This window comes from Dromiciops gliroides, chromosome 2, assembly GCF_019393635.1.
Source record: "Dromiciops gliroides isolate mDroGli1 chromosome 2, mDroGli1.pri, whole genome shotgun sequence".
NCBI lineage: Eukaryota > Metazoa > Chordata > Mammalia > Microbiotheria > Microbiotheriidae > Dromiciops > Dromiciops gliroides.
In genome coordinates, this window is record NC_057862.1 from 36,682,661 (window position 1) to 36,825,667 (window position 143,007).

The following is a 143,007-nucleotide window of genomic DNA, read 5'->3' on the forward strand; positions in this document are numbered from 1 at the left end:
GAGGAAGATGAGGTCTGGAGACATCCCTGAGGTCCAAGTAACTTGTACAAGTCACACAACTAGTAAGTGGCAGGTTTGAATCGATTCCCAATCCAGTGAATTTTCCACTACATCATAGAAGGAATTCACTCTAGCCTTGTAGCTTCCTAATTTAACTAATTATTTGTGCTATGGACAGCATGGGCTGAATTCTGTTGTTTGTACTCAGCCAAAGGACTACAAATTTCTTTAAATTTGGTAGCCTGGCCCAAAGTTCTTGTTGCCTCACTCTAGTTAAGATTCTGAAAAAAGAGACCCCTTCTCTTTCTGCCTACTTCAAGCCCTGTCTGGGGAGGAGTCTACCAGTCTGTGCCAAGCCCAGCCCCAGGCACCTGTAGCTCAACAAATAATTGTGCAGGTTGAATTGAATTGACCTTTAGGGGAAGGTTTACTTACCCTGCAGGGTCATCATTCTGCTGTGTAATCAATCAGTCATTAGTAAACTGTAGTATCACTTGGACATGACTTTGGACAAATAAAGATGATGACACTCAGCCAACTTAGGTGAGTTAGCTCTCAATTCAAGGCCTCTTTCAACGGATGCATGCCACAATCCTCCCAGGTGCTTCTTCTCCCTGTCTTCCCTTGAATTTACTCACTCCTCAATGTGCATCTTTTTTTTTTCTTGTGGGGCAATGAGGGTTAAGTGACTTGTCCAGGGTCACACAGCTAATTAAGTGTCTAGTGTCTGAGGCCAGATTTGAACTCAGGTCCTCCGGAATCCAGGGCTGGTGCTCTATCCACTGAGCCACCTAGCTGCCCCCTCAATGTGCATTTATTAACCACCTGCTGTGTACCAGAAAATGCCTACCCATGAGGAGCTCAAGGTTTGAATCAGGGAAAATAATGTATATATATATCACGGCAGATACAAAGAAATTCCTGATGATTTTGGAGGGAAGGCACCAGCAACAGGGGGTGGGTGGGTGGTTCCTGGAAGTCTTCCTGGAAGAGATGGTGTGTGAGCCTAGCCTAGGAAGTTAGAGATTCTTCAGAGGTGTCAATGAGGGGGAAGTGCATCCCAGGCATGGGGCACAGCCAATGCAAAGACAAGGAGAGGGGAGATAGAGTGTTGTGTGATAAGCAGGCCAACTGAACAAATCCTCCATGGGGGGGTCTACTCAACACACCTGAGAGTTTCCTCTTTCTTTGACTATCTCATTTTTAAAACCTCAAAGACCTTAGTAAATGAAGATAACGGTCAATCATTGTCAGCCGATAACAGTGATACACATTTTGTTGGCTTCTCATTGGATTTTTTATTTTATTTTATTATTTTCCTAGTAGGATTTAGAACTGACCAGGACCTAAGAGATCCTTTCATCCAACCCTTTCATTTTATACATATTGACACTGAACCTCAAGGGGCTTGTACATGACTTACCCAAATCACACAAGGGCTCAAAAAGTCTTGAGCAAGGATCCAAATTCTCATGCTGTGCCTCCAGAGGCCTGGAGCTCTTTCACATTAGACTGTGAGCTCCCTGAGAGCAAGGACTATTGAGTTTTTGCCTTTCATTGTATTCCCAGCACTTGGCACAGTGTCAGGCATATAAGAGGTGCTTAATAAATTGGTAGTTGACTAACTGACAGAATGAGTCTTTCTCTAACATACTGCATGGACAGACTAATGACCCGTACCAAATCTATAAAACCTCATTCCTAGGAACCCTGGGAGATAACAACTCTGAGAACCTTCTATTTTACTTAGAGACAATCTCTACTTCCTATGACATATGCATTCATTCATTCAGTTTTGTTTATTTAATTTATTTAAATAGATATCAGGCAGTTAGGTGACCCAGTAGATAGAGTGTTATACTTGGAGTCAGGAGGACCTAAGTTCAAATCTAGCCTCCGATGATACTAGCTGTGTGACCTTGGATAAGTCATTTGACCTTTACCTGTCTCGGTTTCCCCAAATGTAAAATGGGAGTGATGATAATAATAGCACCCACCTCTCAAGGTTGGTATGAGAATCAAATGAGATGATATTTGCAAAGCTCTTTGCAAACCGTAAAGTAATATATAAATGCTATTATTATGATTATAATTTAAATTATAATTTATTATAATTATATATTATTTATATTTATGTTATATTATATATATTATAATTAATTAAGCATTTTTCTTCTGAACATATCAAACACCAAATAAGATGAGGATTTCCACGTGCAGAGGCGAACAGAGGAAAAGGGTTGTGTGTGAAAGCAAAGGTGTCTGCTGGGCTTGGCAGGCTTTGCTTTTTCAGTATGTAATAAGGACAGCGGAAGGCTTTCGAAGCTGTCCTCCTTCTCTGCCCTTCCTTCTCAGAGGGTACTTATTAGGTATCTACTGTGTGCTGAGCATTGTGTTTCAGTGAGATACAAAGTTTGGGAAACCAGGTTCCCTGCTTGGTGGAGCTTGAGGACATGGGGGACAGGAACCCCGATGACCATAGTACACAATCGATGGCTAAGTGGAGGACGTAGGAGGAAGGGCATTTTCTCTAGGCTTCAAATACACCGTGGTGTGGTGTGGTTGTGGGAATGCAGGGGGACCCCAAGAAACCTACGGCTCCCAACCCCCAAGGAATCCCTAAAACTTTCCCAAGGGAAAAGCACCTCAGGAATAAGATGTGGCTGAGCAAGACCCTGCTACACTGATAAGCAGGATCAAGGTCTGCAAGATGATATGCAGGCTCTGGATGGATGCTGCATATCCTGCTGATACCCTATCATTCAAAGATCCTCTCACAGTTATCTTGCTCCTTCCCTCCCCTTTCTTTGTTTTGTAAAGATAAAAAAGACCAGGTCTAGGGGCAGCTAGGTGGCGCAGTGGATAGAGCACCGGCCCCCGGAGTCAGGAGTACCTGAGTTCAAATCTGGCCTCAGACACTTAACACTTACTAGCTGTGTGACCCTGGGCAAGTCACAACCCCAATTGCCTCACTAAAAAAAAAAAAAAAAAAAGACCAGGTCTTCTCTTACCCCAGTGGGACAGTCACCATGGTGATCTGTTCCCGGACACATATTCCCCTCTCCTAATAAATCTCTTTTTATTTTACAAGATTCGTGATGAGCCGCCAATTCTTTGGGCAGGCTAGCCTCCCCCCCCCCATCCAGGTTGCAAGTCCCCCCAAACAATGTGGTGTGAGGTGGGGTGTAGTATGGTGTGGTAGAAAGCAGAAAGCACAGGACTTGGAGTCAACAGATTAGGTTCCAATCCTACCTTATAACTGTAAGCTTTCTGAGCATTGGTTTCCTTATTTGCAAAACAGTCATAATCATGACTGAAGTTGTCCACCTTTCAGGATTGTTATTAGAAAAACACTGTCTTTGGGGGTGGCTAGGTGGCACAGTAGATAAAGCACTAGCCCTGGATTCAGGAGTACCTGAGTTCAAATCCGGCCTCAGACACTTGACACTTACTAGCTGTGTGATCCTGGGCAAGTCACTTAACCCTCATTGCCCTGCAAAAAAAAAGAAAAAGAAAAACACTATCTTTAATGGAAGAAGTGTTGGAGTTGGAATGTTATCTCATTTGATCCTCACAAGAGCCTGGTGAAGTAAGTGGTGTGAGAATAGTTGTACCCATATTATAGATGGTAAAACTGAGGCCCTCCCAAAGGGCTGTTGTGATTTTCCCAGGGTGACATAGTTAGCAACAGACAAGACTCTAGCCCTGGTCTCCTTGATGTGGGATGGAATTTGGGGTCAAATTGATTGTGAGTCATCCCAAAAGAATTACAAGACTCAGTGACTCAATTTCCCAAGTTTTATTGCAATACTGTGGGTGACCACAGGGAGAGAACCAGAAAAGTGGAAAGGTATCTCTCAAATAGTGAAAGGAAGTATGGATAAATTGATTATCAGTCTCATTATAATAATCTCCACCTTGGGGAGGTACAGGGGAGGGCCTGTCCTCATTATAATATTCTCCACCTTGGGGTGTTACAAGGGAGGGCTTATCCTAATTTGGAGTTCCTGGGGGTCCTAAGCCAACCCCCAAGGTGGGTACCTTTTTCAGTGGAGGTGTGCTTTGGGGGTTTACACATCATAAGGTGAATCTGGGGACAAATTTGGCTTTTTCTGCACATGTCTCTTTCTGATTCCCATGGCTAGTTTCAAAATATAATCATTTTTTCATTAGAATTTTTATACTGTTGTCCTTTAGTCTAAGGTCATCATGGCCTCTCTCCCTCTGTTCCCATTATGGGCACTGATTTCTGTGGGTACAAGAACCTAGCATAAGTTATCCATTAACTGGGGTCTAACTCCCTTTTGGAGCTAATATCTGAATTAAAGCTCGGGTCTTGGGTTTTTCTATTAACCCCTTTTTGCCTCCTCCATCATCCTGACTCTGAGACCTGACACTGCTGCTAACTAGAATTCAAAATGGAGAAACACATGTGTAAGTTTAGAAGTCGGCCCATCCATCTCCCTCAGCTCTCATGGACAAACTGGGGAAAAGCTAGGGATGGGGCCCCAACACACACAGCCTTACTTGCAAGCCATTTCCCTCACTCTGAAAATAAAACTTCTCTTGAATTCCTGACTCACCTGTCCCGAGCCTGCTCTGTTCAGCTTCTGCAGGTTAGAGGCTAGTTCTGGTCCCTGGATGCTGTGTCCCCCACCATCACCCCATCTGCTGCTCTCACACTCTCCTCCTCTGAGAACAATAATAAAATCAAAATCAGAGTTACTGTTTCAATGAGGCCAGTCCTCATTCCTGTCACTCCCTAGACCAAAACTTTCCTTGACTACAACTTTCATATACATACATATGATATTATATATCATACATTATATATATGTGTGTGTAAGTATGTGCATGTATATACATATACATACATATATACTTACATATATTATGTATATATGTGTATATATCAATATAAGTGTGTGTATATATGGAGAGAAAGAGAGAGTCTCCTTCCTTTAGAATGTAAGTTCCTTGAGGGCAGGGGCTGCATCACTTCCATATTTGTTCACAGAGCAACTAGCATGGTGCCTAACACACAGCAGGTGCTAAATCCATTCTGCTCAGTGGAAAAGGAATAGCCCCCCATCCTGTCTCTGGCACCAGAGGGAGCTGCTGCAAGGAGGTTAGGCCTACTTGACCGAGATTCCCTTTCAGACTCTGGCTCCCTTGCCTCCCACCGGGGCATGATGTCCAAGGCCTCTCTCAGGCCAGGGCCAGCCTCTTGCTCTGCCCCCTGCAGGTCCAGCAGCTGGCAAGACCTGGATGAAGACAATCATGCCATCTCTCTGGCTCTGGGTTTGGCTTTTTTAATGACATGGGGAGGTGCCAGAGAAGCCCCCAGCAACCAATCTAATTCAGCAAACATTCATTTAGCACTTACAGGCTTCCATCCTGGGTTCTAATGGGACAAAGGTGAAAACAGCTCAGGAGAGCTTACGTTCTAAACAGGGGTATAAGCAGGGAGAGATCCAGACAAAATCCTTCAGGAAAATGTGGACAGAGTCAACACATTCAGCCGGGAGGGTGGCATCTTGGAGGATGTGGTATCGGAGCTGGGCCTTAGAGAAGGAGAATGGGTTTCAATAGGCAAAGATTGGAGGGGGGGCAGTCCCATGGAAGGATCGGCCCCCTCAGGCTGGTCCACGGGAGGAAGAAAGCAGGACAAGATCGGGGAAGAGCCTGCAGACCCTGCTGTCTGGAGCATAGGGTGCTTGCAGGGGATGCGGATGGGGATGGGGCCTGTGATTGCACGGGGAAAGGGAATTCCCTCTACCAGTGCAGGTGGGTACCTCCTCAGCAGCAATAGTCCTCATCCTAGAGTGGGCTAGAGCCCCAAGAGGTCAAGGGTCACTTGGCCATTAGCGTCAGAGGCAGCCCTTGGACACAAGTCCTAGAGCAGCTCTCCATCAGCACTGCCTCCCACAGAGCTTGGCCCATGATGGGGACTGAAATGCTCATTGGAAGGAAGGAACATTTGTTAAATGCCTACTATGTGCCAGGCACTATACTAAATGCTCCTTGAAACAACCCTGGGAGGGCTTGCAGTTGTTCCCCCAGACCAGGAAGCTGAGGGGAAATGACTTGATTTACCTCAGGCCTTCTGGATTGCAGTCCCATCATGCCACCTAGGTGCCCAGTGATTGACTGGCAAGGTAACTTAGAGCAGTTTAGGGAGGGCCAAAAAAACAGGCTGAAGGTTGTGTGTGAGCCTCTGTGTGTGTGAGTATGTGTGCCTGTGTGTGTGTCTGTGTGCCTCTGTGTCTGTGTGTGTGTGTCTGTGTGTGCCTCTGTGTGTGTGTGTATGTGTGCCTATGTGTGTGATTGTGTGTGTGTACCTCTGTGTGTGAGTGTGTGTGCCTCTGTGTGAGAGTGTGTGTACCTCTGTGTGTGTCTGTGTCTCTATGTGTGTGTGTGTGTGTGTGTGTGTGTGTGTGTGAGTGTGTGAGTGAACTCTACAGGTAATAGGCAGCCTATTCATGGCCCATGACACGGCTTTCTATCAGGAACCTTCCTCTGACCCCTGCGGGGAGTGTCCTCTGGACAGGGCCAGAGATTGGAGGCCAAAAGGTGAGCAGAAACTGCATGATGGTGGGTACAGCCGGGGTGGAGACAGGGGCCCCTGCTTGCAGATCGTCTCTGGGCAAAGGTTGGGCACGGTCAGGGGGTGGGAGGATGGAAAGTGGGGAGGTGGGCTGGGGGGGGGGCAGTGTATTCGGAAAAGCGTGTCAGGGACCTCTCCCCGCTCCCTCCCGGCTGCCTCCTTCCCCAGGTTCCCTGGAGGCGGAGCCTCCAGCCTGGTGTGGCCAAGAGGCAGCCTGGGTGGGACTGGCACAGCCCCGCCCTCTGCTCCCCTTCCCTCCCCTCCCTCCCCCGGGCTGGGCGGCCTTAAAGGCCCGGACCCCAGGAGCCCGCGGACCTTGGCGAGGAGACCAGGGGCCGGAGCTGTCCGGAGCTGTCCGGGGACGCGGGCACTCATCTCCCTCCGGCTGCCCCGCCTCTCTGCCAGTCCTCCCGATCCCAGCCCGCCCGGGCGGAGCCGTAGGTAGCTGGTGGCGTTGTCAGAGGCTGCGGCCCCGGCGAGGGTCCACTGAGATGCACCCGCTGGGCTGACTCCCGGCCCTTCCAGCCATCTCCGCCCCTTCTTCTCGCTCCTCCTCCGGCCACCTGGCCCCCAGAGGGGGCGATCGGGGTGACAGGCAGTACTAGGGACACCCGGGGACCGAGCACCGTCCGTCCGATCGGGCCCCAGAGGCTCGGACGCCGGGGTCCCTGAGAGCCAGCAGAAAGCTTCTGATGGAAGACTTGGCCCGGGCCGAGCCCCGGTTCCGCGGCTAAGATGGGGAACAAGCAGACGATCTTCACTGACGAGCAGCTGGACAACTACCAGGTGAGGGGCCCTGCTAGGAGCAGGGGGCTGGGCTGGGCTGGGGGGATTGGGATGGTGCGCCCTTCTGCCTCCTTTTGCCTCCTGCCAACTCCTCCTCCATCCCCAGCCCATCCTAACTTAAGACTTCTAGAAGCCACGCTCCGCTGCCCAGGAGGCGGGCTCAGCTGGGATCCGCCCTTTATCCCTTGCCATCTCTCCGGGCTCCCGGGATGCTCGGGGCAGGGGCGTACATGTGGGACAGCGGGTCTTGAGCGCCCAGTCTTCTCCAGCCCCCTCGGGAGCGGGAAGGGAACTTTCTGCAAAGAAGACCCGGGTTCAAGCACCCACGCTACCTCTTGCTAGCTTTGTAACCTTGAGGAGGTCTCTTCACCTCTTCGAGCCTCAGTTTCTCTTCTGTGAAAGGGGGATAATATTTGAACTGCTTATCTCAGAAGACTGTTGTGAGGAAAGTGTTTTTGTAAACGATAAAGGACTATAAAGTGGTGAGCTCTTGTAAAGGATATCAGCTTCCTTTCCAACCCCTCCTGGGCACCCTAACCAGAACTGCTAAGACATTTCCTCTAGCTGACCTGGGGCTCTGTGGCATGCTCATTCTCCAGCCACAGTCTGCTTCCTGAGTCTGTCTCCTCTTTCATACAGTGGGACCTCTGACTCACTTCCAGCCTCCAGGTGACCTAGAGTCAGAGCCAGTCTAGATCGGGTTGTCTTCTCCTCCCTCTATCTTTACCCCTCTGCATGGGCAATGGAAGGCCTCTCCAGGCAAAGGGGCCCCAGCAAGTCAGAGATGGGTCTGCTTCTGGGAGCTCACCAGCTAAGCTTGGCTGCTTCCATCCCAATGCCCCTAAAAGGAGAGTCCGGAGAGAATATTAGAGGTTTGGACTGGGGCGATCAACCCAGAGCTCATCCCAAACCTTCTAATCTTGTCTCTCATAGTCAATTAAAGACACCCAGGGTACTTTGGGGTCAGAGGTGAAGGGGAGAGGGTATTTTTGGCTATCTCCACAATTGGGAAAAAGGAGAGAGAAAAGGAGGGACGTCTGTTCAGGCCCCCAGGTGCATCTTCTCCTTCTCTTTTCTGAATTTTAATCTTAAGTTATTTTAAAGTCAAACTGAACCAACATTTTCAACAAACATAAAGTGGAATGAAAATGAAAGGAATCTCCAAGGAAAATAATAACAAGAGCCAGGTTTATATCGTACTTTGAAGTCATCGAAACACTTTGCAAATACCTCGTTTTATACCGACAATAACCCTGGGAGACAGATGCTGTTATTATTCCACTTACAGATGAGAAAACCCAGGGAGAGGTTGTGCCTTGCCCAGAATCACACAGTGTCTGAACTCATTTCTTGCTGACTTGAGGTCCAGCACTCTATCCAGTGTGCCGCCTGGCTGCCTTAGAATTCAAGGAGTTTATATTCTGACCGAAAGAAAGAAAAAAAACAACAGCAACATCATTTCCTCTCCTCTTCTTCTAAATCTGTCTGTGCTCTTATAAAGTGTTTTTGGTTTTCAAAATATGGTGATTGATAAGTGTGCAGCTTTTTTGTTCTCCCTCCTTCCCTCCTTCCCTCCCTCCTTCTGTCCTTCCCTCCATCCCTCCTTCCTTCATTTCTTTTCTTTTCCTTCCTTCCTTCCCTCCCTCCTTCCCTCCTTCCTTCTGTCCTTCTTTCCTTCCCTCCATCCCTCCTTCCTTCATTTCTTTTCTTTTCTTTTCCTTCCTTCCTTCCTTCCTTCATTTCTTTTCTTTTCTTTTCCCTCCCTCCTTCCCTCCTTCCTTCTGTCCTTCTTTCCTTCCCTCCATCCCTCCTTCCTTCATTTCTTTTCTTTTCCCTCCCTCCTTCCCTCCTTCCTTCTGTCCTTCTTTCCTTCCCTCCATCCCTCCTTCCTTCATTTCTTTTCTTTTCCTTCCTTCCTTCCTTCCTTCCTTCCTTCCTTCCTTCCTTCCCTCCTTCCCTCCTTCCTTCTGTCCTTCTTTCCTTCCCTCCATCCCTCCTTCCTTCATTTCTTTTCTTTTCTTTCCTTTTCCTTCCTTCCTTCCTTCCTTCATTTCTTTTCTTTTCTTTTCCCTCCCTCCTTCCCTCCTTCCTTCTGTCCTTCTTTCCTTCCCTCCATCCCTCCTTCCTTCATTTCATTTCTTTTCTTTTCTTTTCCTTCCTTCCTTCCTTCCTTCCTTCCTTCCTTCCTTCCTTCCTTCCTTCCTTCCTTCCTTCCTTTCTTTCTCTCCTCTCTCCTCTTTAGAGACTATTCAATACAACCTCCCTGCTTAGAGGGGCGGCTAGGTGGCACAGTGGATAAAGCACCGGCCCTGAATTCAGGAGTTCCTGAGTTCAAATCCGGCCTCAGACACTTGACACTTACTAGCCATGTGACCTTGGGCAAGTCACTTAACCCCCACTGCCCGGCAAAAACAAAAACAAAACAACCCCCCTGTTTGACAGATAAAGAAACTGGAGTCCAAAAAAATGCAACTGGTCCAAAGTCACATGGGGAATAAATGGCACCTTTTGGGGCTGAATCTAGTAAGATGGAATTCAATAGGATAAATTTAAAGTCTTGCATGTGAGTACAAAAAGTCAGCTCCTCCAGCCTAAGATGAGGGAGCTATAGATAGTGATTGTTCTGAAAACAATCTGAGGGTTTTAGTGGTCTGCAAGCTCAATCTTAGTCAGCAGTGTGCTCTGGCAGTCAAAAAAAGCTAATGTTCCCTTGGACTGCATTAGAAAGGACAGAGTTTCCATGGATAGGAAGGTGATCATCCCTCTGTATTCTGCCTTTGTCTGGTCAGAGTGTGGTGTTCGGTTATGGGCATCATGGTTTGAGAAAGATATTGATAAACTGGAGGCTGTCCAGAGAAGGGCAATGAGGGTGGTGAAAGGCCATGGGTTCATGACCTCTGAGGGTCAGCTGAAGGAAGCAGGCCTGTTTAGCCTGAAGAAGAGAAGACTTCAAGTATTTGATGGACTTTCACACAAAAGAGAGGTGGGACTTTTGTTTGGCCCCAGAGGGAAGAACAAGGAACAGTGGTTGGAAGGGGCAGAGGCCAGCTTTGGTGACTGAATGTCAGGAAAGCCTTCCTAATAATTAGAGCTTACCTAGAGAGCTGGTGGTTTCCTTCTCCTTGGGGACGTTCACTCAAAGGTTGGTGGGTATGTGATAGTGGGGATCTCTTCGTGTAGGAGAGGGTCGAATGAGATGGCTGCTGCCGTGCCTTCCAACTCTCAAATTCTGCCATTCCCCTGATTCTAAACCCAGTCAACCCTTCCCACATATGCCACCATAGAGGCTTTTTATTTGCATCATTTTATATTAGATCATTGTTGATTCTTATGCCTGCTTTGACCCTTGCCCATATAGGTTATTTTCACTAACACACATAAGACTGCTTGAATATTTTATTTTGCTGGGGCAGGTCTCTTTTTTCAATTAACAATGTGCTTAGGAAATAGACCTAGCATAAAATCTGATCTGGGACTTATACTTTCACTCTTGTGAGTAGGGGTGAGGGATGATGGAGAGAGGACTTGGAAATCTGCCTTCTTCGGCCCAGGAGGAAAGGCATCTTCAGCTCAGCTGGATGACCCAGGGCTCTCAGGTTGCTAGATGCCAAGTGTACTTTGAAGAAATAGAGGGTGAACTTGGGATCTTGGCCCCAGGGACTTGTGGTGCCAACCCAGTGTTCTGGTTCCTGGGTCTCTATCTTATACCCAGCTTCATTTACAGAGCCTGGAGAAAGTCACTGGTATCAAGTTCAAAGCCAGCCTGGGCTTGGCTCTGGTACTGAAGGGGACAATAATATATGTGAACAGTTATAGTCTCAGACACTTGTCCTTGAAACAGCATCCTGGAAGAGCTGCAACCCTAAGAACTTCTCTTCTTTGGCTAGCATCCTAGAAACTTCTTCCCTTGGAATAGCATCCTATGATACTTGGCCATTCCCCTGGGAGATGGCGCATATCAGCACACTTAGGATAGATACCTGTGGAGGGCAGTGTCTTTTCTTTCATTATTATTTCCAATGTGATGTTTTATCTCCTACAGCTAGATTAGAAGCTACCTTAGGGCAACACAGGGTCTTATAAATACTCCTTGGCAGTTTGATGGACCTGATCAGAATGTATGTAGGATTTAGATCCAGAAGGGATGGTAAGAGTCATTTAGTTCAACCCCACCACCTATTTTACAGATGAGAAGACAGATCTAGGGAGCTTAAGTAACTTGCCAAAGGTCACAGAAGGAGTAAGTGGCAGAGTCTTTGGACTCTGGATCTGGACTTCTTTCTACTCCACTCCATTGTTGTTCCAAGGAAGGAGAGACTATGTCTTGGGGGGGGTAAGGAGAGATGACATGGTGCAGTCAGGATTTGAATCCATCTCCTCCATCTCCAAAGGCAAGGAATGCTCTTTCCACTCTACCTTGCTACCTCCTATAGATTGCAGTCTCTCCAAAGCACCTCATGGTATGGGTCATGCTGTGATTTATAGAGGCTGTCTCTGAATTCCAAATGTTAGGAGGAAGGGAGAGTAAGGTTTAGGCTAGACTGGGCATTGGCCATCCCTGGGAAGAGGAGTGTTGCTTCTGTTCTTAAAACTTTCTAGGGTGGGATTCTTTGTAAAGTCTCTTAGGAGGAGTTTACACACTTTTGTAATTTCCTTTGCTTTGACTTTTCCTTCTTTTCCTTTTCCCCCCCTCCCCTCCCCTCCCCTCCCCTCCCCTCCCCTCCCCTCCCTTTCTTTCCCTTCTCTTCCCTTCCCTCCAAAAGAGACAAGTGATATTTGAATCTTTTTTCCAAACCTTGTTTGACTCTGCACCAAGTCCTTCTTTTGGGTATGAAATGTGACTAATTCTCAGTTCTTGGATGGACACACAATGAGCTCAGTGTCTATTCACATCTTTTCCCTTCTCATTCCCCCCTCCCCCCCATCTTATACAATCATAGATTTATAGATTGAAGGACTTCAGAGTTCATCTGGTCCAACCCCTTCGCTGTATAGATGAGGAAACTTAGGCAAGTGACTTGTCCAAGGTAATAGAGGTAGGCTGTGACAGAGTCAGGATTGGAACCCAGTTCCTCTAACTCCTAAAACCTAAAACCTAGGGCTTTTTCCTCTGTACCCTGCTGCTTCTTCTCATCCTTAATGACACATTCTAAGCATGCAGTATGGTTCAGACTGTTTCCAACAATGGTAACGGGAGGGTTGCTTTTGTAACAAACTATTATTATACCCATTTTATTGTTAAGGATACTGAGACCTAGAGATATTGGGCGACTTCTCCAAGGCCAAACAGAGATGGGGGCAGAGCTGGAATCTGAACCCAGGAGTGTTAGCCATGACCTGTTTTTACCATACCACATTATCTCCTGGTGAGGGTGATTTCAAGGTCATTGGTGGACTAGCCCAGTGATGGTTTTCTAGGGTTCTTCTTTCTCCTGAATCAGAACATAACGACTAGGCCCCAAAGGCTGGTTAGAACATAAAATGATTCATCTTCTAATGCATCTGTTCACACACACACACACACACACACACACACACACACACACACACACCTACCTCATCCCTTCTGCTAATCATCACACAATTGAATTGTAGGAGTTCCACTGCCACCCAAATGTCATTAAAGATAATCCAGTTCACCAGGGCGGTGTCAGTAACCCCATCAAAGAGTCTGGGTTCTGTTCTAGAATGGAGCTGGGATGCCGGCTGTCTGGGCAACAGCTCAGGGTTCCAAGCAGAAGCATCTCTCATTGGCATGCCTGTCAGGCTGCCCAGAATCCTCTGGCAGGAAAAAAGGAAGCTGGAGCCAGGGCAAAGGGTATTCCCTGAAGCAACCTCTCCATAAGCCCAAAGGGCTGTAGTCCCAAAGCACAATAAAAATTCATTCAATGAGGCAGCTAGGTGGTGCAGTGGATAGAATGTTTGGCCTGGAATCAGGAAGATCTGAGTTCAAATTCAATCTTAGATACTTACTAGCGGTGTGACCCTGGGCAAGTCACTTAACCCTGTTTGCCTTAGTGTCCTCATCTGTAAAATGGGCTGGAGAAGGAAATGGCAAAACACTCTAGTATCTCTGCCAAGAAAATCCCAAATAGGGTCACATAGAGTGAGATATGACTGAAAGGACTGAACATAATTAATTAATTAATTGATTAATTAATTCAGGACTTAGAAAGTGCCGGTTATAGGTCAAGTACTGTGCTAGGTGCTGAGGAGCTAGAGTCAGTCATAAGTAACTAGGTCACTTTAGGCTAGGGACTTTCCATCTGCTGGACTGAGTTTCCTGCTCTGTCCAATTGAGAACTTTAATAATGCCTGTCCTGAGAAGGGCTGGGGAAGCCTCGTGGCAAAGTCAGGTGTTATTGTTCTTAATCTATATAAGCACTCCGATACTTTAGGGCAGTGATATCAAACTGAAATGGAAACAGGCCATCCGGCTGCACATAAGGGTCCCTGCAGGCCACATATCGGCTTAGAAAACCCCACGAGTTTATGCATTTCTTTTTTTTAATTAATTCATCGACACATTAAAATCAGAGAGGAGCGACGTTTTAGTCTGGTTTGGGCGGTGCTCAGTGTTGTATTTAACACATGATCGATACCTCTGCTTTAGAGGCTGGTGTGGGGACTCCCTCAGCCCACAGGGGTTGAATCCTCGCCACATCTCAGGCAGTTTGGTAGAGTAGAAAACACTAGATCTGGAGTCAAATCCTAGCTCTGCCCCTTACAGGGCGACCTTGGGCAAGTCACATTTCTGAGCATTGGTTTATCTATAAAATGAATGGATGAGACTAGATCATCTGTAAGTCCCCTTTCAGCTGTAAATAATATGACTCTTTTTTCAGTAGATGATTTTCATGGGTTGCCATGGCCAAAAACAATCCATCCCCTGGTGTACAACTTCTGGACAAGAGTTTCACATTTAGCCAGGCCGGACCCTAGATAAAAGATACCTGGTCCCACAACTGGCCCACTTGTAAAGCCATTCCATGTTGGGAAGGATCTTCCCAAACTCATCCTGCTAGTTGGCACAGCTTTTCAGAGCCCGGGGTCACCATGATGAAGTCAGAGGACCCAGACTCAAATCCTACCTCTGAGACTTGTGATCTATATGACCCTGCACCAGCCAAGAGACCTTCTTTGCTCCAGGCTTCATCATCTGTAGAATAAGGAGGTTTGACCTGATCTCTGGTTTTCAAAGTGTGATCTGGGGATCCCTGCGTGTCCCCAGGACCCTTTCGGGGGGTCCATGAAATCAAAGCTATTTTTATAATAATACTGAGATATTTTAATTCATAATATGGTGAATACTGACAAATATAAACAAAAGCTCTTTGTAGGGGTGGGGGAGAGCCTGGGGGAGTCTTAACAATTTTGTTTTGGTTTTGGTGAGGCAATTGGGGTTAAGTGACTTGCCCAGGGTCATACAGCTAGCAAGTGTCAAGTGTCTGAGGCCACATTTGAACTCAGGTCCTCCTGACTCCAGGGCAGGTGCTCTATCCACTTCTCCACCTAGCTGCCCTAGTCTTAACACTTGTTAAGAGTGTAAAGAGAGGGGCAGCTAGATGGCATAGTGGATAGAGCACCCGTCCTGGAGTCAGGAGGACCTGAGTTCAAATCCGGCCTCAGACACTTAATACTTAACTAGCTGTGTGACCCTGGGCAAGTCACTTAACCCCAATTGCCTCACTTAAAAAAAAAAAAAAGAGTATAAAGAGATTCTGAAACCAAAAGTTTGAGAACAGCTAGACTAAAGGACCTGAGAAGTTCCTTCTAATCCCAGATCCACGATGATATTATCTTATGCTAATGGAAGGACTTCAGTAGGAAATGATTTTAAGTGAAGATTAAAAAAAAAATGAGATGGAAATCTTTTAAAAGAAGTGCTAGAAAGTTTCATTTTTCTGAGAACTTTCTTGTTGTTGCCTAACCTGGTCTTTATTTATTCAAAAGGCATTTACCAGGGGGCAACTAGGTGGCGCAGTGGATAGAGCACTGGCCCTGGATTCAGGAGTACCTGAGTTCAAATCCGACCTTAGACACTTGACACTTGCTAGCTGTGTGACCCTGGCCAAGTCACTTAACCCCCATTGCCCCACAAAAAAAACAAACAAAAACAACCCCCCAAAAAACCAAAAACAAAACAAAAGGCATTTACTAAATAGTCCCCGTGTGTACAGGGCTCTATGGGGACCTGGTGGAAATACAGACTTCATCAGAGACACAGTCATTGCTCTCATATAGCTTACAGTCTAGTAGAACAATAAGACGTAAAAACAGGAGGGCATAATATAAGACAATCCATTTTAGATGCATCAGAGAGGTATCAACAGAAATGCTACAGGTATAGGTAATTGAGGGAGGACATTGCAGGGATACAGAACAGGCTGGGCCAAAGTAATGGAGAAGATGAGCACACAGCCCTTGTTCAGGGGTCAAAGATCTCAGAGTGGACAGGACATCAGATGTCATCTCATTCAAACTTTACACTTTATATAGGAAGAAACCAAGGTGGTGGAGTGTCTTGCCCAGAGTTACACAGCGACTTTGTAATAAGTGGTCTGCAACAGGATTTGAACCCACTGGAGAGTCATTACTCTTTCCAATGTATCATGATGCTGCTTCTTATTTGTAATATCCCTTGTGAGGACAACTGATGGCAGCACGACTGCTCAATCAATAAGCATTTATTAAGTGCCTACTATATTGTAAACACCGAGGGAACTTCATAAGTGGGGACTTTACTATGGTAGAGTGAGCAAAGAGTTAACTACCTACCCTGGACTTCTCGGACAATATGAGCTGGGGGCACCATCTGGTTCCAGGCCCCGTAATCAGACTCTTACTATACTATCTGCCAGTAGACCGGCTTTGAGGGGAGGCCAGGGAACTGGGATATCTGAGCCCTGAGCAAATGAAACCTAAGAGCATGAGCAGGGACCTCTTCTGTCCTTCTAGGATTACCAAGAGCCCTTCTTAAAGAAAAAGTTCCCTGGAGAAAGAGAGGGAGTTCTAGAAGAGCTGAAACAACAAATTAGGATACCCTGTTTACTTAATGAGCTCCGCTATCATCTTTGGGATTGTGTAACATTAATTTGTTCAGCAGCTGTCCCTTATTCCCATCGACTTCCTTTTTTGGCATAGCCAAGTAGAGCACTTTCCTGGGAATCATAGGGACATGAGGTCATAGATTTAGAGATGGATGACACCCTTAGAGGCCATTTGGTCTAACCACCTTATTTTACAGGTGAGGAAACTGAGTCACATCAGGGTGAAGTGACTTTCCCAAATTCACACAGATAGTAAGGGTCAGAAGCGGGATTTGAACCCAGGTCCTCCATCTCCAGTCCTGGGCTCTTCTCATCACTAGTGACCATGGACAGACCATGCTTTCTCTTGGGTCCTCAGTTTTCTCCTATGTCAAGTGAAGCCTTTGGACTACAGGAATTTCTAAAGGCCTTGCCAGTTCTCATAGTCCAACTTGTTTAATCATCACTGATTTAGAGTAACCACATTGCCAGGTCTCAAAGTTTTACCTGTTGGTGAATTGGGCACCATAGATAGTCTCTCTGTGGCATTTTAATATTAAAAGGGAAAAAAAAGTAATTCAATTTCATTTCCCCAAGCTTTATCCATTGTATGTATCAAAGGTATGTAACCCTTGGCTCTTGGTTCAGACCATTTGCCTTATCTAGGACAGGGCTGCTAAGAATCATCAGAAAGAGTGCTTGCCTTGGAAGTCAGGAAGAGCTGAGTTCAAATTCAACCTCTGGCACTGACTGATGGTATGACTGTGGACAAGTCATTTAACCAGTGTCGTCTTCTGTTCCCATGTTTGTAAAGATGGGGATGATAATGGCATCTAACACCCGGGGTTGTTTCAAGGATCAAATGGAATAATATGTGTAAAGGGCTTCTCAAAAATTAGCAATGTTATGTAAATACCACCTATGATTTTTCTTTCAGAGATCTCAAAGTAATCGAATGCTGCCAACTCACTCTATTTTTCCCCCTTTTGACAGGACTGTTCCTTCTTCAATCGGAATGACATCCTCAAGTAAGCAGATTGTTCTCTTGTTTGTTCTCTTTTGGGGGGTCACACAGAATCTGGCCATTGGCTGAATACTAGACTTCATATTCTTTTTTTTTTTTTTTTTTAGTGAGGCAATTGGGGTTAAGTGACTTGCCCAGGGTCACACAGCTAGTAAGTGTTAAGTGTCTGAGGCCAGATTTAAACTCAGGTACTCCTGACTCCAGGACCAGTGCTCTATCCACTGTACCACCTAGCTGCCCTAGACTTCATATTCTGCCTGGTACCTGGAAAGCCCAGGGGCACCACCTGTCCTTTATCTGCCAAGCCAGGGAAAGAGAGGGAATGTTCTTTCTTGGATCCAGGGCAGGACTCAAATTGCCTCCCTGGCCCTTTATCTGGGACTGTCTCATAATGATAGGACCAAGAACAGTAATTCGAGCTCCCAGTTGCTGAGGGGTTTGCTCCCAGCTGCTGCTTACAACATCCAGGTGAGGCCAGTTAATGTAAATACTCTTCTCTCTGTTTGATGGTGGAGGAAATAAAGACCCAGGGAAACAAAGGCATTTCTCTAGGGTCATATGCATAGATGGTGGGATGGGAATCTAGGTTTCAACTCCCCGTTTCAGGCTCTGTGACTTTGGGCTCATGACTTTCCCTTTCTGGTCTCAGTCTCCCCACCTGTAAAATGAAGGTCTTTACCTATCTCTAAGTTGCCTCAGAGAATTTCTGGCTCTGAGAGTCTATTATTCTAGAAAACCAAGTAGATTTGATCACAGGAGAGGCTCAGAGTCATTCCAAAAGCACAAACCAGGGAAAAGAATGTGGATACAGAGATGAGATCTATAACTAGCTGCTGGGAGTGATTTTTCAGGGGCCAGAGGACTTTCCTCATATCCTAAAATCAGTTCATTCGAGCCTTATTTGATCCTGTTTTACAGATGAGGAAACTGAGGCAAACAGGGTTAAGTGACTTGCCCAGGGTCACACAGCTAGTAAGTATAGACCAGGGGATTTCAGCCCAGGTCCTCCTGACCCGTTGCCCTATTCCCTTCCCACTCTACAACCCTGTCCCTAAGGCAGGTGCTAAAAAAATGCAGGTATTGGCAGAGTGTTCAAGAGCCCATCTGATAACAGATCCTTCTATACTTCTTGAATGTCTGGGGTCCTCAGTGTGGGTTCCTCCATCCATCATTGTTGATCCCAACTCCTCTGTGACTTGGTACTCTGGAACTCATTCCTGTATTTCTCTTTTATTGATACTTTTCATCTTGACGGCTTTATTACCCCTTCCCCACTGAACTTTACCTTTTGACAATGAAAAAGGCACTGGCTCAAGAGTTTAAATCCTGCCAATGATGAACTCTGCCTGAGTGACTTCTAATGATCTCCAAAGTCCCTTCCAACTCCAGATCTATGACCTCAGGACCTGCATTGGGGGAGGGAATTTCCACACCAGGAACTCAGACGAAATCACCAATTTGGACCCTCTCAACCTACTTCCCTTCAAATACCAGGGATGTGCTCCAAACCTGTTACAAACCATAGACTTATGGGATTTAGAGCTGGGGGGGAGTCAAGATTATTTATAGTCCAACTCCCTCATTTTACAGAACAAGAAATTGATGATTAGAAAGGAGAAGGGTCTCACTTAAGGTCACATACATAGGAAGTAAGTAGAGCCCTCAAAATTCAAGGTGGCTCCAGAATTTATTGGCCCTCTTCCTGAGGCCCTGTGGGCTAGAGGTGGGTTGTGCTTGGTATTCTGATTCCCAATGTATTCCCCTTTTGACTGAAGCTGTTACAAGGGTAAAGATTGCATCCATCACAAGAGGCTTGTCAGAATTGGGAAATGACGGGAAATTTCACCTCGTTTTTGGCTCCACTGGGTCTCTTTCTGCCAGCAGGGGTATCGGATAGCACTAAAAGCCAGAAACAGTAGTAGCATCTCTGGGATTGGCTTTCTCTCCCATGAGGTGGCAAGTGCTGCCTGTGGTTTGGCTCAGAACAGTGTTGCCATGGCCACGCCCCCTCTGCAATTCAAAAAAGGTGGCTTATCTCTGGACTCCATCCTTAGTTGTTTGCCAGTCTTCTCCAAGAAGGCTCTCCAGAACATTCCTGAGTTCCTCCGTCCTGTTGCAGACTCTCCCCCCTTCCCCAAGTTCCTCAGTTTTCATCTCCTCTTGGAGAAAGGGTGACTGAGAACAGCAAAGAAAGGATCAGAGATCATAGGGTGAACAGCTGGAAAGACCCTCAGAGGTCATCCTGCATCATCTTATAAATGGCAGCTCCTAGGGGCAGCTAGGTGGCGCAGTGGATAGAGCACTGACCCTGGATTCAGGAGTACCTGAGTTCAAATCTGACCTCAGACACTTAACACTTACTAGCTGTGTGACCCTGGGCAAGTCACTTAACCCCAATCGCCTCACTAAAAAAAAAAATAAATAAATAAATGGCAGCTCCAGAGAGGCTGATCACATCTAGCCAATGAGGAGGATGCTCAGGCCAGTTGTGTCTTCATTCCTGCCCACCAGGTGCTCCTGACTCTCCCAGGCTCTCTCTACAAGGTCTCCACCCTGTACCTCCATCTCTTCTCCTTTTCTGGGTCATCTTCCTCCTTTAGAATGTCAGTTCCCTGAGGCTGCCTTTCTGCTTGTAATTGTGTTCAGTGCCTAGCACAGTTCCCTGTACATGATAAGTGCTTAATAACTGTTTGTTGACGTAGCAGCACAAGGAGTCAGACCCAAATCTTCCAACTCCAAATCCCAGCACTCTTCCTGACCTAAAGCATGGTGGGTGACGTCCTTCCCCGGGGTCACAGAACGCTGGTTCTCAGACTATTTTATGGATGAGGAAAACTGATGTCCAGAGATATTGTGACTTGCCAAAAGTCACGTAGGTGGGGGACAGCGAGGTGGCTCAGTGGATAAAGCACCAGCCCTGGATTCAGGATGGACCTAAGTTCAAGTCCAGCCTCAGACACTTGACACTTACTAGCTGTGTGACCCTGGGCAAGTCACTTAACCCCCACTGCCCCGCCCCCCCCCCCCCAAAATAAGAGCTAACATTTCTATAGAGCCCACTATGTGCTAGGCACTATGCTAAGTGCTTTAAAATTATTATCTCATTTGATCCTCACAACACCCTGGGAAGTAGGTGTAATTATTATCTCCATTTTACAGATGAGGAAACTGAGGCAAACAGAGGCAAGTGACTTGCCCAGAATCACACAGATAGTGATTATCTGAGGCCAGTTTTGAACTCAGGTCTTCCTGATTCCAGTCCTGACACTCTATTCATGTTTTGTTGTACTTTTAGTTATTTCGTTAAATATTTCCCAATTACATTTTTTTTCAGCAACGAACATTTATTTTATTTTCCAGTTACATGTAAGGATAGTTTTCAACATTCATTTTCATAAGATTTAGAGTTCCAAATTTTTGTTCCTCCCCCCTCCACAAGATCACAATCAGGTTACGTATGTACAATCCACAAGTGTTCTTTTTATCAGTTCTTTCTATAGGGGTGCATAGAAAGCTTCCTCATTAGTTCCTTGGGATTGTCTTGGATCATTGCACTGCTGAGAGTAGTTAAGTCATTCATAATTGCTCATTGAACAATACTGCTGTCACTACGCACAATGATCTCCTAGCTCTGCTCACTTCACTATACATCGATGTTCATTAGTCTTTCCAGGTTTTTTGGGGATCATCCTGTTTGTCATTTCCTGTAGCACAAGACCATTCCACTACAATCATATAACACAGCTTTTCCCATCATTCCTCAATTGATGGACATTCCCTTGATTCTCAATTCTTAGCCTCCACCAAGAGTTGCTATAAATATTTTTTTGTACAATTTTCCCCCTTTTCTCTTTTTCATGATTACTATTGTTAACTGTTTCCCTTCCATCCTATTCCCTTCCCCATGATATTTATTCTGTTATCCATCTTCTTTCATCCTATCACTCTTCAAAAGGGATTTGCTTCTGTCTGTCCCCTCCCCCACTCTGCCCTTCCTTCTTTTGCCCCTCTCTTTATCCCCTTCCCTTCCTGTTTTCCTGCAGGGTTAGAGAGATTACTCCACCCAATAGAGTGTGTACATTATTCCCTCCTTGAGCCAATTCTAATGAGATTGAGGTCTTTGAGCCAATTCTGATGAGTGTTAGGCTCATTTGCTGCCCAGATTAAATAGATTACTCCACTCAGTTGGGTATGTCTGTTAGTCCCTCCTTGAGGCAGCTCTGATGAGTTTAAGGTCTTTGAGCCTTTTCTGATGAGTGTAAAATTCATTTACTGTCCTGGTCCTCTCCCATCTCTTCCCCAACTCCATAAGCCTTTTCCTGTTACTTTCATGTAGGATTCCACTTCTGCCCTTCCCCCTCCCCCAGTGAATTCCCTTCACCCCTCAATTTAACCCTAAAGATGTCATCATCTAGCTAAGTGACACAGTGGACAAATCATCACCCCTGGACCCAGGGGGATCCCAGCCGAAACCCGGCCTCAGACACAAGACAGTCGCCCACTGTACGACCCCAGGTATGTCCCCCAGCTCCAATTTTTTATGGTTCTCTAGGGTCTTGTATTTGAAAGTTAAATTTGCCATTGAGTTCAGGTCTTTTCATCACAAATATCTGAAAGTCTTCTTTTTCATTAAAGTCCCATTTTTTCCACTGAAAGATAATGCTGAGTTTTGCTGGGTAGGTGATTCTTGGTTGTAATCCCATTTCCTTTTCCCTTTGGAATATCCTATTCCATGCCTTCTGGTCCTTTAATGTAGAAGCTGCTAGATCTTGTGCTATCCTGACTGGGGCTCCACAGTACTTGAATTCTTTCTTTTTGGCAGCTTGCAATATTTTCTCCTTGACCTGAGAGCTCTGGAATTTGGCTATAATATTCCTAGGAGTTTTCCTTTTGGGATCTCTTTCTGGAGCTGATCGGTGGATTCTTTCAATTTCTATTTTAGCTTCTTCTCCTAGAATTTCAGGGCAATTTTCCCTGAGAATATCTTGAAAGATAATGTCTAAGTTCTTTCCTTGATCATGGTTTTCAGGTAGACCAATAATTTTCAAGTTATCTCTCCTGGACCTATTTTCCAGGTCAGCAGTTTTTCCCAGAAGACATTTCACATTGCCCTCTATTTTTTTTTATTCATTTGGATTTGCTTTATTGTGTCTTGGTTTCTCATAAAGTCACTGGCTTCCATTTGTTCAATCCTCATTCTTAGGCAATTATTTTCATCAGAGAGTTTTTGTACCTCCTTTTCCATTTGGCCAATTTGACTTTTCAAGCTGTTGACTTTTTTCTCATGTCTTTCCTGCATCACCCTCATTTCTCTTTCCATTTTTTCCTCTACCTCTCTAACTTTATCTTCAAAGTCCTTTTTGAGCACCTCTATGGCCTGAGACCAATTCATATTTTTCTTGGAAGCTTTAGATATATGGGCCCTCAGTCTTCCTTGTTACTGAAGAAACTTTCTATGGTCTTCACCTTTCTCTGTCTGCTCATCTTGCCTTTCTTTTACTAGACTTTTAGCTCCTTAAAGTGGGGCACTGTTTCCAGGCTGCACTATCCCAAGCTTAAGAAGGCCCAGGTGGTATGATTTAAGGAGAATCAGGTTCTTCACTCACCTGGCCTGTTCCCTGGTCCTTAGATGACTCCAGACCAACTTGCTAATCAACCAGCTTTGTGTGTTGTGGTTGTTAGCTCCGGATGAGCCTGTGCCCCTCCCCCACTTGGGCCACTGCTACTTGAGCCTACTTCCTGGTTCTCAGCAGGGGTGTAAAATCCAAGTTCTGCCTTAGCACCAGTATAGACCCCTGTAGTCTCCCCCTTGCCCGGGGCTTAGGCCTCTCACCAGACTGTGAGCTTAGTTCCAGACGACACTGGCGCTTCAGCTGATTCAGAGGCTCTGAGGGTCTCCTTCTCTGGTGAGGCCTTCCTGGGACTGGATCTGTGTCAGGGTGACTGTGGGGTTGGGCTCCACTCCTGTATCAGCACAGCAACTCCCTCCTTCTGACCTTCCAAGCCGTTCTTGGTTAGAAGATGATTTCAGCACATTCTTCTGTGAGTTTTGCTGCTCCGGGCATTTTCCTATGGCCTTATTTTCTCCCAATTACATTTTTTTTTCATTTCTTTTTTTGTTTGTTAGTTTGTTAGTTTTTTGGGTTTTTTTTGTTTGTTTTTGGTGAGGCAGTTGGGGTTAAGTGACTTGCCCAGGGTCACACAGCTAGTAAGTGTTAAGTGTCGGAGGCTGGATTTGAACTCAGGTTCTCCTGAATCCAGGACCGGTGCCTTATCCACTGCGCCATCTAGCTGCCCCCCAATTACATTTTAATCTGGTTCAGGTGTCTTTGGGAATGTTGCAGTGTTTGACATTCTGATTTAGTCAATCCCCCCCTCATTTTACAGATAAAGAAAACTTGGGCTCAGGTGACTTGCCCAAGATCACACAAAAAGTGGCTGAGCTTAGATTTGAAACAAGGTTCTTGGAGTCCAACTCTAATACTCTTCCCGTTATTCCACCATTCTTCTTCTCTGTGCTCCTGACCCCTAGTGGGGAGGAGTGGCATAGCAGGCCAGCACCTTCCACATCATGACCCTTTTTTTCTACTAAAGGGAAACCATTGAATCATAAGTAGGTCTAGAGCTGGAAGGGACTTCAGAGGTTGTCTAGTCTAACCCTCTCATTTTACAGATGGGGAAATAGTGCCCCAAAGAAGTGGTGACTTCCCTAAGATCACACAAGCACTCAGGTCACCCAAAATCAGAATTTGAACCCAGGTTTTTTGATTCCAGATTTAGTATGCTTGTACTATACTACCCTGAGCAAAGTGATAGAGTGAATGACTTTTATTGAGAAACATTCCTCAAAGGTCTCAGCTTTGGTATCTGTATTTATCTAGGGAGACTTTTACAAAGTTTAATTTTTTAATACCTGTTATTTCCAGATGTACTCTCCCTCCCTACATTAAATCTTTCCTTATATGACAAAGAAAGCCAGTTGAACAAAGCCTATGGTCTAACAGTGTAGGCAGTGTTTTGCTGCCAAAGCATGCCCCATCTCTACCAAGAGGAAGAAAGTGTATTTCCTCATTTTTTTCCCCACAACTGAGATAAATTCATTAATTTCATTAACTAATTAAGTTAATTAAATCCAGTTGATCTGAGTTTCTCTACTTTTTAAATTTCCTGTTAAAGTAGATTTTATTGATTTTTTTGTTTTTATATCACCTGCATTTCCCCCTCCATCTCTTCCTCTTCCTGTGCCCTGACATCATCCCTTCAGTGGACTTTTGTTTTTTGGGGTTTTTTTTGTGGGGCAATGAGGGTTAAGTAACTTGCCCAGGGTCACACAGCTAGTGTCAAGTGTCTGAGGCTGGATTTGAACTCAGGTCTTCCTGAATCCAGGGCCGGTGCTTTATCCACTGCACCACCTAGCTGCCCCTCCTTCAGTGGACTTTTAAAATTATTCTGTCAACAAACTTCACGGTAGCTATTGTACAAATCTGGTCATAATGGGCAGTTAGGTGGCAAAGTGGTTAGAGTGCTGGGCCTGGAGTCAGGAAGACCTCACTTCAAATTTGGCCTCAGATACTTACTAGCTGTGACCTTGGGCAAGTCACTTAACCCTGTTTGCCTCAGTTTCCTCATCTGTAAAATGAGCTGGAGAAGGAAATGGCAAACCACTCCAGTGCCTTTGCCAAGTAAACCCCAAATGGGTCACAAAGAGCTGGATAGGACTGAACAACAACAACAAAAACCACAGGAGATCTGGTCATACACATCTAAGGTTTCTTCAAAATTCTCGGCTGTTGAGACTCTCTCTAGAAGCTGCCCAGCTTTTCCCTGAAGGCAGCTGAACAAAGCTCTTGATTATATTTCAAGGGCTCATATTAAGTGGTCAAACTGTTAGGATGGGTTGGCTCATTTGTGAAGTGGGTTGGGGATATATGTGATGTGAGGGGGCGCCATGAGTATCATCAGTTGTCCTTGAGACCTCTTTCCATGGTTAAGCAAAATTCATAAATTGGGACATTCTTTTCTGGCACTGGATAGAGAGAGCACTTGGCCTAGAGTCAGGAAGATGAGTTCATATCCAGCCTCAGATACTTATTAACTATGTCACTCTGGACAGGTCAATTAACTTGTCAGCCTCAGTTTTCTCAATCTGGGCACCTACCTCCCAAGGTTGTTGTGAGGATCAAATGAGTGATTGTAAAGCACAGTGCCTGGCACATAGTAAGCACTACATACATATTCGCTTTTATTGTATTGTTTTTACTGTTAGATACGGTGTATTTAGACAATAGAGTGTGAGGGAGCCCTAGCTGGTTACGACTTAGGACTGGTTGTCAGCCAGGCAATTCTGCAAGGTGTAGCTCAGTCCAGTAGAATGTTCAGCCCTCGAGGGCAGGGACTGTTAAATTTTTATCTCCGGGGACATAATAACAGAGTAGGTGCTTAATCTGTGTTGTTTCTGTAGCTGTTGAGGACACTTGTAGTCAGTGGAGAAGGGTTTGTATTTCAATGTTGCTACTTTAAAAAAAAAAATCAATCTTTGTTGAATTTGAAGAAGGTAGCTTGTTGAAGTGGCCAGAGGGCTGGCATAAGTCACAATGACACAGATTCACATCCTGCCTCTGACACACCAGCTGTATGACCCTAGGCAGTCACTTAGTCTCTCTGCACCAGGCAAACTGTAAGGCTATGTGTTTCAGAGGACCAGCCTGCACTTGTAGATGGAGTTTCTCAAAATAATGAAACCTTAGGTCTAGAAACAAAAAAAGGGGAAAAAATCTCTGCTGAATGTGAGCTTAGAGGATTGGGAATTCAAAATTGGTGGAATTGGAGAAAAGAAGTCTGTTTAAATCGGCAAACATGACTTGCTTTGTGCCAAATCCTGAGGCTACAAAGACAAAAAGTGAAACGGTCCCTGCCTGCGGGAGGCTTACATTCTTTCAGGGGGGAGGGAAGGGACACAACATGAACTTGTGGAAGTAAAATGTACAAAGGACTTTTAAGAGATAGAGAATGCTAATAACTCGGAATTTTGAGGAATGCCTTGTGTTCTTGTGATGTCCGAGCTGTGCTTTGGAGGTTTCTGGGGATTCCGAGGAAGCTATGAGGAGGGAATTCTTTCCAGACGTGGGCACTGCCTGGGTAAAGGCAGGGCAATGGGAGATAATGGCATGGATAGGCACAGCAAGGGGACCATTTTGATTGGAAGGGAGAATGCATAAAGAGAAATAACATGAAATAAGATTAGGAAAACAGGTGGAAACCAGATCATGGGGAATTTTCAATGCCAAGGAGAGGTTTTTAAAATTTTATTCTAGAGGCAATAGGAAGTCATTGAAAATTGTAGGAGAGGAGGCTGGTATCAGATCTTTGTTTCGGAAATATTTTGGCCAAAGCTCTCCATGTGTCCCAAACCTGATACTGACTCCTGTCATATGATTGGGGGCATATGATCAGATCAGACCCCACTGACCTGTGGGATGAACCACGCCAGCTCTCCTAGTCTGCTTTGTGTTCAGCTCATCAAATTTCTCAGCAGACAAATCTTCATTCGGGTAATAAGTTTGATCTCCCCAGCCAGCTGCTTTGCTCTTGTCTCTCCATCAATCTGAGGAGGAAGATTTGGCAGCTTCCCCAGACAGGGATGAACAGGTGTCTGGTTCCACTTAACTATCAGTCTTTGAGGACCTCCAACTTGAAAGGAAGGCTAGTCATTGAATCAGAGACCTCTGCTGAAGGGGCTTTGGGCTAGATAGGCCAAGGACCCCTCCAAAGATGTCAGCCATAGATGTTTGGAAGATTGGTCATATGGAGTCGTGTTAATGGTGTGTGTGTTTCACTAAGAATGTTGTCAGGGGGTGGGGGCTGGGGGCAGCTAGGTAGCGCAGTGGATAAAGTGTCAGCCCTGGATTCAGGAGGACCTGAGTTCAAATTCGGCCTCAGATACTTGACACTTACTAGCTGTGTGACCCTGGGCAAGTCACAACCCCCATTGCCCTGGGGAAAAAAAAAAAGAATGTTGTCAGGGATTTGAGGAAAGTAATTTTGGTTGGGGCTAATCAGATGACTCACTTCCAGCAGTCCAAAGGTAGTGGGTGTGTGAGTTTGTGCCCAGATACGCCTGTGTACATGCTTGTACTTGGTGAAGGTCCCTATGCGAAAATCGATCCTTTTGCAACCAGGCTGCCCATTGGCAGATAGTCAGATAAGACCTATCCAAGTGCAGGGCAAACAAGAATAATAACAACTTTGTAGCACAGTGTCTAGAGAGCCAGGAAGATCTGAATGCAAGGCCCACCTTTGGTTCCTATTGGCTGGGTGACCCTGAATAAGTCAACCTCTCGGTACTCCCAGCAATGCTCTGAGACTCTAAGTTTCAGAGAAGGTGCCAGCTTGTCTTGGCAGAGGGCAAGCTTTTGCCACCAGTGAAATCACAGGTCTAGTCCCCATCTTCCTACCTCCCCATCCCTAAAATAATAGTGGCATAGAAAGCAGCCTAGTGAAGCAGAAACTAGGAGAAAGGAGGCCTGGATTCAAATCCCCACATGGCCACTTACTAGCTGTGTGACATATCACCTCTCCAAGCCCTCAGTTTCCTCATCTTTAAAATGGAGGTGAAAGGGACTGTGGTGTAGTAAATAGAGGGCCAGTTGCAGCGTCAGGAATCAATCGATCAGTAAGTATTTATTTAAATGCCTGTTATGTTCCAGAGACTGTGCCCGGGATACAAAGAATGAAGCAATCTACACTCAGGGTCGAGGGAGTTTACATTGTACTGGAGGGAGGGGAGGGAGAAGGGAGGGAAAAAGTGTCCCCAAAGTCATAGTGCACCTTAGAGCTATTACAACTTTCAGCCGCACTAAGTTTAACCTCTGACTTCGGGGACATCTGGTGCATACAGAATAAATGCAAATACGGAGGATTCTCATTCTCAGTAAATTCAAAGTAGTCTGGAAGGGAGGGCAGTAACTAAGCAGCTGGGGATCGTCAGGTGGTGCTCGAGCTGTGTCTTAGGGGAACAGGAGGAAGATCTGGGCTCAAGTCTTGCCTCTGTGTGGCCATGAACAAATCGCTTGCCCTCTCTGTGCCACAGGCACTTCTCGATGACTGTTAGGTTACAGATAAGTCGGCTACAGGCATCAGTAGAGGGACGTTTCCCAAACTGATGAAATCACAGGGTATTTTTTTTATTTTTGCAGGGAGTGGAAAATATTTGGGGCTAATGCTACCAACAGAATCTACCTCCAAGAGAGTTTTTTTTAAGTGAGGCAATTGGGGTTAAGTGACCTGCCCAGGGTCACACAGCCAGCAAGTATCAAGTGTCTGAGGCCGGATCCGAACTCAGGCACTCCTGACTCCAGGGCCAGTGCTCCATCCACTGTGCCATCTAGCTGCCCCCAAGAGAGTTTTGAGAAATATGGCTAGGTTAGAGTTTGGGGGTGGGTGGAGAAGAACTAGGACCTTTAGTAGCTGACAAAGTAAATATGAGTTAAAACACACAAATGCAAGCCTCGGCTGTAAGTGCCTCGAAGGAGGGAAGGGACATCCTTCTGTCTTCCATCTTGGTCTGACCACTGTGGACCACAAACTAGAGCATGTCCAGATGAGGGTGACTAAGATGCTGAGAAAATTTGCATGCCTTGCCCTATGAAGACTGGTCGAAGGAGCTGGGATGTGTTGAGCCTGGAGAAGAAGAAAAGCCTGGGGTCAGGGTGAGGGTAGGGAAATGAAATAATTATGATCTTCAGTCCTTTGAGGACAGTCTGCTTAGCCCCCAAAGGAAGAACTAGTAACAAGGTAGATGTTGAAGAGGCAGCTTGATAGACAAAAACATGTCCTAGAATTTAGAACTGTCCACCAGCTGAACAGGCTGCCTCAGGAGACAGTGTATGAATTCCCTGTGCCTGGATGTCTCATGCTGAAGGCAAGATAACCACTGTTTGGAGACTTTGGTGAGGGCACTTCTGGTCAGATTGGAATAAATAGCTTCTTACACTTAACTAGAAAGGATTTGAACCCAGAAGACTTGACTTTAAATGGCTCAGTGGAAAGAAGACTGAATTTGAAGGCTAAGAACCCAGATTCAAACCCTAGCCCTACCACATACTGCTTTGAGGAAATTTACTTATGTACTTCAGCTTCCTCACCTGTAAAATGAACGGGTTCAACTAGATGCTGTCTGAGTTCCCTTTTGGCTCTAAGATTATGAGCCAATTTAGTGTCCATGTGACCTTGGGCACATCCCTCCTCCTTTCCAGGCCTCCATTACTTCATCTATAAAATGGGACTAGGGGGCAACTAGGTGGCACAGGGGATAAAGCACCAGCCCTGGATTCAGGAGGACCTGAGTTCAAATCTAGCCTCAGACACTTGACACTTACTGTGTGACCTTGGGCAAGTCACTTAACCCTCATTGCCCTGCCAAAAGAAAAAAAAAGAAAGGAAGGAAGGAAGAAAGAAACCTAATTGGAACTAAAATGGGAGGTTTTTAAAATCAGAGGTTTTTAACTTGGGGGCCATGAATTTTTTAAATAAAGTATTTGGCTAACTATTTCATTATAATTTCTTTCCTTTGCAATCCTATACATTTCCCTTTATGTATTTAAAAACATCATTCTGAAAAGGGGTCCATCAGACTGCCCAAGGGGTCCATGACAAAAGATGGTAAGATCCCCTGGATATCTTAAATCCCTCCTACATCTAAAAGCATGAGTGTGGTCCCTTCTCACTCTGGGCCTCCGTGGTTGATTCATTGCCTCATTTGAGAATTAAGGCCGGACTTTCCTAAACCCAAATCAATCCAAATGCAGTAAAGCTGGTGGTGCAGGGGGTGAGATGAGACAGGCAGCCTCTTCAGTGGACAGCGAGCTATTGGCAGAAATCCTCGAGTGGGACCAGCCAATCTCCTCCCCCCATCTTTTTTCTTACTTCACTTGTTCTAGGCTGGGTTACTGAAGCCAGAACCATTTCTTAGGTTGGAGGAATTGGGACAACGGGTTTGGGCAGGGGTATAGAGGCCTTCTGCTACTGGGCAGTGACTTAGGGAGCAACATATTGATATCAGGAAATGCCAATGGACTGGAACTTCTTGTTGTTGGTCCTAAATTTTCCAAGAGGACCAATGACATCACGAGGGCAATGTCTTGACTTGTGCATGAAATAGACACAGGATTGTAGGGTTTGGAGAAGAAAGGGCTCTTGGAGATGCTCTGGCTCAGCCTCCTCATTTATAGATGCAGGGATATAGCAGTCTGCCCACAGCCACACTGGAAGTGAGTGATGAAGCAAGAATTTGAACCCAGATTCTCTGACCCCAGGGTTCTCCGGGCTGGGCTCCACTGCTTCCCTAGTGCTGTGGATGCTTTCAGGCAGGAAGAGACCCTGGGGTTTGGGCTGCAGGATGAGAAAATGAAGTGATCCGGGTCTTAAAGGAGGAAGATAATTTGGAGAAGACCAGAACATATGGCAGAAATCAGCTGCTAAAATGGGTCGGTTGTGTCTCAGCAGCTTTCTCTCAGTCCCTGAGAACTGTCCTTTCTCAATCCCTGGCAGCCAAATGGCTGGACTTCTTGGGCTGTGTCTGCTCCTGGCATCCCAGGAGCTGCTGCCTCAGCACATGCCAAGGAAGTGGCTCAGCCCTTGGTCCCACGATCTTCCCTGCTCAGAGTTCAATTTCACATTCCCAGTGACCGAGCTGCTGAAGCAGAAACTAAATATATAGCCTCTCTCCTTCCCTTCTCTCTCTCTCTCTCTCCCCCTCTCTCTCCTCCTCCCTCATTTCTTCCCCCCTCTCCATTTCTCCCTCTGAACTCCCCCTTTGGCTTTCCTAGCCCTGCGCTCTCCCAGTTCTCCCACCCCTCTGACAGTCCTTTCTTATTCTCTCTCTCTCTCTCTCTCTCTCTCTCTCTCTCTCTCTCTCTCTCTCTCTCTCTCTCTCTTTCTCTCTCTCTCTCCTTTCCTTCCTTGTCTCTAACATACTGGGCCTAACACCTGAAGCCCTCTGTCTCTCTCCTGTGCCTCCATCATCATCTTCTGTCTGCACATGACAGGCACCTTGGCCCTATGATGTTGGCTCTATGTGGTACCCAAGGAGTCCTCTCTCTGTCTCTCTCCATCTGTCTTTCTGCATTTCTTAGGGTGCTGCCCCCCTCCCGGTCTCCATGAATACTGGGTCTTTGCCCTTTTGCCATCAGAACTGCCTGGTACTTAAAGGCTGTATTCTTCCCTCAGCATGATTCAGATACCTTTAATGTTAGGTAACATTGGCATTCTCTGTGTTCTGAGAGTCTGGCTTCCATGTGGACTGGGTCTTCTTTTTTTTTTTTTTTTTTTTTGCGGGGCAATGAGGGTTAAGTGACTTCCCCAGGGTCACACAGCTAGTAAATGTCAAGAGTCTGAGGCCGGATTTGAACTCAGGTTTTCCTGAATCCAGGGCCAGTGCTTTATCCACTGCGCCACCTAGCTGTCCCCATGGGCTGGGTCTTCTGCCTTCACTAGGGGTCAGGAGCATCAAAGGAACCTCTCTTCTTTCCCATGGACCAGATAAGAAAGATGTGCTCTCAGAAGGGGAACTTCCTCCTTTCAGCAAACCAGGCCTGCCCCTGGAGGGCAGGACCATGGGTCAGAGAGGGGTCGGGGCTTCGACCATTCCTTCCTTCCACATGTCAGACCCTTGTAGCCCCTTCTCTCCTAAGGAATGGCCAACAGGTCAGAGTTCCCATTTCCTCTCTAGGCACAGGCACTGTTTTTCCCTAGGAGACTTTGTCCAGGGACAACTCGCGGACCCCATCTCTATGTTTTGGCTTCCTCCTTTGTAAAATGAGGGGATTGGACCAAATGATCTCCAAGGTCCCTCCCAACTCCATGCTGTAGTGAACAGAGATCTAGATTTGGAGTCAAGAAGACGTGGTCCCCTCAAATCCCACCTCTGACTCTTCCTACCCGGATGACCATGGTTTTCTCATTTGTAAAATGAGAGGGTTAGACTAGATGGTATCCCGGGTCCCTTTTAACTCCGTATCTATGACAACCTCTAAGAGAGAGGTTCTTCACCTTTTGGGGGTGTCATGGACCCCCTCCGGCAGTCTCATGAAGCCTATGGATCCCTTCTCAGAGTCACATGTTTTGCCTACATTCATAATGGAAGGAAATACTCAATTTCTGTTAGTTTACTGAAAATATAAATTTTTTTCACATCCAAGTGCATGGACTCCCTGAAATCTATCACCAGGAGTCTGTGGACCCCAGGTTAAGAACCCCTTCTCTATGGCAACTCCTTCTTATCTATGAAGTAAAAGGACTGGCTTTGGAATTGGAGGATGTGGGTTCAAATTCCACCTCTGAGGCATACTACCTGAGCCACTTTGGGCAAGTAACTCTTGAAGAGATTGGACCCAATGGCTCTGAAGTCCCTGTCACACTTGAGATCTGTGATCCTCTAGTCTGAAGTTCCCTATGCTATAAAAACCACAGAGCCCCCAGTATTCCCATGTAGAATGAGGGGGATAAATGTGGGAACCTCTAACGTCCCTTCTGGCTCTTAAGACACTGTTTTGGGGGTACCATGTTTGCTCTGGGGATCGCTGAAGACTCAGCCCATAGGTGTGTGAGGGGACCCGAGATTCATCATCTGAGGCTGCCATCTTTTGGTTGCTTTGCAGGTTGCATGCCCGATACTACGAGCTAGCGCCCAACATCGTGCCCATGGACTATCGAAAGAACCCTATCGTCACCGTGCCCATGTCGGTCATCATACAAATGCCGGAGTTCAAGGTACTCTTAAGGTTTTCTATGGGAGAGAGACATAAAGACAATCTTTGTGCTCTCCCAGGCTAGCCCACCAATGGATTGGGGGGGGGGCAGTAGAGAGCCATGATGCTGTCATTGATTCGGCTCATTCTTCCTCTGGAAGACTACATTCTAGGCAACTGGCCAACTGGCTATTCCTTGAATACAGCATTCATTTCCCATTTCTGTGCATTTGAATAAGTCCTTTGCAGTGCCAGGTATGCATTCCTTCATTCTGCCTCTTGGGATCTTTGTCTTCCTTTAAGACTCAGCTTAGGGGGCAGCTAGGTGGCACAGTGGATAAAGCACTGGCCCTGGATTCAGGAGGACCTGAGTTCAAATCCAGCCTCAGACACTCGACACTTACTAGCTGTGTGACCCTGGGCAAGTCACTTAACCCTCATTGCCCTGGAAAAAAAAAAGACTCAGTTTAGGTACCATGAAGCTTCCATGAAGACCACCTCTCCTTCTGTTAGTGGTCTCTTCTCCCTCAGTGTTCATTCTTTTATACTTAGTTTTAAACATGCATATTACTACCAATGTAAGCTTGGTGAGGTGTGGTTCATTTTTGTCTTTGTATCTTGAGTACCCAGTACACAGTGCTTTGTACACAGTAAGTACTTAATAAATGTTTTGTTGAAATGAATTGGGTTTCTCCCCTCCTCCCTGCTTCTCTTTCTCTTTCTTCCTTCATCATCTAGTTGGGGAGATGAAATATAAGAGATAGACTTGTTAGGAAGGTCTTCCTTATGTGAACTGAAAATTATATCAGTGAAGGTGGTGCAGTGGATAGAGTACTGGCCCTGGAGTCAGGAGGACCTGAGTTCAAATCTGACCTCAGACACTTAACACTTACTAGCTGTGTGACCCTGGGCAAGTCACTTAACCCCAATTGCCTCACTAAAAAAATAAATAAATAAAATTGAAAAAAAAATTTATATCAGTGAGGTAGGAGGTAGCAAAGGACCTGGGTTCAAATCGTGGCTCTGTCACTAACTAGATGTGGAACACCAAGCAAGTCACTTAACCCCTCTGAGACACTGTTTCCTCCTCTGCAAAGTTCCCTTCCAGCCTATGATCTCGTGAGCCTAATGAAAAGAGCCCCTCTCTTTCTCACCAAAATGTACTTGTGTATGTGTCAGCCAGATACCCAAATAAGCATAATACAAGATAGAAAGGGGAGGGGGTGTGTGGGGGGGTCCAGAGCCTGGAGCAGATGGTGAGGTTGAGTCCAGGAGGGCTGGCGTCATTTATCTGAGGCCACAGAGCTGGTGGGTGGCCGAGCCAAGGCTGAAATCCCAGCCTTTCTGCCCTTCAGTCTAGGGCTTTTTTTTCTGCAGAAGAGGCAAGTATAAGACAGAAAAACAGAGCTTCCTGATGATCAGAGCTTAGATATAGAGATATATAACATATGAGCAAAGCAGAAGCACAGTAGCTAAAAAGGAATGGGAGATGTGCAAAGTTAGAGACGTCTCCATTCCAAATGTTCATATGGACTATTTGTGCCTGAGCCTTCCAAGTTCGTATTGGTCTGATTAGCCACAGTTGGACTCACTGTCCTTTGACCCCAACATAGTGATCATCTTGGTCCTCTTCAAGAAGGAAGGACAACCACCAACCAACATGCAAACACACATAATACAATATACTTATATGTATGTACATGTGTTTATATGTATGTTTATATATTGATTTTGGGGGGCAGGGCAATGAGGGTTAAGTGACTTGCCCAAGGTCACACAACTAGTAAGTGTCAAATGTCTGAGGCCAGATTTTAACTCAGGTCCTCCTGAATACAGGGCTGGTGCTTTATCTACTGCACCACCTAGCTTCCCCCTATATATTGATTTTTTTTTTTCGGGGCAATGGGGGTTAAGTGATTTGCCCAGGGTCACACAGCTAGTAAGTGTCAAGTGTCTGAGGCCAGATTTGAACTCGGGTACTTCTGAATCCAGGGCTGGTGCTTTATCCACTGCGTCACTTAGCTGTCCCTATATATTGATTTAAAAATATATTTATGTAGGTTTTTTTTTTTCCTACCAGACCCATGCTTTATTTATCTAAGGGTCTCCTGGTCAGGAGTTCCTTCTTCCCAAGCAGATTCCTACCTGCACAGGTCTAAGAGGTTAAGTGACTTGTCCAGGGTCACACAGCCAATAGTATTTGAACCCATATCTTTCTGACTCTGAGGCCAACTCTGTCCATTATCCTACACTGCTTTCTCTCTGTCTATATGTAGGTGTACACATACATGTACACACATGCATGTACACAAAGGGTTAGAAAGAGATATAAAGTGAAGGCTAAAGCTATACAGACATGACCAGCAAAAGAAATAATATTTTCAGAAGTGGAGGAGGAGAGAGACAGAGACAGAGACAGAGAAGTTGACAAGTTCTAAGTGAGTGTGCATGTGTTCCTACCCATGCTTTCTAATTTCCACAGGAGAATCCCTTCAAGGAGAGAATTGTGGCATCTTTCTCTGAGGACGGTGAGGGGAATCTCACTTTCAATGACTTTGTGGACATGTTCTCAGTCCTCTGTGAGTCAGCACCTAGGGAACTCAAAGCGAGCTATGCCTTTAAGATCTATGGTAAGTAGTACCCAGCTCATCATCACTGGCGTCCAAGGCAGACTAGAACCCAGTGTGCAGGGAGCAGGTCCTTGCCTTGGAGTTTCTTGTGCTAAACCTTCTGGGCTTGGAAGGAGACATTCAAAGACTCCCTAATGCTGTCTGGAGGCAGGTTGGATGCTCTGCCCAGACTGAGCCAGACCAGGCAACTTGAGCCACTGGCCCACATGTTTCCCCACTCCCTACCCCCAGACAACACCAGCCAACTGTGTTCATGTCTGCCTTTGATTCCACTGGGGACATGGGAGTGTCTCTTTTGAGGGGGAGGATCCAGGCCAGGGAATAGGACCTATTCTGGACATAACAATCTTTGGAAAGTTTGAATAGCCTGCTTCCCTATTTGAAATACTTCTCTCCCCTACTCTCATGGAAGATTCAATTTAACAAACTCTTACCAAGTGCCTAATATGATTGAGAGACAGCATGGTATCGTGGGTAGAGGGTTGACTTTAGAGAAGGAGTCAGGAAGACCTGGGTTCAAATCCTACCTCAGACACTTAACTAGCTGTGTGAACCTGGGAAAGTCATTTAACCCTGCTTGCCTCAGTTTCCTTATCTGTAAGATGAGCCAAAAAAGGAAATAGCAAATCACTCCAGTCATGAAGAGTCAGACATAGTTCAACAACAACAACAGCAAACATTGTATAACCAAGTAGTAACAGTGATAACTAACATTTATATAGTATTTACTGTGTGTCAGGCACTGTACAATTAACCTCTCACTTGATCCTCAAAACAACCTTGCAAGAGAGATGCTATTTATTATCCCTAATTTTACAGATGGGGAAACTGAGGAAAACAGAAGCTGAGTGACTTGGCCAGGGTCACACAGGTAGTGTCTGAGTGTAGATTTGAACTCAGGTCTTCCTGACTCCAGGCCCAGTACTCTATCCGCTGAGCCACTTTAGCCATTATAAAAGGGACACTATGATAAAGACAAGGCAAGAGACCCAGGAAAAAGCCTATGAAGGGAAATTTGCTTTCAGCTGTGGAAGCCAGGCAAGGCTTGAAGGTGGGGGTAGCTCTTGAGTTGGTCCTTAAAAAAAGGAAAGTCAATTATCAACAGCTGGACCTTAAAGGAAGAGATCTCAGTAGTGGGAGGGCAGGTCCAGCTGAGGGAGTCCTAGAGGAGACCAGCAGAAATTCAATCTATGGCACTGGTGGAAGGTAAGCCTCAGTGAGGAGGAGAAGCTCTTCTGTGACTGTAGAGGAAGAGGAGAGAGGGTTGGAGATGATGCTCAGGAGAGCAGAGGGAGCTGGTGTAAGATGGTCTCAGTTTGCTCCCCAAGGGAGGATGCTGAGTTATCTGGCATAGGGGTGTGATATATGGAGCCAGCCCAAGAAGAGAAGAGGGAACAGTGGGTACAGATATCAGCTTCACATCGAGAGCAAATGCCTGCTAACAAGAGCTATCTCAAAGTAGAATGGGCAGCCTTAGGACATTCTCAGTTGGACCCTGAGAGATCTCTGGTTAGGGATGTTGGAGAACGGGATTTCTTCTGGGGAGACTAGATGATGTTGAATGCCCCTCCTGTCTGTCACTGAGGCGCTTGTGATAGAAACTCCAGTTTCAGTTAATCAGTTACATGGAAGCAACCCTCCAGTCTTCAAGCATTTATTAAACAGCTCCAGTGTGCCCAGCACTAAGAAAAAATCCCAGTAGTCCACATGCTCAAGAAGCAGATATGAGGGGATGGGGGTGAGCTGAGCTGGGTGGAGGCGCTAACTTTTTTTTTTAATTAATAAAGTATTTTATTTTTTTCCCCATTACATGTAAAGATTGTTCTCAACTTTTGTTTATACAAGCTTTACAATTTCAGATTTTTCTCCCTCTCTCCCCTCCCTCCCCCCTCCCCTAGACAGCAGGTAATCTGATATAGGTTTTATATACATATACACATAATAACATTAATCCTATTTCTGCATTAGTCCTGTTATAAGAGCAAAAATCAGAGCAATAATGAAAAACCTCGAAATAGAAAAAAACAACAGCACCAAAAAACAAAAGAAATAGTATGGTTCATTCAGCTTCTATACTCCACAGTTCTTTTTGAGGCACTAACTTTTGAGGTGAACTTTGAAGGAAATGAAGAATTCTGAGACAGAGATGAGGGAGCGCATTCTGGCACCCCCAGGCACAGGAAATGATTTGTCCAAGATTCAACAAATATTAACAAGGGGGAGGCCTTACTAAGAGGGAAGAGTGAGGGGTGATCACATAGATCACCCAGTGCAGGCACATTTGACTCCACAGAGTTAGGTTGCTTTTTAGAAAGGAATATGTCGGTTGTTGTGATGGGTTTAGGGAAGGGGCATATGACTCTCTCTCTTTCTCTGTGTTCCTCTCTCCGTACCTTTCTCTCTTTCTCTCTGTCTCTGTCTCTCTATCTCTGTCTTTCTCTGTCTGTCTGTCTCTCTCCCTCTGTCTCTGCCTCTTTCTCTCTGTCCCTCTCTGTGTATCTCTCTGTCTGTCTGTCTGTCCATCTCTGTCTCTCTGTCTCTGTCTGTCTCTCTCCCTCTGTCTCTGTCTCTCTCTTTCTCTGTGTTCCTTTCTCTGTACCTCTCTCTCTGTTTCTCTGTCTCTTTGTCTCTGTGTGTGTCTATCTCTCTTTCTCTGTGTCTCTTCGTCTCTCTCTGTCTCTCTCCTTCCCTCAGACCAAGAGGTTAAATTCTTATTTGATGAGCTTGTCCTCTGCCATGGCCAAGATGTAATATTTCTGAAGTCAAACCCAATCCCATCAGCCTGCCTGTGTTTCAGGCTCTGAGAGTTTCATGCATTGTTCCATTTACCCACTAGAGGGCAAGATAAATGCTTATAATGTTGGAGAAATCACTGGGGTAACAGACTGTCAGAGGTGGGAGGGACCTTAGAACTTGGACTATCAGAAGTAAGAGAGCAGAGGTGAGAGGGAAAGATAGGTGGTATAAGTATTCTTATCTATCTAATAGATGTGGAAACAAGGATTAGAGAGACTTTGTGACTTGCCCGCGGTTGCCCAGTTGGCAGAAAGAATCCAGACCAGAAGGCAGGTCTCCTGCCTCTAAATCTAGGGCACTTTATTTGTCTGCAGTTCCCAGAATCGTTTCCAAGACCAGAAGTCAGTGTAGCTTTCTACAAGGGGCCGTCCAGGTAGCTGGACTTCTAGATTCCGAGACTGTTAGAGCCAGAAGGAACCAGCTGCCATCTTCCTGCTTCCCTCCATTATTACAGAAACAGAAACTGAGGCCTACAGCGGCAAAATTATTTATCCAAGGTTACATCCAGCAAGTAAACCAGAAGTAGAGGATAAATGCAGGTCTTTTGGAATGCAGGCCAGTGTTGTGGGGTTTTTTGTTTTTTTTTCAAATATCCCAGGGTATACCAAAAACAGAAACTGTTTCTAGTATTTCTTTGGGACCTAGTGAATTATTTACCAGAATCCTGAGGAATTACATTAAGGTCATACCAAAAGTGATGATGTATCAGGAATCCAAGGATCAGCATTTTCAGAATCAACAATGAAAGGCCTCAAAGACTTCTTTTTTTTTTTGTTTTCGTTTTTTTTGCGGGGCATTGAGGGGTGGTTTTTTTTGTGTGTGGGGGCTTATGGGGGTTAAGTGACTTGCCCAAGGTCACACAGCTAGTAAGTGTCAAGTGTCTGAGGCCAGATTTGAACTCAGGTCCTCCTGACTCCAGGACCGGTGCTCTATCCACTGCACCACCTAGCCGCCTTGATGATGATGATGATGATACAGTGATGGGACTGATCCTCTCTGTCTGTCCCTGAGTAGACTTCAACAATGACAACTTCATCTGCAAGAAAGACCTGGAGCTGACCCTGGCCCGACTAACCAAGTCGGAACTGGAGGAGGAAGAGGTGGTTCTTGTGTGTGATAAGGTCATTGAGGAGGCCGATCTGGATGGAGATGGAAAACTCAGCTATGCAGACTTTGAAGATATGATTGCTAAGTCCCCTGACTTTCTGAGGTATGGAAAAGCCCTTGGGATTCGAACCCAGGTCTTTCCTGACTCCAAGTCCAATGCTTTTCCCACAATGCTCCACTATCCTTTAGCCTCTAGAGACTTGGACTTTTCTCCTCCATAACCTCAATATGACTCCTCAAACAGACCTAAACTTAGAGCTGAACTGCCCCTGCCCTTTGGGAAGCTGGCTTAAAGTCCAGTCTCCACTGTCCACTGAGCCACTTAGAACATGTGTTCAAATAAATAATATTTTTACTAAAATCCATTCCAGTTCCCCTAGGCAAATGCAATTCCTTAGGAAGTTAAAAGCCACCAGGAAGGAGGTTCCCTGGAATCTCAGGAACTTCCTACCAAAGTACTAAGAACCCTACCTTCGCATTCTTCTTGCCCATCTTAGGACTGGATCAATCTACCTGGACTGACACAGGATGATATCAACTAGGGACTTCTCCCAGAGATCAGATTAGATAATATTTGTAAAGTGTGGAGCACAGTGCTCGGCACATAGTAGGTGCCTAATAAGTGTTTATTCCATACATCCATTCCAGAGTGAAGCATCTTCCATAGCCTTAGTAATGGAGGGAGCTCAAGTAGGATGAGCTCCAATAGGCAACAGATGTAAAAAAACAATGCCCACCCCTACCTACCTCCTGGGTCCAGCCTCCTTCTCCTCTGGGTGCCTAGAAGTCTGTGTCTGTTGGCGTTGAGATGTTTTTCTCTATTATCTCTAGTCTGGCTGTCCAGGGGATCCGGGTTCTTTTCCTCCCTCTAATAATCGCATCTATTTAACACTTTATAAAGCTCTTTATGGGAGTTGGTCCATCTGATCCCCTCAACAATCCTGTGAGCTCAGTATGACTATTTTCTCCATTTCACAGAGGTGGGGATTTCAAAGGGGTTAGTTAAGCAGCCTTTAAACAGGGGACCGGAAATAACTCAGTGAATCTGCATTAGAATTGGGCTTCAGGGGGCAGCTAGGTGGCACAGTAGATAAAGCACCAGCCCTAGATTCAGAAGGAACTAAGTTCAAATCCAGCCTCAGACACTGGACACTTACTAGCTGTGTGACCCTGGGCAGGTCACTTAACCCTCATTGCCCTGAAAAAAATAAATAAAAATAAAAAAGGGAGAGGAAATCTCCTTCAGAATTGGACTTCAAATCCAGGGCTTCCGACTCCCAAGTCTTCCTACTGTGCTTCAGCAACAGTGTACTGTGTGACCTCTGTAAAATGCAGGAGTCATGCCTAAGCACCCTTCTAGCTCTGGCATCCTCTGATTCTATAATTAAGCTAACGTTTTCTTTTTTTCTTCTTTTTTTTTTTTTGTGAGGGGCAATGGGGGTTAAGTGACTTGCCCAGGGTCACACAGCTAGTAAATGTCAAGTGTCTGAGGCCGGATTTGAACTCAGGTCCTCCTGAATCCAGGGCTGGTGCTTTATCCACTGCGCCACCTAGCTGCCCCTAAGCTATCATTTTTTTACCCTCTGATTATGGCCTCTTGCCTCAAAGGTCCTCTTTACCTCCCCTAACCCTGGCCCCACTCTTTCCCTCTGACATCTCTGTTTCTCCACAGCACTTTCCACATTCGGATTTGAAGCTACCCATCAGGCCACTGGAGATGACATCAGCTCAGCCCAGGCACCTGTGAGAGTCCCCCAGGGCTCTCCTTTCAGAGAGAAGGATTTCTACAGGCACATGCTGTTGGCAAAAGGCGTGGCTTCCTGTGGTTTTTACACCTGTGAAATTTTATTAAGGCCCTATCAGCAAAAAACAAACACAAACCCAACATGAGAAAAGCTAACAATGACCAACTCACCTCCCAGGAGGCTCCCATCTGTCTCCCATGTGCTCTCAAGATCTTACACTCTCACAGCTTTCTCTCCCAGACAGAAGATGCTCTCAGCCAGCCAGGGTGCTGGGCCTGGCACCGATCTCTGTACAGCTGCCTGTGTGGAGGGCTCACAGGCGGGCGACCGTGTCTTGATTCCTGGCCTAAGGTCTGCTGATCCATTGGCTCTCCAGTGGAGGCCAAGCTGGGTCTAAATGTGTTCTGCCTTGGGAAATGAAGACAGGCATGAGGATGGCTATACCTTTTCCTCCTCAAACCTCCTCAAAGAACCAAAGAGGGAAAGGAGAAAAATGTCCTTTAAAAAAATGAGTTTCACTCTGTTGAAGGGTGGCAAGATTTCTGAGAAGCATAGGAGTGAGCACAAAAGGAAAAAATAGGGAGGAGGTTTTGAATCAGCTATGCAATCTTTCTCGTTGAATGCCTGTTTTCAGCTCTGCCTTTCTCCCTTTTCCACCAGACACTGCCACCCCCTCTCTGGGCTTGGCCCAGGCTGCACTGCCGCTTGCCTCTGGCAGTCAATGGAAGGGCTCCGTCACTCTTACTGCATCACTTGTCCCCATTAAATACTCTGACTGATCTGACCATGACTAAAGGGTATGTGGACCTTGGCTCCATTATTCATTCATTTGGAAAATTGACAAGCACTTTCCAAGCCACCCCCCTCCCCCACTGGGCTAGGTACTGCCCGGGGCTACAAGAAAAAAACAGGAGTTTACATTCTATGGGGGAAGGACAGCCTTGTGTGTGTACATAAATATACAAAAAATAAATACAGAAATAACCTTTGGGGAGAAGGCACTAGCATTTGGGAGAATTTTTTTAAAAATTAAAAGGTCATGTTTGAACCTAACATTGAAGAAATCTAGAGATTCTAAAAGGCAGGGGGTATATTCCAGGCACAGAGAACAGCCTGTGCAAAGGCTGAATGATGGGAGATGAAGTATCATGGATGAAGAACCAGTTTGGCCAAACTGTAGATTTCATGAATGGGGGGTGGGTAATAGATGATAAAGCAGGAAAGGTAAGGTGAAGTCAGGCTGTGAAAGGCCTCAGATGCCAAACAAGAATTGATATTTGATTCTGGAAGCAACAGGTAGCCATTTGGGGTTTTCTATGTTGGGACCTAAACACTAGGTCTATTACGTTGGCAGCTCTGTGCATGAAGGATTGGAGTGGGGAAAGACTTAAGTCAAGGGCACCAGCTTGGAAGCTATTGCAATAATCAAGAGGTGATGAGAGCTTGAGCTAAGTTGGTGGCTATTTGGAGGGGAGAAAGGGATGGGTGGGAGGATATGGAAGGAGAATTGACCAGACTTGGCCACTGATAAGAAAAAAGGAGTGGGGGGAGAAAGGAATTGAAGATGAATTCAAGGTTTCAGATCTGGGGGGCTAGGAGGGTGGTAGTGTCCTCAAAAGAGACAAGGAAGTTCAGAAGAGCAGCGAGTCTGGAGAGAAAGATGAGTTCCATTTTGGACTTCATTTTGAAATGCCTACAGGACATCCTCTTGGAAATGTCCAGTAAGCAGCTGGTGATTTCACAAAAATTTATTATGCATCTACTGTGTACCAAGGCTCTGAGCCCATGGGAATATAAAAAATGTAGGAAGCTATTTCTTGCATGGTATTATTTGAGAAGGTCCACCATTAAAGGTTTATCCCTTTGGCTTAAGTATCACCCTCTCTATACTCTTCCTTAAAAAAATGCAAATTCCACCTCCTACCCCAGGAGTGGAAATTTACTTCATCCCATTTCTTTCTGATGGATATGATATAATCCCCCGGCTCCTGTGGCAGGGGTCAGAGACTTGGGGGTGGGGGAGGGGGGGACATTCTTCCCATGCTTCTACAAATAAAGGCTCACCCTAAGGGCAAACCCAGTCCTCTGAGGATCTCTACTGAGTTCTCCATAGACTGCCCAGGAATCAACACCGACATACCTCCACAAACACACACACACACAGACACTCTCAGATGCAGGATATTGCCCCTCCCCAGTCACATTCATCAACTACTCATGATTCATGCTACTGCAAGAGGGATGAGCATGTTCCTTTGTGTGTGCACCATTTACCTTTCTGTGAAAAGGAAGGTAAAGGTTTTTTCACCATCTGTTCTCTAGAGCCTTGATGGGAAATTATTGTACTTAATTTAAGAGAAGAGATCCTTGTGGGCTAAAATCATGGGGGCTGGGGGGAGTTCCATGGAGGACTTCAGGCTTGAACTGGGCTTTGATGCTCTAAGTCACTGATCCAGAGTCATCCCCTTCCTATCATAGACTGAGGGGTGGAAGAGCTCTGGGACAATTGGCCTCATGATTGACCAGGTTCAGTTCATTCCCAGGAATGTTTATTAAGCAACTGTGGTGTTCCAGGTGCTGTTCTAGGTACTGAAGGCACAGAGACCAAGATGAAATAGCCTAGGTCTCAAGGAGTTTATATTCTACTACTTCATCAATTTCCAAGCTCCGCAGTCACTGGAGTCCAGCTGTCTGAGGTTGCCTGGTCTGCAGTAAGCCCTGGGGCCTGAGCTCTCAGTCTGAAGGGCTTGAGAGGATCTTGCGGGCACTCCTCAGATGGCCCACATGCAGTGACGCTGAAGGGGTGTTTTATTTGGAAGGGAAGGCTGTCTTCCATAGGTGCCCAGAATGGAAGGCTGTCTGTCATTTTAGGCTCCTAAAACTATCATGGGAATTTATAATCCTATAGCCCATTAAAATTTACAATGTACTTTCCTCATATCAACCCTATTGGAGGGTGTGTGTGTGTGTGGGGGGGGTGGTCATAGGTAGGTAGGTAGTACAACTGTTGTTGGCTAGCTAACTTCCCCAGGATCACACAGCTGATTGGGATGTCAGGGGCTCCAAATCAGACTCATGGAGTGCAAACACAGGATTTTTTTTTTTTTTTGCGAGGCAATGAGGGTTAAGTGATTTGCCCAGGGTCACACAGCTAGTAAATGTCAAGAGTCTGAGGTCGGATTTTAACTCAGGTCCTCCTGAATCCAGGACCAGTGCTTTATCCACTGCACCACCTAGCTGCCCCCAAACGCAGGAATTCTTAAAGTGATGTCTTAGCAAATCTCATTTTGCCAACATCTGCCTCATGACTTTCTAGGAGCAGACAAATTTTAAAGGGGACAGGTTTCTCTTGGGAACCCCCCCCCAATCCATCTTCCTCTTCAATGCCCAAGTAATGAGTGTGTGCTTTGGGGATTCAAATTCATTTTAAGAAAGCCCTTAGCATGGGGGGAGGGGGGAGAGGGATAACAACTACCATATATTTTTTCCTGGTCACTTGTCATTTTGCATTTTCTATATGATATTCTTCAATTCAATAGAGAACCAAATTGTTACATAGTGTTTGGGACAAACTGCCTCAGTTTATCCAAATAACTTGAGGAGACCACCAAGTCAAGCAGAGACAGATTTATTACATCCTCATGAGGACAGGCAAAACCCAATTACACATTGAAGTCTTGCAAAGATATGCCCAATCCTCTAGGTTTTTATAGTAATCTTGAAAAGGACTGTCCCCATGTACACCTAGGGTGGATGAGCTCACAATCTAACATCCAATCCTGTCTCACCCAAGATGTGTACCCAGCTCGTGATCATGTATGGAGACATGTCCAAGAACAAAGGGGAGAAGGGGAAGGGGTACATCTGAGGAATGTCAAAGAAAGAGGGAGGCAGAAATCACTCCCTTATCTGACTGCAATTTATCATGACAGGGACTGGGATTCCGACATGTGAGAGGGGAGTTTTTTATTACAGGCCATAAACTAAGGTGTAGCTGGCATGTGGGAACTAAGCAAAAGTAAAGTAAATAGTGCTAATTGGTAGAACTGTGACAAGTAATAAAACTTACTGGGGGATTGGATATCTCCCAGACCCCATCCCCAAAGTTTACAGAACTGTCCCAAGTCCATTATCTCAACAATAAGACTTAAAGGAGACAGTGAGAATTTGACAAGCAATTAACTTTTAGGCAAAGCGAGAGGCTAGCTATTTTGTGGGGGGGGGCGGCTAGGTATCTTTCATACTCCATCCTCAGAGTTTAATCTGACTTAAATCCATAATTGTCCCACACAATAGTCAGAATTGAGATTGGGGTTAAAATAGTCCTGCTTCTTTCTGGAGAGGTGGTAGGCTCTGGGTATCCAATGAAGCATACATTCTTAGAAACGTATTAATTTGTTTTGCTTAAGTGTAGATTTTATTAAGAAAGGAGAGTTCTGTTGAGGAGAGAGTAGGCATTGAAAAGTGACAGCGATGTGTGTGTTTGTATATTGTAAAGAATATTGATAAAATGTTTCTTTAAAATTGGGCAAACATTTTTTCTTACAATCTCTTTGCTATTGGGGGCAGCTAGGTGGCGCAGTGGATAAGCACTGGCCCTGGATTCAGGAGGACCTGAGTTCAAATTCGGCTTCAGACACTTGACACTTACTAGCTGTGTGACCCTGGGCAAGTCACTTAACCCCCATTGCCCTGCCAAAAACCAAAAAAACCAAAAACAATCTCTTTGCTATCAAATGAGAAAATATTTGTAAAGTGCTTAGCACAGTACTGGGAACATAGTAAGCACTTAATAAATGTTTATTCCCTCCTTCCTCCTCCCCTTAGGGGTCCCCTCCACACAGTAGGGCTGCCAGTGAAACAGGAATCAGGAAGAAATGAGCGAAAGCATTACAGTGGAGCAATCACTGACCTAGGAGGCAGGAGGCAGGAGGCAGGCGTTCCAAACCCACTGTGCCATGGCTTTGCTGCATGATCCCAAGCAAGCTGCTTCCCTTCTCTGGGTTTTGGTTTCTTTGTCTGTAAAATGAAGCAGCTGAATTCAGTGACCTCTGAGGGCCCATCCGGTCTGATACTCTATCTCTGGCCTCTACAAAGTCCAAGGCCTCAGGCTTAGTTCCCTCTCAGGTTTTATTTTTAGCCTCCTGGATTTGGTTTTTGTGTCCAAGCTGAGCCCTGCTGGGTCTGGGATAACAGAGCTTTCCAGCTGGCTGGACTCTGGAGTGTGGACTTGGGCCCTTTGTTCAGCTGTTGGCTAGCTAGGGAGCCTTCCTCAAACCCCAGGCTTCTCTCCTCTGGCCTCTGCAGTGGAAACAGGCAGCAGGCCCTGGGGTCACTGCTTGTTCTTCCGGTCTGTGAAGAAGAACCTTCGATGTTTTTCAACCTGGAAGGGGGAGAAAAGGAAAAAGGGAGTGAGCCTGGGGTGGGGAGAAGAGAGGAGGGCATGGGGGAAGCGATAACCACAACTGCCAAGCCTCAAGTTTTTAGAGACTCATGGGAGGTCAGAGCTGGAAGGGACCTTAATTAGTCAATCAACCAATGAGGATTTATTAAATGCCAACTGTATGCTAGCCATCCAGGTTAGGAGTGTATCACATTAGATGCCCTTACGCTACAAATGGGGAAATAAGCTCCCGTGGCAAGTCAGCAGTAAAGAAAAAACTCAAATCTGGGCCTTAACACAGGCTGTCCCCCATGCCTGGAACACCCTCCCTCTGTCCCTCAGTCTCCTGGCTTCCTGAGACTCGGCTTGAATCCTGTCATCTGTAGAAGGCCTTTCCCAGGCTCCCTCCCCCACCCCCTCCCCCACTGCTATGCCTTCTCTCCGAGATCAGCTCCTATTTTTCCTGTTTCTATCTTCTTTTTGCATAGTTATTTGCATGCTGTTTGCCTCACATTAGACCGTGGGCTCCTTGAGGGCAGAATCTATGTTTTTGCCTTTCCTGTTATTGTCAGCACTTAGCATAGTGCCTGGCACATAGTAGGTGCTCAATAAGTGCTTGATGACCGACTGCCCAACCTTAGATTCTCACATTAGGAATTGTCAAGTAGCAGATAGAGGGGTTCAGACATTCTACGGTATCTCAGAAGGCAGAGTTAGAACTGATGGAGGAAATGACAGGGAAACAGATTTTGGCTCAGCAAAAGGAAAGATTTTCTAACCATCAGAACCATTAGACATCGGAATGGGTTACCTTAGGAGAGAGCAAGCTTTGTATTACTATAACTGTTCGAGCAGAGGAAGGACGAGCCCCCCTTGGTGAAGCTATCTGTAAAATTGTACGCCGGGTGGGAGATTAGACTAAGTATTCTCTGGGGTCCCTTTCTGCCCCCAAAGATCAGTCATGTGAACTACCAGATGCATGAAGCTGGGTAAAGACAAACCTTTCCTCACCCATAGCTTTGCTAAGGGCCAGGACTGAGGCAAGTTTACCTTGAGAGAGTTTGTAATTAGAGGATCTGGGTTCAAGTTTTGTTTCTCATCCTAGACTGAAAGCTGGAAGGTAGCTTAGAAATTATATAGTCCAACCTCAGCCCATCCCTACCCCACCTGTGTAGCTTTGGAGAGAAGGTTAAGTCACTTAAACTCTCACAGTCCCCGATTTCCTCATTTGTAAATGAGGGGCTTAGGTTAAGGTCCCTTTTAGCTGTAAATCGATGATCCTGACTACAAAGACTCACATTTGGGAGCATCTTCCAAAGCTCTTCCTTCACTGTAGTGAAGCGTTATTGTGCACATTTATTAGCCGAGGACCTGGAGGCTCTGAGAATTGCAATGGCTAGGCCGGGGTCCCAGAGCTCTCAAACACTAGCACTGGGATAAGTGCCCAGGCCCCCTGGGGTACACTGTACCTTATGGGACTGTTTGGTCTCTGAGACCTTTAAGATAGGGATCTGCTCATAGGGGTTGGTTGGTAAGGAAGGTGAGGGCACTGCCGGGCTTCCTGGAATCCTTTCATAAGAATCATCCATCCTGCCTCCAGGGCCCTTCTGATGATTGTAGGCGGGTGTGAGTGGGAGAAAGGCTGGCTTGGACAACCTCGCAGGGACATGCTCATAGTCATGGCTAGCTGAGTGCTGGGCCTGATCTTCCAAAGAATAGCTCTTCACCTTTGGCATGAGTTCATAGGTGGCCGGAGGTCTGGAGTCCCTGGACTTATTGGGCTCTGAGCCTTCGAACGGCTGAGGATCAGTGTGGATGGCAGATCCCTGGCTGCTCCCTAGGGATTCAGGGGAGCCCTGAGGCTTGGGAGAAGCCTGATGATGTGGGGAGCCTGCCGTGGATCCCCGATCTCCCGAAGAGGGTGAGATGGGCACAGGGGAGCTGTGCTCCAACACAGGGCGATGGGGGATGGCGGGAGACCTCTTGTTGGCACCTGGTTTTATCCCTAGCATCTTGGTGGCTTCTGGAGGAGCGAGGAGGGGGGCGTCCCTGGGTTTTGGGTGCTCTCTGCCAGGGGAAGGGGTCTGATGGGGAAGGTCTGAGGCCTCCATGCTGAGGCTCTGCTGGATGTGGTTTATTTTCTTCAACTCTGCATATACGATGTTTCCTGAGCGTCGGCCACTGAAAGATTCCATGAGGAGGGAAGAACTTCTCTCTGGCAGAGGAGGCGCTTCCTCTAGGAGCTGAGCAGGGGGGAGAGGTAAGAGCAAAACACACTTAAAACCCTCATCAACCCCCATTTAAAACCCCCAGATCTCAGATTATAGCTCAGAGATAGCCATTCAAACAATAGAATGGAACCTTCTGGAGGGCAGGGATCATCTAGCATTTTCTCTTTGTGTGCCCATCGCCTAACAAACACCATGCCTGGAGCATAGTAGGCACTTTAATAAGCTGGATTCGTTAACTGATTGGTTGATTCATAGACCAGATCTTGGGGAGATTTCTTCCCTCTGCCCCCAACCTCAATTTCCCCTTTTGTAAAATAAGGTGGTAAGCCAAGGCCAGGAGTTCTTAATTTTTTGTGGGTCTTGAACCCCTCTGGCAGTCTGGGTAAAGCTTGGAGAAGGGAGCCCTTCTCTGAATAATGGTGTTGTTTTTTTAAATTTTGGGTGAGGCAATTAGGGTTAAGTGACTTGCCCAGGGTCACACAGCTAGTAAGTGAGTTAAGTGTCTGAGGCCGGATTTGAACTCAGGTCCTCCTGAATCCAGGGCCAGTGCTCTATCCACTGCACCACCTAGCCACCCCTGATAATCTTTCTAAACGATGGCTTCATTTGATTCTCCAGTTTCCTTGTGGATAGCAATTGAGCATTTAGAAGTGGAAAAGGATTGTAGGGATCACCTAGTCTAACCTCCCCCCATTATGCAGAAGAGGAAATGGAGGCCCAGAGAAATTAAGTCATGATCACACACAGCAGACAAATGGCCAAGCCATGACTAAAAGGCTGGTCTTCTGACTCCCATTCTGGGGCTCTGCCCATCTGACCACACTGCCTCTCCTTGAGGGATCACTTACATCGTTGTCCTCTTCTGAGAGCTTCCAAGGACATTCTTCCAGGGATTTCTTGGAGTGGACAAAGGAAATCTTGGGCTTTGGAGTGGGGCTGACTTTGGGGTCCCTGTCTTTAGCAGATCTCAGGTATTCTGAGTCCTCCGATTTTTGTTTCTCCTTGGAGGGACTGGTTGACTGGGGTGGGGTGACCAGCATGAGGTTCAGGGAGATGGCGTCATATAAGCTGTCCTCCTCAGGCTGTGGAAGTGGGAAGGACAACATGTTTGAGTATGTCTCTTTCCAGCCCCAAGCTGGGCTACGGACTCTAAGAAGAGTAGGAAGGTCTTCCCAGGTAGAGGGAAAAGAATGCTGGTAGCCAAAGGACCTTGGTTGTGTCACCCACCAGCTTTATGGCATTTGGGTGACACAGTAGAGAGAGTGTTGGAGTGATGTTGGGAAGTCCCGAGTTCAAACCCTACCTCAGATATTTACCAGCTATATTAACTTCTCAGGGTTGTTGTGAGATCCAAAAGAAGATGTAAAGGGGTTTGTAAACCTTAAAGCACGTTTCAAAAACTAGCTATCAGTATTTTTTGTCTGAGGCAAGTCACTTGATTTCCCTGGACTTTGGTCTTCACATCTGTCAGTGGGGATAACATTTCTCAGCCTTTTTTTTTTTTTGAGGCAATTGGGGTTAAGTGACTTGCCCAGGGTCACACAGCTAGTAAGTGTGTAAAGTGTCTAAGGCCACATTTGAACTCAGGTCCTCCTGAATCCAGGGCTGGTGCTCTATCCACTGCGCCACCTAGCTGCCTTTTCTTAGCCTTTTTAATGTTACAGTACTGTTAGACTAAAGTGTGATAACAGAGGAGAAATTAATAATAATGATAAAAAGCTTTCATATGTATGCATATGAGGCAAAGGGCTTTGCATAAATTGTGTCCAAAATTAATAAATGCTTGTTTTTGAAATGCTACTTCATCCTCAAAACATCCCCATAAGACAGACTTATTTTCCCCATTTAACAGATAAGGACATTGAGATTTAATGAGCTGTCAAGTGACCTGTGTAGGTTCCCCCAACTGGTGACTTGCAGAATCAGAACTCAGGTCTGACATCTTTCCATTTCGTGACTTCCCATCAGTCCACTCCAGAGATTTTTGGTGTTGCATAGACATACTGAGTTATTGTAACAGCCTCTCCTAAATCCTGAGGTGAGGGAGGGAAGCCTGGACTACTGGACTAGGCTGTGGGCTCCCCACCCTCTGACTCAGTCCCCTTGTAGGTCCAGGGTGAGTATGTTTGATCTTTCCCATCACTCCCTTCCCTTATGCCCTACATTCTAGCCAAACTGGATGATATCCCATTCTCATTTCATGCTTTCCCACCTCCATAACCTTGCTCGTGATGTTCCCCTGTGTCAGGCTCCAGATCCCCCCTCCTCCGGAAGAGATGTCCCCACTTCTGCCTCAGATGAAATCCCTTCCTTCCTTCAAGTTTCAACTCAGATGCATCTGTTCCCCAAGGCCAACCTCACCTCTTCCCTGCCCCAGCTAGACCTCATCTCCCCTTTGTGCTTATCTCATTCTTCTCTCTATCCTAGTGACTTATATCCATATCCTCTCTCCCTCATTATTCTAAGCTCCCTGAGGGCAGCACCTATGCCTTGTCCAACCCTGTATCCTCATGGTATACAGCTCAGGACACTGGTCATCTTGGACACTTGGCACATTGGATGTGAGACTCAGCTTACCCGAGGACAGGCAGTGGTGAGGGTCTCCCCAAAGGGCTCTATCTTTGCTCCCTGGTAGTAGCCAATGAGGGCGGTGAGTGTGGCATGGTTGCAGGTGTCCCCAGAGATGATGTACCTCCGGTTCTGAAGTTGATTGATCACAAAGTGGCGGCAACGGTTAAACCCCCTGAAGTGGCAAGTCACAGAATCTCAGATCAGAGGATTTAGAACCAGAGAAAACCTTAGAAATACTCCAGGCATTCATTCTAATCATTCACTCATCAAGCATTGATTAAGCACCAAGGATGTACCAGGCATTGTGCTGAGGGCTGGGGATACCAGGACAAAAGTAAAAGTCCCCGCCCTCAGCTAGCATATGCTCTACCGGAGAGAGACAACTCAGCTGGGGATAAGTAAATAATATTTATGTACAAAACAAAGCCAAAAATATTGGGAGTGGGGCACTGGATCTGAATCTGGAAGGAAGTGAGGGATTCTAGGCCAACTCCTGGTTCCATCCCATCTTAGAGAAGAGGAAACAGGCTCCTTGATTCTCTGGGCTTGTAGGGTCTGCGTCTCTCTACAGGTTCATGTTTGGTGACCTGAAACTTCGCCAGGAAGCCTGAGCTAGCCACCCAGAGCCAAGGACATAGCACTGAGTGAGGCCTTACCTGTAGGAAAGAATGTAGCCCATGGCTCTGTCGCTTAGCCTGATGAGAAAGCAGCCAACAGGTTTGTCTCGAAGAAGTTCTTCAGCTTGCCTAGTGGGAGGAAATGCCTTTGGACCCCAAGCTCTGACCACCACCTCCTCCCCAGCCTCACCTCCAACCTCCTAGGGGACCATTGTCCTTTGTTATTCAAGCCTTCCTGGATTTTTAAAACACCCTTTACTCCTGTTTCCTCTCGAGCTGCTCACTCCAGTTGAATAATTGACAATTTCCCGCTACCTTAAGAGAATTGTTAATTACTCTCAGTTCTCTCTGGGATGCTGGCCATGAATTGCATAGAGGCCCCTCTTCTGGAGTTCTGCTTTGAGCTCTGTCTCCCGCAGTGGTCACGAAGGGGCTGTGTTTTCTCACGCCACAGAACAAAGTGATGTACTGGGGAGACATCTAGCTGACGTTAGGGCTTCACTGTGGTAGAATTAGAGGGTAGATCTATTACTGCACTTTGGGGTCATGGGTGATGCCAGGGTTAATCTGTCTGCTTGCTATGTGATCAGAGACCAAGGTCAGTTTATAGCTGGCTTCAGGGGTGGCCGGAGTTGGGGGTGGGGAGAGAGGTCAGCCTGGAGCCTTAGAACAGTGTAAAACTTAGGGAGTCATGGAGAGACTGAATTCAGGTCAAAGTCTCTTTAAGGCAGTGGTCTCAAAGTCAGTTTCTTATTCGTTTGATCTTACAGCCCATATCTATTTGGTTCATTACCTTCTTATTCTTTGTTTTTCTTCACAAAAATTTTAAAATTTGATTACATTGGCCCTACAAATGGACAAAGGAGGGCATCGTATGTATGTTCAGATCCTGTAGGCAGGGATGGGCTGGTAAATGTTTTTAAATGTTTACATTTTTAAAATGCAATGATTGTGATGTATAACCTATATCAGATTGTTTTCGAACTTCAGGTGCAGGGAGGGGAAGGTGGGAGAAAAATTTAGAACTCAAAAAAATCTTTACATGTAATTGGGAAAAATTTTAAGAAAACAAAATGAAATCTTTAAAATGTAAGCATGACACATTTTAAAGTTTAATTTGCATTATTAACATTTTCTCCATCTTTCCTTAAGTCTTAAATCAAGCCCTGATTTGTTTCATTTACCAATTTCTGAGTTGTAAACAGTCACATTGACATTTTAACGGTTGGTCATAGACCTATGGGCTGAGGATTTTAGATTCCTGTTCTAATATGCCACTGAGTTACCAATGCTCCAGTTAAAGGCTGAGTGGGGAGACATGGAATCATTGAAACTGAAGGGATTTCTGCATATTAACTCCTTTGAGGACCCCACACAACCTCTTCCCCCATCTTCAATGCTCTCATCTTTCTTGATCCAAGGCATTTGCAGCTATGCCTACATAATGCCAACCATTTGGATGGACAATGAAATATTCTGGTCATCTTCTAGATTGTAAAATTGTATCAAATAGAATGGTATGGTGCACAGAGCATCAGGTTTGGTGCCAGAGGCCTAGATTCCAATTCTGTTTCTGCCATTTACCTATTTTGGGCAAGTCACTCACCCTCCTTTGAAGCTTCAGTCTCCTCCTCTCTAAAATGGGGAGGGGGTTAGACTAGATAATATCTGAGGTTCCATCTAGCTTTAGCTCTATGATAATATAAACAGTATTAATTGATTAACTGATTCTTTTGTTTGTTCATTCATTCAGTGCCTTTCTACAGTAGGCAATTCCACATACTGGAGATTCACTTCACATGGATGGTTGGGATGTTCTTGACCCATCAAAAGGCCAGAGAAATCACAGAATTGCAGTCTAGAACCAAAAGGCCCCCAGACTTGTGTCATGGAACCCTTTAGCAGTCCGGTAAAATCTACAAACCCTTTCCTAAAATAATGGTTTTTAATTCATCAAATAAAATATATAGGATGACAAAGGAAATCAACTACTCTGAAATACAGCTATTAACACTTTTTTTTTTGGTGAGGCAATTGGGGTTAAGTGATTTGCCCAGGGTCACACAGCTAATAGGTGTTAAGTGTCTGAGGCTGGATTTGAACTTGGGTCCTCCTGAATCCAGGTCTGTTGCTCTATTCACTGCACCACCTAGCTGCCCCTATTAACTCATTTTTTTTTTAATGTATAAGGTATTTTATTTTTTCCGTTACATGTAAAGATAGTTCTCAACTTTTGTTTATACAAGCTTTACAATTTCAGATTTTTCTCCCTCCCTCCCTTCCCTCCCCCCTCCCCTAGACAGCAGGTAATCTGATATAGGTTATGTCTATATATCTCTATACATATACATATAGATATAGATATATACACACACATATATATATACACATAATAACATTAATCCTATTTCTGCATTAATCCTGTTACAAGAGAAAAAATCAGAGCAGTGATGCAAAACCTCAAAATAGAAAAAAAAAACAACAGCACCCAAAACAAAAGAAATAATATGGTTCAATCAGCATCTATACTCCACAGTTCTTTCTTTCTTTTTTTTTTCTTGGATTTGGAGATCCTCTTCTATCATGAGTTCCCTGGAACTCTTCTATTAACTCATTTTTTAAGTTCATAGATCTCAGGTTAAGAACCTATTATGTTTCTAGATCAACTCCCTAATTTTACAGTTGAGGAAACTGAGGATCAGAGAGGATTAAGTGACTTGCCCAAGATCACACAGCTCATAAATGATCAAGCCATTATTTGAACCCCAATCATTCAACACCAAATTTTGCCCTCTTCCCTCCCTCTCTTGGATAGGAGCAGCAGCTCAGAGAGGGGCCCTGCCCTGTGGCAGCTGGTTTATGTGAAAACCCCTACCTCCTCTCTCTGTTTTCACAGTCCTTTTCAAACACAAACACCAACACTCTTGCCATCCCTCAGTTTGTCCAGAGGATGATCAATATTAATGTCTTTTCCTCATATTCCTCAAATCTCTGCTTGTTTTAAGCAAAACAAGGAGCAATCTGTAGGATCCAGAGGCCCTTAGAAATCATCTAGCCTTCCACCGAACCCACCTTGCAGATGAAGAAACAGAGACCCAGAGAAGGGACCTCCTTAAGAGCAGATGAGTGATTAGCTGAGCCAGGATTCTAACCCAGAGCTTCTGCTAACAATTCCATCACTCTCCCCCTCACCTCTCCCAAACCACCTGCCCAGTCCTTCAGTCACTAAATGCCTCTAATCATAAATTATATATAACATATTGTATAGTGATAATAACATAATACCTAGTAATAATAATATAATATATTGTACAATATGAGTAAAATTATATAATATGAATAAGGCAACTACACATTTATTTTGTTAAATGACTCAAAAGCCATGCCTGGTCACCACCCTTGTGACCCAGAGAGGCATATAAGCCCGTCTCCTCCCCCCAAACAAGCTCACTTCCCATAGTAGCCAGGAGGATCAAGCTTACTTTCTTGTAATGAATCCATGGAACCAATCCGGTAAAGTGCCATTCTGCAATATGAGGGGCGCCTGTGTCTCCATAAACCATTTGATAGCCAGATCTTTGAGCATGCCCATGGCCTGGTCTTCTGTATCCATGGGGATTGCCTCCTTTTCTGGCTCTGAAGGGCTCGTCCTGTCCTCCATCCAGTCGTCAGGTGGCCTGGGACATCGGAAGAGGGGACGGTGGATGAGAGAGAGTGCCCAATTCTATTTTCCCGTCTCAGGCACCAAGCTCTCTATATGCGAGAGGAGAACTCATTTGCTTAATCCCAATTTCCTTTCCAGTTAACTGGCAGAGAACAGAAGCCCTTATTGATACCAAGACCATTGGTTGGTTTCTACTCTGATGTCAGCAGAGACTGGAAAAGTCACATCAGGTGGAGGAATTAGGTAATTTCAGAGAGATAGCTTCTTCTTCTTTTTTTTTTTTTAGTGAGGCAATTGGGGTTAAGTGACTTGCCCAGGGTCACACAGCTAGTAAGTGTTAAGTGTCTGAGGCCGGATTTGAACTCAGGTCCTCCTGACTCCAGGGCCGGTGCTCTATCCACTGGGCCACCTAGCTGCCCCTGAGGTAGCTTCTTTTGTCATTGTACAGATGAGGCCTACAGAGAAGTAAAATGAATTGGGGGGTGGTGGAGGGGAAGCATACCTAATAAGTATTAGCAGATTTGAACCCAGGTCCTTCCTCCTGACTCCAGGGTTAGTCAGTGTTCTATCTACTGTGCCACCTAGCTGCCCCAGCAATATTATAAAGATAAGCAGGGACTCACACAAATTCCAGAGGACTGATGAGAAAGCATTCCTTCCTCCTGACAGAGGGGAAACAGATTTGGTGCACAATTATATTATACATGATATCTAATTATTTTAATATATATATGCATATTACACATGATCAATGTGGGAATTTGTTTTGTTTAATTATGTATATTGTTACAAAGGTTTTGCTCCACACACACCCCTACCGCCACTTCCTTCACCCCCCCCTCCCAATATTGGGGGAATGTGAAGAGAAGGAATGGATTTTTGTTCATTTTTTAAAAATTAAATTTGCAAAATGCTCATTGATTGACAATCTCATTGTTAGGATTGTTTGGGTTTTTTTCCTGACATCAAGCATAAATTCTCCTCTCCTCTGTAACTTCCTTCTATTAGGGCACCTAGGTGGTGTATTGCTAATCAATAGAAAAACCTTAATTTATAAAATGACTAGCCTTGACAGAAATGCAAACATTTCAATAATCTAAGTACAACTCCTTTCTACTCCCCCTCCGCAATTTGTGAATTTGCTAATTATTCCTATAAAATTCCTATAAAATCACAGAATCTTAGACTCAGAAGGGTCTCAGAGGTCATCTTGTCTAACCCTTACCTAAAACAAAAATTCCCTTAGCAATATTCCTCACAAATAGTCCTAAGACTTTCCTTGAACACTTCCAGAGATGTGACACTCACTACCTCCCGAAATAAACCCTTTTGGGTGTCTAATTGTTAGAATGTTCTTTATACTGAAGCAAAACCTGCTTTTCTTCCCACCCCCCATCCCCCATGTCCTTCATCCTTCATTTCCACCTCTCCCTTACTTATCCCTCAATTATCGATCCCATGCAAGGCTGTGTTGGTAAATATTTGACAATTGGCTTTCTGGGATGGGGAGGGAGGAGACTTTTAAACTTATTCTTATTATTAACATTTTTCTCCATCACTTTCTTAAGTCAGTACAATCAGCAAAATGAGAAATCACACCCTGATTTGTTGTGTTTGACAGTTTCCAAGGTGTAAGTGCTCTCCAGGGCATACCCCCAAGAGTCCCTCTCCCTGCTCCTCACCGTTATGCTCATTTCTTTCCTCTATTGTCCATCCCTCCCCTTCTCCTCCGTCCTAATAGACGGCACAAAATAAAATGATAGGAAGGGCAGAGTGAGAGTTAAGGGAGAAAAATCAACAGGAAGGGCCCTCAAAAGTCATCTACTCCAAATGTCTCTTTTTTAAGAGTTGAGGAAACAGAGGCCCAGAGATAAAGTGACTTCTTGTCCAAAGTCACATGGGTAGGAAATGTTAGGGGTTGCATTTGAACTCAGGTCCTTTGGCTCATGAGCAAGCTGGTGCTCTGTCCTCACAGTGTGAGGACACCTGGTTGAGGGAAGATGAGAACCAGGGGTCAGTTGGACATGTAGGTGGAGATTTCTGACAATAAGGAATCACATACATGGATTGGCTTAAGGCTGGCAGAGTGTCAGATGTACATCTCATTGGGGATGACAACAATCTGGGAAGGCAGAGGCTATAGGTAACGTCCCCATTACACAGATAAGAAGACTCAATTGAAGAGATTCATATACCTTTTAAGTATCAGAGCTGAGAGGTGAACCTATGTCCTTCTGACCCCAGGTCCAGCGTGTTATTCAATCTATAGCCCCGGAAATGGGAGTTGGAACACTCCAGAGAGGGAGGAATGAGAGAAAGAGCTTTTTGGTCCCCTAATTAAGCCCACAGGAGTTTTAAGTAAGCAGAAGAAGCCAAATGTTTCAAGTTGCCAGGGCTCATTGGATTATTGTTGTTGTTGTTGTTAATTGTGGTGTTGTTGGCGTCATTAATAATAATAGCTAGCATTTATATAGTACTTTAAGCTTTGCACAGCTCTATACATCTGTTATCTCACCTGATCCTTATAATAACCTTGGGGGAGGGGGGAGGTATTGTTACGATCTTCATTTTTGTTTGTTTTTAGTGAGGCAATTGGGGTTAAGTGACTTGCCCAGGGTCACACAGCTAGTAAGTGTCAAGTGTCTGAGGCCGGATTTGAACTCAGGTCCTCCTGACTCCAGGGCCGGTGCTCTATCCGCTGCGCCACCTAGCTGCCCCATATGATCTTCATTTTTATAGAAGAGGGAAAGAGGCTGAGGGAAGTTAAATGACTTGCCCAGGATCATACAGCTAGTATGTGTCTGAGGCTGGATTTGTACTCTTCTTGAGCCCAAGCCCCACACTCTTACCCAATTCGCCATCTAACTGCTAGAAGAGATCTTACATGTCTAACCCCATCATTTGGCAAATGAAGAAACAAAGGCCCAGGAAGGAGCAATGATTTGCTCAAGTTCTCAAGGGTAAGAAAGTGGCTGAGCAGGAATTCGGACCCCAGTCCCCTGATTCAAAATCTAGGCATCCTTCTGCTAAACCGTGGCTAGTGTTACGATTGAATTGTCTAAATGCAGACGATGATCATAAAGTGCTGGATCAGAGCTAGTTATCTCACCGTCATCATCCAAGAGAGGAAATGGAAACAATTAAGCTTTTAATCCTGGATGACCAGAACAGCCTGAAATTCACAGAATTGAGACTGGTTGGGAAACGGCGGCTCTCACCGTCTTTTGACCCTGACTTCAGCAGTCTCTCTGCTTGGAAAAACCGGGCTGGGAGTATTCAAATACAGCCCTGGATAGGTTTGAACCTTTCCTAGAAGTGGGTCCTTTCCTCCTCCCTCTTAGGCAGGACACAAAGAGAAGAGCCCATTTTTATGGACCTGGAATCTAACCTTTTTTTTGCATAAGGAAATAAAGGGCTTTATGTGAATGGAAATATCCCCAGTCCAGGAGGGATGAAAGCCAGCCGGGCCTCCCAGGGTCCAGAAACCATGCAAATGATGAGGGTGCTGGTCCCTGCAGTGGTGAACTATGACCTGATGTAGGGCAAGGGGGTAGTAGAACCGTGTGACCCAGGTGATGCTTGATTCTGACTCATCTCTCTGCTCCATCCATCGATGAACATTCATGTATTAAGTGGCAGGCATTATAATTTAAGGCATTGTATTACTTGATGCTGAGCCTTGGTTTCCCCATCTGTAAAATGGTCATGTTAATACTTTACTAACTACCTCCTAGGATTGTTGGAAAGAAGACTTTGTAAAGCTTATAGATGTGTTTTGATTTTTAGTGACCTCTTCCCCAGACCCATTCAATGTTTTTTTGTTTTTTGTTTTTGTTTTTGTTTTTTAGTGAGGCAATTGGGGTTAAGTGACTTGCTCAGGGTCACACAGCTAGTAAGTGTTAAGTGTTTGAGGCCGGATTTGAACTCAGGCACTCCTGACTGCAGGGCCGGTGCTCTATCCACTGCACCACCTAGCTGCCCCAGAGACCCATTCAATATTGAATGAAGTGAATAAAGCGCCAGCCCAGGATTCAGGAGGACTTGAGTTCGAATCAGGCCTCAGATACTTGACACTTACTAGCTGTGTGACCCTGGGCAAGTCACTTAACCCTCATTGCCCTGAAAAACAAACAAACAAAAAATTAAACATTGAATGAATGAATGAAAAAGCATTATTCCACACTTGTTTTGTATTAGACACTGTGATCCAGGTACAGTGCTAGAGATGCAAACACAGAAATGAAACAGTCCTTGCCTTCAGAGAGCTTACTCTCTACCGAGAGATTCCACACATAAATATATAAACAAAACTAATATAATTCGAGGAGGGAGAAAATGCTAAAGACATCAAGAAGGGTAGGGACAAGGTTTGTCTTAGGAGCTGGACCCTGAGCTGAGCCCCGATGTGATTCAAGCCCCTAAGAGGCAGAGGTTAAGAAGAAGGGGCATCCAGGAAAATTGAACAGACCGTGCACAATCCCCTCAATAACACAACAAGGAGTTTCCCACTCTCCCTGTGAATACTTCGAATAATGAGAAATTTCTTTTCTTCCCTGGATTTCTCCTTTTCACCCCCCAACCCCAAAGTCCATCTCCTTTCATTTTTTTTGCTAGTTCCAAGGCTTAGGAAGGTCTCTAAGGACTAGGTGAGACATCAGTAGGCAAAGGAGGAAAAGAAGAAGGAAATTTCAGAAATAAGGAATGACATGCGCAAAAGCAAGGAAGGGGGAGAGAGCCTTGGGTGGCAACAGGACCCAGAGTCATAGAGTATAGAGCTTGGAGTTGGGAGGACCTGGGTTCAAGTCCTACTTCTGATACTGGCTATGTGATCTTGGGCAAATCCTTTAATTTGTCTGAGCCTCCATTTACTCATCTGTAAAATGAAAGGTTGGCTTTAAATCTAGGATCCTGTGAAGAGGCCCGGTTTGGCACCCCCCCCCCCAGGGGCAGAGACTATGGAGAGGGGAGAAACACAATAAGGCTGGAAAGGTAGGGTGGAACTAGGCTTCTGAAGGCCTTCACTGCCAGCCTAGAGAGTTTGAATTTGGTTCTTTTCCCAGGACTATACAAAGCTGGCCCTCTTTCTTCTCTCTTTGTTCCTTACCAGGAAGAATTTTTCCCTCTTCTCTTTCCTTTTGATGTGGGGGGTGGGTTTAATTGATCAAACTGATCGTGAGGTGACCCAAAGAATTATAAGACTTGGGGCAGCTAGGTGGCACAATGGTTAGAGCACTGGCCCTGGATTCAGGAGCACCTGAGTTCAAATCTGACCTCAGACACTTGACACTTACTAGCTGTGTGACCCTGGACAAGTCACTTAACCCTCATTGCCCCACAAAAAAAATGAGAATAAAAAATTTTTTTAAAAAAGAATTACAAGACTCAGTGACTCAGTTTCCCAAGTTTTATTTAAATACTGTGAGGCCACAGGGAGACACCGAGGAGATGTGTCTCGAATAGGGAGAGGAAAATGGTTGTATTTATAGTAAGAAAAAGTAGGTTATCTCCTCATTATCTTAATCTCCTCCTTAAGGAGATACAAGGGACTTTTATCCTAATTTGAATTTCCTGGAGAGAACCTCCGAGGCGGGTACCTTTTTCCTTGGACGTGTGTTTTTGGGGTTTACACATCATAAGGTGAACCTAAGGACCACATTTGGTCCTTTCTGCACGTGTTCCTAAAGGCCTGCTTACACTTGTCAGACCCAGAGGGTCTGTGTTTATGATATCTCTTTACTTAAGATCTGGTTTCTAGGTGTCCTGTCATCTAGGAATATTAATGGCTATTAATGGTTAATGGTCCCTAGTTCTTGTTTCTGTTGATGGTGAGGGTTGATAGGGACAAACCCTTTTGATTACAGTAAGAACACAAACATTAGTTTTTCTGTTAACCCTTTTAGGTACTATGAATAAAGATTCGAGCCTCAGTTTATCTGTTAACCCCTTTTTGCCTTCTCCATCACTTTCATGTGATGGAGTTTAGGGGACTGGAGTAGCAAGTGGTGGTGGGAACTGAGTGAACCCCACTGACTCCAGCCCTTTCTATCCAATCATTTGTCTAATACAATTTGTCTAGTGAGAAAACTTAATTCGATTGTGGGAATTGGGAGAAAACTTTATTGTATTTTTGGAACCTGGCCCTGTGTGCCAGGAAGCTGGACCACCCCTAACTGCTGCTTAGAGTCCCTTAACTGAGGACCTAAATTATGCTGATCAGAAACCAGGTCAGATTTGAAGATTGACGCAAGTTTTCTCATAATTATACATCTCAAGCAAACCCTATGTCTTATCTGAAAACTGGCCCTGGGGCAGCTGCAGTAGATAGAGCAAAAGCCCTGGAGTCAGGAGGACCCGAGTTCAAATGTGACCTCAGACACTTGACAATTACTAGCTGTGTGACCCTGGGCAAGTCACTTAACCCCAATTGCCTCACCCAAAAAAAACCACCACCACCACAACAAAAAAAACTGGCCCCGTGCTGATCAATTGTTCCCATGTTCTTTTTTTTATCATAAAGGTATTTTATTATTTTCCAGTTCCATGTAAAGATAGTTTTCAACCTTTGTCTTCCTAAGATATTTAGTTCCAAATTTTTCTCCCTCCATCCCTTCCCTCTCTCCTCCCCAAGACATAAAGCAATCTTATATAGGTTATCTATGCATAATCACCTTAACATATTTCCACATTAGTCATGCTGTGAAAGAAGAATCAGAACAAAAGGGAAAAATCTCAAAAAAGTAGAAAGCATTCAGAATCCACAGTTCTTTTTTATGGATGTTTTTCTATCATGAGTTCTTTGGAATTGGATCATTGTATTGCTGAGAAGAGCTAAGTCTATCACAGTTGATCATCACACAATGTTGCTGTTACTGTGTACAATGTTCTCCTTGTTCTGCTCACTTCACTCAGCATCAGTCCACTTAAGTCTTTCTAGGTTTTTCTGAACTCCTCCTACTCATCATTTCTTACAGCACAATAGTATTCCATTACATTCATATAACACAACGTGTTCAGCCATTCCCCAGTTGATGGGGATTCCAACGATTTCTGATTCTTTGCCATCCCATGTTCTTTTAGCATTAACTTTTTTTTTTTTTTTTTTTTTTAGGCAATGGGGGTTAAGTGACTTGCCCAGGGTCACACAGCTAGTAAGTGTCAAGTGTCTGAGGCCGGATTTGAACTCAGGTACTCCTGAATCCAGGGCCGGTGCTTTAACCACTGCGACATCTAGCTGCCCCCATCCCATGTTCTTTTGATTGTTTACAGTCACTTGTGGAATACGGCTGGGGATAGGACTCTCTTCTGATTTCAGGGAATTGCACCTGTTTGTTCTCCCCCTCACAATTTGGAAAGTCCCTAATCTTTCCTCCAATTAGAATTCAGATTACCTAATGTTGTAGTCTAGTTAATTGTTTTCTTTTAATTAATTGGCCTTGTTTGATTAATTGTTTTTAATATGTAAAAGTCTGTCTCCCCTTGTATTCAGGATCCAGTGCCAAAGATGAGGAAGGTTCCTTTGTTGGGCAATTGGCATGGATTGCTTAATGAATTCATATTCTTGGAAGCTTGAACCTTTGTTTCCTCAGTCATTTCTTCTTGCTCCTGCCACATATGGGGCAGTAGAAAGAACACTAGGCTTAGAATCAGGAGGCACAGAACAATCCTGGATCTGTTACTAACTTGCTGCATGACCCTGGACAAGTCCCCTTCTTCTCTTGTACTCAGACTCCTCCCTTGGCTCAGAGCCCTGAAAGTAGGTTTTCAAAGGGTGAGCATGAGGCCACCTGGCTCTTTAAGGGTTAAGGTGAGGACATCAGTGGGGAAAGAGAGTAGGTATTGAAGGAATGAAGGCAAGCTTGGGCATCAGCACAGTTCTGAAGCTAGCTGGGCTTAATTAAGCTCTGATAGACTTCACCTGTGTAGAATTTAGGGTTGAAAGAGCCTGCAGAGCTCTAGACCAACCCCAAGAGGCCTTGGCCCCTAGAGCAGGACCCTTTCCCCTTTATCATATGACCTTTAACACTCCTCTTAGCCACCTTGGACCCTGTGCTGGGCCCAAGTCTTCAGCTTAGGTCTCCTGTGTCCTTGAAATGTTTCCCTTGTGAATACAATGGGGAAGTTCCATTATTTGCTTTCCAATTTGATAGGAAAAATAGCCTCTGCCACAGTGGAAAATAATGTCATACAGTGGTCAGGACAAAAAATGCTTACCTGACGATTCCAGAGAGGGCAGCTCAGGCTGCTAGTATTTTCGGATACTGAATGAGAAACCAGGACAGCCCATGTGGAGCTACCTGATTCAAGTTGAGTCAATTCAATTAGATCACAGGATTTTGGGAGTTGGAAAAGGATAATCTAATTCAACCTGGGGCCCGGGGAGGTTGTTTGTCTTTGAGGCAATAAGGGTTAACTGATTTGACCAGGGTCATACAGCTAGTTTGTATCTGAGGCCAGATTTGAACACAGGTCCTCCTGACTCCAGAGCTGGTGTTCTATCTGCTGCCCCTCTCCTCATTTTCCAGACGAGGACCACAGGGTCACAGATTTAAACTGCAAAGATCCTTGTAAGCTGCATATTGACTTATAAAAAAACACATATTAACATCATCTATGTTCTATTGTATTTTTTTTTAAATTTTGTTAAAAATTTCTCAATGACCTTTTAATTCGGTTCTGGGCACTTGGGAATGGCCTGGGGTGGGAGAGGGGGAATCTTTGACAGCTGTTCTAGGAGATGACCACTAAGCCTCCTTCCAGGTCTAAGGGTCTATGAGCCTCCATGAGAATCCAGTCCCATTCTCTTTCTCTGACCAGGACAAAGTGGGGCTGGAGATCTAAGGAACAGAAGTTTGGGAGAGTTCTTCCCCAGCCTCTCACTTTAGTCAATAGAGCCAACATTTCTGCCCCAGTCTCTGTACCCAATTTACCCCCTCCCCCTTAGCACTTCTGAACTCACAGCAACCAGTGACCCTTCAGACATAGGACAATGAGAGCCCACCTTACCTAGGCTGTAACCTAGGCAACTCAATGAGTCACTATGTCTCAGAGTTAGAAGAGGCTTCCGACAATTTCTTGTCCAACCCCTACCTTTCTATAGCATCCTCCCCTCCATTTCCATTGGAAACACTCCAATGATGGGGAACTCACTACTGCCTGAAGCAGTTAATTCCACTTTGAAATAGTTTACCTTGTTAAGGAGCATTTTCCTTACCTCTAGCAGAATCTTGCCCCTTTGCTACTCTGGACTCCAGTCCTCCCTTTTGGGGCCAACCCAATTCCTTTGTGCTTAGTAGACCTTGGGTACTTGATTCCAGCATCACAAGGTTTCTTTCCTCCAGGGTAAACACCCTCAAGTGACTTCAGCCTAATCTCAAATGGCCAGCTTCCTTATCACCTTGTTTCCCATCCTCACCCCCTTGTTAAGATCCTTCCTAAAGTGTGGCCCCAGAATTGTACCTGGTGTTCCAGATGGGATCTCCTCAGGGCAGAGGATGATGGGATTCTTCAGTCTGTAGAGCTGAAACAGACCCTGGAGACCATTAAGTCTAATCTTTTCCTTTTTTTCTAAAGGAGGAACTGAAGCTCAGGGTGACATATGGTTCATAAATAAGAAGGGGGGTCGAGACTCCAACCCAAGTCACTTGATTGCTGACCTTTTTGCCATGGTACCTTTGAGGGAAACTTTTTGAGTCCAGCAAAAAAAAAAAAAAGTCTTAGTTTGCTTCTTTCTCTGCTCTACTATGAGAGATATTACTGGGGAGTGGGTAAGGCGCTGAATTTGAAGTCAAGACCTGAGTTCAAATCCAGTCTAAGACATTGTCTGACTGTGTGACCCTGAGCAAGCCGCTAAACTTCTCTAGTTCTTATTTTCTCTATAAAATGGGAGGTGGGGCTTTTGATGCCCCTTCTAGCTTTCTACCTATGAGTTTATGATCATCCAGCAGGATTATCCAGCTACCAAACCCTGCTTCTTAAGATTAATTTCAGCCATAAATATGGAACCCCTGGCTCTTTTCCCAGCTTGGCACTGATTCCCAGTGAAGGTGCAATGGCTCCTTCTTCTTGGGTTGGGGTAGGGATGGTACACATGAGTTATAAATTGGCAGAATTTAAGGTAGGTTGAATATCCAGAGACTTTCTCTAATCCCATCTGCAATTCTGCCCTTGTTTTGGAAAACCCAGAACAAAAGCCCCTTTTCTGAGGAATGGCAGAAATCATTAAAACCAGTGTGAGAGTGCCACCTGGTGAGCAACACCACACATGACAGGCAAGCTCTCCACCTTGGGCTTGTGGTGTTTGGAAGGGACCTTAGATGTCTCCTAGCGCTACCTCCTCCAAGTATAAGCTGGTGGGAGAAGTCTCCCGAGCTGGGCTCCAAAGCAAACCAGGGATTCTGTGAGGCAGCGAAGAGCAGAGGGTCAGTTGAAGAAGCCGGTATAATGAGCCTGGAGAAGAAAAGATTTAGGGGAGTCAGAATAACTTTCATTTAAGTATTTGAAGGGTCATCACGCGGTAGGGATTGTCTTTTGCCTTCTTTTTGTATCCCCAGCATTTAGCATAGTGCCTGGCACACAATAGGTGTTTAATAAATGTTTGTTGATTGTTTGGTAAAGGGGTTTGGCTTGTTCTTCTTGGTCCCAGAGGACAAATGAAGAGAGGTTTTAGGGAGGCAGATTTCAGCTCAATATAAGGACACATTTTGGAATAATAAGAGCATAATGAGTTAGATTGTAAGCTCCTTGAGGACAAAAATGGTTTCACTCCCCCCCCCCCTTTGTATTCTCAGGAACCAGTGTTTGTTGCAGAACTGAGAAGGTGCTTGCTAAATGCTTGATTCATTGACAAGTTTCCTCAGGAGGTAATGAGTTCCCCCTCACTGAAAGTATTCACCTAGAGGCAAGATGGCAATTTGTCAGGAAAGTTGTAGAGAGGATTCCTGTTCAGGTAGGTAACTTATGGGGTCCATTCCAACTGAGAGATTTTATGAATCTACAGTCACGGTAAATTCTCCTCTAGCACAGACAACAAACAGGTCCTGGCAATTCCCACACCTTCTGTCTAAGTGTTCAGTTGTCTGAAGATAGAGGGTGGAACCATTTCCTGGCTCTTTGGAATTTACTAGCAAACTCCAGGATGAAGGAGGCATCAGGCAGGAATGACTTGGATCCTCCTCAGTCCATTTGTGCCTGATGATTCTGCATCACGAGACCAGATAGGAAGGTTCCTGCTCCCTTAAAAAGCCCACAGATTACTGAAGAAGGAAGGGCATTGCCTGCCTTGGGAAGGCCAGCAAGGTGACCGGGCTATCTATTATGTATGGTGGGATGAACAAAGAAGATGCCACCTAGTGGTCAAGAGCAAAGAAAGCGTGCTTCTATGTGGTCTTTCTCTGTACCCATTGGCCTAGATGTGGCAATGCTGGGTATCCCAGGGAGGAAGGAGACGGCTCTTCTAACTATTATTTGTCCTCAGGCCTCTTGTCTGATGAAATGTTTGTGGCATTGTAGAAAGAACCTTGAACTGGAAGTCTTGGGTCTGTAGAGTCCTGGCTCCGGAGGCAGAGAATGCTGGTTAAAAACCCCATCACTGATGCTTAATGCCTGGGTAACTTTGAGAAAATCACTTATTCAGTAAATCCATCAATAAACATTGATTAAGCCCCAAGCATGTCCAAGGGACTGTGCTAAATTCTGGGGATACAAAAAGAGACAAAAGACAGTCCCTGCCCTCAAAAAGTTTACAATCTTATGAGAGAGAGAACAAGCAAACACATATATACAGAGCAAGCAATATACAAGATAAATAGGAAATAATTTGCAGAGGGAAGGACCTGGAACTGAGAGGGGTTGGGGAAGACTTCCTGTAGAAGACCAGATTTTAGTTGGAACTTAAAAGGAAGCCAAGGAGGTCAGGGAGAGGAGGGAGAGTGTTCCAGGCACAGGGATGGTCAGAGAAAATGCCTGGAGAGGAGAGTTGGAATGTCTTGTTCAAGGAAGAGCCAGGAGGCCTGTGTCACTGGATCAAAGAATGCTTGTGGGAAAGTAAGGTGCAAGAAGACTGGAGAGGTAGGAGGGGCCCAGGGTATGATGGGCTTTGAATGCCAAGTAGAGCATTTCGAATTTGTAAGCCACTGGAATCTATTGGGTTGGGGGGTGGGGGTGGTGACACGGTCAGACCTGTACTTTAGGAAAATCCCTTTGGTAACGGAGTGGTGCGTGGACTGGTGAGACAGGTGAGACCCAGCAGCAGGCTATCGCAATAGACCAGGCATGAGCATCAGAGTGGTGGTGGTGTCAGAGGAGAGAAGTGAGTATATTTGAGAAATTTTGGGAAGGTCAAATCAACAGGCCTCGGCAACAACTTGGATATGGGGTTTGGTGGGGTGAGAGATAGTGAGGAGTACAGGGGGACTCTTAGGCTGCAAGCCTGGGGGACTAGAAGGGATGGTGTAGCCCTCAACAGTCATAGGGAAGGTAGGGGAAGGAAGGTTTGGGGGAAAGATAATGAGTTCCATTTTGTACATGTTGAGTTTAAATGTCTACTAGACACCCAGTTGGAGATGTGAGATTGAAGGTCAGCAGAGACACTGGGGCAGGAATGGTAGAGCTGAGAACCATCAGCATAGAGATGGTCATTAACTCCCTGAGAGCTGATGAGATCACCAAGTACAATAGTATAGAGGGAGAAAAGGACCAGCACAGAACCCTGTAGGACACCCACGGTTAAAGGGCACAGTCTGAAGGAGGATCCATCAAAGGAAATGGAGGAGGAGCGGTCATTGAGGTAGGAAGAGAACCAGGAGAGAGGGAGGGGTGCCTTGAAAATCTAGAGAGAAGAGAGCATCAAAAAGGAGAGAGTGATCAATAGGGTCAAAGGCCACAGAAAGGTCAAGCAGAATGAGGATTGACAGAAGGCCACTGGATTTGGCAACTAAGTGATCATTAGAGAAGTTCTGATAGAATAATAAGGTCAGAAACCACATTGTATAAGGTTAAGAAGAGGAGAGAAAGTAGAGGCACCAATTATAGGCAGCCTTTGTGGGTTTAGCTACAAAGGGCAGAAGAGAAATGGGATCCTGATGAGCAGGAACAGAACATGGAATGAGGGTGATGTGGGATGAGATTAGGGTCAAATTGATCATGAGTTGTCCCAAAAGAATTACAAGACTCAGTGACTCAGTTTCCCAAGTTTAATGCAATACTATGAGTGAACACAGGGAGAGAACCAGAAAAGTGCAAAGGTATCTCTGGAATAGTGAAAGAAAAGATAGTTATATTTATAGTATGGATAAATTGATTATCAGTCTCATTATAATAATCTCTACCTTAGGGAGATACAGGGGAGGGCCTATCCTAATTTGGAGTTCCTGGGGTCCTAAGCCAACCCCTGAGGTGGCTACCTTTTCCCTGGAGGTGTGTTTTGGGGGTTTACATGTCATAAAGTGAATCTGCGGACACATTTAGCCTTTTCTGATCATGTCACCTTTTGATTCCCATTAGTTTCAAAATACTTTCATTTATCATTTGTTTCCAATTTGAATTTCCATACCCTATCAACTTATCATTGTTATAGTTAAGGTCCCTATGACTTGCCTCTTTACATTCTTGTTATGGGTGTTGATTAATATGGGACTTGTATTAATGAAGACTCAAGTCTTAAGTTATCCATTAAGTGGGGTCTGAATCCCTCTTAGAGCTCAGATCTAAATTAGAGCTTGGGTCTTAGGTTTTTCTGTTAACCCTTTTTTTGGGGGCTTTTTGTTTGTTTGTTTGTTTTATTTTGTTTTCAGAATAGGAGAGACATGGGCATGTTTGGAGGCAGTAAGGAAAGAGCCAATAAGGAGAGATTGAATATAAGTGAAAGCTTGAAGATGATAGAGGGGGCAATCTAAGGAGACAGGATGGAATGGGGTGACTTCAACAAGTAGAGGGGTTAGCCTCGATAAGGAATAAAGGCCATTTCATCATGGAAGAGCTCCATGAGCCTCAGTTTCCTCACCTGTGAAATGAAGGAGATTGGACTGGATGGCCTCTCTCTAGACTTATGAGCCTACAATCCTAAATTATGTTGTGTGACCCTGAGTCAGTCATTTCCCTTCTCTAGTTTAACCTGTTCCTGTCCCTTCTCTCATTTCACTTGCCCAGAAAGATATCAGAAACCTATCAAAGGTCCTATATTCTACCACTAATGATTAAGTCACTCCTTTGGGGTCTGAAATATTTGGGGTCTTCAAGACTCCTTTATGGAAACACCAACAATATTTGGAAGGGAGGAACATCAGTTGGACTAAATAACTGCTGAAATAATCATCCAGCCCACCCCCCTCATTTTTTAGATAAAGAAGCACAGGTCCTGCCAAAGCAACTTGGCAAAGACTCTTGGTCATAAATAGCAAAGCCTGGGTTTGGACTGAGGGGCCTGACTTTAAATCTAGCATGTAACTGCACAGGGCTGCCTCGCTAATTTCCTCCCTGATCCCTACATTCCGAGATTCTGAAATATTTCCACCAGCAGAACGCTTGTTTCCTACTGATCAAGGACAACATACATAACTGAGGTAGTGAGCTGGCTGATTTCACAGAATCTCAGAATGTAGCATTGGGAGGGACCTCAGAGGTCTAGTTCAACCTACACAGAGAAGAATTTCAGGAAAGTTGAATTTAAAAAAATTCTGAGCTTAACAAATACCAAATAATTATAATAATAATGATCCTTTCCATATACACTGTAGTACAGAAAGTGGAGATTATATAGGAAACTAGGAAATTATTATGAAGGGTCTCTTATCTTTTAAAGCATACAAGGAATTCAATATGAAACTTTCTAAGCTGCTTGTCTGTGATTCCTTCGAGTCTTTATACTCTTCTCATTTTGGGGGTGCCCTTTGTTTATTCTCCCTCACCTTCCTACCTCCTTACAAGGAGAGGAGAGGAGAGGAGAGGAGGGGAGGGGAGGGGAGGGGAGAGGAGAGGAGGGGAGGGGAGAGGAGGGGAGAGGAGAGGAGGGGAGGGGAGGGGAGAGGAGGGGAGAGGAGGGGAGGGGAAGAGAAGGAGAGAAGAGGGAGGGGAGAGGAGGGGAGGGGGGAGGAAAATTTGAAGGGAAAATCATAGTACCATAAGCACAGTAGCTGGGGAAAGCTTCAGAGCCGGCAGCAGGTACACGGCATTCACTCATTATCTCGGGGGTGGGGGGGTGGGGGTGGGGGGGGAGATGGAGGAGCACGATGAGTGCTTCTTCTAGATAGTTATATCAGCTACAACCTTGTTGCTTCTAGGTAGAAAATCAAAGCCAAGTAAACCTCTCAAACTTGGGAAAGGTCTGGGTATATCGTCTACGTTTTCTCCAAAGCTTTCTGGGTATGAATGTGTCTGCAGAGATGAAAAGGAAGGGAAGCCGAGTGCTGGGTCCCGATCTCCCTCCTCTCTCTCTCTTGGTATCAGCCTCTGAGAGCCGGCATGGTACAGTAGACCAGGAAGTGAACTTGGAGTCAGGGAGAGCTGGCTCAAATCACGCCCCTTCCCCCTCCCTGCCCACCCTGATGATGATTTCCTGTGTGACTATGGGGCAAGGTTTCTTCATCTGTAAAATGGGTGAGATGGCTTCTAAGATCTTAAGGAGAAGAAGAGAGTGGGGTGAAGTGCCAGTTTTCCAGGACGGGTGATTCTGGGATGCTCCAGAGTCATCTATTCTCCCTGGAATGTCAGAAATGCTGCTTGCTCTGAGACTCTACCCCTGCTGGGCCATTCCTACCTAAAGGAAAAAGAGCCTTCACCGGCAGTCCAGGAGTCCTGAATGCTTCCATTACCCAGTCACTCTGGATTGGGGACTTTTGGTGGCCGGGGGAGGGAATACCTAAGGGTGCTATCATCACCTTTCAAGTCAGCTCCTGGCAAAGCCCCTGAGGCAACCATACAATCACTCAATCAATCAACATTTATTAAGCTTACTTTGTGCCAGGCACTGTGCCAAGCCCCTGCCCTGAGATACAAAGAAAGGCAAAAAAGACAGTCCCTGTCAACTAGGAGTTCACAATGTAAGATCATAATCAGAGGGCTGGAGCAGGGATCAAAAGGTCATTGATTTAGGGCCAGAAAAGACTTAAGCATCTAATCCGACTCCATTTTACAGATGAGAATAATAAAAATAATAGCTAATATTTATGTGGTGCCTTGCCTAGAGTATCCTATTTGATCCTCACAATAATAAGGCAAATGCTGTTATCTCCATTTTACAGATAAGGAAACTGAGACACAAAGAGGCTAAGTCATTTAAAGTCATCCCCCCCACCTTTAAAGGGGTATATGACAGAGATTTCCAAGGATTTGAAGGGCTGTCTTGTGGATATGTGATTCAATTTGTCCTGTATAGTCCAGGGATAATGGATGAAAAGTGTCAAAGTCAAATTGAAAAAAATTTGACAGTCGCCCTAAAGAATAATGGACTAGAGGGGCAGCTAGGTGGCGCAGTGGATAAAGCACTGGCCCTGGATTCAGGAAGACCTGAGTTCAAATCCTGCCTCAGACACTTGACACTAGCTGTGTGACCCTGGGCAAGTCACTTAACCCCAACTGCCTCAATTGCCCAATTGTGAGTCCACAGCTTCTTGGTTTAAACAAACCAAACAAACAAAGAATAATGGACTAGAGGGGTGGTAGACTCCTCATTAGGGGGTCTTCGAGCAAAGACTTGAGGACCACTTCTCAGGCACGGATTGGACTAGAGGGATTCTAAGACCCCTTCCAGTTCAGAAATAGTGAGATTTTGTGATTCTGTAAAGTGTGAGAGGGAGTGGCGTGGGAAGGGTGGGAAGGAAGTAGCCCCCAGTGTTCTCCATTGTAAAATGGGATCTAGTGGAAGAAAGGCTGTATTCAGAGTCAGAAGCCCTGCATTTGAATCTGAACTCTGCTTCTTGCTACCTCTGGCTAAATCAATTAATTTATGCAGCCCTTGGTATCTTCGGTAAAATGAGAAGATCTCTAAAGTTCCCTCCATCACTAAAGTTTTATGATTTAGAAACCATAGAATTTAGAGCTAGAAGAGACTTTCTAGATCATAGAAGCCTCCCCTCATTTTATAGATGTCCAAAGTCACACAATTAATGGGCCAGACACTCAGATTGTCAGACACATGGGAGGTCAGGAACCTCTGACAGATGGGGTTTTAGAGGAAAGAGGGGAATGGGAAAGCAGGGGAAGGGAGAATCGACTGGAAGAGCTTCTGATCAATGCCATCAAAAACTTCAGAAAGGCCCCCAAGGAGAAGGAGAGTTGGGAAAGGAGCCTTTAGTCACTGGTGAACCTTGACCATGGTTTCTGCTGAGTGGTGAGGTCAGGAGCCCAGAGGCTCACAGAGGGAGGAGAGAGGGGAAGTGGGGGCGTTTTTCTGGGTGTTGATAACTTTTTCTAGACATTTACCATTGAATGGGGAGGGAGAGATTGAACAAGAGCTGACTTTGCTTCAAGGATTGAGATCTAAGAAAGGAGAATTGAGGTAAGAATCCCCCCACCCCCCCTTAATTGGGGAAATAAGCACGTTTGTAGGCAGGTGGTTAGAAGTCAGAGGAGAGGAAGATATAATAATGATAGGGAAGATGATCATTTATTTAAGGTTTGCAAAATGATTGGCAAGCCAGGAAGAGCTGGGTTCCACTCCCGCCTCAGATCCTGACTAGCTGTGTGACTCTGAGGTAGTTACTATGTCTCTGGGCTTCAAATTCTTTGCCTATAAGATTAGGGCCTTGGATTCCATGCTGTCATCACCCCCAGTTTACAGATGAGGAGGAAGTTAAGTGACTTGCCCTGAGCCATATAGCTGGTAAATATCAGAGTTGGGATGTGAGTCCACAGCTTCTTGGTTTAAAGGCCAACACTAGGCCAAGCTTTATAACCGAGGGGATGGTTGGTTGGAGCAAGGCCTGAATGAGGGAGGAGGGAGCAGGACTCAGCATGAGAAGGGGGCTTAGTCTTTGTGAGGGCTAAGGAGACCAGAGGGATGGGGAAGAGGGTAATGATACGGAGGAAGGTTGTACGGCTAGAATTCACAATAAGGGAGTGAGGTCCCTGTTATAAGATTCTAGTTTTGGGGGAATACGTGAAATTTTTCAGGTGCTGTGCCAAGTCCTAGGGAGACAAGCGACCAAGACAGTCTCTGGGTCTCTTACATTCTGTTTTGTTTTTTTTTTTTCGGGGCAATGGGGGTTAAGTGACTTGCCCAGGGTCACACAGCTAGTAAGTGTCAAGTGTCTGAGGCTGGATTTGAACTCAGGTCCTCCTGAATCCAGGGCCGGTGCTTAATCCACTGTGCCACCTAGCTGCCCCCTGGGTCTCTTACTTTCTAGTGAGAGAAGATAATGGATTAAGGGAAACTGGGGAGCAGGAGGAGTGGGGTGGGGCATGCCTGTGACAGCATAGCATAGAGATGGCCTGGAAAGGGTGGTGGAAGCAGGATCTTGGTGAGATTGTGCAGAAGAAGCTGGTCCATCCAAGTCCAGGGTGGTTCCAGAGGCAGGGTCCAAGCTTCCTGGGAGGAGGAAGGGGAGATGATGATCGGAAGGAGAAGAAAGGGCTTGGAAAGATAGTTGAGGGGCATAAAGCAACTAAGTGATAGGACAGAATAGAAGGATTTTTGAGTAGCAGTGACAACCTGTGGAGATGATGCACTTTTTAAAAAATTTAATTTAATTTTATTATTTTTCCAGTTACATGTTACATGTAAGGATAGTTTTCAACATTTGTTTACCCTGGATTTTTAGTTCCAATTTTTTCTTTTCTTTCCCCTCCCTTTCCTCCCTCCTCCCCAAGACGAAAAGCAGTCTGATATAGGTTGTATATGTACAGTCACATCAAACATATTTCTACATTAGTCATCTTGTGAAAGAATAATCAGAGCACAAAGGAAAAACCTCAAACAAGAAGAAAAAAAAACAGTCCAAAAGTAGAAACAGTATGATTCAATCTGCATTCATAATTCACAGTTCTTTTTTCTGGATGTTGAGAATATTTTCTATCGATCATGAGTTCTTTGAAACTGTTTTGGATTGTTGTACTGCTGAGAAGAGCCAAGTCTATCCTCATTGTGAGATGATGCACTCTTAGTGGAGAGTCCTAGAGCGGAGACAGAGGATTTGGAACATCATAGGGTTACCCAATAATGAAGATTTACATCTTGGGAATAGTGAGTGCGAAGTGGGCAGCTAGGTGGTGCCATCGTGGATAGAGCACCCGCCCTGGATTCAGGAGGACCTGAGTTCAAATCCAGCCTCAGACACTTGACACTTACTAGCTGTGTGACCCTGGGCAGGTCACTTAACCCTTATTGCCTGGCCAAAAACCAAACAAACAAATCCTGTCTATGTTGCTGACTCTCAGTGTGATCTGGGGCAAGTCATGTGGCTTCCCTGGGCCTCAGTTTCCCCATCTGTGGTCCCTTCCAGCTCTAGATGTATGATCCGATGTGTCTACAATCCCAGGGTAGCAGCTAGAGAGGCCATGAGTGGCAGACCATGGCAGCAAGGCTTGTGACAGAGGCAAGTGAAACCAAAAGGGAGAAATGAGCCAGGAGACCAAGGCTGAGGCAAGGAACCAAAGGTCATGACTAGGGGCAGATGATCATGGGTATGTGAGCTAGAAAGCAGGTGAGGAGGGGGTTTAGAATGAGGGTGGAAGAACAGGAAGGATAATGATGATAATGATGTTAACATTTATATAGCAATGACTATGTGCCAGGGACTGTGCTAAGTGCTTGATAATTTTCTCATTTGATAGAAAACTGGAAATCCAAAGCTCTGGAACTTGGAGATGATGAGATCTCCAGAGATAGTGAGGTCTAAGGAGCTGAGCCTAGAGTCAGGAAGATCTGAGTTCAAATTTGACTTCAGACACTAGCTGTGTGACCCTGGGCAAGTCACTTACCCCTATTTGCCTCAGTTCTTCCTCTGTAAAATGGGGGCATACTGGAGAAGGAAATGGCAAACCACTCCAGTATCTTGGCCAAAAAAAAAAAAATCCTTGTACAACAAGAAGTGATTAAGTGATTATATCATGGTGTGGTATTTGATAGTCTAGCCAAACTGGCCTTTTTGCTGCTCCTCATACAGAACACTATCTCTCATCTCCATGCCTTTGCAACAGGCTGTCCCCCATGCCTGAAATGCACTCCCTCCTTACCTCCAGGTCTTAGAATCATTGGTTTCCTTCAGAACCCCCCTCAGCTGTTTCTTTCTAAAGGAGACCTAGCCTGATACATTCCATCTGCAAGTGCTGTCCTCCCCAGGTTATCTTATAGGTCTGTATTTATTCTGAATATACTTGTACCCATTGTTTACCCAGATTGAACAGAAACTCCCTGAGGGCAGGGGCTGCCTTCTTGTCTCTGTATCTCTAACACCCAGAACAGTGCCCAACACACACCAGGCATTTAATAAACTCTTTGCTGACTGATTGAGAAGCAAGTTATTACCTTGAGGAGGAGGAAGAGGATGGAGATTGTATGGTCACGTTTTTGGAGGGACCAGCAGAAGCAATACTGACACAGGAGGTCAGTGGTTTACAGAGACATAGATACAGGAGGGGTGTGTGTGTGTGTGTGTGTGTGTGTGTGTGTGTGTGTGTCCCCAGATCCATAACTACTAAGTTGGGCACCTGGGATAAGCAGCATGAACCTTGCTGAGAATAAGAAGCATCCAGTGACCTTGTAATCCACAGGGATAGGCACAGGGTCTGTCTGTACCTATGCTTGCACCAGTCCAGGGAATGCTTGAGTGATGGGTATGACTCTCCCCATGTGAGTGAGCATCCTTCTCCACATGCTGAAGTCCCAGCCATTGCAGGGAACTCTGGGAGGGTAAACCACTAGCTCTGGATCACACACATGATGTTAGAGGGAGGACTCGAGGTCTTCCAGCACCCAGACCTGCTATCCATCCACCATGCCAAGATGTCTCTTTGTAATTCTTTTTTTTGTTTTGGTTTGTTTTGGTTTTTTTAGTGAGGCAATTGGGGTTAAGTGACTTGCCCAGGGTCACACAGCTAGTAAGTATTAAGTGTCTGAGGCCGGATTTGAACTCAAGTCCTCCTGACTCCAGGGCCAGTGCTCTATCCACTGCGCCACCTAGCTGCCCCGGTAATTCTTAATGTTAAAATAAAACAAGAAACAACTGAGAGGAAACGAAAGGGAATTGTTATGATGACTTAATTGTCATGCATTTACAACACCAAATCTCTCCCTGCTCCCCAACAATCAAACCAGGCTTGGCTTTTGTAAAGGGACCAATTGATCGCCTAAGGCCCCACTTACTATCCCTATAACTTCCCCCTTGTCTCTCCTATTGCTTGTTGACTCATTCTTTTAGAATATAAGCCCTTATTCCCAGTCCTTGGGGCAGTGCCTGGTACATAGTAAGTGCTTAATGCATGCATTTCATTCATTCATTTGTTCATTCACTCATTCATTCATTTTGCCGCTGCTGTAATATATTGCTACATTTTTATACCCCTTGAATTTTATCACCCTGGGGCAAATCTCCACTAACCCTACCCTAGATATATCTGGGTGTATGTTGTGGGGTGGGTGGAGTGGGCAGAATGGTATCAATGTATTGAAGGGTGGTAAAATTATTAAATAAATTTGGAAAGATCAGTTAGAAGCTAGTCATGGCAATGACAGGCTGAGGAGGTGGTATTTTATTATGGGTAACAGGGAGAAAGTACCAGGAATAAGTATTTTTAGTATCATTCACCTAGCCTTTGTGATAAGGCTTCCTCTTTCTGAGAAGACTGTGCAAGATGCAGTAACTCCCCTCATGGAGGGAGCTTTTTAGAAGAGGTTGTTAAACCCTAGAGGAGTGGTCCCTGCCCTCCCCAGCCCTCCCCAGCCCTCCCCACCTCAGCTGGGGCTAGCATCTAGGAAAACTAATCTTTTGGCTTTAGATGAGTCATTCTTTGCATCCGTTGGGGGCGATGCTGAGGGTTGACCATCACAGGGCTGAATGATGATACATTTGTTTATCCTAATTTCCTCTTTTAAGTAAACTTTGGCTACTTCCTCTCTTCTCGTTTCCTTATAATCAGTCTTTCCCCAAAAAAGGATAGAGCAGGGCAATTCCCAGCCTCCCTTGGGGTCAGTATAGTAAGGGAAAAGGGGTGTGGTGGGGCTTGGAGGCGACAGAGCCCACAGTATAGGGGAGGAACCCCTTGTCATGGCAGAGCACAGATGAGATGACAGGAGGAGATGTCATGAGCATGTTACCAGCTCAAAAAAAAAAAAATCAAAGCAGGTTAGAGATGGCTGGGACATTGGAGGTCATCTAGCCCAGCCCCTGCATTGTACAAAGGAGGAAACTGAGGCTCAGAGAAGGAAGACGACTTGTCCTTAGACATCTAGCTGGAAAGTTAGCACATTGGCTTTTTTTCAGGGGGCGGGGCAATGAGGGTTAATTGACTTGCCCAGGGTCACACAGCTAGTAAGTACTAAGTGTCCAAGGTCACATTTGAACTGAGGTTCTCCTGAATCCAGGGCTGGTGCTTTATCTACTGCGCCACCTCGCTGCCCCCTGGAAAGGTAGCAATATCAGGGTCTGAACCTATATCTGGCTTCAAATCCAAGGTACTTTCTGCTACCTACACTGTATTATGCAATTCAATGAATAGAAGGGAGAGGGCAAGGATAGGAGAGATAATATCAAGAGAAAAACACTAGGACCCAGGATTGAATGTGAGAAATAAGAGAGAGGGAAGAGTCCAAGGTAGCACAAAGGTTAACATTAGCTGTAAACGAGCATTCTGCTCCATTGTTTAGAATTGCTCAAAGGAAGAGGTGGGCTGGGATAGATGAAGGCTAGCTTGTATTTGGTCCTAGGTTTGTAGGGTTAGCTGTGGAAGGACATCCAGGTGGTGCAGTGGATAGAGTGCTGGGCTTGGAATCAGGACGACTCATCTTCTGGAGTTCAAAGCCAGCCTCAGACACTAGCTGTGTGACCCTGGGCAAGTCGCTTAAACCTGTTTGCCTTGTTTTTCTCATCTGTAAAATGAGCAGGAAAAGGAAATGGTAAACCCTTCCTGTATCTCTGCCAAGAAAACCCCCAAAGTCAGACATGACCCAACAACACCACCATTTATGTAGCTCCTGCTTCTCAAGGTTGTTGTGAGGATAAAATGAGATATTCTTTGTAAATTGTTTCATAAACCTTAAAATGCTTCATAAATGTTAGCTTCCTTCTCCTCTTCCTCTTCTTCTTCTTCATCATCGTTATCATCAACACTTTACATATGTTATCTATTTGGTTCTCACAACAGTCCTGGGAGGTAGGTGGTGTTATTATCCCTATTTTGTAGAAGAGGGAAACTGAGGCAGATAGAGATGAAATGACCTGCCCAGAACATATAACTAGTAAGAAGATGACTCAGGATTTGAACTCAGATCTTCCTGACTCAACATCCAGCACTCAATGCAGGGTCTACTTTGAGACCCTCATTTTGTATTGAGGCCTGAAGAGATTAAAGTCTTGCCCAAGGTCTTACAGCTAGTAAGTATCAGGGGTTGGGATTTGAACTCCAGTTTTCCTAACAGGCACTGGTTTTGCCTTTCTTTGTATGCCTAGTCTCTTGGCGTGTAGCCAGCTATATTTTTGTTGTTCAGTCATTTTTCAGTTGTGTCAGACTCTGTGACCCCATTTGGGGTTTTCTTAGCAAAGATACTGGAGTGGTTTGCCATTTTCTTCTCCAGCTCATTTTATAGGTGAGGAAGCTGAAGAAACAGAGTAAAGTGACTTGCCCAGGGTCACACAACTAGTAAGTGTCTGAAGCTGGATTTGAACTCATGAAGATGAGTCTTCCTGATTCCAAGCCCAGTAAGCACTTAATAAATTTCTGTTGGCTGGCTGATTGATTTACTCCAAGTCATATGGCTTTTAAAACTCTCTAATGCAGAATGGAATTGGAAAATGCCTCCCTAAATTAAAAAAAAATACAATACAACATAATGTTAACTTGAGGTTTTCTAAGTCAACATGCTGTCTTGTTTGTATTTGAGTTTGATACCCTTGTAGTCACAGCACCAAGGAAGTGCTTCCCACACATGATCTTGGTGGTGAGGGCCCAGGGATCAGTAGAGCCAAGTTCACAGAGAGCCAGTACTGGCTGAGGCTGGGAGGTGCCGTGCAGTGACTAGCCTGGGTGAGGTCCAGTGTCTTCTGTTGTTCTGGTAGTGGTGGTGGCAGTGGTGTGTGTGTGTGTGTGTGTGTGTATAGTGGGGTACTCGTACGTTTCTGGGTTTGTGGCTTGTGCCGCCCCGCGGCCTACCTCAGACAGCATACAGCAGAATTGGGGAAGTAAGCCATGCTGAGGGCGGGCTGTGGTCAGATTGGCCTTGCTCTCTTTGTGTGGAGCATATTGGCTGAGCTGCTTCCTTCCCATTTCTGGTCCCTAGAGGAAGGTGCTTGGTGGGCAGGAGGCAGATGGGTGTGGAAGCAGTATGGGGAGCATATCCTATTATATTAACTTACTTATTCATTCAACAAACATTTGTGGACTACTTCCTAGGAGCAGTGCTCAGGATTGCAGCTGGTGGCACAGTGGATAAAGGACTAGGCTTAGAAGACCTGAGTTCAAATCCAGTCTCAGATACTCACTAGCTCTGTAACCCTGGGCAAGTCACTTAATCTCTGCCTGCCTCAGTTTCTTCAACTGTAGAAGGGGGATAATAATAGTACCTATCTCCCAGGGTAGTTGTGAGAATCAAATGAGAAAATATTTGTAAGGAGCTTAGAACAGTGTCTGGCACGCAGTAGGTGCTTAATTACATTCTTGTTCTTTCTCTCCCTTACCTGCAGGGGAGGCAAAGCAGGGATTTTTTTTTTTTTAAATAAAGAACAACAAAAGATTTAAATAGCTATTCTGGACAAAAGAGGTGATGCTAGACATCCATCACTGCCAAGTGAATAATGTAATGAAAGCTGTAGAGAAAGGGAATAAACATTTATTAAATGCCTACTATGTGCCAGGCATTGTGCTAAGTGCTTTTTGAACTCAAGTCTTCCTGACTCCAGGCCCAGCACTCTATCCACCTAACCACCCTTGCTGCTCCTATATTCAGGGGTTCTTATGCTAGGATCCACATATATATTGGGGGGATCTATCTATCTATCTTTTTTGGGGGGGCAGTGAGAGTTAAGAGACTTGCCCAGGGTCACACAGCTAGTAAGTATCAAGTGTCTGAGGCCACATTTGAATTCAGGTCCTCCTGAATCCAGGGCCAGTGCTTTATCCACTGTGCCACCTAGCTGCCCTCCTGGATCCATATATTTTTAAAGGTATATTTTGATATAATTAGCTTCCTTTGCAATCTTATACATTTTATTTTATGTGTTTTAAAATATTCTTCTGAGAAGACATCCATAGGTTTCCCTGGGATTGCCAAAGAGGTACACCACTCAAAAAAAGGCTAAGGACGCTGGGGTTAAAGAAAGTTAGAGGGGACTGTTAGACATGGTATTATCGAGCCTAGTTTGAACACCTGAATTCAAAGAGTATTCATGGGTAGTTTAATGTCAATCTGGGAAGAAGTCTCCTGTGGAGACCTGAGAATCTGATGGAGAGGGCTAACATGTTAAATGATAGAGTCTGAATCCCAAAAGTTTCCACCAGGATAGGCAGAATTGAGCTGAATCTCAAAAGGTGAAATCCATCAGGGAAGAGTTTTCAGTCTTCCATTTGGCTTCCAAAAAGTCAGCTTCACAAGAAGAAAATGGTGGGGACCTGGGGGGTAGAAACCTGTTTAGCTAGACAGCTATTCATCTAAAGAAAGGCTGGGGGTCTTAAGTGACCACAAGCTTAGCATGGCTCAACAGTGTGCTCTGGTCCCTAAGAAAATCTTAGGCTAACTTATGAGAAAGATAGTGTCCAGGAACAAGGCGGTAACTTCCCTGTGGTATTCTGCAAGAATACCACATCTAGACCACATCCATCATAACTGTGTCCAATTCTGGCTATCATATTTTGAGAAGGACATCAAAAAGTTGGAGAGGGTCCAGGAAGGGCAACCAGCATAATGACAAACCTCCAGATCATGCCACAAGAGGGTGGGCTGAAGGAGCTGGGGGTATTCAGCCTCGAGAAGAGAAGGCTAGGGGAACATGATCGTTGTCTTCCACCATCGGAAGGGCTGCTACATAGAAAGATTCGATAGATGTTCTGCTTGGCTAGGAGCAATGAGTAGAGGTTCCAAAAAGAAAGAGTTAGCCTCGATGTAAGGACCCCCTGTCCTAATGATTAAAGGGGTTGACAAGTGCCTCTGCAGGAGGACTTCAGACAGAGGCTGGGGACCTCTTGTCTGTGGGCATTCTTATAAAGCCAGGGGGAGCACCACAGGGTCTTTGAGATCGTTCCAACTCAGAGATTTAGTGATGCTGAAATGCCTGCCTCTTCAGTGATTGGTGGGTCAGTGTGTCAGTCAATACATCAAGTCGAGAAGCATTTACTAAACACTTGCTAAAAGTGCAAGCAAAAACAAAGACAGTCCCTGCCCTCAAGGAGCTTCCACTCCAATGGGGAAAGAACATATAAGCAGGAGCTGGCAAGGTGGGCAAATGAAGATGCCTGCACAGAGACCTGTTCTGAAAGCCTGGAAATTCCAGAGAAGAATCAGAAGGGGGGTGAAGGCTGGCTGTCCTGGGACCCTCCACAAAATAGAGGAAGTTACCCCCAAAGGGGTGGGGCAGCATGGGGGAGGCATAGTCCAGGGTGGGAGGGCTGGAGGACAACTTGGTTATTCTGGGATGAGGAGCCCCCAGGTGCTGGGGGACAGTGGCAGAGGCCCCCTCCCTTGCTGGCCCCATGGGACAGGGAAGCACGGAGTCTGCAGCCAGGTGAGCCGCCCCTCTTCTCTTTCAACCACACATTGCCCTGATGACATTTGTTGCTCTAGTTCTCAACATGCTTCGTCACCTCTGGCAGCCCACTTCCACCCACCGTGAGCCTCTTGACTGCATTCTAGATGACACTCATTTTGACCTCTTTGGAGAGTGTTCTCTAGCCACGAAGTAGCATTGGTAGAATAGTGGGGTTAAACAGATAGGGCTTTATGTCTGAGAGAGGTTGGGGAGTCACTGAAGGAGCCAGTCAGGCAATAAACATTTATTAAGTGCCTGCTATGGGTCTGGCACTGTGTTAAGTGCTGGGGATTTAAGAGGAGGCAGAAGGAAGTGGCTGCCCTCAAGAAGCTCACAATCTAATGGGGAAGACAACAGTGGAACAACTAACTACAAACAAGCTATGGATTCAATAAATGGGGAATAATCAAGAGAAGACAATAGAATTAAGGGGAATCAGGAAAAGCTTCCTGTAGAGGGGGGGCATTTTATTTTATTTTATTTTTTTAAGTAGAAACAGTATGGTTCAATCTGCATTCAGAATCCACAGTTCTTTTTTCTGGATATGGAGAACATTTTCCATCATGAGTTCTTTGGAATTGTCTTGGGTCCTTATATTGCTGAGAAGATCCAAGTCTATCACAGCTGATCATCACACAATGTTGCTGTTACTGTGTACAATGTTCTCCTAGTTCTGCTCACTTCACTCAGCATGAATTCTTTCTAGGTTTCTCTGAACTCCTCCTTCTCATCATTTCTTACAGCACAATAGTATTCCATTACATTCATATACCACAACTTGTTCAGCCATTCCCCAATGGATGGGTATTCCCTCAGTTTCCAATTCTTTGCCACTACAAAGAGAGCTGCTATAAATATTTTTGTACATGTGGGTCCTTTTCCCCTTTTTTATGACCTCTTTGGGATGGGGGGCGGTGTTAGCTGGGACTTGTAGTAAGCCAAGAGGCAGAGAAGAGGAGGCAGAGCATACCAGGCATGGCGGACAGCCAGAAGGAATGTCCAAAGCTGAGAGATGGAGGCTCTGGTTCATGGAATAACCAGGAAGCATTGTCACTGGATCAAGGAGGAAGTAGTGGGGAATAAGGTGTAAGGAGACTGGAAAGGAAGCAGAGGGTTTGGTTAGGAAGGGCTGTGGATGCCAAACAGAGGATTTTTTATTTGATTCTGGGAGAGATAAGAAGCCACCGGAGTTTAGTGAGTAGGGTTGTGACATGGTCAGATTGCTTTGGGAAAATTACTTCAGTGGCTGAATGGAGGGTGGATTAGAGAGGGAAAAGACTTGAAACAGGTAGGCCCCTCCCCTCCCCCACCCAATCAGGGTCTGCACCAGAGATGTGAATGTGTCAGAGGAGAAAAGGGGGCATATTCGAGAGATGTTGCAAAGGTGATCCGCAGGTTTGGGCAATTAGATATGAAGAGGTGAGAGATAGTGAGGAATCAAGAATAACTCCTAGGTTCCAAGGTGGAGGAGAGCTGGGGACCTAGGAAATGGTGGTGTCCTTGACAGCAATAGGGGAGTTCGGGGGATCAGGACTTCAGGTTTGGCTATATTGAGCTGTTTAAGAAGTCTACTAGACATTCAGTTTTGAGATGTCTGAAAGGTAGTTGGAGATCTGAGATCATTGGTCAGTGGAGAGATTGGGGCAGGATAGGTAGATTGGAGAATCATCAGCATGAAGATGAAATCCCTGGGAGTTGATGAGATCACCAAGTGAAGTAGTATAGAGAGAGAGGAGAAGAGGGTCCTGGAAAGAACCCTGGCAGGGGGTGGGGGGTACACCTATGGTTGGTGATCTGGAAGAGGAGCCAGCAAAGAAGACTGAGAAGAGGTCAAATAGGTGGAGGGAGAACCAGGAGAGAGGGATGCTTGAAAACCGAGAGACAAGAAAATGTCAGGGAGAAGAGGATGGTCAGCACTGAGTCTTGTCATTTCCTGAAGGGTATTCACACCGTTCTCCTGTCTAATTCTCATTGTCCCTTTGTACTGTCTGTCCCAGAGAGATATACTGATGTACAAACTCCAATTTCATGCTGTAATCCAAGCAATAGACATTCTGTATCTAGTATTTTATCCCCTTTTCTTGCAGACGTAGGACTGGAGAGCAGTCTGGGGGCAAGAACTACAGTGTCACATGAGGAATCGGGGTCAGGTTATCAGTCTGGGATTAGAAATGGGAAGTCAGGAGCTGGGGGGAAGTAGACACAGCAAGGAGGGAGAGAGGTTAGGGAGATGCAAGTTCAAAGCCAGGAATTGTAGAGAAACTGTGTTGTGTTTCAGACTCCCAGGCAGGTTCTGATAGGGCCAAAGAAACAGATTACCCCTGGAGAATGGTGTGCCAAGATTTAAAGGGGTTATCTGTAGCTGGTGCTCTGGTTGGTCAGTTACCCTGGCTGTAAGGTTAATTCCCCGCCTATGGCTGACTCAGCAGCCCCCTAATGCTTCATTCTGCTGCCTTTCCACTGCCCCCACCAAGGAGGTTTTCCTTTTCTGCCTCTTGGGTCACTTTGTTGTGAAAAGAAATAGATCTGAAAAACACACTCATGCCAACGTGAGAGGAAGGGGGCTACCTTGAAAAGACCCTTCTGTGCCCTTCTCTCTCTCTCTCTCTCTCCTCCCCCCCCCCATCAGAAAACCTGCGTTCTTGCCATGGAATTGCTGTGTGGTCTCAGGCTGTTCATTCCCCTTTCTAGAGGTAATCTTGGCCAAGTATAAAATGAAGAGTTGCTCTCAGTTTGTCCCCCGGTGTCTTCTGACTAATATTGTGTGTTTTTAGCTTTCCCATAGCGCTGATTAGATTTAGAACCTGCCAATGGCAGAGGTCCCTCATGGGTCTGAAGAAACACAATAATCTATCAATCGACATCAATTAAGCGCTTACTACGTGCCAGGCACTGAGCTGAATGCTGGGGATACAAAGACAGGCAAAAAAGCCAGTCCCTGCTCTCAAGAACCTCACCGCCCACTTGCTTCTTCAGGAGAGTAAACTGAGGCACGGAGAAGGGAAGGGATCACCACTTAGTGGGAACTCTCTCTACAGACTCAGGTAGAGTTTAGCGTTAGGGCAGCTTTATCTGTCATTTATCGTTCTGAAATTCCTTGGAGGCACAGAGAAGTCTAGTAACTTGCCCGGGGCCACCCAGACAGTGCAGCTGAAGGACTTGAACCGTCTTTTTGTCTCTTGGGGCCTGCTATCTAACCATTTGCCACCCTTTCTCGGGGATTGCAGGAGCTTTATTTCACTTGTCCTTTAAGGTTTGCAAAGCGCTTCAGGCCCTCAAATGAACAACTTCAAGTGCGCTTTGCAAAATGCTTTATGGGATGCAGAAGAGAAACCTCGAGTCCAGTAGGATAGGAAGCAGAGGGCGGGGTGGGGGGGGTGGGGGAAGGAGGGACTACAAATCCTAGGAGGCCATGCGCTGCCGCCGGTCTGTCATAGGACCAGGAGGAACTGGCGGGGGGGAAAAGAGGGCCGTGAGGGAGAGAGGGAAAGAGAGGCTATTAATCCCAGGCTGCTTTGTGGGGCAGCCAGCTTGTCCATAGAGAAGGCCGTGATGAGCGACTACACTTCCCAGACTGCCGTGTACCTCGCCCCGGGAGAGGACTACGTGTCCCAGGCGGCTTTGCGCGGCGGGTGGCCGTCCTGTCAATCGGGAGTGGGGCGGGGACGGAGGCGGAGGCGGGGTTGCTGGGCTCCGGGATCGGCCGCGGCGGGCGGGCCGTTGGCGCTGCGGGCGCCCGGGGATGCCCGGGGCTGGGGCCGGGGCCGGGGCCGGGGCTGCGGCTGCCGAGGAGGGCGGGGGCCCCGAGGCCGCGCGGGAACCGGCGCGGCTCTGCGGCTACCTGCAGAAGCTGTCGGGCAAGGGCCCCCTGCGCGGCTACCGAAGCCGCTGGTTCGTGTTCGACCCGCGCCGCTGCTACCTCTACTACTTCAAGAGCCCGCAGGACGCGCTGCCGCTCGGCCACCTGGACATCGCCGACGCCTGCTTCAGCTACCAGGGCCCGGACGAGCCGCCCGCCGCCGGGGCCGCCGCCGCCGGGCCCGCCTCGGCCGGGGGCGCCGACGAGCCGGCCGCCGCGTTCTTCCAGGTGCACAGCGGAGGAGGCGTCACGGTGCTCAAGGTGGGCGCCCCCATCCCCCGCCTGGGGGGCCCTCCCCAACGTGGCACTCCCCCCCCCAAGAACGCTCCCCAACATGGCACTCCCCCCCCCCCCCCAAGAACGCTCCCCAACGTGGCACTCCCCCAGCAACCTGCCCGGGAGATCCAGGACCCTCCCCAACGTGGCAGCCCGCTCCCCGCCCTCACCCCCATCCCCCCCGCTTCCCCCTGCCCGGAGGACCCTCCCCCCTTTCCGTGGATCCTTATCCAACGGAGCACTCCCACTCCCACTCCCTTCCTCGGGACTCTCTCCAACTAGGACACTCCCCTCCATCGGGACACTTCTTTCCCCCCATCCTCCAACAATCGTCCCCCCACCCCATCAAGACACTTCCCCTACCCTCCCAAACCGAGTCTCCTCCACTGAGCCCACCCTCCATCTTCTCTTTCCCTTTCCCTCCTCCACTTCCTTCCCGCTCTCTCCTTCCTCCTCCCGTCTCTGTCCCCCTCCGTTTCATTTCCCCGACTCCAGTCCCCTTCCCACCCACCACTTTTCCATTACCTTCTTCTCTTTTTCCCCTCCCGTCCCTTATTTCCCCCTCTTGTCTCTCCAAGCCTTGTTCTTTCTCCCTCCTGACACTACCAGCTCTGTCAGTGACTGTGGCTTTGGACAAGTCATTTTTCCTTTAAACAACCGCAGTTTCCCTACCTCTTAAAACGAGGGAGTTGGGCTACTACTCTGAAATTCGTCCCAGTTCTAAATCCTATGTGTCTTTTAATCTCGTGGCTACAACGCCCTCCTTCCCCAGATTATCCTGCTGATTAAATTCCTGCTTAATTGTAAAATTTGGGTGATTTCTTGCATTGTGCTGCAAGAATTTCCTTTACTTTGGTCTATTCGAGGACGTTGTGTGTATATCCTGCATTCTTCTCATTGGGAAAATTTGCCTGTCCCTCAGTGTCTTTCTTTTGGGAGCCATCTCTATTTGTACTCAACTTTATAATTTTCTGTCCCTCTTTAAGCCACTTAAGGAGAAGTAGTGGATAGACTGCTGGACTTACTGATTTGGGGCAGTTATGTAACCTATCTGTGTCAGTTTCTCCATTAATAAAATAAGGTTGGACGATGGCCTCCATCCATGATCCTGTGGCCTCTATTCATACTTGATCTTGTCCTTCCCTCTTTATTTCCCTTTATGATCCTTGCTATTTTTGCTTGCTCGGCTGTCTTCTACTTACCCCCTTACCTACTTCTTGTAGAAGTTTTTTGGTTTTGTTTGTTTATTTTGTTTTTGGCAGGGCAATGAAGGTTAAGTGACTTTCCCAGGGTCACACAGCTAGTAAGCGTCAAGTGTCTGAGGCCAGATTTGAACTCAGGTCCTCCTGAATCCAGGGCCAGTGCTTTATCCACTGTGCCACCTAGCTGCCTCTCCTTACCTACTTCTTGATTCTCCCAGGCATGACCTTCTTTCTAGCACCTATGACCCCCTCTTTCATTCTTGTCTTTTTTGGGTTCTTTCCATCCTCACTGACCTTTTCCATTTCTTCTTTCTATTCTTTATCACGATCTGTTCCTTATTCAAAGCAATTTATCTCCTAGATGGTATGTTTTTTAAAACTAGCCAAATGACAGTAAGATTATCACCAACCAATCTATGATTACTGGGGTGACAGTTATGAACTAGAGGTTTTCCCAAGGGATCTCTTTACTAAGCCTGGTCATAAGCAGTTCCCCACCACCACACACACAACTGAGGTCATTATTGAAGTATTTACTTTTTGTTCTTCCATTACGATTTTGTTCTGGTTTTGATTATAGCTGGCAGGTTCTAGCAAACTAGTTTTCTGCTGTCTAACTAGATATTCAGAACCTGTGGACACTTCTCTACTTCTTGAAGAATCAAAGTCTGAGTTGTGTTTACTGAACTCTGTGTAAACTTAGGAATAGTTCATCTAGTACAGAGGGACTTTTGCCACTCGAAATTTCCTGTGGAATCGTTCATTAAAAGTGAAAATGGAAGCTTCTCATCACATAGTTTCAGGTCTTAGTATCCTGTTTCAAAATTCCTTTGATTACTTTTGGGTATGCTTTAAAAAAAATTTATTTTTTTGCAGGGCAATGAGGGTTAAGTGACTTTCCCAGGGTCACACAGCTAGTAAGTGTCAAGTATCTGAGGCTGCATTTGAACTTAGGTCCTTCTGAATCCAGGGTCAGTGTTTTATCTACTGCACCACCTAGCTGCCCCCTGGGCTTTTTATGGTTTCTTCTCTCCCTACCCGTCCAAGTCTCTGTATCATAGAACTGTTTATACAAAATAAGGGCCAGCCCTTAGTTATACTGTCTCAGAGAAGAAACTTTTTCTCCCTTATTTTCTCTGTCAGAACAGTACAGCTAGTGACAATAAATTTGACTCTGGGTGTGTTTCTTCATCTGGAAAATGAAGGAGTTGGGCTAGTTTCTAAGACCTCTTGCAGCTCTGAAGTTCTGTGATTCAAATTTATCTTTGAAGAAGTATATATAGGCCAAGTGCTACTGGAAATGATCTTTTAAGACTTGAGAAAAGTGACTTTGGGGTTGGAAGACAAGGGAACTTAAATTCATCAGTTTTTACTTCTCTGTAAATGTGTGTGTGTGTGTGTGTGTGTGTGTGTACATTAGAAATCAGTCATGAACTGATTACAGAGACCATATCTGAATAAAACAACTGAGTTATTTTGTTTTACAATGTTATTAAATAAAGACAAAGGTGAGAACCTTATGAGAAACAATATAAAAGTTGCAAACAATATTAGGCTTCGGATGGCGACATGCTTGAAGAGTTTGAATCATTTAACTTTGCTTTCTTGGTGAAATGTTTGTGAACATTGTAAGTGCCAATTGGTGCTCGTCCTTACTGCCTTTTGAATCCAGGTCCACTGTGCATTCAGTTTGATTAGCCATTGCCCAGCTGGGTCACAAGGTAGACTGTTTCCAAAAAGATTTTTGTGATTCTGGATTGTCTTGCTTAAATTTAAGTTTCATATGTGTATGTGTATGCATACATGAATACATACATACATGTGTGTATATATTTATATCTAAAACATTTGATATAAAAAGAAATTTCCCTTTCCCATTTGGTTTTTGTTGTTTCAGTTGTGTTCAACTCTCCATGACTCCATTTGAGATTTTCTTGGCAAATATACTGGAGTGCTTTGCCGTTTCCTTCTCCGGTTCATATTTGTTTGTTTGTTTGTTTGTTTTTAGTGAGGCAATTGGGGTTAAGTGACCTGCCCAGGGTCACACAGCTAGCAAGTGTTAAGTGTCTGAGGCCAGATTTGAACTCTGACTCCAGGGCCGGTGCTCCATCCACTGTGCTATCTAGCTGCCCCTCCAGCTCATATTACAGATGAGGAACTGAGGCAGACATGGTTAAGTGACTTGTCCAGGGTCACACAATTATTACGTGTCTGAGGCTAGATTTGAACTTAGGTCCTCCTGACTCCAGGCCCAGTGCTCCATTCACTGTGCTGCCTGACAATCCTGCTTTCTGTCCCATAAGGGGATCACTGAGTCAGTAGACGCCTTAGAGATTGTCTGGTCCTGTCCTGTAAGTTTACGGATGAGGAAAAGGGCTCAGAGATGTTAGCTGAGTGACTTCCCATGGATGCACAAGTAGAAAGTGCAGGTGGAGGATTCAGTTTGTATCCTCTGATTCTAATGACTCATCATCCCATACTCATTTGTTTCTCTGAGGTCATTTTAAGAAGAAATACCTGTGGTTGGGGTTATGGGGCTTCTCTGAGATGCTCCTCTTCTTGAAGAGCTTCCAGAGTAGTTGATCATGTCTTTCTTAGTAAACATCCTGTCTGAGGACTAGATGTGCTGATGATGGAGGATTGGGGGCAAGCCCACTTATCATCCCTCTTGACAGAAGGAAATCAATACTTCTTATGCTGCAACAAATGCTTATTAAGGTGTGTGGACTTCTGCTCGTTTTCATTCAGGTATTTTCTTTAAATTTTTTTGTAAAGTGAAAGGATAGGAATCATTTTCACCATGATTTGTACATCTCTCAGGTGTCACTGAAAGATCCCTGGCTTTGGCAACCTGAGTTTGAACCTTAGCTCTGCAAATTACTGGCTGCCTGACCGTGGGCAGGACAATTCAGTTCTCAGGGTCTCAGTTTCCCTATCTGTAAAATCAAGGGGTTAGGTTTGATAAGCCCTGAGGTCCCCTTCCAACTCCAGCTTGAAAGAAAGGTTGATACTTGGCGCACAGCGCTGAGCTTGGCACAGGGCAGTGCTTACTCCATGCCTGTTCACTGACATATTGGGCTGCCTTCAAAATGTTCTCTTGTTTCTGTGACTTCAATAAGGTCATAAGACTGGAGACCAATGAACATGGACAGCAGAAGAAGGGTAACAAGGCCCTGTGATACAGCCCAGAGCCGTGGGGGAGAGAGGACTTTCCTTGTCGAGGTCTTTCCCCCTGCTGTGGCTGGTGCCCAGTCTGTGAGATTTAATGGACCTCAGTTGATTAATCCAGCCTCGTCTCCCCCAATCTGGATTGCCAGGCATTTTGCTTTGCTTCGCTTCGGTTCGGTTTCCGTGGCCCAGTGCTGCCACACACATTGTGATTTTGTTTTCTTTAAAGTGTTAGTGTTTCCTTTGCCTTGCAGGGTGAGGTCATGACAACTGAGCAGTCACATGGTTATGTTTGTGTGAAGGATACAACTTTTCTGTGAAACATTTTTTGTTTCTTGGCAGATACTTGTTGCTTTTGTAATCATAGAAAGTGTATATAGAACTCAGGAGTTTGGCATTTAATTACTTAATCGTTAATTATAGATTTGCTTGTGACAACTTGAAGCTGAAGTCTGTTGCTCTGTGGGGTCTCACCTGTCTTCCCTGAAAAATTGTAGGCTCCTTAAGCTCTGGAACCACCTCTATTCCTTTCTTGCTTGATATTTGATTTGATATTTGATATTTGATTTGGATTTTGCTTGATATTAGGCCATTTGTTACTGCAATAAAAGTAATTAAGAAGTAAAGTGTACAATTCTATTCATCGATTTCTTCAGCTTCACTACATAGCAACATAGAATCTCAGAGGCCATCTACTTCAACCTGTATCTGTCCCCTTTTCTGTCATCTTGTTGGAGGCAATGTTTTCCATTTCAAACAACTCTGACTCTTCAGTTTCTGGGTAGTGAACTGAGCTCTGAAATTGGAGTCAGAACTCCTGAGCACATGTCTTGGTACAGTTCATTACTGCCTATGTGACTGTATGTCATTGAACTTCTCTTAATGCCTCTTTTAAGTGAAGGGTTTGATCACTATGGGCCGTTGGAGCTTTAAATCCTAGGGGAAAAATCTCTACTTTCTTGTTATTCTTTGTTCCTCATTCTGTGCTCTGGGCCTAGCTGTACAATGCAAATCTCAGTTCAGAATATATTCTGGCTGTCCCAAAATTCTTAGTGCAGCTTTTAAGCTTTAGTGGCTTTAATAGCTTAAAACTGCAATGAGATTTTTGGGGGCACTCTATATAGTAACTATTTACTGCCTATAGCAGAGCATTGGTGGGGACAGCGTTCATATAGAACACAGTTTCTTTCTTCATAAAGTTTATAATCCAATAGAGGACTGTGACATGCCCAAATAACTTTACCATAAATGAATATGTAATATGTGCATACAGCATGCTTTGTGAGATCCAAGAAAAGAAAGTTAATTGAGGGGACGAGGGGGTCATCATAAAATACTTCCTAGAGGAGGTAGTGTTGAATTGTTCATGAAAGAAGAGAAATAACTTCCTAAGCTTAGTAGGAAACATTAAGAAAGGTGCTGAGAGGCTAAGGTATGAGGGATGGCCACTAGTCTAGCTTGGTTGGAGTACAGGCTACACAGAAAACAGTAATAGGATAATAATCTGGAATTAGGATATATATATCTTAGTGATGATCTAGCTCAATCTCTCCCTATTCCAATTCATCACTGGGGAAATTGAAGACAGAGTGACCTGCCTGCTTAAGATCAGGTAGCTAATTAGTAGTAGAACTAAGGCAACAACTTTATTTTAAATTAAATTTTATTTTTTAATTATCAAGCATTTGTCTTCCCTTCCCCCACCCAATAAGAAAAAACAAAATCCTTGTAACAAATAATTGTATTCAAGCAATACATTCCCATGTTGGCCATGTCTCATTCTACATATTAGGCCATTCTTTGTCAGGAGGTCAGAAGCATTGATTGATCATTGAGTTGATGAGAGTAAGTCTTTCAAAAAAAATTTTTTGGGGGGGGGGCAGCTAGGTGGCACAATGGATGGAGCACCGGCCCTGGAGTCAGGAGTACCTGAGTTCAAATACGGCCTCAGACACTTAACACTTACTAGCTGTGTGACCCTGGGCAAGTCACTTAACCCCAATCGCCTCACTAAAAAAAAAAAAAAAAAAATTTTAACAATGTTGATGTGCTAACATACATTGTTCCTCCTGTTTCTGCTCATTTCACTTTGCATCAGTTCATACATGCCTTCTCAGGTTTCTATGAAAAAAAATCCCTTTATAATAGTATTCTATGATGTTCATGTCGGGCCACTCTCTAATTGATGGACACCCCTTCAGTTTCCAGTTCCTTGATACTACAAAAAGAGTCGTTATGTAGATTTTTGTACTTCTCTAGCCTTTTTCTTTTGATCTCTGGGGAGCATATAGACTTTGTAATCCTGCTGCTGGGTCAGAGGGTATGCACAGTTTAGTACCTTTTTGGATACAGCTTCAAACTGTTTTCCAGAATGGCTAGAACAGGTCACACACAGCTCCAGCAAGAGTATCAATGCATCTGTCACCAACATCTGTTCGGAACATTTTTTTTGCAACACCTTTCACACCCGTCTGCCCCCTGCCTTTCACACATACCACAACCACTGTGTTCCGGGCCTTTGTCACCTCTCGCCCACACTATTGCAAAAGCCTTCTCGGTGATCTTTCTGTGTCTGTCCTCCACACAGCTGCCAAAAAGATGTTGCTTTAAACAGTCAGGTGCCCCTGACATCGATTAGGACATGTGGCTCCTTCTTGCCTCTACAATCAAGTGGCAAACTTCTCTGCTTGGCATTGAAAGCCTTTCACAGTTGGCCGCTGGTCTTTCTTTCTAGGCTGATTGCTGATGGCTCCCCACCCCAACCTCTGTTCTTCAGCCACCCAGGTCTGTTTGTCCTTCCCTTGCCTTTGGCCTTTGAACAGGCTGGATGCCATACTTAGTCTTTCTCACTGTTGCACACCTCTTCCTGCACCCTCAAAGGCTCAACTTCCAGAGGCCTTTCTTGATTTCCCCAGGTGTTCCTCAGGGCCTAGCGCAGTCACTGGCACATAGTAGGTGCTTATTCAATACTTGTTGAAGTGTTTCATTTAGTGGAGTCAGCTGCTTTGCTTCATGCTGTGCATGTATGCATACATGTATATATAATGTATCTAGATTTTTAAAATAGTCACAAATTGCCTCCTAAGTAGAGCCTCTTTCTAATAGAACTCAAAAGATGATATGAGGGGCAGCTAGGTGTCACAGTGGATAGAGCACCGGCCCTGGAGTCAGGAGTACCTGAGTTCAAATCCGGCCTCAGACACTTAACACTTACTAGCTGTGTGACCCTGGGCAAGTCACTTAACCCCAATTGCCACACTAAAAAAAAAAAAAACTTAAAAAAAAAAAAGATGATATGAAATGTGTGGCTTCACAAGCAATGTGTTAAAGGATTCCTGTGAGACATGTAGGTTTTTATCTTGGTCTTTTCACTGCTCAGTTGTAGTTGGTTTGTTTTTATTAAGCCTTGCTAACATAAAGCATTTCTAATGTTAACCTTTAATGACTCCTCTTGCTTCTTGCAGTAAGTAATGCAAGATCACATACTTTCCCAATTTCCTTCCCTTTTAAGAGTAACCACAATTTATGAAGCAGCAGGAGGAGTAAAATGAATATAGGGCAGAGGTACTGAGCTGACCTCCCTAATGACACTTACTGTACATTTCATTGAATGTATGCTTAAATTCTGTCAGGATATAATGAGCTGTCAGATCTGTTTTGATGGATATTCCTTTGCTTTTTTTCTCTTTAAAGAGAATTTTTTAAAAAATGAGTACCATGTAGAAATAGAGAATTGGTGAGTCCTATTTAAAAAAGTTTCAGTATGACTATCCCAATGGATTCTGCTTAATACCGTATAAATGTCATAGAAAATACAAATCAGGAATCTCCTCTTGTCTTCAGGAAGCTTATGATCTGGTTGAAGAGAGAAGACATATACATAACAATTAGAGAATGATGAGACTTTATCTGAAGGATTTTTTGTGTAAATTAAAGATTCGTGGTTTCAAATATTCTGTGTGGTTTAGGTAACAGATAGTTTTCATTGTCTTCTGTTCCTCTCATTGGCTGCCAAAATCACCTAGGAGCACATTCAGAAAATCATATCCATTTCATGAGAGATTAGATTTTCCTGCTAGTCACAAGCGACAGACTGTTGATAATATGAGTTTTCCCAAATGGAATCAGAAGAATTTTAGAGAGAATTTATAGGTGACTGTCTAGGAAATCTAGATGGGGAATTTTCTGTATTTAATTGTACTCAGTTATAACCAATGACTAAAAATACAGGGGTTAGGGACTAGACTTGGCATTTCATGGGTAGAGGGAACTCTGGAGGTGAAGAAACTGCTGCTCATGCAGATAGGCAGCTTCTCTTCACCTTATAATTCTAGAATGCTACCCAGAGCACCCTGAAGTCAAGGAACTTGTCCATATGGTTCATCATTAAATGTTCTGGACTGTCAGGAAAATGACAAATTAGAGTGGGCTAGAGTGGAGGAGAAGAGCTTTGGCCTCTGACATAACCAATGAGCCCTGCTAAAAATGTAGTTCTCCTGGTGACCACCTTTGGGTTTGTTGTTGTTCACAGGAACCTCACCTGTGAAATCCTTAATGCAGGGCTCCTGATGAGGAGAGTTGTCTAGGACATCAGAAGGTTATGACTTGTCCGGGATCACAGCTTACAGTAGGTGCCAGAGGCAGGAAAGATGTGGATGAATGAAGAAGCATTTATTAAGCACTTACTAGGTCCTAAGTATTGGGAATACAGATAGGTGCATGTGGATGGATGGATGGGTGGATGGGTATATGGGTGGGTGGGTGGATGGATGGATGGATGGAGTCCCTGTCCTTAAAGACCTTACTTTCTGATCAGACGAGAAAGACAAAACATAAAGGGTTAGGGGTGCTTTCTACCTCTGGGTGATCTGGAGCACAGGGAAGAAAGGGCAGAGGGTCTGTGAGTGACATGTGACAGACAGTGACATGGCCAGAGGTGATGTAAAGCTGAAGCACAAGGAAGTTTGTGCTTTGAGATCCCAGGAGGCTTTGATTTGAAGCAGGATTGGGAGTGAAGAACCACGGGTGTGACAGAAGGTCAAACCCTCCAGGTCAGAAATGAGCTAGAGACAGGTTCCCAATGTTTTGCAGCAAGGACAGTAAAGCAGTGTAGGGGACACATGATGAGGAGAGGGGATGAATCCTTTTTCCTTCCTTGAGGATAATTACAAAAGGAACGCTTCAAGTACTGGCCAGGATGATCAAAGTTCAGCACTGATACTGCTTACTGCTCAATGCTGTAAGGGTTTGGGATAAAATGCAAATGGGGCAGTGCTCTATTTTAATGAGTCACACTGTTAAGGGACCACTTTGACAATGTCAGAAACCTTCCTTGCCCCTGTTGCCTCCTGAATAAAGTATCGATTCTAGATCCTGGCACTCAGGGTCCTTTGTAGCCTGATTCTAGCCAAGCTGGATTGTTTGGCACCCCCCTGCCCTTCCCATGCTGCTTTTTGTTTTGGGTTTTGTTTTGTTTTGTTGTTGTTGTTGTTGTTTCTTAATGAGGCAGTTGGGGTTAAGTAACTTGCCCAGGGTCACACAGCTAGTAAGTGTCAGGTGTCTGAGGCCGGATTTGAACTCAGGTCCTCCTGACTCCAGGGCCGGTGCTTTATCCACTGCACCACCTAGCTGCTCCCTATGATGCTTTTTAATGTTCCTGTGCTGAAAATGGAGTAATCTCTCTGGTGATTAACACAGCTTGTTTGTACATAGTTAGTCACCTGTCTTCTCCTCTGTTAGATTGGGAGCTCCTAGAGAACAGTGCCGAGTTTTTTGTCTTTTCTTTGTGTTGCTAGTGCTCAGCACAGCGCCTGGTTGGCACACACGAGGTGTTTAGTAGATGTTAGCTGGCTATTTGATGAGCGTCACTCTGCTTCTGTGGCCATAGAGTCCCAGGATGGTGGGGAGAGCCAGAAGAGGCTATTCCCTGAGGCAGCCTGAGTGATCCCAAAGGGCTGGGACACACCGGAAGAGGCTCCCCCTCCCCCCTCCCCCCCTCCCCCGCCACCCCCATGGGCTCCTCACTTGGAGGCCTCTGGGACTTTGTGCTCCCTTTGCCCACCATGGGCATCGTATGCATGGGCTCTTAGGTGTCTGTGCCTCCTGCTTTGTCTTTTATGATCATTCTTGAGTTTGCCTTCTCTGTTAGGGTTTGTTTCACACTTAAGTGTCAATAACTGTGTCATTGTGACTGAAATAGGAAGCGTCTCAGTTGAGGCACAAGGAGCTATCGTGGTGATCCATTGTATCTTCCTTCTCCCCTTTCCTCCCCACCCCACGAGAGGCTCACTCCTAGGCCCCCTGAGAGTGAGCCGGCAACATGGCTGCCCAGTGCAGATAGGGGTTATGAGCCGTTCAGTGAGAAATGGAGCTGTGTACCATGTTCCGTAACCACTCGGTGTCACAGATGAAGGAATTAGAAAGCTAAATGCTTACTGTGTGAAAATCACCATGCCAAACACTGGCAGTACAAATAGAAAAACAAGGAACTTTCAAGGAACTCATGTTTTAACGGCAGGGGATGGGGGAGACAACCCCTATGGGAAGGTTCAGCCATAGAGCAGATGGAAAGAGGGGATGGTGACAAAACAGAGGACAGCTGGTCTTCTTTAATGAAGCGTGAACATATTTCTTGTCGAACGAACACTTTGTGGTTGGCATTTGAATGTCTTCTCATCTGAATAAACTTGTTCTAGACCAGTGGTTTGCAGGCTGATGTCTGCACTCATTGTATCACTTCCTCCAAACAGGCTCACTGTTTATTTCACAGGCATCACTGCCACAACCAAAGGACCATAGACTTTAAATGAGGAGGGTTCCTGGAGATCTTCTGGGACAGTCCCTTCATTTAACAGTTGCCCAGAGAGGCAGAGCAGCTTGCTTAAGGTCACACAGCTAATAAGTGGTTTGAGCCCAGACATTCTGGCTCCACCTCCAGGCAGGCTTCCCTTGTGCCTTCGTAGTTTGCCTTTCTTCCATTGTACAACCATGTACATAAAGCTTGGTGGAGCAGAGTAGTGTTAGGAGAAGTGCCTTGTAGCTTTGAGGCTGACTAGCATTTCATACAGCTAGTGCAGTTTTGCTGCTACCACCAGCTGGTGGCTCTGAACCTCTGATTCCCTAGACTTCACCATCAGAGAGTAGACAGCCCTTATGTGACACCATTTTAAATCAGTAGTGCATGGCAGCAGTGTGACCAGATGAATATGTTTTCAGGCTCTGGTCAGGATATTGAAATGTTTCCTTTAGCAGCAGATATAATTTCACTTCAAATGTATAGCTTTATCATCTTTCTCTTTTGTAAAGTTCCCATGTGTTTCCAAAAATATGATGGTGTTGGAAGAGCCAAGATCACGTAATGAAATCTGTAATGGCACATTGGAACCATTAGCAACAGAGCCAAGGGCTGAGCTCCTAGTATGACGTTGGGTGTGGCCAGTTGAGTTTTTATTTACCCTGAACAAACAATACTGGAGCTTGTGCATTTTGGACTGTCTTGGATTGGATAGTGGTTAGCTACAGATTCAGCTCAGATTCTCCCTTCATCCAGATGACCTGGCTCCCCTCCTAATCCACTGGAATGTCAATGTGGTCACTTAGAGGCCACGTTTTGTTTTACAGCTCATACTTTCATGCTCTTTTAAAACAGAAAGTATTTTCAACAGTTTTTCACATTTCCTACTCCATGAAGAGAGAACAAAAGCAGAAAATGGCACTGATCTTTATCTTGGTTTAATTCAGTTGCCTAATAAAGTTCCAGGCCTTGTGCTGGGGATCCAAAGATAAGCAATGACACCATCCCTGACCTCAAGGAATTTATAGTCAGCATCACTGATATGTGCGTGGTGTTATGATGCTGACACAGCTAAGTATAACAGAAGTTAGGGTCTGGTAGGGGCAACAGAGAAAATCCAAAGTGCTCTAGGACAATTGAAATGAGAAGAGAATACCTTTGTGGGGTCAGGGAAGTTTCACAGAGGAGGTGGTACCTACTTAGCCTCCTCCTTGAAGAAAGAAGTCTTCCGAAAGAAACTGGTGAGTTTGTACATTCAAGGCATGCAGGTTGGCTGGTACATGCCTGAAGAGTAGGGGGCTGAAACATAGGTTCAGATCAAATAAACATTCAATAAGAGCACAGGCTGTTGGAAGGCCTTAAATGCCAAGCAGAGAAGTTTATAGGCTACTGGTCTCCATAATTTTCTTGGGGGGGGGGTTCAGTAAGGGTTAAGTGATTTACCCAGGGTCCCACAGCTAGTAAGTGTCAAGTGTCTGAGGCCAGATTTGAACTCAGGTCCTCTTGAATCCAGGGCTGGTGCTTTATCCACTGTGCCACCTAGCTGTCCCTCCATCATTTTTTTGATAGTAAGTTCACCCCATCTGTAAAAAAAAAAAAGTTTAAAGTATACATCCCCAGTATAAGTATATTTACTTAATTGTAAGTTTATAGATATGTAACACCCTGTTGCTCATTTTAAGCCTAGGGCAAAATAGAATCACTTTGAAGGTCAGCACGGTTTCTTCTGTTGCTGTTTAGGGAATTTATTTTAAATGAAAAGTCATGAGTTCAGTCACAATCATTCCGAACCTCCAAGCAATATCTCTTATCTATTGATATAGGTGGGTAGTTAGGTAGGTAGGTAGATAGATAGATATGTGAATTTTAGCAGAGTCCAATCTCTACTTAAAATGTTGGAAATTTTCCTATCTTTAGTTAAACTCTGGCCTCTGTAGTTGAGGCAAAATTCATGTTACTAGAAAGTTTGGGCAATGAAACAGCAAATTATAGTATCTGTGGAGTTGGGGACGATCATGCCCTTTATCAGGACTCCCCACAGTCCTTAAATAAGTGGGCGCACAGGTGGCTGTCCAATGTCTCCTCCAGATCTCCCTTCTCTGCCACAGCTCAGTCCTACTTTCTCTTTCTTCTTTCATGCCCCAGGCCTGCAAGTTCTTGGCTCAATCCAGATCATTCCACTGCTCCCTCTCCACTCCCTGCTCACCACTGGAATCTCCCTGGTTCAGAGATAGCTCCTTCCTATTATACATATTCCTTAGGACATAACCAAATCTCTGACTCATTGGCTTTGATTGATCCTAGGAGCTATACAGATATGATTCATAAAATTGTCATTGGGTCTGTACTATAGGTTCACTTTGGAAGAAATACTTATGAAGTCCATTTGACATGAGTAAATCATTTGGATGGGAAGCAAGACAAACTTGCTTTACACTCCCTTAGGAAATGCGTAGGGTGCCCTCTGTGGGTATATGTGCAGGTATGTGTGCATGGGCATGTGTGTGAGTGTGTGCATGTGTTTGCATGTAAAGGTAAGGTGTGTGTTAGCATGCAGGTGGGTGTGAGTATGTGTCCATCTTTATTAGGTGACTTCCACATAGAAGGCACTATGAATGAAGGACAGCATACCTTTCTACAATTCCTACTAAGCAATTATATGTAAATATAATATAATAAATAAAAATTGTATATAAATAAAAGTGTTCATCCAATATATTTCATCAGTATCTTAACTATCAAATGGCTTATCATTAGAAATATATGAAGTTTTATTAAAGGTTCTGGTAATGTTTTACTATTCGCTGAACAAACCTTGTGCATCCACTTTTTTTGTTTCCTTATTCAAGTCCCCTAACAACATGGCCACAACATACCTCTGCCCCATAGTCCAGCTGAACCCTCTTCCAGTTGGATGTATCAATCCTGTAATATGCCTTAGTTCACGTTTCTCTACAACTTATATTGAGAAAATTTAACTTGATATAATAAAAAAAAACTTCTTAGTAATTAGAACTATCTAGAATTAGAATGTGCTATCTAGAAGAAGTCTACATGAAAGTGGACGACTACTTATCAGCTATATTGTAAAGAAGATTTTTGTATAGGTACACATTGGACTAGATGGATCCAAAATCTTTTCTAATTGACATTTTGTGATTCTAAGATTTTATATATACATATATACATACACACACACACACACATATAGAAACTGTTTTAGATGGTTGTGTTCTTCAGAACTATTGTAAATCAAACATTTATTAAGCACTTACTATGTGCCAGGCATTGTGCTAAGTGCTAAAGGTACAAAGAAAGGCCAAAAAACAGAGCCTGTCCTCAAGGTGTTTACATTCTAAGGAGCAGGGGGGAGGGGAACAGGCAAACATACTCATAACTGCACATACCAGAAATATACCGTATAAATGAGGGGAGGGGTATTCTTACAGGGAACACCCTGGCAAAGAGGGAGATTGGGAAAGGTCTCTTGTGCAGAAGGTGGCTTTTGAGCTTAGGTCAGGCTTCTTTCCCTGAAGAAAGCCAGGGAAATCAGGGAGTGGAGGTTAGCAGGGAGAACATTCTGGGGATGGGGACCGCTAGTAAAAAGCATAGAGTTGGGAATGTCACTGAGTCTGAGCCAGTGTACACAGAGTGTGGGGAATGCGTCAGAAGACTGAAGAGACAGAAAGGGGCCGGGTTATGAAGGGCTTTAAAAACCAAACAGGATTTTCGATTTGATCCCAGAGTTGATAGGGGGCCACTGGGTTTCACTGAGTAGGAGGATGGCATGGCCAGGTCTAGGCTTTTTAGGAGATCCCTTTGGCAGTTGAGTGAAAAGTCAGGAGAGAATGGGGAGAGATTGGAGGTGAGGAGACAAGCTAGAAAGCTTTTGCAATAGTGATGAGGATGAGAAGGTAGATTTAGCAGGTTTGGCAACAGACTGGAGAGGTGGGTGTATGTGAGGGAAAGTGTTCAGGAGGACGCTGAGGTAGGCCACCTGGTTAACTGGGATGACGGCAGGGCCCTCACCAGTCAAAGGGAAGTGAGTTTTATTTGGGACATGTTGAGTTTGGATGACATCCATTGGAGATGTACAGGAGGCAGCTGGCCATTACTGGTCTCCTTTAAGTTCTGCAGTATTCTGGGACTGCTAATGAACTCAGCATCATCTGGGAAGAGGAACTTCAGAAACATCTTGTTGGAGGACATCACACCGTGGTAAATAGGAGATTCCAACTACCAATATGCCAGTCTGCCATCTCCTAATCGAGGGTGCTTTCCATAAGAATCACTTTGGAGGGAAGTGAAGGACAAAGAAAGCACATTCAGCAGGCTGCTATCTTTTGTGGAGGGAAATTCACTTCCTTATAAAAATAACAGCTCTTTTGTATAGACATACATCTATATATCTATATCTATATCTATACATAGATAGATACATATACATATATACATACACCCACACATATACACACAAATATAATCTGTCTATCCATCCATCCATCCATCCATCCATCCATCCATCCATCCATCCATCCATCCATCCATCCATCCATCCATCCATCTATCTATCTATCTATCTATCTATCTATCTATCTATCTATCTATCTATCTATCTATCTATCTATCTATCTATCTATCTATCTATCATCTATCAATCTGTTGGGGACAGGAATTCATGGCCAGCACTATTGAAGGGCCTCATTTAGATTTATTATTGTGGGCCTTGGCAAACTGATTGTCAGGGGTAGGAAAGGAGCTGAAGGAAATTCACTTGCCTCAATTCAGAATTGAACAGGAGGGAAGTGAATAGGTTGGTTTGTTGTGAAACCTGCAAAATTCTGGTAATGATTTCAGGCTTCTTCCTGAAACAGAGGCCCATTGTTTTTAACAAGGCTATTCTTTCAATGATATATGGTTGAGTCACGAAATACTCCATTCTCTGAAGCACCAATGAGAGATGATGCCGTCCTAGAGTCACCTTGGACACACCATTCACCCTTTCAATCTCATCAGTAAAATGGCAGTATCTGTCCTGCTTGCTTCACAAGGTTGTGGTGAGAATCACGAGATAATAGACATGTAATATGTCATGCAAGTTTAAGGTAATGGTACATAAACAAGACTGTGCACCTAGTTTCGATATTTGAGTTATTTCTTCCCTGCAATACCTTCTAAGTCACTGTGTTTCTTTGCAAGGAATATGTTTCCATTCTGTCAGGATGGCATAACAAGGAGAGCAGTAGTGTACAAAACGAAAGAATACATGAAAGACGGCTGACATTGTGTACAGGCTTCCACACCCATGGTCTCCCACTTCTGCAAACAAGCCTGTATACATTTCTTCCCCTATTGCTGGCTCAGGACCAAGGCTGGTCATTCTAATTTTGCAACATTCCATTTTGATTGTTAGTTGTCTGCTAACCTCAAGTTTGGTCTTCTTGTTACCACTATATCATGCTTCAAAAAAAAGGGGGGAGGTGTTTCTTACAACTTTTGCTCTTGTTCTAGGAGGTTGATAATTAGGTTAATAGCATTCTTGAGAGTATTATCTCAAACTAGCTGTTTTATAAGAAATGAAATTAGCAAGAGATGACAGCTTTGTCGAACAAGAGCAGTAAGGCACAGCGGTTGCTGAAAATTGAGCCTTGAGAAATGTTCCTTCCATGACACGAGCATTCATCTGTTGTCAGGGAGTATTTCTCTTCTGGCCAGCATGGGAACCCATGTCCTTTTGAGAATGAAGGTAGAGAATGATTTGTTACTTGATTTTCCATCATTTACATTGCTGTTCAGTCTTTTTAAAAAAATATTCATTTTTTATTTATTTTTATGTTCTTTTCTTTTTACATTTTGAATTCCAGATTCTCTTCCTCTCTCCCCCCCGCCCTGGTTTCCCTGGAGAGGGCACATAATATGTCATTTATAAATGTGAAATCAATGCAAAACATTTTCTTCTTGGCCTGGGAATTTGGCTATAATATTTCTGGGAGTTTTCATTTTGAAATATCTTTTAGGAGATGATTGGTGGATTCTTTCAATTTCCATTTTACTGTCTGGATCTAAGATATTGGGGCAGATCCTCTTTATAATTTCTTGAAAGATGATGTCTAGGTTCTATTTTTGATCATGCTTTCAGCTAGTCCACTAATTCTTAAGCATCTCTCCTTGATCTGTTTTCCAGATCTGTTGTTTTTCCGTTGAGATATTTCACATTTTCTTCTATTTTTTCATTCTTTTGACATTGCTTTTTATTGTTTCTTAAAGTCACATGGAGTTATTAGCTTCTACTTGCCCAATTCTAAATTTTAAGGAATTATTTTCTTCAATGAGATTTTGTACTCCCTTTTCCATTTGGCCTATTCTGCTTTTAAAGGAGTTTTTTTTTTTTTCTCCCATGAATTTTTGTGCCTATTTTACTATTCCCTAATTCTGGTTTTTGTGTGCGTGTGCATGTGCATGTGTGTGTGCGTGTGCGTGTGCGTGTGCGTGTGTGTGTGTGTGTGTGTGTGTGTGTGTGTGTGTGTGTGGTGTTGTTTTCAGAGGTAGTTCTGGGAGTCTACAATTTTTTGGTGCTTCCAAGGTGGTGTTATCCTGGGAGAGGTGTGGTCACTAATCTGGTCTGTGCTCTGATCTTTACAAGGAAGGGCCCCTATTTCCCTGCAGCTGCAAGCCCTAGCTCTTTTTTTTTTTTTTTTTTTTTTGGTGAGGGAAGTGACTTGCCCAGGGTCACACAGCTAGTAAGTGTTAAGTGTCTGAGGTTGGATTTGAACTCGAGTCCTCCTGAATCCAGGGCCGGTGCTCTATCCACTGTGCCACCTAGCTGCCCAAGCCCTAGCTCTTTTGACCCTGGTACTGTGTTCAGGGCCCCAGGTGCTTGAGCTGCAACCCAGAACTGCATGTGGACAAGAAAATTGCCAATGCCAATCAGCAGCAGCTGCACCTAGTGCTGTCAGAGAGTCCCCATTATCTGACCCCCCCCCCATCTCTGGGCTGACTGCACCTGATGTGGCAGCCCCCTCCAAGGCCTACCACAGGGGCTCTCGCAGATCTCCTAAATTGCATTAGTTTGGAAAAATGTCTCCCTCTGCCCTTTTGTTGGTTCTGCCGTTCCAGAGTTTGATTTGAGGCATTATTTTTAAACTGTTTGGAGAGGAATGTTGGGAGGAAGGATGGAGGCCTGTATGCCGCCATCTTCAGTGCGCCCTGCTTTAATGAACTGCTTTATTCTTTGACTTATGGTTGATGTATATATATATTTGTCTTCTGAATCCAAACCCAGTGTTCTTTCTATTGTACCCTGCTGCCTCCATCTTCCAGCCCTGACTAGATTCCTTCTCTCTCCTCTCTTCTTCTGTCTTGAAGATAGAATTGGCCATGACTGAATAAATCCACATTTCCCCTCTGAATTTCTTAGTACATAGTTATCTTCTCTTTATTTTTTCTCCTTCTCTAGGCTCCCAACCGTCAACTCATGACATACTGGTTACAAGAACTACAGCAGAAGAGATGGGAATATTGCAACAGTCTGGATACTGTGAAGCGGGACAGCAGGACCTTCCCAAATCCTGGTGGACTTTTCCAAAGGTCTTGTTGCCAAAGATAACACAGGTGAAGTCAGAAACTAGAGAAATGTGAGAGTTCATGTCTAGCTCTTTAGTGTTAGCCAGTTTTAACTGTTATTGATGTCTTTTGTCTCAATGTCACCTATGTTTCTCAATGTGGTTTTCCAATTTGGAAACAGGCAGCTGACTTGACAGTGCTTTTCACAGACCCAGAAAAGTTAAATGCAGGTACCCAGAGTCAAGCACATATGTAATAATGTATTTGGTCTTTGTAGGTGTAGCATGAGGGGGCATCCCCCAGAGTATAGGTTGAAGGCTCACTGGTCCTCTGTGAGCCTATTTCCATTCCAAACTGTAGCGCCTGGGTCTTTACTGATATGTTAGCTATTACTAGTCAGCCAGAGGACACAATTAGTTCAAAGCAAAGACATCTAGTGAAATGGCAAAGAAAGAAAAAGAGCAATAAAGTGTTTCTCACATAAACTTGGGGCCCACTCTCCTCACAGTGGACATGCTGTCAGAGGGAAGAGTAGACACATGTGGAATACAAGCAGAAAGGCATAGTTGTGTGGTTGGGCACATGCACAGAGAGGCACACAAGTGAGGACCTAAGTTGGAGTCTCCCAGGGCCTTGGCCTTCATGGTGCCCAGATCATGACTGTTACACTGGACTTGGCTGAGATAATTCCCACTTGTTCTTCCTTAAGCCAAGGTCCTGCTTGGCAAGGAGGGAGAATGCCCTTAGGTTTGCTAACTGGGTTTTGGGGGGGTTTTCATTGGCCTCTGATCCCTTCCTTGGTGAATGAGAGAGGAGGGGGTGCTTTCAGAGCCCTTTCACATATCAACCCAGACACAGCTATGAGCATCTTTGCAGGCTTCCAACCCTGACCAGGGAATGATTTGTTGGACCATGCTAGAAATTTCTCAGGGATAAACTCTGAGAAAGCAAAGTTCTTTAGGGTGTTCTTTTTTTTCTTTTTCTTTTTTTGCATCTCAGTCTTTTTTTTTTTTTTTTTCAGGGCAGTGAGGGTTAAGTGACTTTCCCAGGGTCACACAGCTAGTAAGTGTCAAGTATCTGAGGCCAGATTTGAATTCAGGTCCTCCTGAATTCAGGGCCAGTGCTATATCCACTGTACCACCTAGCTGCCCCTTTAGGGTGTTCTTGATTTGGCAGCAGGAATAAAAGGAAGTGTTAGCCTAAAAATTCTATCCTTGCTATGCACACATTATCAGAAACCACTCCTGTTTTAGGATGAAGGGCAGATATAGAAATGTAGAAGGGACTTAGCCAGCGTCATGGCAGCAGAACAGGATCCCAGCCCAAGGCTCCAGATTCCCTGGCTAGTGTTCTTTCCTCCCTCTCACAATACATCCTAACTGTAAACCAGACACAGGCTGCATTGCCTGGTTCACTAGTTTTAGAAACTCATTTGAATTCTAGTAATTTATCTTTACTAGGATTTAAATTTATCTTGATATAACAGAATATATGTTCTAGAGACGTTTGGATAGTTGTAGCAACATGGCTTAGTAAGTGAGCCTTGGGGTCAGAAGGCTTGAATTTGAGTCTCAGCTCTGATGCAAACTGCCCTTTGGAGCCATCAATTTCTTCATCTGTCAATTGGGACAATTATACTTTCTCTTTTCTGCCTCACAGTGTTATTGTGAGGAACATGCTTCACAGGTGGTAAAGTACTATAAAAATATGATCCCAGCAGGGGAGAAGTTTGTTTGTTATTACTGGGATTGCCGTACAATGATGCAAATGTCTGAGATGATAACTACTTTCCACCACCCTTCCAGAGATAAGGAGCTTACTTTGGAAATCTTAAGATTATCAACATTTTTTTAAAAATCCCTAACTTTTTGAAGTGCTAGAGGCCCCTGGAAAGGTCCTGTTGTCTGATCTCCTCATGTGACATATAAGGAAGTAGAGGCCTGAGGGGGAAACACACTGAAGTAGTGACAGAAACCAGGGATTAGAAACCCAAATGCATATAAATACATATAAAAAGCAAAGAGTTGTGCTTTAAGCATTTGAAAATGTTTAAACAGAAAAGCATAGGAGATGCAAAATGTCAGTGCCCCTTAGGTAATGGCTTCACAAATTCCCTGGGTCAGATGAGAGAATATTTGTAAAAGGGTCTGGAACATAGTATGCTTAATAAATGTTGGTTTCCTTCCTCCCTCGCCCCATTTACAGCCTCATGGCATGATGTAAAGAACACTTTATTGAGGACAAAGAGCGTATTCTTTTTAAGACTTTGAAGACAGTGTAGGTTTTTCAGTTTGTGTTTCTACAGTATGATCCCCCGCCTCCCAATATGGTTTACCAAATGCTAATGTTTTGTCTTTTAAATGGAGTTTTGTTTTGCATTGTGAACTTAACAGCCATCAAGTATTGCACTGTTGAAAAGCATACAGATCCCTGTACAGTTGAATGATTTTTGCATTGTCCTCCTCTTGTTAATCTCTCTTAACAAGTCGAAAATGATTCCATTTTCAAATCAAGTCATTTGAAAAGGTGCCTTTTAAAAGTGACTACTTCCTTCTCCCATTATCTTCCTCTTGTGGTTGCAGTCCCTGGTATGACTTGCCTGTGTAGCTCTAATATTAATTCTAGTGGCAAGAACACTGATCTGGGGTGTGAGAGGGGTGGAGGGGGTGGAGACTGGATCTCCCTACTCTCACCTCAGGCTGAAGTACAGTGCCCACTCAAGGGGCTCACCCCTTTACTGATTGGCATTTTGCTCTGTTTCCAAGCTGGGCTGGTTTGCTCCTCTTCAGGCAGCCCAGTCATCTTCCTCACCCTCGGCTCCTCACCATAATGGTGCCAGACTTAGTATTGACTCCCCAGCTGCATTGGCTTTCTGCATTTTGGAGCTCAAGTGATGTACCTGCCTCACCTTCCCTGGCAGCAGGGATGCCAGGCATGCACCACTATGCGTGGGCACAACCTGGATTGGAGGTTAGGAACTTGGGTTTAGGTGAGACTGGGGAGTAAGACTAGACTAGGAACCAGGATAATTGTGCAACGTGAGCAAGTTGCACTGTTATTTTCCATTTCTTTGTCCATTTTCCCCCTTCTATATTGGCTTGGCCTACCCATGAGCAATTAATATTTTTCCATTTGTTTAGATCTGTCTTTGTGTAAAGAATGTTTTGTCATTGTTTTTGTTTTGTTTTGTTTTTTGGGTGGGGCAGTGAGGGTTAAGTGACTTGCCCAGGGTCATACACCTAGTAAGTGTCAAGTGTCTGAGACAGGATTTGAACTCAGGTCCTCCTGAATCCAGGGCCAGTGCTTTATCCACTGCACCATCTAGCTGCCCAAATGTTTTGTCATTGTGTTCAAATAGTTCCTGTATATATCTTGGCAAGTAAAACTCAAGTATTTTATACTTTTGGCAGTAATTTTAAATGGAATTTCTCTATTTCTTCCCTTTTTCCCCCCTTTTTGTAATATGCAGAAATGCTGATGCTTTATGTGGGTTTATTTTATATCCTGCAACTTTCCTGAAGTTGCTAACTGTTTAAATTACTGAGGCTAAGTGACTTGCCTAGCTAGTAAGTGTCAAGTGTCTGAGGCTGGATTTGAACTCAGGTACTCCTGAATCAAAGGCCGGTGTTTTATCCTCAATTACTTTTTTAGTTGACTCTCTAGGGTTCTTTAAACCATTGTATCATCTGCAAAAAGTGATAATTTTGTTCCCTCATTGTTTGTGCTTATTCCCTGAATTTCTTTTTTCTTATCTTGTTACTATAGATGGCATTTCTGACACTATATTGAATAGTAATGGTGATAATGGACATCAATACTTTACCCTTGATATTAGTGGAAAGGCATCTAAGTTTATTCCCATTACATATTTTTTCTCCTGTAAAATAAATGCATCACTGGGCCCTTTCCCCTCTTATGGTCTAGCAGAAAGCTGGGTAGGCTAGGACTGTCAACCTGAGTTCTACTCTAATATTGGTTATGGCACTAACTTGTTAGGTGCCTTTGCTAGTCATCATCTATAAAATGAGTTGTGGGACTAGATTCATCTTTCAGATTTTTGCTTTCAGAGTCTAAAATTTTTTACATTGTTGTCTTTACTAGTATTATTTAAGATGTGGTATTTAATATAAGCTGCATAAATGAAACAATTTGTCATTTTATCTTATCCTTTGATAATTTTAGGAAGCTAATCTATGAAAATAATATTAACTCATTTTATTCACATACAATTAAGATTTTATTGCAATTTAAAGTTGTTATTTTTACAAGTACTTAGTATCTTTCCTTCTCAATACTCTCCCCAGCTGAAGAGAAAAAAAATCAATAAAACCCCTATAACAAAAATTCAAAACAAATCCCCACATTCACATGTTCAAAATTTCAAGCCTTATTTAAGTCCATCACTTCTAGTTGGTAGGTGGATGGTAGGTTTTGTAACGATTGGAATGACGCCACCTGCTGGAGACTTACTGTAGAAGAGTTCCGCCCATGAAGCGAAGGTCTTTGAGGGCAAGACCAGGAGTCTTTTCTTTGGCGTCAGGAAGTGACGTGGGCTAGTGGGAGGGACTGGTGCTCGCTCTCAGGCTCTTTCCTTTGGACTCTGGTGGAGAGCGGAGCTAGAAATGTGCTCTCCCTTTAATAGATAGGAATCTAGGCCTTTCTTTCTCTCTTTACCAAACTCTTATTCTCCATAATAAATGCTTAAAAGTCTAACTCTTGCTAAAGCTTATAATTTATTGGCGACCACTCATTAGATATTTTAGACAGACTAGTTAGAATTTTAGCCCTTAACAGTTTTATCTTCAATTCCTTGGACTCATGATTTAATTATTGCATTGATTAGAGTTCTACAGTCTTTCAAAGTTGTTTTTCTTAATAATGTTGTCTATATAAATTGTTCTATTTCTGTTCACTCACCATCAATTTACAGAGGGAGGTCTCAGTTTTTTTCTGAAATTGTCCATTTAAAAATTTTTGGGAAAATGACAAATGTTGGAGGTCTATAGGAAAACATGAACACTACTGTACCTTTGGTGGAACCATGAAGTGGCCTAGCCATTCTAGAAAGCAGTTTGGAATGATGCCCCCCAAATTACCAAACTGTCCATACCCATTGACCCAGATATAGCCCTTCTGGTCTACATTCCAAAGAGATCAAAGAAACAGGAAAAGAACCTACATGTACAAAATTTTTTATAGTAGGTCTTTCTAAAGTAGCAAAAAGATGGAAACTAAAGTGTGACTTGTTATTGGGGAATGGCTAAACAAATTATGGTATAAGAATGTAATGGAATATTATTTTCTATAAGAAATTTTTAAATGGACAATTGTAGTGATCAGTGCAATAATTACTACTTTGTAGTATAGTTTGATATTTGGTACCAATAGACTCTTTTCCTTTCCACAACTATTTTTATAACAAACTTTAAATACACTGTAACTTATACAGATGTCCCTTGATAAAATCCTATATACTTTTCATATTTACAGCTTAAAAATAATAACCATAACAGTGTTAAATATGAAGTATAGTATATAAATATGAAGGATGGGGGTTTTTGGGGTGCATAGTTCCTTAAAATGGGTCATTATTGATAAGGTTACTCATAATTCTTTTTCAAACACTGAAATATTTTATCTTTGTAATAATTACAACAGAAAACCCTATTTCATGAAGACAGGATGTTCAAATGGTAGTAAAATTTGAACCACTCGTTTGATAAATGAGAGAACTTTTTATTGACTGTTGGCCAAACCAAAAGATTTTCCAGTTCAAATTCTTGTTTCAGTATCCTGTCACAAGACATTCTCTTCTTGTTCAGTTAAAGTAAAATAAAATGTTTCATATTAACTTGTGGCAAATGGGTTTCTATCCATTCTCATGGAGCTTGTCCAACAGTACATATATTTGGGACAGACAGTACAGATAGATAAGAGGCTGGGTCCAGATTGAAACTGAGGGTGGGCTAGATTACTTTCAGGAAATAAATTGCAAAGTTCTTTTACTGGCCCCAAGCATCCTATGAAAGCAAAGGCCCATCTTGTCCATACTAAGCATTTATTAGTGTTGCTATGTGGCAATGAGATGTGGGACACCCCTGCTTCTAAAGAACCAGAGATAAGTATCATTTAGTGAGCAAAAGAAGGGTGCATGGGGGCAGGGGACAGTAAAGACAGACTGCAGCACAAAGAGGAAAAGGAATGAAGGATGCCATTAAGAAGGTGGTGTAGGACAGGAAAAGAAGATGGGCAGCTTATGTGGAAAGAGTTAGGGATAAAAGTTGGATTGCCAGAGGGCTCCATTGGATCCTTAACATGTCGGGAGAAAATAAGGAAAGCCTGCAGTTTGGTAGACCCTCTGTGGCAAACCCTTGGGAGAACATGGCTAAGTCACGCAAGATGGGCAGTCAAGAGATCTGCATAGTTGGGTGGAACTTCATCTGAATATATCCATTACTACTTAGAAATATCCAGGCCTTTAGAATAAAATGGGAATGACTTAAAAAAGGTCTTTACTTTCTTCTACTTCATTTACAAAACAAGTCTTTTGAAAATTGAAAATTTTGCTTTACTGTGTCTTGGTTTCTCATAAGGTCACTAGCTTCCATTTGTACAATCCTAATTCTTAGGCAGGTATTTTCATCAGACAGTTTTTTTTTTTTTTGGTGAGGCAATTGGGGTTAAGTGACTTGCCCAGGGTCACACAGCCAGTAAGTGTTAAGTGTCTGAGGCTAGATTTGAACTCAGGTACTCCTGACTCCAGGGCTGGTGCTCTATCCACTGTGCCATCTAGCCGCCCCTAGACAGTTTTTTAAATTTCCTTTTCCATTTGGCTTTTCAAACTGTCGACTTTTTTCTCATGACTCTCCTGTATCGCTCTCATTTCTCTTTCCATTCTTCCCCCCCCTCCATCTTCCTTCTATCTAAATTCATTACCTATAAAATTTCCAAATACCAAATTTCAAGCTGAAAATGTTTATTATAAAACAACTTTGCTTTAACTTTATCATGAAAAAAATAGACTTTTTTCTTTTTTTGCTCTAATACTCTTCAAAGTAATTCAGCACAAGAAATCCAGAGTGTTTTATAATAACATATGTGTCCTATTCTCTGTTCACATATTATCAAAATTTTACAGAACTTTCTTTTAAATTTATTTTTAAAAGTTGATTACTTTTTTTTTTGGGGGGGGGGTCTCAGGATCCTTTCTTTCTTAATAAATATTAAGTACCACAAAGAGACTTTGTTTATATAGGTTATTTCTATCAACATTTTATTATGCTAGAAATGACAAATGATGACATTTAAAACAAAAATTAATTAAATTATTTAAAAACATCAATAATAAACTCATTCATCCTATATTTATATTAAGTAACAAGTTTTTACAAACAATAACTTTTCCAAAATAAAAAAGTGTAGAGTTGTTTTACATATATTTTTGCAATTGTATGACTTAATAGAAAACAGTTTTATTTTCACATCTGCTTCTGCATTCAATTTATTGAAATATGTAATTTTTATTGAGCTATATGAAGAAATTCCAGCCTTACACATTACCATATTAGTCATTTTGTACAAGAAAACTTATATAAAAGAAAAAAGTGAAAGAAAGTAAAAAATAGCATGCTTCAGTCTCTGTTCCATCAGTATCAGTTCTTTCTTTGGAGGTGAATAGTAATGCTTCATCATTAGTCCTTTGGGATTGTCTTGGATCATTGTATTGCTAAGAATAGTCAAGTCATTCACAGTTCTTCATCAAACAATACTGCTGTCTCTGTGCATGATGTTCTCTTGGTTCTGCTCACTTCACTATGCATCAGTTCATACAAGTCTTTCCAGGCTTTTCTGAAATCATCCTGCTTGTCATTTCTTATAGCACAATGATATTCCATCACCATCATATACCACATCTTGTTGAGCCATTCCCAATGGATGGGCGTTCCTTTGATTTCCGATTCTTAGCCACCACAAAAAGAGCTGCTAGAAATATTTTTGTACAAATAGGTCTTTTTCTCTTTTGGGGGGATGTCAAAAAGTTGATTACTCTTGTATCAACTTGAAAAATTGTTACTTTTTCCAACTTGAAAAATTGTATGTAGCTCTCATTTTATGTAAGTGTGAAACTCTTCATATTTTTCAATACAATTGCTTCTCTGTGAAGCATGAAATGTGGTTAAATTACAGGAAGTGCTGTTTGTTTTTTCTAGCCCTCATATTATACACCTGCTTTTCATCTTGACATTGATAGAGCTATGTCAATGCAGAATCTGATACAATTGTCCCCCATCTTTATTAAAGAAATCCACCAATTTTATTGAAAGTTTCTCTTAAATATGACATTGTCATTAATGGTTTTGCAAAGTAATGAATATTCCCTAACATCAGTTTCAATATCATATCATACTCGTGTAATCAAATAAATGTCTTTAACTGTATCTCTTGCTTCATCCATTTGCAATACAAAATCTGAAAATTGTAATTTCTCAAATGAATTGATTACTAAGGGCTTCAGACATATGGGCAGTTCTTTCCATTGCATTATTTGAATGTAGAATCACTCAAGGCTGTTTTGCATATGATATACCAAGCATTGTTTTGATCGTCTTAGTTGTTGAGGTTAGTGCCATTATTTCTAATAGATGAGGCTAAAACATTTTTTAGTAGAAGCATCTTCTTTTCTCTGGAAAAATTCCCATCCTGCCATTGACAAGATGTTTCAGTTTTTTAGGTGCCATGCTATCTGCAGCCAAAGCATTCTTACAAAGCAAGTCCAAAGCAAGCCTTTCTACTTAATAGTACTTGTGAATTTCATTTATAAATATAGTGGATCTTATTGTCTGGAGTTGGACTTTTTATTTTGTATTTCTGCTACTTAAACTATCTCTGTTGGATTTACTTATACCAGTCTCAGCTGCTTCAGTGACTTTTCTCTTAAAATCAGTTTAGATTTATCTGTTTTTAAAGGATATTATTTTACTTATTAAAAATTAGACAATATAAAATTGAAGACAATCAAATTTAAGTTCAGTTATCGAAAACTTCAAATGATTCTCTGTAATCATTCTTGAGCTTTTCAATTGTTTGTATTGGGAGGGAATCAACTTATACTATACTTTCCAAAATGAATGATGTTGAGAAAGGTTGCAAATATGGTGCTTTTAATATACACACAAAGATTGTTTAAAGTTTATATGCTTCATGTTCAAACGAAAGCAGGTTAGTGACACAACCTGCCTCTGCCCTGAGCCCCGAGTTAGGTGACAGTGATGGCGGCAGATTGTACCAGAGTAGGCATTTGATACATGCTGATTCAGATCTGATTTCATTTTTACATGCTTTACTAAATAATTGCTGCACTGCTTTCATTATCAGTAGGGTTGAATTCACTGGATTAATCTTGCTTTTTGATTTAAACTTTGTTTTCATTGGCAAAAAGTGATTTTATTTATGTGAGAGCTGGACTCAGAATATCCAATTGTTTTGGCCTTCCTGTAGAGATTGTCATGCCCCTGCACCCTTGAAGGAGGCGGCGGGGGTGGGGGTGGGGGGATTCCTTACATTTTGGAAAGTTGGCTTTAAGATGGGCTTCTTGACTAGGCTTTTTCTTCCTTGAACCAGAGACTAAATAAACTCCCAAACTGACCAATGCTGATATAAAGATGGGATGTGGATTAATTTGACACATTTTATTGCTAAATTTAAATGATGCATTTTCCCTGTGGATATCTCATCTGGAAGAATTTTCATAATTTCTTTTGGCTCATAAATGGAGATGTTTTGGCAGAAATTTTATTTTAGAGAGCATTTGTCAGTATATTCAGTGTTAATGGATTTTACTCCCCTTTTGAAAAAAAATACATATTCTGTTCTATATTCTGCAAAATCAAACAATTATATGCAGTTAAGGTATGGATGTGGTAAGTGATCAATGCCATATTGTAGTGCCTGTGTCATAAAAGTGAACTTGTAATCTTCATCTGTCATTGGTGGTGTTATTTGGTGGTTTGCTCTAGCATCCCTGGAAAACATTTCATAATTTTTATTTACTTTTTTTTTGTGAGGCAATTGGGGTTAAATGACTTGCCCAGGGTCACACAGCTAGTAAGTGTCAAGTGTTTGATGCTGGATTTGAACTCAGGTCTTCTTGACTCCAGGGCTGGTGGTCTATCCACTGCGCCCCCATTTCATAATATTCTGAAAAGCTCAGAAAACAGCACATTTTTGTTAGTACAGTCCCTCTTCCCCCTTTCAATAGAGAGTCTAGGGAAAGAATGCCAAAAGAATGGGTAGGAAATGATGTCTCTGATCCACAAATTCTGAATCCAGGTTTGGAGGGGAAAGCTGGGGCTGACTGATGTTGGTTTTCATTTTCTTTCAGATGTGATTCTCCTGCATCCAAATGCCTCTGCAGAGAAAGCCAGAAACGTCCTTTCTGTGGAAGCTGCCCCCGGAGAGCTGGTGGGAGAACAAGCTGCCAACCAGCCAGCCCCGGTTCATCTAAGTACCAGCAATTTTTCCCTAAAACAGTGGGGCACTGACATCAAGTGAGTCTTCCATGTTTTCCAGCTATGTCAGAGTTGAAATTGTATGCAGCAGGGGGTGGTTGAAAAGGCACAGGGTTTGGAGCTGAGAGAGCTGAGTTCAAGTCCAGCCACCGACACTTAGCAGCTGTGTGAACACAGGCATCATGCTGTACCTCTCTGGGCCTCTGTTTCCTCCTCTGTAAAATGGGAATAATAAGTTTGTTGTGAGGAGAAGAGTTTGTAAAGTTTTGTAAACCTTCACGGCTTACCTAAACCTGAGATCGTCCTCATGACTGAGAAGCTGTGGGGATTTTGCCAGCGTGGCTCTTCTCTTTTCATCCCTTTTCACTGGTCATTTTAGTTGTGCAGCTTCTTCTCTCTAGAAAACATTATTTGGTAACTAAAATGGAGCTGGTGAAGTGACCTAAATAGAGGAAGAGTTCATGGTTACCCCGTCTTAGCGCTGGAGGGAGCCTGAGAGATCTCAGGGTTCTCTCCCACCTGCCTGCCCTCCCTCTCCCACCGCCTTGTCCTAGACTCCTCACCACTTGTGTGTGTCTATTCTCTTTAGAGCTGGCGTATCTTTGTAAGTAAGAGGCAGCTTGGCCTCCCTCTGGGTCGCTGTGGGCCAGTCACCTGCCCCCTCTTCCTGCCCTGGGCACGTGATGGGCCCTGCCGGCCTTGGCAGATGTATTCCTCTCTGGGAGCTTTCTGCAGCTACGTAATCCATCCAGTGCCAGATCTCTTCTCTCCTGTCTCCTGTCTTCCCTGTTAGAACATCAGCTCCCCACATACAGGACTGTCTCATTCATTGGAGGGGTTTCCCCAGCATGGAACTTAACAGATACTTGTCAGTGGGTTGAACTGAGAAAGCAGCTAGTGCCGGTGTAGCCATCCCTCCCCGCCACCCCCACGAGCAGCTTTCTCCAGTGCTTGTCTAAGCCTTTGTTTGAAGACCTCTTATGATGGGGAGCTCATCCCCACCTGATGGCCCATTCGACTTTTGAACAGGTGTCCTTGTTAGGGGAGTTCTCCTTAGACCACGCTAAAGTGTGTCTCTCCTTAGCTTGGAGCCTTCGTCATTGGGTTTTCTAACAAGGTTACTGATTTGATCCAAAATTCTACTTGGTAGCTATCACTGCCATCTCTCAAAATGCCAGTTAGAGGAAGATGCAAAAGAAGAAACTGCTAGACAAGCCAAGGCTAAGGAGGTGCTTGGCTTCTCCCAGGCCAAGCACTGCAGGCATCACCGTGTTGGTCAGCAGAGGCCGGGCCTTGTGATCAGAACTGCCTAGTGAGCAGCCCAGGAACTGTGATTGTGCCCTAGGGGGATGTTGTTGGGGAAAGGCTTGAGACACACTGGAGTCCCTGCATCTGTTATGAAATGAAATTATTGACCTGTCAGGGGAGGATCAGGCACGGACAGATGGGCAGGGCAGAGCAGAGGCCTAAGGGTCAGAGCCCAGGCCTCTGCCGAGTGAGTCCACACGTTGGCAATGCTTTGAGACTGCATTGTTTTTTCTTATATTGGACCTATGTTCGATTGCATCAGTGTGTGGGGCTCATGCACTTCAAAACCTGCTCTGAATCTCGATCCTCAGTGACTTACCCAAGGTCACATGGCCAGTATATGGGAGAAGTTTTCCTGATTCTGAGACCAGATCTCTGCCCATCACACCACATTGTTTCTTTTTTTTTCTTTTTTTTTAGTGAGGCAATTGGGGTTAAGTGACTTGCCCAGGGTCACACAGCTAGTAAGTGTTAAGTGTCTGAGGCCGGATTTGAACCCAGGTCCTCCTGACTCCAGGGCTGGTGCTCTATCCACTGCACCACCTAGCTGCCCCACCACATTGTTTCTTAAGTAACTGCATCAGATCATCTATGAGGAAGACAGTAACAGCAGCAATGCTGACTCTTTTCTAAGACTGTGCAGCTACTTAGTGCTGGTTCCCTAACTTCTCATTTTACTCATGCTTTTCATACTTTCTAGAGTTGGGGTGAGTGGAGGATGAAATAAATGTGGGCGTTGTTTGGAACAGTCCTACATTTTATGTTGCTCTAAGGCGGTGTTTGTGATGAAGGTTCCCATGCCCATGGGGATGTATGATACCACTGGATTCTTATTTTGAGAAATGCTGTTTTGTTTCTATGTGCCCAACACTGGCATTTTCAGTCATGACAACTTCCCAAAATGTTTTCTTTTTTTTTTTCCTTTTTTTTTTTAGTTAGGCAATTGGGGTTAAGTGACTTGCCCAGGGTCACACAGCCAGTGAGTGTCAAGTGTCTGAGGCTGGACCTGAACTCAGGTCCTCCTGATTCCAGGGCCGGTGCTCTATCCACTGCGCCACCTAGCTGCCCCCCAAAATGTTTTCTAATAAGATATCCACCTCCTGACCTCAGAGTTTAACATTTGCAGAAAACTGGCTCTTGCTTTGAGTCTAGCTTGTCTTGAAGCTCACGGTCTCTGTTAGCTCCCTTGAAACCCCAGTGTGTGTTCTACAGCCCTCAGTGATCCTTGGGCACCTGCCTGTCCCATCTCCTATCTCTCATATCCACTAACAGGATGTCATCCCGACTCCAGTCATGAGCACTGTGATCACTTGGCCCTGTTCATAAAGGATTCATTAAGTAAATTAGGTGCCGGAGTTCTGCTTAATGGTAGTTCACATTTGCAGGTAGCATTTTACAGTTCTCTAAGTGTCTGCCTTAATGTCACTCTGCAAGGTGTAGGAGCTGGAAGGTTACGAGACTGGCCTATTAACACACATCCAGTAAGAAGTGAAGCCTGTCGGCCTCAGACACTTGACCCTTGCTAGCTGTGTGACCCTGGGCAAGTCACTTAACCCCATTGCCCCACCAAAAAAAGGGGGCACAGTGGATAAAGCACCAGCCCTGGATTCAGGAGGACCTGAGTTCAAATCTGGCCTCAGACACTTGACACTAGCTGTGTGACCCAGGGCAAGTCACTTAACCTTCATTGCCTGCCCCCCCCACCCCCAAAAAAAAAAGTGAAGCCTGGAGTGAAACCTAGCTTTTCAGATGGGAAATGCTCTGGTTTTCTTATTAGATGGTGCTGGTTCTGGTGCAGGCTTCATCTTTTTCATTAGAGTTCTCACTTCCTGCTGGTAAGAAACAGCTTTGTGAAGAGGAGGGAAACTTTCAGGGCAGAATGACATCTGGGAGCTCTGAAATAGCCTATTTGTATATTGTAGAATGCCGGCCTCTTCAGACATCTTCCATGTGTCCATTCTAGTCAGCCTTTCCTAGGCTGTGTTGGGTGTGCGGGCAGCTTTCTCAAGTCTTCTCAGAATTGGTAGGATATATTGTGACCACCGTAAATGCATTGAGGCTTTTGAAGTTGGTGTTTATAACTCGTTCCCACATGAGCTGGACCTTGGAAAAATGGAGCCTTTCAGTCTGTTCATGGGCAGAAAAGCTCCTTGAATGGTGAAATCTCATTGCAGGGCTTTGTTTTAAAATGTGCCCATAGGCCTCTGATTGAGAGACTTTGTTGGCAGACAGGCAGGAATAGGGTGTTCAGTGGCCTGCTAGGAGGGAATGTTTGGAAAGCGAGTTCTTAGTGAGGCAATATTCGTGTTCTTTGTGTCTCTAATCCCACTGAGGGGTTTGGATAAACTGGGCTTCAGCAGAATCTGAAATGTCTCTTGGTGGAATTCACGTGGCTCCAGGCTCTTTAGAAACTTGATCGTTGTTTTTTCTAATTCTACTATAAACTTTTTGAGATCCAAACATAACAGTGCAATATAGCAGAATTTTTTCAAGGGAAGCATGCAATTTGCCTATGGAAATCTGGATAGAATATTAACATTTGGCAGAAGTCAGCTGTTCCATCTTGGGCCCCCTGTGTTGTGGATCATAGCAGCTGCACATTTTATTAAACAATTCAAGCTGGTGTGCATTCTGCATAGTAGGAGATCCCTGAGCATTTGTTGAATGAGTGAACTGATTCTAGTATCTATGGGATCGAGGTACTGTCCCAGTATATTAGCTGTATTGACCCTTTCATCAGGAAGACTCTCTGCTTAAACCTACTGTGAACTTACTACCTTGGTGGCCTATTTCATGCCATTCCCTTTCTGTAGGGCTGATCAAGATGACTTGCTCCTACCCTCTCCTAATTCCAAACATTGTCTCAGATCTTCTTCCCGTGCTTCCCTCATTGCACACCTCTATCATTGAAGACTTAGATGTTGGCTTCTTCATGAATGAGAGTCAACATTCCTCAAATTATGTTTCTCCTTTTGGATCTGTCCTTTGCCCTTATGGCAAAAGGGCAGAACTGCCCTGTGGCAGTTGGGTGGCACAGTGAATAAAACACAATGCTCGGGAGTCAGGAGGTCCTGAGTTCAAATCCAATCTCAGACATTTACTACCCATGTGACCCTGGGCAAGTCACTTAACCCTGTTTGCCTTAGTTTTTTCAACTATAAAATGGGAATAATATTAGCACCTACCTTGAAGCATTGTTGTGAGGATCAAAGGAGGCAATATGTATAAAGCACTTAGCATAGTGCCTGGCACATAGTAGGTGCTTAATAAATACTTTTTCCCCTTCCCCCTTTCTCTTTTGTTTTTTTGGGTTTTTTGAGGCAATTGGGGTAAGTTACTTGTCCAGGGTCACACAGCTAGTAAGTGTTAAGTGTCTGAGGCCGGATTTGAACTCAGGACCTCCTGACTCCAGGGCCAGTGCTCTATCCACTGTGCCACCTAACTGCCCTCTCCCTTTCTCTTAACACATTCTACTTTTTTTTTTTTTTTTGTGGGCTATGGGGGTTAAGTGACTTGCCCAGGGTCACACAGCTAGTAAGTGTCAAGTTGTCTAAGGCCAGATTTAAAACTCAGGTGCTCCTGAATCCAGGGCCGGTGCTTTATCCACTGCACTACCTAGCTACCCCCCGACACATTCTACTTTATATCTTACTTATTCGTGTGTGTGGTGGAATATGATTTTTCTATTAGCTGAGAAGCTCCTCTAGCTCCCTCTTACTATCTCTTTTCATTATGCTGGGTATCAACTTCTGGTTAGCTATTTTTGGTTGTTTCCTGTCCAAAGTTTCATGTTTGAGTTCTGGGCCTAGCAAAATTGTCACTCTTAGGGCCTGTCATTTATGAAGAGATATTGATGTACTAACTCAATGGATTGGCCATGCAACTCCATCTCCTAGACAATGAACGTTCTTCATCACTGATTTTTTAAGTGAATTTTTAGGCTCATATTTTTTAATGATGAAGATTCTTACTGAAGGATCCTGCTTACTGTGGGTCTTAGAGTGATTCATATAATTCTTACTTGAAAATCTGAAGATTTCACCATCTCTAAGGAATCTCTCCCATTTGAATCCCACATAAGACATCCTCCATGCCTTTGGCACATGTTCTGTTTTTATGCCTCCAAGCAATTAACGATGTTTATTAAGTGCCTTCGATGTACCAGGCACTATTCTGGGTACTTGGAATTCAAAGACAGACAACAGAGTGTAAATGTATGTTAATAAGCAGGGCATGAGTGAACAGAATTATCTTTGAACTTGTACTTATCAAAGAATTCTATACTATCTTAACATGTGTGTGAGAGAACCTTTTGTTGAAGAAGAATCTGTAAGCCACATCTTGTAGTACTGTGTCAAATGCCTTTATTTGGTCAACAAATACAGTATTGAATGATTATAAAGTTACGATCTGATATAGAAACTCAGAATAAGTGAGGTTCTCCCCGTTCAATGCTCACATTGTCCTCAATAAAAGCCTCTGTCTCTCTAGATAATCCTTGTAAATAGACCTTGGAAGGGCTATACGTTGGTACTTATTTTGGTCCTTTTGGTTGCCCTTTTTGGAGGCCGTAATATTGTTGGGTCTTTTCAGTTCCATGAAATTCCATTGGTGTCTTTTCTTCTCTGAAATACTTTATCAAATGATCTCTTGTAGCACATTTTTCTTCTCTCTTTAGTCTAGGTCTACCTGCTCTTCTCCACATGGGTAACTTAAGTACTACTTCCTGGCCACTGAGGTATTAGGGTCAAAAAGTGGTGATTCCACTGTCATTGATGATGAAAAAATAGCTTGTCATCAAAGTGCTTGTTATTTTCTTCCATTTTCATTTCTTTTTTTCTGTAGTATTTCTTTCTGAATGCTCTCAGTTGGGTCTCATCCTGAGCTATGTCCACACTTGCTTCGGATATACTCTGCTTTTTTGCTATTGGTTCCGATGGAAACAGCTTATAATCACGGGCTATCTCCTTTAGCGTTTTACAGTTGAATTTGTTTTGTAGAGTGGTGTTGTCCTTCACTTCTGCTTGGCAAAGAGAGAGAAATCTCTGTTGGCCAAGATAGTTTCCGCCTTCTTTAGAGTCTCTTCCGTATGGCTTCTGCTTTATATTAAACTTCTATATGAAACGGTTAGCATTGAGATCACTATCCCTGCCTTTTCCCATTTCCTCACTTTTTTTTCAGCAATAGCAGCTTGCTTTGTTAGGTCAGGTTGGAGATGTTGGAAGGGTAGAGGGTATCCTCTTTACATCTTTATCCTTTCTTCTAATCTGACGATGATTTTGACCTTGGCCCTAATAACTGGATGGTCTCATTGTTGACCAGCATCTGATTGCTACTACTTCTGTGTGATGATCAGTTATTGCCTTCCTTTTAAGATATAGTTTTGGCCTTCCTTCTGTGACAAGTAAAATAAATGTGTGGTGGTCTATTCCTGTCCCAAGTGTAGGGAAAACTAGCTAGGGTTTACTTATAAATTAGAAGCTTTAGCACCGGTTTGGGGCGTTACTCATTTATTAGTGTAAAAGAGAACACCTGGGTCAGAAAGCCAAGAAAGAGCCTATCTACCCTAGAGGAGAGATAAGAGTTCAGCTTGGCCTGCTTCTTCTCCCAAGTCTTCCACCTCGAGTTTGTTCGAGCAACCAGCTGAGAGAGGAAGCTCTTCCTGCATCCCCAGAAGAGGGCAGTCCGTACACACTGCTTCCAGCTAATTGGCTAGCATCACCCAGATCCATTGGTTCTCTGGGCTTGAGGGTGGTCTTGTGTTGAGGTGAACTGAGAACAGTACCCTCTTCAGAGTCAGGCAGGTGTGGCTTCAATTGAATTAACTTGAAGTGGGTTAATCAGCAAAGCCAATCCCTCTCAGTCAATCTAATCAGTCCAAATCAATCTGGGGCCTTTGGGTGTTGGCAAAAGCCCATTATTTTCTACACTTCCCCCTCCCCTCCTTTCCCTTTTCCCTTCTGCTGTCCTCCCCTTCCTTCTCTTCCTTTCTTTCTCTCTTCTCTCTCACACAGGGACACCATCTTCTTTCAGGTCACGTATCAAAATTGGACACATGCTGACGAAAGTGATCAGGCTTTCTTTTACATAGTCAAAGGTTTTTAAATAGCCATTTGCTCCTATTTCCCCAGAAAATTCAATGTCTTCATTTCGACCTGGGAGAGGAAATAATGACAGCCGGAAGAGTGTGTTTTATACCAATGAAGAGGTGGGAACTTATAGACCCCAATCCGAAGGATTTAGAGGAATCAGCGGTTCAGGAACAAGGGAAGAAGCAAACCTCTGAGGGAAACAAAGGTAAGCATGTAACGATGTGCATGACAGTGTGGGGCACTGGGGAGGAACAAAGAGGTCCAGAAGATGCATCCTCTGCCCTCGAGCAGGTGTCCCAGTCATCTCACCTGCTCCATAACCTCCAGTGGTTTCCCGCTCCCTCTCCTTCCCCAAGTGCTTCAGCCACCTCTGCTGGCTTCTGGACACCACCCATGTCCCACAGTCTGCCCTCCAGCCAGACCCTTTATCCCTGCCTCAGCATAGGCTGTCTCCCCTTCCTTCTGCTTTTTGGACTCTCTCTAGAGCCCTGTCCAACTGAGGTCTGGCCTGATGGCTCCCGGGGTCTGTTGCTGTGTGCCACAAAAAAACACTTTGGTTCACTTATCTTTGGCCCAACTGAGTGTGAGTTCCCCAAGGGTAGGCCCTGTTTTGTTTTCTCTGTGTCCCCAGCCCCAAGCAGGGCACTGGCACATAACAGGGACTCAAGGGCTTGTGGAATGATGTCACAAGCAGGGGAGAGTTAAACTGCTGAAACAACAAGCCTAGTTCAGTGTAACAGTAACTGTCGTGCTCCAGTGCCACGAGAAAGAGAAGGTGTGTGGCTTGTGTCAAGGACGTGTCTTTGCTTTATTCCTCGTATTCACCTTGAATGTTGTGAAATGGAGCCTGCTTGAGAGAGAGCTCCAGGGGACAGCTAGGTGGTGCAGTGGATAGAGTCAGGAGACCTGAGTTCAAATGTGGCCTCAGACCCTTGACACTTACTAGCTGTGTGAACCTGGCCAAGTCACTTAATCCCAATTGCTTCACCAAAAAAAAAAGGATAAGGAAATGAAAAGAAAAAAAGAAATGGGAGCCCACCACCAGCTGACAGCTTGTACTCTAAGTATGTGTGGAGATCTGGCTACATTTACCTTTATCATGTAGACCTGCTGGTTCTGAAGGAGGTCTTTGGAGTGCATTTGTTGAGGTGGTTGAGATGGGAAAATACATCTGGGTCTGTCTTTACTGAGCAAAAAAACCACAGCCTCTGAGGTAGAAGGGGGCCTCAAAAGTCTTTGAGGGCCAGCTGGGGCTTAACTTAAGGAGCAGACAGGATTGAATCCAGGTCCTTGGACTCCTTGAGTGGGGCTTTCCATTATACCACACTAAAGAAACAGGAACATTAATATCTACTGCTTCTCCCTGACCAAGTGCACCCAGGCAGATGGGCATTTGTAGGTCTCAGACAGTTGGCGAGGGCACTGCATCTGGCTCTGGGAGGTCTGTGCCATCCAGGCACAAGCATTTGGTAGGTCCTGCCAAGTGGGTGTGTTTAGGATGAGGGACTGACCGCTAAGTTCAGAGAGGCTCCTCACCCACACATGATCCTGTCTGTAAATACTGATGCAGCGCCTGCTATATATCAAGCACTCAAATATAAAGAAAGGTGTAGGTTCCTGCCCTCCAAGAGCTCACAGTCTGCTGGGGTGATGGGTGGGGGGAACCTGAGGAGGTCTGGGCTTCTGAATTGATTTCAACTTGTGGAATGATGAGTTTCTAGAAACAATGAAACCCAGGAAAGCTGCTGAGTGGAAAATGACAAGGACTCCTTGGGCGCCATCTTTGTATAGTGGAGGCCCTGGGAGGAGCTTCCCCCATGGTCACCTCCCACCCACTCCAGACAGAGGGAGGGGAGGCCCCAGGGCAGGGGGCGCAGAGGAGGTCAGACTTTCCAAGTTGAATGAACTGTTGGGTGATGAATTGTTTTGGTCACAGCAGTGAGTGAAACTACCCACTGAGATGTGGGAATGGGAAGTGTGTGGCATTCACCAGGAAAGCATTGCCCTCATTGGGTGAGGCCAGGGGTCTCTGGACACTGCAGGGAGGCATAACCCCAAACAGAGAGATGATGGGCCAAGTTTTCCTGTCTCGGTGTGAAGGTGGTGGTCAGAAACTCCTGGAAGCCCTCCCCGGGCAGGTCTGAAAGGCAGTTTTGAGGCTTCAGATGTGGGTTTTGTGGTCCATGTGAGACAAACGGTTTTGTTTTTGCATAGGAATAACGGGCTCAGCCTTCCCCTTTGACTTGGGCCGTATTCCCTATAAAGGAAAGCGACCTTTGAAAGATATGATTGGGTCATACAAGAACCGACATAATAGTGGTGATTCTCCAGTTGAATGTACTGCGGGCAATGGCAATAAAGCAGCTTCTGAAGTGCAATGGAAGTTTCAAAACCAGCAGGAAGAACTAGAAAGACTGAAGAAGGAGCTCTCTAGCCAAAAGGTAACTTTCTTTTTTAGGCTGCTTTGGTAGGCAGAGGCCCGAAAACGGGCGAGGGCATCCATATTTTATATAAAGATTTAAGATATTTTAAATCCCAGAGGGTGATTTCAGTTTAAAATGATCAGAGTCCATGGCCAGTGTTGCAGTCACAGAGACTCTCAATAATGTCAGCTTGATACCTTGAATTTTCATTGAGGTTGAACTATTTTCTTACTTCCTATCTAGGTCTACACCCACAAACCTGATTGTTGCTCTTAGTAGGTTTCAGAAATCTTCCTTGATCGGTAAATTACCAACTTCCAGTTTTGGGTAGTCATAAGAATTGATGGTAATTTAGTTATCTGACTGAAACAAACTAGATAACAAGATTAATTTCTGAGCCAATCAGAAAAAAAGATGTTTTATAAATCTTATACATCCTTGAATAATCGAAGTGCTAAAAATGCCTCAAATTCTAAGATGAATTTAATATTTACATAAACATTCCCATAACACTATTATTCATTAGTGATGCATGCATTGTGATTTCTTGTTTCCTAATTGCTTGCCTCAAAAGTAAACCCATATCTATCTTTCTTTTTTCTTTTCTTTCTTTTCTTCCTTCCTCCTTCCTTCCTTTCTTTCTTTCCCTCCCTTCTTTCTTTCTTTCTTTCTTTCTTTCTTTCTTTCTTTCTTTCTTTCTTTCTTTCTTTCTTTCTTTCTTTCTTTCTTTCTTTCTTTCTTTCTTTCTTTCTTTCTTTCTTTCTTTCTTTCTTTCTTTCTTTTTCTTCCCTCCCTCCCTTCCTTCCTTCTTTCTTTTTCTTCCTTTCTGTTTTCTTCCCTCCCTCCCTTCCTTCCTTCTTTCTTTCTTTTTTTCTTCCCTCCCTCCCTTCCTTCTTTCTTTCTTTTTCTTCCCTCCCTCCCTCCTTTCTTTCTTTCTTTCTTTCTTTCTTTCTTTCTTTCTTTCTTTCTTTCTTTCTTTCTTTCTTTCTTTCTTTCTTTCTTTCTTTTTCTTCCTTTCTGTTTTCTTCCCTCCCTCTCTTCCTTCCTCCTTCCTTCCTTCCTTCCTTCCTTCCTTCCTTCCTTCCTTCCTTCCTTCCTTCCTTCCTTCCTTCTTTCTTTCTTTTTCTTCCTTTCTGTTTTCTTCCCTCCCTCCCTTCCTTCTTTCTTCCTTCCTCCCTTCCTTCCTTCCTTCCTTCCTTCCTTCCTTCCTTCCTTCCTTCCTTCCTTCCTTCCTTCCTTCCTTCCTTCCTTCCTTCCTTCCTTCCTTCCTTCCTTCCTTCCTTCCTTCCTTCCTTCTTTCCTTCCTGTCCATCAAGGAGAAATTTCTGGTCTTAATGTTACTAGTAAAGTTGCTCCATTTTCTCAATGTCTGGTAATAGCTTTTTCTTAATTTCATTTTCATGATTCAGTCTACCTCTGTTATTCCCCTGCCCTTCTCTTCTCCCTAGGAACTTGTGCGCCTTTTACAGCAGACCGTCAGGTCGTCCCAGTATGACAAGTATTTCACTAGCAGCCATCTCTGTGACGGGGTCCCAAAGGACAAACGTGAGCTTCTGCACCAAAAGGATGATCAGATCTTAGGCCTCAGCAGCCAGCTTGAAAAGTTCAATCTGGAAAAAGACAGTCTCCAGCAGGAAGTAAAAAACTTGAAATGCAAAGTTGGTGAACTCAACGAACAGCTGGGCATGTTGGTGGAGACCATCCAAGCCAAAGATGAAGTCATCATGAAGCTCTCCCGACAGCTCAGCGAATGTGAAGGGAATGCGTCTTCCCAAGCACTCAGCACTTGCACATCCCCGCCGGTTAACAGAGACCTCCAGGAGCTCGACAGACTAAAAGTAAGTGAACAGAATGGTCTTCTCGAGTCTTCTTTGTTACAGGAAGCAAAACCCAAGGAAGAATGGCTTGGGAGGGATTGGGAAAAGTTGGCTGCTGATGGTATTGAGAAATGGCTGACTCCAGGTGATTATAAAATAATGATACTATCTTCAGCAGACTTTCAAGGTGCCGTTCATATCCAAGTGAAGGCTCTCCTTCACAGTAATCAATTGGAGGCCGTCAGCCAATCAGCAGAAATTTATTGGGTGACAGTTATGTGCCACACACTGGATTAGATGAACCTCAGAGAACCCACATTCAGAGAAACAAGGATGGGCTTGATGTAAGAAAAATCTTCCTAATGATGCAAGCCCTGGAGGAGCTCACCCTGATGGCAGAAAAGGCCTCATGGGAAGGGAGCACTTGGCCTGAGTTTTAAAGGAAGCTTGCCAGGCATTCTGAGAGGGCAAATCGAGCAGGGAGTGTATTCTAAGTGGAGGGCAGACAGCTGGTGCAGGGCATGGAGATGAGAGATGGGAAATGGTGCCCTGTGGGAGGAAGAGCAAGAAGGGTAACCAGCTGCATTGTAGAAGTCAGGAAGGCAATTATGCCACAGCTGTGGACTTAGGCAACGTTGACCCATTTATAGGTCACACAGGGGAGCCATATTGTTTTATAGTCATGCCACATTTTGACCAAAAAACACTACCCAGTGTGATCCAAAACAGTGATGAGGTATTTTTTTTTTTAAATTTCTTACGTGTACTCAATTTTAATAATGTGTCATAATTCCTCATCTGGACAAGTTAAATATTCAGAGTGGTTTGTTAGCTTTGCTACTTTGGGCAAGAATGCCCCAAACTTGGTCCAGAATGATCTAGAAGGACAACAGGGCTGTGGGTGGAAGTTACTCTAACTGGTCTGTGCCGACCAAGAAGCAGAAGAACCAAGAGTGTATTCTAGACCAAAGCTTCTTAAATTGTGGCTCTCAACCCCATGTGGGGTTGTGTAACAGGAAAAGGTTATGTATACCTATTTTTATATGCCTATATACCCAGGGTTGTGTGAACATTTCTGGGGCAAAAAGGGGTTGTGAGTGAAAAAAGTTAAAGAAGCTCTGGCCCAGAGGAGGAGTTCATGGTCACACGAGGTGTTCACAGCCTTTTTTGCTGTCTCACGGGAATACAGAGACATATGAAACTGCCTTTCTCCTGACCTTAGATAGACTTCACCTGTCCAGTGGACATTTCAAAGCATATAATCCATGTCCCCCTTATACTCAATGTGTCCAAACCAGAGTTACTTTCTCCTCCAAAGCCTCCCTTTTCTCCATCTTCTCTGTTACCGTCCAGGGCACCCACAGCCTTGCCTCTCCAATACCCAGGCTTGCAACCTCACTGTCATCCTTGACTCTGCGTGTTGTCCACAACTTCACTTTCATGGCGTCACTCCAACTCGCCCCTTTCTCTCCTTTGATGCTGCCACCTCCCTGGGGCAGGCTCTTATCCTCCCACACCTGGACTCTTCCAGTAGCCTCTGATCGGTCTCCCTGCCTCCAGTCTCTCCCCAGGGCTCTCTGGCTGATCCTCCTACAGCACAGGCCCTCGTGTCACCCCACCTCCAGTGGATCCAGATCAGTTGTAGGATCTGACACAAGCCTCTTTTTGGCCCTCAAAGCCCTTCGTGACCTGGTTCCTTCTCTCCCTTCTGATGGTCTTACACCTCCCTCCCTCTCACGTGCTTGAGACTCGGTGGCATGGGCCTCCTTGCTGGTCCTTGAGGAACAACTCCATGCTCTTTCCCTGGCACTGCCCCATAGCTGAACACTCTCCCTCCGTCTCCCCCTCCTGGCTTCCTGCATGCTTTAGCTGAAAGCCCGCTCTCTACAGGAAGGTCCTGTTACTTTGCCTTCTCTCTCTTGATGATCTTCAGCTTCCTCTGTATGGATCTTGCTTTTACATAGTTGTTTTCATGCTGTCTCCCCGTGAGGCTGAGCGCTCCTCTTTGTATCGCTTGCACTTCACACCAAGCTGAGGACCTGGGAGGTGCTTAATAAGTGCCTCTGAACAAATGAGGGATGGTATCGGAGGCTTTATCAACCCAGATATGGGAGTTAAGCCCAGGGCTTCCTGACTCCAGCTCTTTATTCACGAGGCTGTGCTCCCATATCTCTCACTGTGAGATAGAAGAAAAGCCATGGAAGATGAGGCCCGTCCTGCAAGAGTCGTGTCAGGAGAGCTGAAGGCAGTCACAAAAAGTAAAGGGTGCCAGGACAATGGCAGGGGAGGAAGGATGGGGGACAGAACAACAGCTGCCCCGCTCTGAATGAATGGAGGTCTGTGGGCAGGGATCATCTCCCCACTTGTCAGAATGGGGAGAGGGGATAGGTCTGCATGGCCTTGGAGATACCTTGGGATTCCGAGAAGTCAATGTGAGGCATTTTGTGGTCCAGGCAAATGATTCATCCGTGTGGGAAATTCTCAGCAGGAAAGCTTCTTCCTGCAATGCTCTCATACTTGCTGGTTGCCTGAAAGGTTAAGGGACTAGCCCCTTGTCACACAACTAATATGTCGGAGGTGAGGAATTGAACCAAGGTTTTCCTGCACCTCAGAAACTGTATAAAATATAATCAAGTCAAACTAACAAGCATTTACTAAATGCTTAGGATGTCCAAGGCACTGTTAAGCACTGGGGCACAAAGAAAGGAAAAAAGCAGTCCCTGCCCCCAGGAGCTCACAGTCTGATGGGAGACAAACCTGTGAACAGCTGTATCCAAACCCAATGTAGAGAATAAATTGGAAGTAATCTCAGAGGGAAAGCATTAGCATTAAAGGGCATTGGGGCAGCTAGGGGACACAGCAGACAAAGAATCTACCCTGGACCCAGGGGGATCCCAGCCACAAGATAGTCGCCCACTGGACGACCTCAGCTGTGTCCCCCAACTCCAATTTTTATGGTCTCTAGGGTCTTGTATTTGAAAGTCAATTTGCCATTCAGTTCAGGTCTTTTCATCACAAATACCCGAAAGTCCTCTTTTTCACTGAAGTCCCATTTTTCCTCTGAAAGATTATGATCAGTTTTTCTGGATATGTGATTCTTGTTGTAATCCCAATTCCTTTGCCCTCTGGAATATCATATTCCATGCCCTCTGGTCCTTTAATGTAGAAGCTGCTAGATCTTGTGCTATCCTGACTGGGGCTCCACAGTACTTGAATTCTTTCTTTTTGGCAGCTTGCAATATTTTCTCCTTGACCTGAGAACTCTGAAATTTGGCTATAATATTCCTAGGATAAGCTCCCTGAAGGCAGGGACTTTTTTTTTTTGGTGGGGCAATGAGGGTTAAGTGACTTGCCCAGGGTCACACAGCTAGTAAATGTCAAGTGTCAGAGGCTGGATTTGAACCCAGGGCCAGCTAGCTGCCCCAGGCCCATATACTTTCTGAATCAGTTTGTGCAGTGTGGTGCTCCTAACAAATTGGTGATAGTTCAGTTATCATTTAGACTATAAAATTTGATTAAATTAATCTAGAATGGCTTGTGCTACATTCTGCTAATTTAGAAAAAAAAACAAACCAAAAAACAAATGGAGTGGACCAGAAGTCACAAGGCTCCAATTTACATAGGAAATTCAGATAGCATAGGAAAGAGGCTGGATTAACCAGAAGTCATTATAGCATGCCATTAGACAACCCTGAGTCACTGGGGCACATGCTTCTTATTCATGGGAACCATATACTTAGAAGTTATGGGCCAGCTATCAGAGTGAAATCACGAGGGGTTTCTCTGGGTGTTGTAAGGCCACAGTAGGAGAAAGCCTGCCTTCTTTGGAATGAATCGACCTTCTTTTGTTGTCTTCTTACACGTCCCCAAGAAGAGCTTGGCGTGTGCTCTTCACAAGCCAGGCATCATGAAGAGGGCCCGAGGAGATTCTCTTGAATTTTAAGAGAGGCAGAATGGCACAGCTGCCAGAGGGCCGGCCTCTCAGGAAGTCCTGGGTCAAGTTTAGCCTCGGACACATTGGCTGAATGACTGCAGGCATGTCTCTCGATTTCTCGGGGCCTCAAGCAGCTACGACTTCTTCCTTAGTAAGGAAAGAGTAAGCTCACCTGTATTGGGAGAGGAAGTTTGCTCACTAAGCGTATTCTCCACTTTTGAAATCACAAATTCAGACCCAAATGATTCTCTGTAGGTCTTTTAGTCGAGACAGAGATTGACAAGGAAAATTCCTGCATTCCTCAAAAACCCCAAACCCAACTTTGTCACATTTTTTCTTTTTAAATATTTTCTCAGTTTAAAAAAACCCCAAAACATCTCTGTCGCTTTCCAGTGGCCTCCCTTCAGTCTTCCACAGTGCCCTCCCTTGTAATGAGTGATCACAGTCCAGCTCAATTAGGAGTGTGGGATGTGTCAGAAATGCCCGCCTCCTTCTCTGCCCACAGCCCATCTCTCTGCTTCCCCACGGACTTCTGGGGCCAGGATTGCCACAGTCAGCTTCACGACACGTACTTTCCTCCCCAGTCAAGAGGTGCACATGAGGGTTTCTAGAACAGACATTTGTTTCTAATCCAAATGCCGCAGACAACTGCCCACATTTCATCTAAGTTCTTCCCTCTCCAAAGCTCCCTCACTCCCTCAGATTGCATAAAGGAGAAATGTGCTGATGTCTTCTTGATGCACGGCACTTTGCCTCTCCAGGAGTTTGTGCCTGGGGCAAATGTGGCAGAAGGAAAGGGAGTACTTCCCTGCAGAAGACTTTGGAAAAGACCCATGGGTTAGTTCAGCTCCAGGGAGGCGACTAACTCTCGCTTCTTTGGCAATTTGGGAGGCCGTGTGTGGGAAGGGCTCTGAACCTGGAAGCACCTAAGACCGAGGCCCAGCTCTGCTGCTGATGACCTGTGGAACCTTGGACAGTCACTTCGTGTCTCTGGGTCTCAGTTTCCTCAACTATAAAACAAGGGAAGTGGACCAGATAGGCCCTAGTGTCACTTGCAGCCCAAGACCCCTGGTCCATGACTCTGTTCAGGCTCTCTGGTGCTTTGATGGCCCCAACTCGCCCTGGCCATTCATCATTGTGCCTCATCTTACGCCAGACTGGACCTCCTCCTCAAGGCTCTTCTCCTTCAGCTCAGAGCCGCCTGCCCTTCGTCCTTCTGGTCTCATCCAAGTCTTCCTTCCCGAATCCTTTTCTTGCCTGTGTCCTCTTTCTCCTTTAGCACTTCCTTCCAGACTTTTGTAAAGAATTAATTGTTATTTGAGGTTTTTATGACCCCATCTTTTGGCTAGCATTTAAAAAAAAAACTCAGTGAGCGCAATGGCCTGAGGCTCTGCAAACACGGTGCTCCACCCACTGGTTGTAGCCATCGCCATGGCGCTGACACCTCACATCATCACCACGCGCCGATGCCTACATGGGCCTGGCAAAATTATAATGATTGGAAGCCCAGTGAGGGCAGTCATGTGACTGTCAGAACGGCCAGCCAATTGGCTGGGGGCTGTGTGTGGTCAGCCTGGGGTCTGCTGGGAAGAAGGGAGGTTTTTCGCCATTCTAGCTTGAAGCTGGAAGGTGACAGGATGCTGCTGTGTGTTCTCAGCTGATTCCTGGGCGGTGGTGTTGCTCAGGTTGTATAATTTCCCTTTCCCCATTTTATTTCCTTTCCCTTAATCCTACTGATCCTGTTTATGTTTTTTTTAAGTTCGTTCTTGTTAAATAAATCCTGCTCTGTTTTGAGGGAGGCTGTCGGTCTCCTTCCTTGTCCCAATATTACCACCTAGCTAACACTTCCCAATTAAAAATCGGTCCCTACAGTTCCCATCCCCAGAGTCAGTCTCCAAGCTTCCACAGACGTCAGCACCACCGATCCCCAGATGCCGGAAGAGAGAGATTTGTTCTGTTTGGCCACCACGGCAGAGCTGGGAGCAAGGAAGTAGAAAAGCTACAGAGGGCAGATTGAGGCTGGATGTCAGTAAACCCTCCTAATGATTAGAGCCATTCCAAGGCAGAATGGGGGCCCCCTTCACTGGATGGCCCCTTATGGGGCGTGTGGTGGAAGGCACATTGGATGAGAAGAATGTTAGCTAACAGTCATGTGGTTCCCACTCTGTGCCAGTCTCTGAGGAAACTGAGACAAGCACTAGCTGTGTGCCTAGGGTGTCTGGGGACACGTTTGAATGCAGATCTTATTGATTCTAGGCTCCAGTGCATGATCTACTGCACCACTTGCAGCCCACAGATGGAATGCTGGGCTCAAAGTCAGGAAGATCTGGTTTCAAATCTAGCCTCAGACACTTACTAGCTGTGTGACCCTGGGCAAGTCACTTAACTTCTGGTTGCCTCAGTTTGCTCATCCATAAAATGGAGATAATAGCACCGACCTCCCAAGGTTGTTGTGAGAATCAGATGAGAGAATAATTGTAAAGTAATCATTGTAATAGTAACCTGTACTATGTGACTGGCACATAGTAGGCGCTATATGTGTGTTTATTCCTTCCCCTCCCTTCTCCTTTCCTCCCCCTTTGTCACATGAGTTGAACTGGATGGCTGCTGACGTCTTCCATCTCTGACATTTCATGGTTCTTTGACTCATAATTCTTTCTCCCTCTTTTCCAACTCAAGTCCCTCATTTGCCCCTTTTCTCCCACAGCTCTCATCTTGGGAAAGTGAAAGTGCTCGAATGCTCAGTAAACATTTATTAATGTTTGATCCTATGTGTTGGGGATACAGATAAAGGTAGAGGACACTTCCTGCCCTCAGGAGGCTGAGTCGAATGAGGGAGACAACATGAAAACAGCCATGTACAAACAAGCCATGTGCAGGATGAATTAGATCATCGACAGAGGGAAGGTGCTATAGTTAAGAGGGATCACCAAAGGCTTCCCATGAAGGTAGAGTTTTAGCAGGAGTCTGAAGGAAGCCAGGAGGCAGAAATGGGGAGTGAGAGGCTTTCTGGCATGGGGGAGAGCCAGGGCAAATGCCTAGAGGTGGGAGATGATGGAGTGTCTTGATTGAGGAACAGCAAAGAGGCCTGATCACGGGACTGAAGAGTAACTGGGAGCATGTAAGGAGTGAGGGGACTGGAAGGGAGGGGACTTTGTATTTAGTACTTGGGACAATAGGGAACCACCACAGTCAGACCTGTGCTTCAGAAAATCAGCTTTATAGCTGAGTGCAGGGAGATGTGAGGCAGGGAGTGTTCCTAGGGACGTGTGTGTGTCCCAACTTGTCCTGTGATGACAGTAGAGTTACTACAGATCACCTTTGTTACTTAGCTCTCCGTGGGTGGAGCACCCTTCTAAACAGGGCGCCATGTCCTTGTAGGCGTCGTCAGGGAGTGAGAATGAACGGTGACTGGAGGAACAGTCCTGCTTCCCTGCTTCCCGGAGCCTGGGTGGGCTGTCAGGGTCTGCTGGGTCTATTTTGAGGAAAAGCTGCCCTTCTCCTGCGAGGTCCTGGGGGGCCTTGGGGCAGTGGCCCTGCTCTGGCAGAGGTGGGGCTGAGCTTGGGCTGGCAAAGCTGGGACTCAAGGAACTTGAATCTGGGGACTAGGTGGATTTTTTTTCTGCTAGAAACACAAATACGTTCTTTTTAAATTTTGTTTTTTATAACGTCTTTGCCTTTGTTAATAACCCCTAGAAAATGCAGTCTTGCCCAAATAGGGGAAGATTGAAGTGAGTGCTGGGAAAGGACTGGGTCAGGGAAAGGGGAAAGGTCATTACCCATTTGCTCAGTCTCTCGGGGCAGGGCAGCAAGGGTTCTCAGATCAGGAAAAGCTAGTCAGCTGTGCCAGGTGAAAGAGCAGTTGTGGTCAGATGTGTTCCCTTTGAGGCTCCCGGGAGGAGGAAGAGGAAAGGGGCAGTGCTGTTAGCAGCAGTGCTTCAGCGCAAGATTTACTGCAGAGGTGCTATAATGCTGTCATGGAGAGTTAACTCTGTACGCACTGAGACGGAGCCCAAGACGGCTGCTGCGCCACTCCTGGCTGGCAGGTTTTTCTGATCTTTATCAGGGCACAGAGCTTTAGGCCTATCCATATGGTTGGTTCTTCTCTTTTATTACTGTAGTTTTTTATTGTAGCAGTGCCCAGAACACAAATGTGCTCCCCTCTCTCTGAGGGCCCCTGTCTTCGTGTGGGTGAAGCCATTCTTCATTCCCGTGGTGACTGCCCTATCAACTGTGCCTTTACTTCTCCCTCTGGGAGAGAACCCAATGGCTGCACATCTGAGGAGCAGTGAGGACAACACTTACACATAATCCCTCACACTTATCTATCACCAGTATTTTGGTTTTCCAAGCTTTTTTTCCCCCCTGAAAACGGCCCTCCAGGGTAAGTAGTACAAACCACCTTTTCCTTCTACAGGTAAGGAAACTGAAGCTTGTGAAGTTCACATGACTGAGACATGTAAGACCTGGGACTTGAACAGTTTTGGACTCTTACATCTTATGCTCTTTGTACTACACACACACACACACACACACACACTCACACACAGCCCAGTTAGACTCTCTGAAGGTTGAGGCTTTTTCCTTCACAGCTGAGTTGACCAGGCTATTGGATCATGAAAGGTCAGTTGGCACAGAAAAGCAGCCAATGGGTTATTTGTCGTGTGGATGGGCATGCCAATCAACCTTCGGTGGTGCCAAAGAATACTTGCTTTAGGAAAACTGACAACCACTGAAACAAAGGATTTGACCAATGCCACCAGTGGTGTTGGCAGAAAGCCCTGGCACTCTTGGCTCTGATTGAGGTTCGGTTCAGTGGAAGCCCTTTACCTTCCTTAGCAGGTTCTTCCAGCCAGGTTTGGTTTTCCATTTAAACTCCTTTTTAGGTGTGTGCTTGTGTGCTTGAGCCTTGTTTGCAGATGGTCTTACGTGAAAACTCTGGTTTCCTCATCCTCTTTCTCACTCCTTTCAATTTTTCCTGCTCAGAGTTCCAAGGGAGTTGGTTTCCTGAAACTGATATAGCTGATAGTATGCCTGACTATCTCTGCCAGACCCACCCTTGGGCCTCAGGTCAGCCGCGCTCATCACCAGCTTGTTCGTGTGCTGTGGAATGTTAAAATGACATTCAGCCGACTGCTTCTGTGTCTGCGCCTAGATCTAGCTGTGTGTCTCGTTAGAGAAAACATGGCAATCGCTAGGAAAGCATGCGTTCCAGGGGCAACAGAAGACAGGTCTGGGAACGAGGCATCGAAGTTCAAGTTCCCCGCTCTGCCCCCCTCAATCCTCACCTCACAATTGAAGGGATTGTGTGAGAAGGTTTTTAAAAACCAGCCAACTCCAACACGCTATAATTCTATGTTGTGTCAGACATGATGCTTTTTTTAAAAACAAATGCACCAACAGTATCAGGGAGTTGGAATGATAAATGACACTGCCTAGAATGGAACCTGGATGTATTCAATGAAGAGGAGCATGTGACATGCAATAAAAGCAGGATTTGAGTCTCCCAAATCTGACTTACAAGTGGTGGGGAAGAAATCTGTTGAGAGTCAGTATTGCGGGGGCAGCTAGGTGGCGCAGTGGAAAAAGCACTTGCCCTGGATTCAGGAGGACCTGAGTTCAAATCCAAACTCAGACACTTAACACTTAACTAGCTGTGTGACCCTGGGCAAGTCACTTAACCCTCATTGCCCCACCAAAAAAGAAAAAAAGAAAAAAAAAAGAGAGTCAGTATTGCACCTCTGAATCCTAGAGGAGGAGTCAGGATTCTGGTTGTGGTTCTAGTCCTGACCAGCTACAGGCCTTTGAGCCAATGTCTTCCCCCTTCTCTGGGCCTCAGTGTTATATTCCATCTCGGACCTGTCTTCGAGGTCTCTTCCAGAACTGACTGTCTCTTTTCTGAAGGTCCTTCTAACCTGAACATGCTTTGCTCTGAGGCCTAAGGTCCTTTCTGAATCTGACTTTAGAGAGTTAGGCTGCTGAGGTCAGTGGGGTTCTTGGAAAGTAAAAGACTGGAGACAGGATCATTGTGGCCCAGGGGCTACCCCTCTTTGTGATCACAGCAGCTTGGTCTCTGGGGCTCATGTTCCCCATTTCTGCTTTGGGGAGGACCTCATGCGAGGTAGGGAGAAGTTGTGAGAATGTCCACAGACAGCTTTTCTTCTCAGTCTAAGACACTGTTATCTGGCTCTCAAAAGTGGACTCGGATGAACACATTTGTGTAACTTTAAGAAGCAGTCCCAGGGGCAGCTAGATGGTGCAGTGGATAGAGCACCGGCCCTGGATTCAGGAGTACCTGAGTTCAAATCCGGCCTCAGACACTTAACACTTACTAGCTGTGTGACCCTGGGCAAGTCACTTAACCCCAATTGCCCCACAAAAAAAAAAAAAGCAGTCCTAGACAGGGGAGCTATTTCACAGGCAGTAGAGAAAACCACCACTTGAAAACCAAGTCAGCTTTGATGTCTCCTTTGTTTTACTCAGAATATTTGTACTTAAGTTGAAAACCTAGTGAGTGCTTTAGTTGTGACTCCTTAGACCGAGTCAGTGCTGTAATGGAGTAACTCTGAGGAAGTAAGCTGCTCTCTGCCTCAGTTTCCCCACATTTAAAATGGGGATGATAGCAACATCTACATCATTGGGTTGTCAGGGGACCAGATGAGAGAACTTTTCAATCACTCTGCAAACATTAAAGGGATATATGTCAACGCTAGCTATAAAGGAAAGACACGTCTTAACCTAGTAGCTATATTAATTATTGCTGTGCATGCGGCAGAATAGAAATGTGTGTTTATGTTCATGAAGGTTTTCTTTTTTCCTTCTGCAGGACAGTCTTCAAGGGTATAAGACACAGAATAAATTTCTAAATAAAGAGATTTTGGAACTCTCAACTCTTCGAAGAAATGCAGAAAGAAGAGAGAAGGATTTAATGGTTAAGGTCAGATGAAAGGTTTTACCCTCTTCCGAGAAGGTTTGGGGGAAGAATTAGTTAGGGAGATTAGGAAAACCAGAAGACTCATGGGGGAGGGTGTGCTTACTTCTTTCAAGTTTGGTTCGAGGATGAAGAATGATACAAGCGATCCTTCTTTGACTCTCAGCTTGCCTGATTGAGAAGAGGGTTACTCTTGTGACATTTACAAAATTCACTTTAAGTGATGCTGTTGGGAATGCTTAAAATATTTTGACATGTCTCGTTTTAAAAGAGAACTGTTGAAGTTGCTCAGAAGTTGTTTTGTTCTTCTTAGTCTTATAACTAAGGCCCTAAAAGTGAGCAAGTTGTGTGAGCATGGAGATGTCGGGGTGTGTGGGAAGGGGATGAGACCAGCAGATGACCATTCTCATGCCAGCTTGGCTGCAGTCACTTCATCTTCTGTAAAATGGAGCTAAGAACACACACTAGCAAGTTGTGTTAGGTATTTTTATAGCATTTTAGAATTAGGAAAATAAATGCCCCACTTCAACCCTGGGAGGGAGAACTAGAAGTACCCCATCCTTGGGATAGGGTGAAATGAGATAATGTATGTAAAGTGCTTCACAAAACTCAAAGCACTCTGTACAAGTGAGCTATTGTGGACCCATCTTTACAGATGAGGAAACTGGGGGTGCTAGAGTTAGTATTTCCCACTGTGGCCTGGGGATGACTGGGCCTTTAGAAGTTATGCCAGTGACGACAAGTCCTCTTGAGGTAGAAGGCTTTGGTCTGGAGACCTTCTGCTAGATTGTGTGTTATCTAAGGACTAGTTAAGGGCACAGAGTTGTCAGCAGAGATTAGGTTGTGATCTGCATTAGTGGAGGGAGTACTCACATAAGGAAAATCAGATTCTGACCTGTTAAAGTAAGTCTCTGCACATCTGTGTGTCCATATGCTTTCTGTGTCTGCGTTTGAACTGGAGTGCTCACGAGAACATTTTCTTCAGTATTCTAGCCTGGAAGCCAAGTTGTGTCAAATAGAAAGCAAGTATTTGATTTTGCTTCAAGAAATGAAGAATCCTGTGTGCTCTGAAGAGCAGGGACCTGCCCGGGACGTCATAGCTCGGCTCCTGGAAGATGCTTTGCAGGTGGAAGGCCCCGAGCAGCCTGAGCAAGCTTTTGTCAAACCGCATCTTGTCAGGTATGTGTACTGGGGACTGTTGGTAGGAGGGTACTCGGGAGTCCAGGATTGCCCCAGCCCTAGAGCCTTTGGCTGCCCTGGCCCCCTTTTATAGGAGAAGAGGAAAGGACATGGAGGGCTGGGGCCCCGGGGACAGGAGCTCGAGCCTTGTGTCAGATGGAGGCAAGAACGCTGACTGCCTTCACATGCGCTCCGCCATAGCCTGCACCGCCCACCCAGCTCTCAGCATCCTGCGACCTCCAGTGGGGACCTGGAGCACCCGTGTTTTACTGTTGCTTTTTTCTTAGAAATCTCTGTTAAGCCTCAGTAATTGAGAGAAAAGAATAGAAGCCCAGACTCGCTTTGAGATCAAACCCCTTGTTTGATTGGTGGGGAGGCAGCAGTCCCTGCTGGGCTGGAGGAACTGGCCCCTATGGCCACAGAGCTGATTAGTAACAGAGGAAGAAGCCAGATATGGGCTACGTTGGGGTAGGGCTTGTGTCTTTGTATTATTATTATTATTATTATTGATTTTTCACATTTTGATTTCACTTGAAGAGCTTATGCCTCCCCTCAAAACTACCTTGTATAGATTCCGTTTTGTATGTATGTCTTCTCCAGTAGAATGTTCTTGGGCCCTGCGGGGTCTGCTTTACACATGTCCTTCTGTGTACAGTGCCTGGTGCTTGCTGATCAGTTCTCTCCTACTTAAGATTATAAGAGGCTGGTGGTAGCGGTCAGAGAGCTGGACCTGGAGTCAGGAAGAACTGAGTTTAGATTTGACCTTGGGCAAGTCATTTAACCTCTCTGCCTCAGTTTCCTCAACTATAAAATGGAGAGAATAAAAGCACCTACTTTGTAGGGTTGTTGTAAGAATGAAATGAGATAATAAAACACAAGGCACAGTGCCCAGCACATAGTAGGTCCAATATAACTGTTAACTATAATTACAATTATTATTATTGTTATTTCTAAAACTCTTAGCACAGTACCTGGCACATAGTAGATATTCTATAAATGCTTATCCTCTCCCCTTCCCCCTTCCCCCTTCCTTGAGGGCAAAACCCGTGTCTTCTACCCCTTTTAGCCACTCTAGCTCTTGGCAAGATCTGCCCCATTTTAGAGCCGGTCTGCCCTCACAAAGACAGAGGAGCGGCTCCAGCCTGCACAGTCTGTGCTCTTGCCCCACACCAGGTATGGGCAGGCGCTGTCTCTGTGGATGGTGGAGCTCAAAGGCCTGATAACAGGTTCACTTTTCTTCTCTTCAGTGAGTATGACATTTATGGGTTTCGGACAGTCCCTGAGGATGATGAAGAAGAGAAGCTGGTCGCTAAAGTTCGGGCGCTAGATCTGAAGACTCTGGCGCTCACAGAAAATCAGGACATCTCTACGGGGGTCAAGTGGGAAAATTATTTTGCCAGCACCATGAACCGAGAGATGATCTGCTCTCCCGAGCTGAAGAGCCTCATCCGCATCGGGATTCCCCATGAGCATCGCTCCAAGATGTGGAAGTGGTGCGTCGATCTCCACACCAAGAAATTCAAGGACCGCGCGGAGCCTGGCTACTTCCAGACGCTGCTCCAGAACGCCCTCGAGAAGCAGAATCCGGCCTCCAAGCAGATTGAGCTAGACCTCTTGAGAACACTGCCCAATAACAAGCATTACTCCTGCCCCACATCAGAAGGCATTCAGAAACTGCGCAAGGTTCTGTTGGCCTTTCGTGAGAGAAACCCTGATATAGGCTACTGCCAAGGTCTGAACAGGTAGGAGTCCACCAGGGTCTTAGAGCTGGAGGGGCTTCCAGAGCCATCCAGACCAGTGTTGGGGGTGGGGTGGGATTTAAACCCAGGTCCTCAGATCCATGGCCAGTGCTCTCCACTGTGCCATATTCCCCCCCCCTTCCCCCCCACTTTTAAAGGGAGAAGAAATAGAACATCTAGTCTGCCAAAGGAGTTCAGAGAAATAAGGCCCCTCTTCAGATAGTATGGAGGAAAACCATGTTGTTTTTATCTGAATCAACTAGTTCTCCCTGTAATTAATAGGAAGAGACTGAATAATGCACCAGGAGAAAGATGTTCAAAGACGGTGGCCAGGCTCTGCCCCCTTCACTCCGACAGCAGAAATTTGCATTCTTAGCTCCTGCTTTGGGCACTTTATCTCCTGCAGAATACAAATCCTTGAGTGGGCATGTTGAGGGATGCCCAAGGCCTGCTGAGGGAGTTTTTCAGACAGTAGAAGCCCCCCACTAGCAAAATAAGGCATTGGATTTTGACTGTTGTGGACAGAAGTCTCATGTCTCGTGTCCACTCGGCGTCCAGCAGCTCTCGCTCAGCCCTGTGGCAGCAACTTCCCTGACTAGTCTGCATCTCCACGTGGCTGGCAAAGCAGCCCTCTCCATCCTGACTTGTTCCTTCCCAATGCAGATGTCTTCCTGGCTCCTCCCACCCGAGAGCCTGCCTCCCCGGTAGTGATCACTCCCACCCATCTAAAGCAGTCACCATGCCCCGCGTGCCAGTTCCTCTGCCCCCCAGTAGAGCTAAAACCAGCCCAAAGGACGAGCGCTGTTTGTGTACCAGCTCTCCCTGCCTGAGTCCCCTGGTGCTCTTCTCCTAGGCTTGGCTCCAGTCCTTGGGTGTGTCTGGACAGCAGAAGGTGGGCGGGGAGCTTCCTGGGCCAGAGACAACTCCCTCCCTCTTTTCCTCTCAGAACTGCTTCTCTTTGGAGCTTCAAAATTTCATTCTTGAAATCTTCTTACACCTCGGGGGTTAGAACGCGAGGCCGTGAAACCAGACCTGAGCCGCTTTCTCTGAACCCTTTGAGGACGGCTCTCCCAGTGCAGGCGCTTCCATAACGCTCCCCTCCTCATGACCCCGTGTCACAGCTAGGATGGGCCTAATTGGCCTCTCTTGGCAGACGAGGAAGCAGGCTCCCAGAGGGACCCTTGGTGTCCGCGAACGGCCAGCATCAGGAGGATCGCTGGGCTTTTAACTACCACTGTTTCCACGTCTATTTCCAGACTTCTTGTTAAGTGCCACGGGCTTATTGGAACTCTTTGAACAGGATGACAAACTTGATTAGTGAGAGGAAAACATGCATTTCTTGGGGTTTTTAATGTGCTCTGCATGATTGCTCCTGAGAAACCGTCCGGTCAAAG

At 44.9% G+C, this 143,007-nt stretch overlaps 3 protein-coding genes across 4 annotated transcripts in view; 2 read left to right on the forward strand and 1 right to left on the reverse strand.

The window, feature by feature from the left end:
• The first annotated feature begins 6,847 nt into the window (after positions 1-6,847).
• Positions 6,848-43,345, forward strand: CIB2 (calcium and integrin binding family member 2). Of its 2 annotated transcripts, XM_043980055.1 has the most exons (6): positions 6,848-7,393; positions 17,416-17,450; positions 33,103-33,214; positions 35,675-35,822; positions 39,633-39,828; positions 41,398-43,345. In XM_043980055.1, the coding sequence occupies exons 1-6, from the start codon at positions 7,343-7,345 to the stop codon at positions 41,417-41,419; spliced, it is 564 nt and encodes a 187-aa protein (XP_043835990.1). In that variant the 5' UTR covers positions 6,848-7,342; the 3' UTR covers positions 41,420-43,345. The 2 variants fall into 2 exon arrangements, with proteins under 2 accessions (XP_043835990.1, XP_043835991.1); XM_043980056.1 differs by lacking the exon at positions 17,416-17,450.
• Positions 43,346-46,802: 3,457 nt separating this feature from the next.
• SH2D7 (SH2 domain containing 7) lies at positions 46,803-55,933 on the reverse strand. Its single transcript, XM_043981524.1, has 6 exons — positions 55,755-55,933; positions 52,312-52,401; positions 51,662-51,827; positions 49,933-50,166; positions 48,323-49,096; positions 46,803-46,853 (listed from the first exon to the last, which is right to left on the reverse strand). The coding sequence occupies exons 1-6, from the start codon at positions 55,931-55,933 to the stop codon at positions 46,803-46,805; spliced, it is 1,494 nt and encodes a 497-aa protein (XP_043837459.1).
• A 30,630-nt stretch (positions 55,934-86,563) lies between these two features.
• The window catches only part of TBC1D2B (TBC1 domain family member 2B), a 70,731-nt gene continuing 14,287 nt past the window's right edge, over positions 86,564-143,007 (forward strand). The window contains 11 exon segments of the mRNA XM_043985803.1: positions 86,564-86,941; positions 105,576-105,692; positions 105,694-105,730; positions 116,064-116,233; positions 123,608-123,706; positions 123,708-123,795; positions 125,805-126,031; positions 127,462-127,851; positions 138,591-138,701; positions 139,681-139,874; positions 141,122-141,616. Of these exon segments, the coding sequence (XP_043841738.1) occupies positions 86,564-86,941; positions 105,576-105,692; positions 105,694-105,730; positions 116,064-116,233; positions 123,608-123,706; positions 123,708-123,795; positions 125,805-126,031; positions 127,462-127,851; positions 138,591-138,701; positions 139,681-139,874; positions 141,122-141,616 (2,306 nt within the window).

Bases quoted from the DNA above. Each gene is read 5' to 3' on its own strand.
- CIB2 (XM_043980055.1), top strand. From the start codon at position 7,343: ATGGGGAACAAGCAGACGATCTTCACTGACGAGCAGCTGGACAACTAC. The intron at 7,394-17,415 runs GTGAGGGGCCCT...CCCTTTTGACAG, and splicing joins AGCAGCTGGACAACTACCAG to GACTGTTCCTTCTTCAATCG. The intron at 39,829-41,397 runs GTATGGAAAAGC...GTTTCTCCACAG, and splicing joins AAGTCCCCTGACTTTCTGAG to CACTTTCCACATTCGGATTT.
- SH2D7 (XM_043981524.1), bottom strand. From the start codon at position 55,933: ATGGAGGACAGGACGAGCCCTTCAGAGCCAGAAAAGGAGGCAATCCCC. The intron at 51,828-52,311 runs GTAAGGCCTCAC...TTGCCACTTCAG, and splicing joins GGCTACATTCTTTCCTACAG to GGGGTTTAACCGTTGCCGCC. The intron at 46,854-48,322 runs GTACAGTGTACC...TCCCCCTTCCAG, and splicing joins AGACCAAACAGTCCCATAAG to GTTGAAAAACATCGAAGGTT.